Source organism: Plectropomus leopardus, chromosome 10, assembly GCF_026936395.1.
Source record: "Plectropomus leopardus strain MGB_pleo_1.0 chromosome 10, ASM2693639v1, whole genome shotgun sequence".
Lineage (NCBI taxonomy): Eukaryota > Metazoa > Chordata > Actinopteri > Perciformes > Serranidae > Plectropomus > Plectropomus leopardus.
Window position 1 is genome coordinate 35,408,139 of NC_142185.1, and position 144,179 is coordinate 35,552,317.

The 144,179-nt window shown below is 39.2% G+C and overlaps 4 protein-coding genes and 1 long non-coding RNA gene across 5 annotated transcripts in view; 2 read left to right on the forward strand and 3 right to left on the reverse strand.

The window, feature by feature from the left end:
• Window positions 1-598, forward strand: part of LOC148188601 (uncharacterized) — an 18,000-nt gene extending 17,402 nt beyond the window's left edge. The window contains exon 5 of the long non-coding RNA XR_015777733.1: window positions 1-598. This exon is cut by the window's left edge and continues 673 nt beyond it. This is a non-coding gene — a long non-coding RNA (uncharacterized LOC148188601).
• A 775-nt stretch (window positions 599-1,373) lies between these two features.
• Window positions 1,374-10,085, reverse strand: rgcc (regulator of cell cycle). The gene is made up of 5 exons (XM_042495028.2): window positions 9,924-10,085; window positions 9,400-9,576; window positions 4,913-5,020; window positions 3,669-3,731; window positions 1,374-2,098 (listed from the first exon to the last, which is right to left on the reverse strand). The coding sequence occupies exons 1-5, from the start codon at window positions 9,949-9,951 to the stop codon at window positions 2,091-2,093; spliced, it is 384 nt and encodes a 127-aa protein (XP_042350962.1). The 5' UTR covers window positions 9,952-10,085; the 3' UTR covers window positions 1,374-2,090.
• Window positions 10,086-14,450: 4,365 nt separating this feature from the next.
• On the reverse strand, window positions 14,451-36,461 carry f5 (coagulation factor V). The gene is made up of 25 exons (XM_042494358.2): window positions 36,298-36,461; window positions 34,949-35,031; window positions 33,659-33,781; window positions 31,884-32,096; window positions 31,639-31,794; window positions 30,530-30,751; window positions 30,263-30,428; window positions 29,925-30,105; window positions 28,824-28,920; window positions 28,500-28,705; window positions 27,742-27,889; window positions 27,434-27,646; window positions 24,793-26,827; window positions 23,638-23,806; window positions 22,883-23,119; window positions 21,642-21,858; window positions 21,206-21,385; window positions 20,301-20,417; window positions 20,140-20,211; window positions 19,918-20,003; window positions 18,796-18,951; window positions 18,551-18,695; window positions 17,216-17,367; window positions 16,122-16,304; window positions 14,451-15,540 (listed from the first exon to the last, which is right to left on the reverse strand). Exons 1-25 carry the CDS (start codon window positions 36,459-36,461, stop codon window positions 15,394-15,396), a joined length of 5,868 nt encoding a protein of 1,955 aa, XP_042350292.2. The 3' UTR covers window positions 14,451-15,393.
• slc35a5 (solute carrier family 35 member A5) lies at window positions 36,343-47,802 on the forward strand. Its single transcript, XM_042494568.2, has 11 exons — window positions 36,343-36,481; window positions 38,891-39,004; window positions 40,254-40,410; window positions 40,548-40,646; window positions 41,339-41,472; window positions 41,705-41,772; window positions 42,723-42,911; window positions 43,902-44,102; window positions 44,188-44,315; window positions 45,151-45,419; window positions 46,793-47,802. Exons 3-11 carry the CDS (start codon window positions 40,287-40,289, stop codon window positions 46,859-46,861), a joined length of 1,281 nt encoding a protein of 426 aa, XP_042350502.1. The 5' UTR covers window positions 36,343-36,481; window positions 38,891-39,004; window positions 40,254-40,286; the 3' UTR covers window positions 46,862-47,802.
• A 1,055-nt stretch (window positions 47,803-48,857) lies between these two features.
• ccdc80 (coiled-coil domain containing 80) lies at window positions 48,858-100,329 on the reverse strand. The gene is made up of 10 exons (XM_088083743.1): window positions 98,772-100,329; window positions 97,648-97,845; window positions 96,227-96,711; window positions 94,601-94,939; window positions 92,130-92,286; window positions 87,236-87,372; window positions 85,172-85,323; window positions 83,255-83,358; window positions 50,521-50,604; window positions 48,858-49,742 (listed from the first exon to the last, which is right to left on the reverse strand). Exons 1-10 carry the CDS (start codon window positions 99,436-99,438, stop codon window positions 49,420-49,422), a joined length of 2,646 nt encoding a protein of 881 aa, XP_087939869.1. The 5' UTR covers window positions 99,439-100,329; the 3' UTR covers window positions 48,858-49,419.
• Between the last annotated feature and the right edge of the window lie 43,850 nt (window positions 100,330-144,179).

The following is a 144,179-nucleotide window of genomic DNA, read 5'->3' on the forward strand; positions in this document are numbered from 1 at the left end:
TTTTGTTAAAAGTGGTGGAATTAAGCTGAGTGCATTTAGTGGAGTATAAGTGTGGACATATTATTAGATCCAGGGCTTTTTATCCTTATTAGGGGCTGTTTGTTATTGATGAGAGGGGAGAGGATGGTTCAAATACTGCAAGCACTGCGGAGGGACTTTTTTTATTTAAAGGACGGGCATACAACTTGAAATGGTTTTGTATTTTTTTTAAAGATGTTGGCACGTGGATTTGGAAGGCATGTTTTCTTTAAAATCTTTTTTTTTTTTTTTTTTAATTTTAGGTGATTTATTCTTTTTTTGGGGGGGGGGTATTTTCTTAACGTTTTTTTTTTTTTTTTAAATTTTTGGTAATTAAAGTTTTTATTTTTTTGTTAATTTTTTATTCCTTTAAAGATGGTTGTTTTTTTTCAACTGTAAAAAAATAGTACATACAAAAATCATGTTTACTGTGCAAGCTTTTGGTCAGAGACCTTCAAGATCTTTGTTTTTTTCTTTTAAAATTTTTGATCTGTGAAGCAAACATGGTTTCCAAACCTGTGCCCCGCCAAATTACAAATCACCAAAATCACACCATTTATCAAAACCAGAAACTGTCAAAAACAGAAATTACCATTTGATTTTCAAATTTCTGACACAATACATGGGATGAAAAAAAAATCCAGCCAGCTCCTCTGATAAATAAAGAACAGTCCCTAAGGTTTGCTTACTATTTTTGAGTCTTTGGACATGGAGACAGCAAATAGATGCACCCACAGTCCAAGAAAATATCCTGCCTGTTTTGCAGCACTTTGTCAGCCAAGAAATCCAAAAATTTAGAGGCAGATCAGCACTGAGACACATAGAGAGGGAGGGAGGCGGACACCGCAGGGAAGTGGTGTTGGTGGGTTAATAAAGTGCCGAGTTGGTGAGGAGCCAGCTGTCATTCAAAGATCCCGCTGCGTTACCGCTGCGCTTCAGCCCGTCAGCAGCTCCACACCTCCTGTGCTCCACAGCCTCTCCGAGGAAATCAAAAACCTCTGCTGTGATTAGATTTTAGTAAAGATACAATGACTTTCTGAAAAAGATTAAATTTCAGGGTGAAATATGTGATTGGATTTCACTTTATATCAGTTATTCTATACTACAGCAGAATGCACATTACAGCAGCTGCAGAGAGAGAGGAAACAAAACGACTGCAGAGGATATTTAGGAGTTCCTCGCGATATTCAAAGCGTGCGATTTAGGACGTCGGGCACATTTCTCAACATAGAGGTGTTAACTAACAGTGCTAACTCCATAAACAGTGCTAAACAACTCCAACGGTGCTGACAGAACTAACTGTGCAGGAGAAAAACCAAACAGAAACCCAGAGAAATAACGAGAGGAGACACGTGTTACCAAAAGAACAATATTTCATACTTTAATATCATCTCTGGCAGGCATTAGCTGTATTAAATACATATATTGCTTTCCAGTTTTTCTCAGAAGAAGCGATTTCAGTTCACATTTAAGCAACTTAACTCCAGTCAACGAGCGTCATATCTGAACCTGACCGTCCTGTTAACACCAAGGCAAATAGAATTTGGAACAATTATTATTTACATATGATACAAAAATATATTTCCCACAAAAAAAAAGTCTGACAAATTTACAATAAGAAGCTCTATAAAATTACAAATATATTTCTGTTATAAAAAGCCATTTTTAAATACTCTTCCAGCTCAAGTTTCGGATGAGGGAGTGTAACCTGGTGTTTGATTTATGAATCTGGCAATAAATGTTCCAGTGACTCTTTTGCAGCGTTTATCTTTTTTCCTCACAGCGTTTCGTGGAGTCCTTTACATCACGGCTGCTGAAGTATTCTCGTCTTCAGGTTGCTAATTTTGATCCGTCCTGCAGTCCTTACAGCCCAGGTGGCGTGGAGTTAGAGGAGCACTGTGTGGTTAACTTTAGAAGAGATGCCGCGCTGGAGCCAGTTGCGGTGCCATCCAGCGGTATCTTGTTGGGTGGTTTTTCGGTGTGGGGGCCGGGGCGCATGTTTGCTGCTCTGGGGGGTCCAGACTCCCTCCCTCCCTCGTGGCTACACTCCAAGATGACTGTGAGCCTCCGTGTCACATGCCTAAGAAGAGACAGACAGACAGGCATGATTAGAAAAGGACTCCCTGGCTCCTCGGTTGCCAGCTCTATTCTCAGAGCGGCGGACGTTGTGTTTTACAGGCTGGTCATCGTAAACACTGGTGGCCCTCATAAACTCGCCATTCTGCAGGGCTAACAGGGGGCTGGCTGACTGCCCGCCTGCGCGTCCAGCTTTGCAGAGCTGTGAAAGACGGACATTCAGTGGCCAAAACACAGAACAGAGCAGGGCGGTGGCGGTGGACGGAAAAAACATAGAAATAAGGATTTCAACTCCCACTTCTGTCTCATTCCACTCCTGACATTTACAGTCGGAGTTTCGGGCCAGGTTTGCACCGGCTCACATTCCTGATACTCTGATGCAAGTTCAAACATCACAAGCCTCCTAGGAAAGAAACTGTCCAACACTAATTAGTCATCCATTACCTATGACATTGTGTAAACTGCTAAACGCCACGCTATTGCAGGGATACTCAACTTACGACCTGCGGGCCAAATCTGGCCTCCGATTGGGTGCTGGTTGGCCCCCCAACCATTTTCCAATTTCCCATAAAAATAAAGTGATTCTCACTGGGATGTGATACTCAACTTACAACCTGCGAGCCAAATCTGACCTCAGTATCTTCCAGATTATTTTCCAGTACATAATAAAAATAAATTGATCCACACTGGGAATTGTTTTTGTACTTTTAGTATCCATAAGGTGCCAGAGTGCATAAAACAGCAACAAAATAGAGCTCATTTATCAAAAAAGTGCCAGTGGAGGATCCCCCACAACCCCCTGACAGAGGTCCTAGCTAAGCCCTAAATCCTTGAAATGTCCTAAAATGCTAGAAATTTCCAAAGCTCATAGAAACATCATAAAATATAAGAAATGTCCTAAAATCTTAAAAATGTCCACAATTCCTAGAAATGTACGAAAATCCTAGAAACCTCCTGAAATCCTAAAAATGTCCTAAAATCTGAGAAATGTCGTGAAATCCTAAATATATCAGAAAATTGGAGAAACATCCTGAAGATGTCCTGAAATCCCAGAAGCATCCTAAAGTCCTAGAATTGCTCTACAATACAAGAAATGCCCTAGAATCCTAGAAATGTCCAAAAATCCTGAAACATGTATAGGGCTGCTGCAATGGGCCCCTGGCCTCCTGTCATTTTGCAAAAGTGGACCCCAAGCAAAGCAGGTTGAGTATTCCTGCCTTATTGCCCTCTCGGGTTACAGTTTCTTGCACGTTCAGAGCTCTGGGAGAAAAGGATGGCATCAGATAGTGCAGACTAATTGCTTGGTGTTGGTAGCAGCACTTTCTGAAAAGGGATATGCTGCATTTCTCTCCACTGTAACCTCAGAGGCCTCATGGTCCCCATAACAAGCCCCAACTCCTTCACAGTCCTGACACATCCTGGTTTCTGAGAGGGGGGAGTGACTCCTCTGTCACTTTATGAGTGGTCGTTAGCATAGCTGACACATGGAACAAATGCGCCTGTTAATCCCGAGTAGCGGGTGGCGCCAGCACACGGGCTAATTCATCAGTCAGCGAGGTTGCATTAGCACTTACTCTCTAATGTCCTGTCAAGGTCGGCGATGAAGTCCTCCAGTTCTTTAGTGTCGCCCAGTTTGGCTGCAAAAGGAAAGAAAGAGATTCAGACTTTAAGACGAGCGAAGAGTTCTTTTATAAGCATCTTTAATCACATATTATGAGACAGAAAATAACACTGTGTGAGATTTAGGGGGATTAAGTGGCATCTAAGACTGCAGACTGCAACCAGCTGAAACTTCTCCCAGTTAGAAATCCTTCAAACCAGTAAAAACACTGAATAAATCTGTTTAATGGTAAAAATCAGTGTTTCTCCAATGCTGTTTGGCATGTTGGAGTCAGGCCGCTAGCAGCAGCTGTGTTCTTGTTATTTTTCTTTCATAATTTTAGACTCCGACGTTCAGTAGGTTTTTACCGGGAGCCAAATTATCCGCAGAGGTCTCTTCCTCACCAAAACAAACAGACCAGGTGATATAAATCGTTAAAAACACTGAATAAAGCAGTTTTATGTTAAAAACCAGTGTTTCTCTAATGCTGTTTGGGTTGTCAGCAACAGGCTGCTAGCCTAGCACCTGCCTTATCACATTTTTTCTCTGATAACTTAAGATCCAGATGTTCAGGAGGTTTTCACCAGGAGCCGAATTATCTGAAGAGGTCTCTTCCTCATCAAAAAAAGGCTCAGGTGATTGTAACAGGTAAAAACACAAAAAAGATGTTCCATGTTACAAATAAGTGTTTTTCCAATGCTGTTTGGCATGTCGGAGATGGACAGCTGGCATAGCTTTTGCTAATGTGTGCTCATTTTTTTCTTCCAGTAACTTAAGCTACAGATGTTCAGGAGGTTTTTTACTGGGTCTCTTCCAGTGTTTGGTTTGTCCTTTCTAGGCTACTGTAGAAACATGACGGTGCAACATGGTGATATCCTACCTGCTCCCTATGTAGTTATAACGGCTCATTTTAAGATAATGAAATCACGAGCTGTTATCATATTTTCAGGTGATTATACACAAAAGAAAACTTTATTATACTGTATTATATTCAATTTCTGACAGTATATCCCTTTAAATCCCACAGACTGGACCTTTAACATATCTCACTTTTAACATGTGTCATCACAGAGATCTGAATCTGCCTGCAGCCCAGAGCTTTGCCAGAGTAAGTAGACCTGAATTTATTTAACTTTCTTGAAAGTCACAACACTGTGTGTGTGTGTGTGTGTGTGTGTGTGTGTGTGTGTATGTGTATGAATGAGAAGTGTAACTTACGTTTTGGCGACATAAGCGGGGGTGAGCTGGTGGTGGGGGAGAGCACGGTGGGGGAGTTCAGCCTCTCGTCGCTGAAGCTGAAGCTGTTTCTGTTGAGCGACTCTGCACCTGTCAGAGAGACACCGAAGACAAAGTGCAGACACGTTTGATTAGGCTGACTTTTCTCCACGTTAGACACACAAATCTGATCTGTGTCAGTGGAGCAGCTTCAGGCTGTAATCACTGCATTCTCCTCTAATGACACCCTTCTTCTACGGCCCGTCACACACATGCATGTGCTTGTATTTGCACACTTGGAGCTGTGTATACAAAATGTACAAGTCTCTGCTGCTCCAAAACCAACACTGACCCCTGAAACGATCTGAGCAGGAACACTTCCATAAAAAGTTTCTGCTCTGCACACAGGACGACCCCAAAGCAAAAAATACCACTCGTAACCCGAACTCAGCGACTAAATCTCCATTGTGGCAGTTAGTGACGGCAATAAAACAGGTTGTTTTGGGCAGAGAGGCAACTCCTCCACAACTCTCGAGCAAGATTTATCTCTGACACGTTTAGTCTGATACCAGAGCGGGGCACGTTCTCCCCCTGTACCACCCAAACTCTGAACATGTGATACTCAACTTTCCACCCGCCGGCCAAATATGACCTCAATTTATTTCCCAAATTATTTACCAGTTCATAATAAAAATGAAGTGATTCACACTGGGATTTGTTTTTGTACTTGTTGTACCACGAGATACCAGAGTGCATAAAACAGCTTCAAAACAGAGCTTGTTTATTAAAAAAGTGCAAGTGGAGGATCCCTTCACCCCCCAACAGAGGTCTTAGTTAAGCCCCAAATGTCCTAAAATCCTAGGAACATCCTACAATCCTAAAACTATCCTAAAATCCCAGAAATATCCTAAAATCTAAGAAACGCCCTAAAATCCTAAATGTCCAAAAATACCAGAAATGTTTTAAAATCCTAGAAACATCTTAAAAAAGTCTTTAAATACGAGAAATGTCCTAAGATCTTTAGAAACGTGCAAAGACCACAGAAATATCCTTAAATCCTAGAAATGTCCTTAAATCCTAAAAAATGTCCTAAAATCCTAGATACATGTATGGGGCTGCTGCGACTGGCCCCTGGCCAGATTCATTTTGCATAGGTTTGGGCTTAGCCCCCCGATATCCTCAAATCGTAGAAACGGCCCTGATTCAGTCTGAAGTGAGTATGAAGTAAGTGTGTGTGACAAAAAGAAGATTAGGCAGCACTTATATCGTCAGCTCGTCTGTCTCGCTCCTCTGTGCAGAACTCCATCGGACCTGAACGCTGTCTCGGATGTCGACCACTTACTTGCTCCCCCTCTCTGACCTGTACCACTCCCACCACTCAGCACTGAACGCAGCATGAGACAGGAGACGCCACACACAACAGGAGAGCAGCCGGGCTCTCACACACACACACACACACACACACACACACACACACACACACACACACACACACACACACACACAGCCGTCTCTGCAGCAGAAAGATGCGAATACTTTTGAATAATATGACTAAGGAAAACAGAGAAAAGGGTGCTTTTTCTCAAGAGGTAGAAAACCTACAACTACCAGAATGCAATGCTCTGTATCAGTCCAATAAAAGCTCATTTCGGTGGGCGATGTAATCTGGACTAGTTTGCGTAAAACAATGGCGGCTGGTTCAGTATTATTAAACAGTAATCTGAAACATATTTCTGAAACATTTGAGGAAAGAAATATGCAACTAACAGAATCTCGGTTTGTTTTTGATCAGTGCTGTTTAGTTTTACCGTTTGATTTCTGTTTTTACAGCCTACTTTTTTGCAGGAAGTGGCATGGCGCCCACTTCCTGTTCACAAACGCTCACTAGTGTTGTGAAACTGGTAATTAAAATATCTGTCTGAAAACATACTAGGAGAGAAATTGGCAGTGCAGTCACGTCATCTTGATTTCTATTCAGTTCTGCCTCGTTTTTATCGTTTACCGTTACGGGTTTTCGTCTTGATCAGCTCTATACTCTTTGTGTCCGTGGTGGCGGCACGGCGGTACAAAAATGCAGAAGCACAGCCTGTAGTTGTAGCAACACCCCCAAGAGCCAACAAAATACTTAAATTACGTCATTTGATGGTGTTTACCGCAGTTCACCTTCACATACTACCAACATTGTGATACAGAGCTGGTTGAAAATTGGCAAATTGTCCATTTAACATCAGCTTTTGACTCGGACATGAGTGGATCTGTAAGACCGTGCACCGTTTGCGACATTAATCTGCCCGCTCATCAGTCAGGCCATCCATCAGGCTGCAACACAATAGCCTGTTCCTGCGAGGGACAGGTCCCTCTTCATCAGACTGCCATGGAGAGGACGCAGCTCCTGCAGGAATCTGATCTCTTGAGCAAATCAACGGGCTCATTAGCACCAGAGACGCAGGTTCAAGCGCCGTCTCTCTGCTTTTATCACTGAGGATGCTTCATGCAGAACTCTTAATGGTGATTACATAAAGCCTAGCTGGATCAGTAAACCCTGTGGGCGCTGATGATACACTCCCAAAACCACTGGAAGCCCAGCTGTTCTGCAATAACCAAACGTGTGTCTGACACTGGTGCCTGAATCTGTCATCGTGCGTGTGACTGCAGTTCACTGGACCTCCTCTCTCCATTCTTAACCCTTCGAAACCTGGGTCGATGTCACTGTTCTTGTGCTGCATTCAGTAATTGTTTTGATTTCTTTCAAAATCATGAGTTTAAAAGGCAGTGTCCTGCAATTTAGTAGATTAAGAAAGTTATTATTATCTTTAAAAGTTAGGGGAAAAAGTCCAGAGAACTATGTTCATAATTATCATGATTATATATTTGAAATTATTTTATTTTCTAGAATTGTTATCCTTTCTAAGCAATTTTAGGTCATTTCCATGTTTTCTTTGTTTGTTCTTTGCCTGTTTTTCTTTCTTTTGGCTATTTTGTTTGTTTTTTTTGTTGCTAATTTTTTGCTCATTATAATGTACTTTTTGCAAAGTTCTTGCTAATTTTTTGATCATTTCTTCTTGGGCTGCTCTCTGTTGCCTTGCAGTGTTTTTGTAAGAAATCAAGCCAGTTTGCCCTGATTTCAGAGGGTTAATGCTACCTCTAGCTTTACTTCTTCCTCTGCAGCACCTTTGTGTGCACTTTCTTATCATGTGTCATCAAGAGGGCGTCTGCAGACTGGCAAACTGTTGCACACATGCATACATGCATACATGCTCTCACACACAATTACACATGAACACAGAGGGAGAGATCCTTGATCACAGTCCAGAGATCTGGGCGTCAGATTGAGCCACTGCTGCATATTTTGGCACACAAGCCCCCATATTGTGGCTGCGCCTCCAACGTTTTATTGTCACATATTACTAAAACTTACAGTGTTTTAAAAAGTCAGCCTGCAGAGCTGCTGAGCTGCTGAGCTGCAGATCCACAAAGCTGCAAAGCCACAGAGCTGCAGAGCCGCAAAGCTGCAGAGCTGCTGAGCTACAGAGCTGCAGAGCTGCTGAGCTGCAGAGCTGCTGAGCTGCAGAGCTGCCGAGCTGCGGAGCTACTGAGCTGCAGAGCTGCTGAGCTGCTGAGCTGCAGATCCACAAAGCTGCAAAGCCACAGAGCTGCAGAGCCGCAAAGCTGCAGAGCTGCTGAGCTACAGAGCTGCAGAGTTGCTGAGCTACAGAGCTGCTGAGCTGCAGAGCTGCAGAGCTGCTGAGCTGCAAATCTGAAAAGCCACAGAGCTGCAGAGCTGCTGTGCTACAGAGCTGCTGAGCTGCAGAGCTGCTGAGCTGCAGAGCTGCAGAGCTGCTGAGCTGCAGAGCTGCAGAGGTGCTGAGCTGCAGAGCTGCAGAGCTGCTGAGCTGCAGAGCTGCTGAGCTACAGAGCTGCTGAGCTGCAGAGCTGCAGAGCTCATGCTGCCTCTCAGCCAAATGTGATGGCCTCTGACATACAGAGAAAAATATGCTCCAGGCCCCCCCGAGCGAAGACAGTTTCCCAGACACGTGTCAGTGTGTTGGGACTTCAGCGGATGATGTGGAAAATCTTTATAGTCGTCATTTTTCTGGAAAGGCTCTTTGTGGAGCCGTTTAACCCTTTGAAACGTGAATCAGCATCACTGTTCTTGTGCTACATTTCACAAGTATTTAACTGTAGATTTAGGGAGGATCGTCCATGCATTTGACAGGATTTTTCTCGAGATATGACAACAGAAATATTGAAATTGGATTTGAAAGTCTTAACCCTTTGAAACCAGAGCAAATTGGCTTGGATTGCCCCCCTTAAAAATTGCCCTGCTTAAAAATCATAACTATTCTGGAGCATAAATATGGAACATTTTTTTCTTTAAGTCCACAAATTCTGTGCGATTTGCATTACATTTATCAAGTTGAGGGACATTTTGAAGGGAATCAAACCAATGTAATCATGGTCCAAATGTCTAATAATCATCATTAACTCACTCTCTGTGTCGCTGATGCCGCTGTCGCTGACGCTCGCGCTGCTCCTCCTCTTCATGGTCTTCAGGTGCTCGTCATAATACCTGAAGTGTCGCTTCTCCACCGGCGACGTGAAGTCCTCCATCACCGCGTCGAACTCGCACAGCACGTCGCTCAGGTCCTCTTCGTTCACGAACTTCGCTGCAAATAAAATAAAAAAATAAAAATACATGAATAAATCAAAATAATAATAATATAAAATAAAATAAAAAATTACTTAAGTCTCTTGAGTCAGGTGCTGACAATAAACGTACGAGCATGTACTTAATGCAGCCTAATATTATGGCAATATGAAAAATATGTCCAGAAAATATTTGAAAGTAATTAAAATGCTCATATTACAATATTTTTTGGTAATATTTCTTATTAATAAATTGTATTTAAATGCCTCCTGCAGAAATGTTTTTGGGAGTAAACATAGTGAAAACACACCAACTGTTATAGCAATTTAAAATAATGAAGGATAAAAAAAAGAAACTATTATTTACCCTGTGGTTTCAGCTTTGGAGACTTCATTATTCCAAATTTGAGATTATCCAAAACTTTGATGTAGTCTATACGTGTGTATGTCCGTGCAAAGTCCCTCTGTGTCCTCTGTCCTCTGTCCTCTGTCCTCTCTGCAGGTCTTGAACTGATCCTCCAGGCTGAGGAGCTGCCGCCTTTTAATGAGCCCTGCGCGGAGGGGCGGGACGACCGGAGCGGGGAGGGGTGTGTGTGTGTGTGTGTGTGTGTGTGTGTGTGTGTGTGTGTGTGTGTGTGTGTGTGAGTGTGTGTGTGTGTGTGTGTGTGTGTGTGTGCGGTTGAAGTTACACTCCTCTGACGTCTCCCTCATAAAAGTGTGTTTGTAAACAACTTGTGTGTCTCTTGCCAGCGGAGGTGTAATCAGAGATATTAATAATCATGACCCAGTGCTTCTCATGTTGTATCACCGGGCAGATCCTCAGAGCGAGGACAGACTGTCTCTGAGGGACACATCATTCAGGGTCCAACAGTGTCTGGACTGTTGTTTTAAATGTTTTGCAAAAAGCAAAGTGAACATATTTTATTCAGCAGTGGTGGAAACTAGCAGGGGCGTTCCTACGATTTGAGGATACTGGGGCCTTTTTGTTTGTGTGTGTTTTTGTTTTTGTTTTTTTTTTAAACTCTAATTTGTTTTCATTCAGGCATTGTATTTACCCTCAAAACTTTTTTTTTTCAATAAACAAGCTCTACTTTTTTGTAAACAAGCTCTTTTTTAATACTTTTTTATGTGCTCGGCATTTTTTTTTACCCTTTAAACAAAAACAAACAAACACACAACACAATAAATAACCTCTATTTTGATCATTTTTTATGCGTTGTGGCGTCTTTTTTGATGCTAAAACTAAAAAAAACAAACACAACAAAGTAAACATCTTCTATTTTGATGCTTTTTATGCACTCTGGCATCTTATTTACCCTAAAAACCTTTATTTTTTAAATAAACAAGCTCCATTGTGATGCTTTTGTATCTTTTTTTACCCTGAAAGCTGTTTTTTTTTTTTAACTTTACAGATTAATTATGAATCATGCTAAAAATATTAGTTTTTTGTTGTTAGTATCCAGTAAAAACAGAAGACTTTGCTTTGCAAGTGCTGTTTTGCAAATTTGAATTTGAATTTTGAGGTAGCCTGGTACTTCTCTACATCTGTTTGTCTGCTTTAGTTACTTGAAAGACTCAGATTACTAATTCAAAATATAATCAACTATTAAATAATGATGTATTATTATTGTAGAATTACTTACCCAGCACTATGTAAAGTATTTAAAATGAGCTCCACCTTTATCAGCAAAATTAAACATATATCTATGCAATATTTGTTTTGATATTGAGGTAATATGTCACTTTTTTGAAGCCCAGAATTTAAAAACTGCACCACGCACTGTAAGACAAGAGCTTCAAAAGTCAAAACTGATGTAGCTGTAACATGATCTCCTGTATCAGGTAAAGATCTGTCACGCAAACTTTTATCACACTGACTATTTTGAATATTTTGTCTCAGCCGGATCTTCAGTGAAGGTGGAGTGGGAGCGACATCTGGTGGCTCTTTGTCTCGATTGCATCTCATTTTTAAAACCTTTGAAATAGTCAAACCTTTGCTGTGATGTGTGGGAGGATTTTTGTGTGCAGTGTATCAGCCCTAAAAACTCATTTTTAAGAAGAAGTCTGCTTTTGTAACATATTTATAATATTTTACTGGTTTGGCGTAAGGTTTTTGTGGTAAGATATTTACAAAATTAGCTTATGGTGTCATAGATAGTGCCGAAGTAAGCAAAACAAAACAAACACAAACAAAAACGAATAAAACAGTGTATCATGGGTAATACTTTAATAATTGGATTGCAATTGCAATAATTTGCAAGACATACGTAGATCTAGCTAGGGTAAAAGAAAAAAGCTAAGCTAGGGAAAAACGATATTTATTACTATTATAATAATTACATATTTTAAAGTACATTACAGAATTATTGTATTTTTTGTACAACTTTTCCCAGTCTTGATTGCCTCATTTTTCTAATTAATTAATTAATTAATTAATTTATTATTATTATTATTATTATTATTATTATTATTATTATTATTATTATTTTATTTTATTTTTATTTTTACTTTTAATTATTTTTTGATCGTTCATTGATAAAACGTTCCCACAATGTTATATGAGAACCATAGGCGGACTTTACCATTAGGCGGAACAGGCGTTCGCCTGGAGCCCCGGGCCCCATCAAATGCCCTCCCTTTATTTCGTTTTTGCTCATTTATTATATATATTTTTAAAAATCTCTTCGCAAAAATAGCATCAGAGTGCCTAATTCATCATAACTCATGTCTCGGAGTTTGTTTGCCCCCCCTTCAGTCGGCACTATATGGACTATTCCATGATGCGCATCACCGTACTGCGCAGCCCTAATGCGGAAATGATCGTGGCGCGCTGAGAATGAAATCATGTAAACAAAACAGAGACTGAAGACAGAGACAAACCACGAAGCGAGGCTGTGAGAGCGGTTCACAGAAAAACAAGAACAGGGAGGAAAAACTGGAGTTTTTAAACAAACCTGCCAAAGGTATCTACGTGTTTTAAAGCAGAAACTGTCCGCCTGTTAAAGTCTGATATTCACGTCTTCATGTAAATACACAAAACTTCATGTCCACTGTGAGAGCAGACATGTGTCTTTGAGAAACTTCAGTGTTTCTTGATACCCAGTTTTCACGTGTTTGCCATTTATAGTTTGATCAGGCATGACACTTAGGCGATTATAGACAATATTGTTGCCCCCGTTGTTTGTCTAATATCTCTGAAATCTTGTTTGCAAAAGTGGACTATCATACTTTACGGATGTGTAATGTGAAAATAAAGGAATTATCTGCTGTTAACTGTACGAGCCTGCATATTATTACCTGCAGTGTGCCGAGATTATAACCACTCCAGTCCTTTTACCTCCTTTTACCTTTGAAGAGCCAAAACGACACGTAAAAACCTGCCAAAAACTGATTTCAGCTGATATCTTGTTACTAAAAGGTTGTTTCTGCCTTAATTTCATTCATAGTGATATATTTGACAGATAATGGCTCACTCAGTCCTTTTTTTTACCAGTGTGAATACCTTTAAAGGGCCAATGCAATGCATAAAATGCAATTTCTTACTTGCCAAAGAGTTACTGCAGCTCCGATCTTGCCACTGAAAGGCTGCTTCTGACTCAAAATGATGTGATTTCATTCATAGGGATTATATTTGACAGACTGTAGCTCACCTAGTCCTCTTTTACCTGTTTAAATACCTTTAAAAGACCAATGCAACAAATAAAATGCAATTACTTACTTGCCAAAAAGTGATTGCAGCTGTTATCTTGCCACTGAAAGGTTGCTTTTGCCTCAAAATCACTTGATTTCATTCATAGTGAATATATTTGACAGATTATAGCCCACTCGGTGCCTTTGTACCTGTGTAAATTCCTTTAAAAGACCAGTGCAACAAATAAAATGCAATTTTCAACTTGTCAAAAAGTGATTGCAGCTGCTATATCGCCACTGAAAGGTTGTTTCTGGCAATCTGTTATTGAGACAAGCACAGAGAGAGGAGAGATCAGTCAGTCAGTACATCATATGTCTCCATAATTGATCTCTTATTGTCTTGTGTGGTGTCCTCACTTTGCAGTTGTCACCAGATACAAGACCACGACCATCCTACTGCCACCCTCTGGAAAATCAAGGTAAATACTGACATTTTTAACAGTACATTGGACCGAAGGATGTGGGGGCCCAGAATTGACAGCTCGCCTGGAGCCCCCAAATGGCTAAGTTCGCCACTGATGAGAACAAAGCGTTTTCAAAGCAACATTCAGAACATTTTATCGAGACCTGAGATTAGACCTTTAATGAAAACTTTATGTGATATGTCAACAATAATAATAATTGTAAAAAGAAAATAAATAAAACATTTTTTATTTTATTTTTGGATAATTATACCCTAACTTTAAGAAGAATGTTCTGGGAGCTAAAATGAAATTTGCCACTGAAAATGTTACTAAAAAATTTGGTTGCATTGCACCATTTTCAGAACATTTTTTGGATCCAAAAATTACTACCTGGGTTACATCACTAATCCTTCCTTTGATTTAGCTGCAGTATATTGTTTGTTGTTGGTTATATTCTATGAGCTGGGTGTCACCAGTTTCTCAGGTGTGAAGCGACAGTATAAAGTCCCCGACAGCCACTTGTCCAATAAAGCTATCAGTGAGCTCAGTAGCACACAGGACAGCCGCACTGAGACTTTCACACCTCTGGTGCCCAGTCTAACATGGTCAGCAGATGGATAAACATGCCATGTGTTTGCAGCTGCACGTGTCTGTTGACTTTGGAGGGTCCGAGGTGCTGCATAACGAGGGGCCCGGCCTCTGCAGAGGTGCTAAAAGTGACACCTTCGAGACACCCTGAGAAGATATCAGAGTTCACACACTTTATGAGCTCATAAATCACTGAGGCGGACAACGAAAAATAAGAACGGTGATCATATTTATTGAAAAATAAATTACACAATCTCTACTTACATATTTACATTCATTGATTCTCATTTCTACTGGAGTTGAAACTAGTGTTTCAAAAACACAACTATTGACAAAAGGGTTAGGATTAATTATACATACACCACATATCAGTGAGTATTATAAGTCTCTTTAACTGTGCGTATATTTTTATAATAAAGCACTTTGCATTTTGCACATAGGATGAGTTTAACAAATTGCCCAAGCAATAAATGTTTGCCTGCATGCAAAGGCTGTGATTTAGTGTGAAATCTCCTTCGTACATGAGAAGTGGAAGTGCATTCGTCTAGGGCGTCACAGAGAAAACATGCATGCTTTCTTTAAAAACAAATTGGCATTTTTTTCTTTCTTTTTTCTTTTTAAAATTTTTTTCCTTCATTTTTTAATATGATTTTTTAAACTTTTGGCATTTTTATTTATTTATTACTGTTTGGCATTTTATTTCTTCAAAGATTTTTGGCATTTGGCACAAAAAAAAACTTTTGACATTTTTGGTGATTTTTTTTTGTTTACTTTAAAGATGTTTGGCGATTAAAAAAAATGTGGCAATACTTTCTTCAAAAATTTGGGTGTTTTTTTTTTTTTTTACATCATTTATTACAGCCGGAAACTGCAAAAACGGAAATTACTGTTGAATTTTGACATTTTTGACAGTCCTTGAGCACATAATTCGGGACAGACACACACTCAAGGACGATCAAGGAAAAGATACTTGTAGCTTTGGGGAGGGTAAAAAAACAAAACAAACAAAAACAAACAGCCACCCCCCTCCACAGATAAATAAAGAACAGTCCCTTAGGCCTATTCATATGCTCTAAACTATATATCCGCTGCTATTTATAAAACATTCGGGGCTGTAGTCTCGGATGCTCAGGTCTAATGATGCAACTGGTATCATCACTCAAATTCGCAGCCCAGCAGCTCTATTCTCATGGTGATGGAGTTGGTCCAGCTTCTGGGGACGATTCGGATGAAACGGGAGAAGATAGGAGGGTAGATGTAGTTCTTCACATGGTCGTTGTTATTTGTATTTCCCATAAATGTCTGCATTTAATGAGAAAGAGAGAGAGATGGTTAAAAACAGTGATACTCAAGTTCCAGCCTGTGGACCAAACTGGATCCAGCATCCAAATAGAGCTTGTTTATCAAAACAGTGCCAGTGGAGGATCAACAGATGTCCTAGCTAGGCTCCTAATGTCCTCAAAACCTAGAAACATCCAAACATGCTAGAAAAGCCAAGAAATGTCCTAACACCGTAGAAACGTCCCAAAATCCTAGAAATGTCCTAAAATCCTGCAAACGGCCTTAAAATCCCACAACGTCCTCATATCCAAGAAATATTCTAAAATCCTGGAAATGTCCTTAAAATAGTAGAACCAACCTAAAATCCTAGAAGCGTCCTACAATCCGAGAAATATTCTTAAATCATAGAAATGCCTTAAAATCTTAGAAACATCCTAAAATCGTGAAAATATATAAAAAATCCTGGAAACCTGTATGGGGCTCCTGCGACTGTCATTGTGCAAAAGTGGCCCCCAAACAAAGCAAACTGAGAATCCCTGATTTGGATCACGTCTCTCCGGTCACCTGTTAACTGGGTGAAAAAAGATTTCGCCTCAGCTCACCTTGTAAGGGACGTTCTCATCATCTGTGTACTTGATCCAGTGTATCCCGCTGTGGCTGTACTGCAGATGGTAGGACATGACGTACATCTCTGTTCCCAGAGCTTTGGCTCCTTGCGTGATGATCCCCGTGATCTTCTCGACTTTGGGCAGCTCCACCTGAAGCCACTGATTCATGTCTCTATGCTGTGGAAGAGACGACACAAAAGAGAGGAAGGTAAGTACATTTTTTGTTTTTTATTTCACACTTGCTTTCGTGATATGTTTGTCATGCCAGAAAGCTTTTTTTTGAATTTGAGTTTAAATGCTTTGACATTGAGGTTTTGACGTGCATGCATTTATGAATTGCTGAAGAAAGTTGTGCACCATTTACATCACAATTCAGACTTTTTAGGGTTTGGGGTCAAGGGCTGCAGGCGTGTGTATACTGCTCGCTCAGATACTGTGTTACGGTGTTAAGGAGAGCGTTTTGTGTGTTCAAGTGATGTTAAAATTAGTAAAAGTCCAAAAAAAATTACTTTAAAAATAAACAATAATTTAAAGAAACAGACAGTCAAAACCAAACAAGGAAATTACATGAAAAAAGTCCATTAAATGTAATCATGTGAAGTAATTTAATTATTAATAATTAATTTTTGCATGGCTTTTCATCTAAAATATACATTTCTAAATCTACAAATTTCTTGCAATTTGCAGGATATTTTTTTGCTAAGTTAGGCAGTGTCTTTTCCCCTGGTTTTAAAAAAAGAAATCAAACCAATTTGCATGGGGTTCAAAGGTTTAAATTCTTGTGAAAGGTGTTAGAATGCAGCACAAGACAATTAATGTCAACCCAGGTACAAAGGGGTTAATTAATTCCACACTGGAGAAATTGGCATGTTTCAGCAGCTCAAGACGCAAGAGCAAAAAGGGAAAAAAAGTGATAAATAAGGATAAAAGCACACCAATAATACAAATAGGATATAATAAGGATAGCATGTTATAGAAATCTATATTAAGTATGTCTACCTTTCATTTACACACATACTGTTCGTCCGTATCTGATAGTTGCACAGTTGCTTATATTTGACCTGTCATGTCAGTGTATGGGTTTGTACCTTAGCCTGCCATGCATTTATGGTGCCTTGTTTGTTGAGTCGTGCAAGCGAGGGTCTCCAGGGTCCAGAGTACCAGCTGTAGGCTGTGGAGCTGGCTGTGATGCGATGGTCTTCTATCAGTCTGCTCTCCATCCCCAGAGGCACCGAGCAGCCTGAGGCAGGAAGTTAGAAATGTCACATTTACTGGAACCTCAACACTATGACAATACCGGAGCACATACTGCAGCACAGCATTTGTAAACTTTCTGCACTCCCAATGACTATGCGAACAAGTGAAGTTGCAGTTACAGTTTATGTCTGTCCAAATGTTTCACACACATTTTCTCCGCTGCCGCACAGAAGATCTACACAATCAGCACAGTTTCCTAAAGGCACACTTAATACCAAAGATTAGTGTCATCAGTTCAGTATCTGAACAAATGTCTCCCCTTCATTAGACATTTATGTGAAATGTTGCCGTAGTTAGTCGATGTATTCTGTGTTCGGTGAGGTCACAGTGACCTTCATCTTTGACCACCGAAATATGAGTGACGTTGGTTTGAGGAAATGCTCTCAAAGCCTTTTTGAAATGGCGCGTTTACAAGAATGAGACAAACGCAAAGTCACAGTGACTTTGACCTTCGACCATTAAAATCTAGTCAGTTCATCCTTAAATCCAAATGACCATTTGTGCCAAATTTGAAGAGATTCACTCAAGGTGTTGTTGAGATATCGCGTTCACTAGAATGGGACGTACAGACGGAAAACTACCTCTGGCTGTGGCCATTGCCAGTGCGGAGGCATAAAAAGAGAAAACATTTATCATAAAAATAACCAAAACAGTCACAGTGAAACCTGGTCAGATTTGCAAATTCAGCAAACTGAATCTGGAGTGCATCGAGCTGCTGCATAGCAAATATGGTAAAATTACAAAAATGAACTGATGAGTTAAGTTATACATTTGTACCAAATCATCCAATCTGAATCTGCAGCTCATACTGGATGAGCGTACTAAATTTTAAACAGTCTGGAGAAACTTTTGGTGGAATGCATTGTTTTCCATGACTGACGCTGTATGTACTGTTAAAATCACTGCTGAACAAACTGCTCAATCAAGGATGTGTGAAATAAATAATGAGGTTTCAGAGACTCTCCAGCATAAAACTACCGAGTCGAATACAAAAGTGGATTTTACATATTTTGTAAGTTTGAAAAAAAAAAAAAAATATCCCATGCATACATTTCTAAAAAAATATCTTGACCAGGTCTTGCTTAAAAATTTGATTTTAATCTATGGAGATGTCCTGATTAATCAACGTTAAAAAACAAAAACAGGCTAACACAATAACATCTTACCGTCAAGCTCACAGCCGTAAAACTCCATGCGGACTGTTGCCGTGTTGTGCCAGCTGATGGGATGGAGCCTAATGAACCGCCCAACTACAGGAGGAAAGAAGGTGTTTGTCTTTGCCTCGTACGCCTCCCGGTTACCATCGAATACCTGTTGAGAGAGGGCGAGACGGAGATAAATAAGTGATCACACACTTCTTACTTAGTTTGTAGCCATTTGCATTGATTAAAGGTGACCAAACTCTCGCCACCTTCCTGAGCTCCTTGCTGTCGCCCTTGTAGAAGATCCACTTCCTGCGGTCAGTGCTGTAGGAGATCACGTACTTGTCGACGTAGTGGGAGTAGAACATCTGCCTCGCTCCTTGAGTGGCCACCTGGCTGATCACAACTGGCCGCTGGAAGTCCACCTGAACAGAGGAAAAACGAAGGTTATGACATTGTAACCCTGGTTCTATTAGCACAGGCAGAGCCCTCGACAGCACTCTGAGAAAAGCAGAAACGTAGCTGGCCAATCAGGATGTGCCTAAGTGCACCAATACAGACCAGGCATCCTACACAAGTGATACTCAATTTAGGGGCTGTGAGCCAAATCTGGCCTCCCATAGGTTGCAAGGCGGTCCCCAAGTCATTTTCTAATTCAAAATAAAAGTTAAGTGATTCACACTAGGAATTGTTTTTGTACTTTTAGTATACATAGAGTGCCAGAATGCATGAAACAGCTCAAAATAGAGCTTGTTTATCAAAAAAAGTCCCAGTGGAGAATCCCCACAACCCTAAACAGAGCTCCCAGCTAAGCCCCTAATGTCTTAAAATCCTATAAATGTCCTAAAATCCTAGAAACAGCCTAAAATTCTGAAATTCTTGAAATGTCCTGAAATCAGAGAAATATTCGAAAATCCTACAAATGTCCTGAAAATCCTAGAAACAGGCTAAAATCTCAGAAATTTCCTCAGATCCTGGAAACATCCTGAAATCCTAGGAATGTCCTAAATTCTGAGAAATGCACTAAAATCCTAAAAATTGTCCTAAAGTCATAGAACTGCTCTATACTCTGTCCTAAAATCCTAGACATGTGCTAAAATCAAAGAAATGCCATAAAATCCTCAAAAAAAGTCCTAAAATCTGAGAAATATCCTTATATCCTAGAAATGTTCTAAAATCCACCAAAAGTCCTGAAATCTTAGAAATGTCCTAAAATCCTAGAAACGTCGTATGCACGCTCATGATTTAAGGATTTAAGGACTTTATCCAAAAAGTCCACCTGAGGGCGGAGCCTGTGCGACATAGAGCGACAGGTAGCAGATTGTAGGCACATAGAAAGCAGGTGCACATTTACAAATGTAGTTAGACACATAAGCATGTTTACAACATACCTGAATCCAGCTGTTGCTCTGCTCGGTGCTCCATGCATTGTATTTACCACCATTGTTGAGTCTGGCCAGATAGGGCTCCCAGTATCCTTCAAAGATGGAAATGTTGTCATACCTCCAGTGACACAGAATTTTATTGCAGTACTTAATAATTTCAGAATTGCGGTTGCAGTCGGATTATAGTGTGTAAAACAGAGGGGTGCAGACGGGAGGAGGCATGCTTACCTCTGGTGTTGATGGCAGTGATCTGGCTGTCTTTAACGCTGCCTGATTCTAAGCCCAGCGGGCGGGAGCAGTCTTAAAAGAGACATACAAGAAACGACTCAATATTAAAACACAACATGACATTATGTCTAAATGCTGCAGGGTCGCTGAGTTGTTTGTACCATTATCCAGAACCAGAAAGAGGGTCTGCATGCCCTTCTTCTGGTTAAAACCAACTTCTGTCTCCAGCTGCCACAGGCCAGGTCTGGATGCATTCATCTCCAGAGTAGCAAAGCTCCCTGCAAACAGAGATTCAGTTTACACATCTTGTCTCTGCTACGCTGTCAAAACCCAAGCATAGGTGGTGGCTGTTTTCTGTAGTAACGTTTTGAGGTATCGTCAGTCCAAATAGAAAATTATGAATTCTCATCAAAACTAAAGTGCAAAAGCAGCAGGAGGTTCTTTTTAGCAGTGTAAATTATTTTGTAGTGTTTTGCTGATAGTGTTGAAGATATCGGTTGTAGAGATGTCTGCCTTCTCTCCAATATAATGAAACAAGAATGCAATCGGCTTTTGGTGCTAAAAGCGCCCGAAGATACATTTGAAATACTCAACAGCAGTTTCTTTCTAGGCGCTAGATTATTCACTCTATATTCGCAGATGTGTATAATTAACATGACATCTTTATCTAATTTTGTAAATGTCAAGGTCACCATCAATATTGGTATATCACAATACCCCGAGTAGAACTATTTAATTTCTGAAGAACTACACCTGCTAACCGTATCAGCATGTACAAAAAAGCATGCAGTTGTGTGGATTATCTTGAGTTACTGGGTCATGATTTCTGCAAAGAAACAGTGTCGTTAAAGTGTTGTTTTGGCACTGAAAGCACCACAATCCGGGTGCAATCTAGTTCCATTATATGGAAAGAAGACACACATCTCTACATCTGATTTTTCCAACAGTCTGCAACTCACACCCAAACAATTTCGATCAGTAAATAGCACTACAGGTGAGAGGTAAAGTATGTATTTTTGATTGTGGGTGAAGTGTCCGTTAAGGAAACAGACATTATGTTGCTCACCAGGCAGCAGTGGGTAGACGGCCTGTCTGTAGCTGGTGATCTTCTTGTGGAGGAACGTCTGTCCATGAAAGTGGATGCTCTGAAAGTCTCTGGGAGAGCCCATGTTGATCAGGTGCCAGCGCACCAGCTGGTTGGTATACATCCTCAGGCCCTTCAGGCTGTATATAATGCCATTGATGGCTTTAGAAAAACACGGACATGATCATCAATTTTTGTTGTGCTTTTCTGGAACTGCAATTTTTCTAAAACAGATAAATCTCAAAAGCGTGGAAGAAACGTTTTTGCTTTCTTCCTATAATAGCTGTTGACTCCATGACAGATTATCAAGAGTGCATGTACGCACTATATGAGTTTAAATTAGCATGTTCTATAATTTTTTGGTATTATGATCAAAAGATTTTAAGAGCAGGCTTGTTGGAGGCACATAATGCCTTACAGTGGAACTTGAGGTTCTCCTTGAAGTTGGGGTCCATAAATCTCCTTCGGCTCCTCCTCTGTATCATCTCGTGGTTTTTCTCGTAGTACCAGCTGTGCGACTCATCGAAGGTCATGAAAAGCAGTGTGAACTCCCTCGTGTCTGTTATCTCCTCTTTTAGGGTTCCTTCTCGACACACCAGCAAAGGTCCAATCAGGCCAGAGTGGATATCCCGCTCCTAAAGAGAGAGAGAGCATACCCAAGTTCAGTGTAATTTTTTTTAAAAGGGAATTCATTTCACCTTGCAACCCAAACACATCTGTCTGTGAGTTTGTGTTTGTAGAAAATGACACAATCCTCATGAATATTGGTGCAGTGAGAGTTACCATCAGCCCATTTATGTTTTTAAGGTGATACCAGGGCCTGCTATAGTGAGTGACTCAAAATCTGGACAAAGTGGCTTTAAAGCTGTGAAACTCAACTTTGGGTTACTGTTGTTTATTTACTGGAAACGCCCTAAAATCCTAGAAGTGTCCTAAAATCAGAGTAACATCTTAAAATACTAGAAACATCCTAAAATCAGAGAAATGTCCTAAAATCCTGGAAATATTCTAAAATCCTAAAATGTCCTGTCCTGAAATGTCCTAAATTCTAAAAATGTCCTTAAAGCCAAAAATTGTTCTTAAATACTAGAATGTGTAGAAGTATAATTAGAAAAAGTGTGTCATGGGTTTTTGTCATTGTTTTGGAAAGTACACACTGAATCGAGCTATTAAACCAAATATGAATATGAATATAAATGTTTAAAATCTGAGAAATGTCCTAAAATCTAAGAAACATCCTTAAATCATAGAAATAACCTAAAATTGAAGAAACATCTATAAATCGCAGAAATGTCCTAAAATCCTAGAAACATGTATGGTGCTGCTGCCACTAGCCCCTGGCCTCCTGTCATTCAGTATCACAGCCCCGTCAGAGGTCCTAGTTAAGCTCCATCCTACATCCTAAAATCAGAGATATGTCCTAAAAACCGGGACATGTGCTAAAATCCAAACGTCCTAGAATCATAGAAACATGTAAAACATCATGCAACCTTGATTGTTGAGTTATTCACTGATCATCATACACATCAGACACTTTTGGTTGGCAGTCGGACCGAACCACCAATGTCAACAATCAATTAAAAGTGCATAATGTTGCTTGAATTTTTATTTTTAAAAAGCATTTATTCAGTAATTCTCTGAAAAGTCCAAATTACTCACAGGGTTAACGCCTGAATAGTAGGCCCAGGTCCGGCATTGAGACTCGTCTGGCGATGGCCCAACCATTGAACTGACCTTCCACATGTATGTGAATGTGGTGTTGGGTTGAACCTCGTTGTCATATTTGTACCAGTACTTAGAGCCATCCTCATAGTTCAGGCCCTCTGTCTGCTTGGTGTAGGTAACCCCGTTCGGGTGTAAAGAGTACGGACGTTTGGCATTGTTCCTAAACACCACCTGCAGGACAAAAGGACACAATCTGTGGATGGCTAATCATGGCTTTAAAGGAATAGGTAAACATTTTGGAAAGTACTTGAATTAAATTTCTTGCAGAGTTTAATGGAAATTAAGACAGGTAAATTATCAGCATATCCTCATTATTTTTTAAAGATTTTCTCTGCACTACCCTTCCCTCAAAATGTATTGAACTTTACAATTAGTTGCAGATAAACATAATTTCTAGGAGACAGAGCTGGCTGGGGCCAAGTGTCCTATCTCACAATGTCTCACAAATGCCCCGTGATTCAGATGTGCTCCAGTTATTTTTTTTGGCCTATGCTACATCTTTCCACCAAGTTTGTAAAATTAAAGCCCATAGTTTTTTTCTGCAATCCTATTGACAAACAAACCGGACTGAAAACATAATCTCCTTGTTGGAGCTAATGATGACAGTAAAGCTTTTACACATAAAAATAAAATTTGAAAATGTGAGATCCCAGAGGATACACATTAGGTTTCCATCCTGACAATCTTACCATGATGCTTTGCCCGACCTCCGCCTTGATGACAGGTCCCAGGATGCCCAGATGCTCGTCTATCTCTCCGCGGATGTCAGGCGTGCTGAAGCTGCTGTCCATGTAACCTCGGAAAACCACCTTGGTGAACTTAGTCTCTCGGCTGTTTAGTTGTACCTTGTCTTGTCTCCTGTGGCGATAACAGGACCACATCAGTTTTGTGTATGAATACGTACCTGCTGTCTCCAAAAAATCTGAATAGTAATGCTTTATCAAATGTCCAAATGCTTTTTCAGCCCATTCTCATCCCAAAAGTCTTCAAAAAAAAAAACGCCACTTTTTCAGTGATTTTGGGATCAGACACTAATGCCAAAAAGCCTTTCCGGTGGTTTGATACACCACTGGGTGGTGTCAGTTTGTAACACAGCCATATGATACGCCGTGGGGGTGCAACAGGTTGAAACGCCTCCAGTAATTATGTAATAAAAAGAGCTGAAAGGTCCCTATTTGGCAAGCAGGCATAAATGTAGACCCAAATCATAATGTTTCTTTTCTCAACCTAACTACATGGCTTTGCTGCCATGTAACCATGTGTATTTGTTGCCCAATTCTATCCATATGCTTTTGTTGATATACCCTGGTGTCGGTTGCCACATGGATTTGTTGCCTAAATCTAACCACGTATGTGTGTTGCCTTATTCTAACCATATGCTTTTCTTGACATCCTGGCATTGCTTGGCACATGCTTTTGTTGCCTGAACCTAACCATGTGTATTTGTTGCCCAATTCTAACCATGTGCTTTTGTTGATATACCCTGGTGATGGTTACTGCCGGCTTTTGTTGTCTAAACCTAATCAAATGCTTTTGTTGACATCATGACATAGGTTGCCACATGCTTTTGTTGACATCATGACATAGGTTGCCACATGCTTTTGTTGCATAATCCTAACCACATGCTTTTGTTGACATTTCAGCATTGGTTGCCACATGCTTTTTTTTTTGCTTAATTCTAACTACATGCTTTTGTTTACATCCTGGCATTGGTTGTGGCATCTCAAAACATCAACTCCTGAAGCAGGAGGATACCAAGATAAATGTGAAAGTCCATTGACAAAGCGTGGATATGTGACAACTTGGGATGAGAAGATGTTGGCTTTTCTTATCTCTGAGCTTACTTATGTCCGTAGCCGCCATAGTCCCACAGAACCTCCTCTGCTGCGATGAAATAAGTTCTGACATTCGGGCCTGAGAATTTTAAGTAGTATTTGGTGGTGTCATCCAGGTTGAAATTCTTGACGTCCTCGTGGCTGCTGTAGGGGTCAATGTAGGTCACATACTCATATTCATCTGCTTTCAAATCTATCGTATCTGGCCCCAGATGAGCTGGTTCGTCCCCAGGAATATACAGCTCGTAGTCGCTGAAATCAGGGCGGGGCACACCGATGACTACAGGCATGTTAATGAGCTCCTCCTCATCAGAGACAGGCTGCGGTGAAAGCGGTCGAGACCCACGGGGGGTCATGCCTGGATTGAACCCCCGAGGAGAGAAGGGTAGGCCGCTCCTGGCCTGAGGCTTGTACTCTTTTCTTTTCCTTGTTTTCATGCCGTGGCCCTTCTGCGGCCTCTGTCGTAAGTTCACTTTCCTGGTCTTCTTTTTCGGAGGTGGCATCGTTGTTTGAGGGGTTTCTTTCCCTAAATATTTGATCATGTAGTCAGGAATATCCACGGGTTCCAGTTGATGTGTTCCATCGTAAGTCCAATTGTGGCCTGGCGTTTTGACGGAGGTTGTTTTAATCACCTGTGTATTCTTATCTGTGAGGTAGATATGCACTTCTTCTTCCTCACTGCTATCCGAGGCACTTAGCTCCTCTGAACTGATCTTTCTTTCTGCATTGCTGGAGAGGTTGGTATCATAGGAGAAACTTGTTGCAGAAAATGTTTGGTTTGACTCACTATGAGGAGCTGAGGCATTCGTCCTACTCTCTAAGCTAATCTCTGATGAATTTGATGAGGATTTGGTGACATTTTCAAGGCTGGAATTTGCAGAAAAACTAACAGTTTCAGAGGAATTCATTTGAAGGTCGTTCCCTGGCTCTGCTGCGCTGATCACAGACTCAGTGCCACTGTTTTCGTAGTTTTCAGAGTCATTTTTTTGTGCTGTATCGCTGGAGAGGGACAGGGTTGTCTCATTGGGGACTGCAGAAGCTGCATTGCTGAACTCACCAAGAGGGTTTGAGACATTCTTCATACTTTCTGAACTAATCTCCCCTGATGAATTTGATCTGGACATATTCACAGTGATGTTCACTGTTGGCGCGGTCATGAGCAAATCATTCGTTACATTTTCAAGGCTGGAATTGGTTGGAGTAATTTCAGAGGAGTTCACTTGAAGATACGGTTCTGCTGTGGTGCTCAAAGAGTCATTGCCAGTGGTTTTGTTGTCTTTGCCCTCCACCTCAAACTCTCCAGTCTCACCTGTTGTGGCATTGCCCTCTGGTGCACTGTGGAGATTGTTAGTGCTGGAATTGGATGGAGGCACAGAGTACGAGAACACATCCCCTCTGGTGAGTCTTTCCTCAGAGCCCTCTGACAAGATACCACCCACAGAAGTCTGGTTATCATCCATGTTTATGATTTTCTTTGTGTGAAACGTCATAGCATCAAAATGTATGCTGTCATTCTTTATCAATACATCTGGGCTACCAGAAATTGTTGCATTCTCAGGTTTGTGTGCAGACGAATTGTCAAAAGTTGAAGGCATACTACTGTTTTGCAGATGTGTGTCATTTAGTGTATTTGGCTTTGCAACAGATGTCTCGTTTCCATTCATTGTCTCTGGGAAGTTACCGATTATATTCGTTTCTCCGTCAGGCACAATATCAGCATCATAGTCGAGGAAAGAGAGGTCTAGCAGCTCCACATCTGATACATAAGATTGGTTCTTCAGGGACCTTAGACCTAATTCATCTGCAAACATCTCAGTGTAAATGTCTATCGCCACTGGTTTTCCTTTTTTAGGTTCTGGTGTTACTTCGTCTTTCTTCTTGAGTTCGTCCAAGCTCAAAGGATTCCACAAAGTAAATTCTGGGTTCTCTTCTGAATAGTCGGAGTACTCGTACTGGCGGTCCCGAAAGCACTCAACATCCTGAAACTTTACCCGCACTCCTTTGGTTGTCTCATGGGAATTCAGAGAAGCCATGAGCCAGACACCTGGTTCAAGAGAGACACAGAAATTTGTCCATTAAAAACCAAGCGTTTCATATCCAAACTTTTGAGATGATGACATACTGCTGTCACAATGTTTTCTCAAGTTAAAGAAGAAAATCAATTGCTTGGTTTATGTTATTTTAATAAACTAGGCTGTTTATGCAATAGAAGATGCAACTACATTTGAAACTGGTGCGACTGGACCACAGAAAACTTTGCTTAAGAGGTAGAAAACCTACAAAAAGCAGGATGCACTGCATCGCGTTGGACCATTTGATCAGCTCTTCCTGGAGTTAGAGTTTGGTTGAAAGTTTGAGAAAGAGAGATAGTGGTGGGTCTGTCTCTTGATCCACTTCTATATATCTATATGTGGTGGGCTGTACAAAAATGTTGTCGTACAGCCTGTCGCTTGAGCAACAAACTGTGAGCCAAGTTTCACTGGGGGAAGTTTACCATAGTTCATTAACAAATGCTAACCACATTGTTATGATACAAAACCGGTTTAAAATTACGAAGTATGCTTTAAGTCCCTACAGATGAAATATCTGACGATCATTTGACATTCAAAAATCATTTGACATAAAAAAGTCTTTGAGAGCTGTGACTGACCAATGTTGTCCATGTTCATAGTGATGGTCTCTCCAGTCATCGGGTAGAGGCTGAGGAAGTCCTCTGTTCGCCCGTTCAGCTCAAACGTATGGCCGTAGAAGGTTGCTGTCTGGATGTAGTCCTGCGCTCCAATGCTGGACATGTGCCATGTTGCAACCTCACCATTGCAGAACCCCAGAAGTGGCCCGCTCTCAAACACATACCCATTAATTGCTGTGAGGAAATTTACATCAGTATTAGTTGTCTAACAGGCAGATAAAGAGTGACTATATCATATCTATTAGGAACAGCTCTTAACAAAAACTCACTGTGCATGACATTAGATTGATAAAAGTCCGGGTCTGCTTTGTTGACTCTGGATCGGTCGCAATATAGGCGAATGTTGTCATCCAGGTACCAGCTCTTATTTTCATCGAACACAGCCAACATGGCATGCTGCTCCTTGTCTGCTTTCAGCTGTATAAACAGACCAAGAATGCATTTTTAATTGTCACTTTTTGACTTTTAATTTTAACAGCTTTCTCTTCCATATGCAGTAATGATGTCTACCTTTGTTAGACTAATGTCAATCATCCAACTTTTGACAAGGCAAAAATCAACTTGGAAAGAAATGTAATGCAAATTTCAAGAAATTAGTAGATTTAGAAAATTATTATTTTTTTAAATCTAGGGACAAGTTTCTAGAGAACTAGCAATTTTCATAGATGTATATTTAAAATTATTATTTTTTAGAATTATTATAACTTTTTCTTCAACTGTTTTAGGTCATGTCAATTTTTCATTTTTTTGTTTCTTTTTTTTGTTTTTTTTTCAACTAATTTTTAGGTAATTTTATACTTTTTACTGATTCATTGCCAATTTCAGGGTTGTTTTTAATTGAGTTGCTTGTTGCCTTCTTTCTATGTTTGAAAGAAATTAAGCTAATTTTCTTAGGTTTAAAGGGGGTAAAATCCATTTAACAGTTAAGATATTTCAGTCTGAACCAAAGTGGTGCACCAGCTGATCAATAATCGCCATGCTGCTAACACGCCAAAAAACAAACGTAATTTATTTTTTATTTCTTCACCTGAACACCTCTGATGTTGAGGGAGCGACTCTTGCAGATGAGGATCTGTCCTATGAGTCCTGAGGCGATGTCACGTGGTGTGTCCACTGCGCTGTGGTACAGTCGTGTCAGGCATCGAGAGTCTGCGTCGAAAGGCTCGTCCTCGTTGACCACCCTCCATACGTACGTGTGTGTCTCACCTGGCTGAACACCATGAGACTGGTTCCCTGGCAGACACATTGAGATATACCACAACAGTAATCCTTTTTTAAATAATGAATCCAGAGTGGATAATCCAACCAACACATCAATCCGTCTGTTTTACTGCGAGGAGAGATTTAGTACCTCCTGCCGGGTAGTTGACTCCCTCTTCTGACTTCTCTATTGTCAGTCCGTGTGGATAGATGCTGTAGGGTCGGGATGCCTTGTTCTTAAAAACAATCTGCAACGGGAGGACAATGATTAATATTTTTCATGATAACCTGAAGTCCCGAAAGAAAGTCTTAGAGTGATGCATGATTGGTAAATTTGCTCTGTGCTCACAGTCACTTTTTTAAAATACCAGTTAAATTCCATACTTCACTCACAAAATTACCGTTTCTAAAATGGTTAGTTTTACCATATTGCCTTGAATTCTTTTCTTTTTGAATAAAAAAAGAAAACTTTATTGTGGGAATTAACATAATTTTTCATTATCACATGTTTTCCACATTTTTCTTTTACGTTTCCACATTGTTTTGCCTTAAATTCTTGAAGAAAACTGTTTTTCGGCATGTCTCCATGGAAAACTTTGATTCACTGACCATGTTTAACAACAGCAATGGTGATTTATTCATCTTGTATTTTGCCTAATTTAAGCTGATCATAACATATGAGGTATGGAATAAATCTGTGGATGCTCCGGTTCAAATTGTGACCGAACTTTCCCATGGATGCCAGTTTTTGAATCATGACAAAGGCCAAAATGATTGAGGTGTCAGCAGTCAGTACATGACATGACATGACAGTACAAAACAGTTTTTTTTTAACAATTATGAATCAAGTCATAAATGTGCACAGAAAAAAATAGGCTGATTGGTCCAGTAGTTTGTAAAAGTTTCACCTGTCAAAGAAAATAAGAAAACCCAGAGCTGCAGAAAAATACACCACCGCACACTTCTAGCTGGATATAAGTGATGATTGAATTTCCTTTAACTGTCTATAACTTTAAATATGATCGTGTCTACATGTAAGCAATGAGTGGAAACAGTAGCCATATTCATACATATGTAGTTCCCCGATTCTACAAGACTGTTATTGAAGTTAACAGAAACACAAACTAAACCTTTAGATATGATGTGCTCTGATTTCTGTGGACAGTAATGAAGTGCGTTGTGTAAAGCACCATGAAATATAATTTTGCTGACGTGATGCTATAAAATTTAATTGAATTGAATTTGATCTCACCTTGATGACGTCTCTGATTTGTGCTCTGATGACTGGGCCTAAGATGCCGAGCTCACTCTTCCTTTGCTTGGACTCTATCCTTTCGGTGAATGACTCGTTTTTGTACAGCGTGTACACGGCCTTCTTGTACTTCGCACCTACACGTGTTGACGACTGTTTCAGGTACTGGATCTTGAAGCCCCTACACAAGAAAAAGTTTGTTTAATTTTGAGACATTGATATGTTTTTCATAAAATATTGCAAAATTTACAACACTGTGTGGTACCAGTGTTTTTAACCCTTCAAAACCTGGAGCCGCTTCACTTTTTGCTTTAAAATGCGTCTGTAAGTTTGCTTACTCGTCAACGTGTTCTGGCATATTAGGAGCGTAGTCCCAGGTCACTTCCTCAGCAGCTATGTAGTAAGTCCACTCACTGCTGTGTCGTTTTTGTTCAATGGTCATCCTTCGCCGGGGTGCATTGAAGCCGTCGCACTTTATCACATCCACAAAACCGTGCATGCCAACTGCAATGACAGAAACAGTTTTTCTTGTTAATTTAGTAAAAAACATCTTTCTCTGATGGATGATGGATTTATTATTGTCACGAGTGCGGAAACACACGTACCCTCTATGTGTTTGTTGGTGTGAGAGGAGAGCAGCCAGCGGCCCGTGTGCAGAGCCACCATGCTGGCGGTGGCGGTGGAGCCGCTGATCAGGCCCACTGATGAAACTTTGTGGCCGTTGTGCTGCAGCACCTGGCCGTTCATGTGCACCGAGAACACCTCAGGCTCTGAGCTCATACCCAGCAGATGCAGGCTGACGGAGGCGTAGGCACACATGCTGACATCTGGACAGGAAAGAGGAAACTGCTGGTCACTCTGTGCAGTTTATCTTTTTAGTGTTTATGTAGGACATCTGGTGGATGACTTTTCAATGACAGAACAGCACACACGCACACCGTGACGTGTATCACTCTACCACTATAAATCTGTACAAATAAGTATATACAGTGGTGGAGGAAGTATTCGGTTTACATATTAAAGCAGTGGTTTTCCAACTGTTTCAGCCACAGATTTCTTTAGTTCAAGGTCCGCACATAAGAGAAATGACCAAATATTATATTTTTTTTGGAAGGGATGTTTTCTTTAAAATGAAATAAATACATTTTTAAAATGGCGAATACATTTTATTTATTTATTGTATTTTTTTTTTTTTTTACTATATTTCTTTTAAAATTTTCGGTATTTTCTGTGAAGGAGAAAAAAAGAAGGTGTTTTCTTTTAAATTTTTGGTTTTTTTCCCCCTTTAAAATTTTGAGTATTAAAAAAAAAAACTTTGGGAGTTTTTTTTTTTTTTGGCAAATTTTAAAAAGTGCATTCCAAACAACAGGCCGGCCAAAATGAAAATTGCCAAAATGACACCATTTATCACAGCCAGTATCTTTAAAAACACAGATGATTGTTGGGTTTTGAACTTTACAACAGTCCTTGAATACATCATGTGGGACGAACACTTCAAGGTTTTTCTCTGAGTTACTCAGGGAGTCTCAAGGACAAATATCTGTATGTTTAGGGAGGGTCAGAAAAAAAAGAAAAAACAGCCAGCCAGTTTTTCACACACTGACATGTTTGTGAGTCTCCTGCGGTCCATTCAGAATGGACCGGTGACCCATTTTTGGGGAGCGCTTAACTGACTGACTCTAACTTAAATGACAAAATGACTGAACAGACTCACCAGGCAGCGATCCCATCGTGTATCCGTTGATGGTGTATTTGACGTGGTCGGCATGGCTTTTTGGTTTGTACTGACTCTCCCTCTCATCAAAAACCCCAAATAGGAACACGTACTCCTGGTAGACAGCAGCCTGCTTCCCCGACTCATCCAGACTGCCTACAGAGAGCAGAGATACAAAAATAATGACCATTTCATGCAGCAACAGCTGATATTTTGTGATGTTAAGCAGTTTTACTGCGTTTTACCAGGCTTGCAGATGAGTAGAGCGCCGATGAGGCCGGAGTTGTAGTCCTCCACAAAATCTATGTGTGAGATGTAGGTGTAGGTGAGGCAGGTGGGGTCGTTTGGCTGCGGAGAAACATCCGGCGTCACCTCCCAGTAATAAACGTGTTGTCTGTTGGGCTGCACCATGTCGTCCTCTTTCTCTTTCTGTGATGTGTTGTCAAAGTAGTTGGCTCCTGCAAAAGCAAACGAACCGTTCAGTTTGATTCACAGCAAAAACTCTCTGTGCATTATGGATAAAAAGAAATGGAAATGGTCAAATTAAATAAATGAATTTTGCTGCTAAAAAAAGTTTTCTCTTAATAAAACTGGCCCGTCTTTGCGGTGGAAAAACACAAATACTTTGGAAATTGAGAAAACAGAGAAAAAGAAGGCTTTTGCTCAAGACGTGGAAAAACCTACAAAATCCAGAATGCATTGCACCGTGCAAGACCAATAAACGCTCCCACCGGTGGGGGACGTAATCAACCTCCTTCCATGTGAAACTATGGCGGCTGATCTTTTTAGTCTGGCTTTTATGTAGTGTCTCACTATCACAGTGTTATCGATAATATATATCATAAATATATATGTATATATAATAAAAGCTAAAAGCCAAAAAATGTAAAAATAAATAAATAAATAAATAAATAAAACAATCTTGTATTACACTTAAACAGAAAGCTAAACAATGTTTCTGAAAAGATTTGCGGTGAGAAATATAGTCACAGAATCTTGTGTTTGATCAGCGCTGCTCAGTTTTACAGTTTGAGATAATTTTTGACCGTCAGGAGGAAGTATGGTGCCCACTTCCTGTTTGGAATTTTTCACTATGACAGGTAAAATTGACAAAAATAAAATAAAATATGTTTTTCTGAAAACAAAAAGGCAGAAGAATAGGCAGTGCAGTAACATAAACTTGATTTACATTCGATCAGCGCTGCTTAGTTTTACCGTTTTATTGGATTTTGGTCCGAGTTTAAGATAGAGAGATAGAGAGGGGCAGGTCTGTCTCTTGATCCGCTTCGCTACTCGTTGTATCCGCGGTGGTGTCATGGCTGGGCGGCAATGTTAAGATGCAGAAGTAGAATCTGTAATTCAAACAACAGCCCAAGAGCCAGCAAAATTTTGCCTGCATCAGATTCTGTCATTTGGAGGAGTTTTGGGTGGAGGAGGGATATCTGGACTCTGGTTAGATGGAGGTTTAAGTTTAAGTTAAGTTTAATGCTGTTCATCTGCACATATGACCCACATTGTTTTGATAAAAAGCTGCTTAAAAAGTGACTACGTATCCCTTTAATTCCAATTGCTGAGTAAGACTCCAGGTGGATTATTGATTTATCTAACAAAATGTGTGAGTCAAGTTCCTCAGGTCCCAAAAATGATAAAAGCTTAATAAAAAGTTTCCTGAACACTGTTTTTTTTTTTTATTTTAAATTCCCCTGCACTCTGACTTCCTCTGACTGACTTGAGTTAAGAGCGCTTAGTGTTAATGTCCAGTGTCCTGTTATTTCTCTCTCCTGGACGCAGACAGTGATTTCCTGAGACTCAGCGCTGCTTCCTGTTGGACTTCAGTACCGTCTACTTCGATAATCTGCCCGTCCTAGTTAATATTTTAGAAAAAGACAAACAAGGTTGTTTGTTGTGTTGTGAAACTCCCTGAGCACCCGCAGTGACCCTAACAGACAGACGGCATTACAGAGCGCTGCAGGCGTCTCAGCGTTTGCCACAGCTGTCAGATTCATCTGCAGGCACCCACCCTCCGACTGTTTCCCGTAAGCGACCCCGTGTGGGTGGATGCTGTGCGGTCTGGAGGCCATGTTTCTGAAAGTGACGACAATGGTCTCGCCCTCCTCCGCCCTCAGTGTGGGTCCCAGTAAACCTGCAGAGAAAGACACGCTTCGGTTTATTTAAAATAAACACTCGTAAGCTTTGGCTCATCACGATGACACGCAGGGACAAATAACGTAAAGTCATTCTGACTGATCGCCGTCTTTCTGTCTTTCTTTTGTTGATTCACTGACTGTTATTGACCAGCAAATGTAAATACACAGTTTCACCCATACTGAAAATCACTTTTCCCTTATTCTCCTGATACTTTCCTAGAAAGGAATTAACCGTTTGAAACCTGAGCAAACTGAGCCGATTCAAGACAATGTGCAACAAAAAAACATATCAAGGAATAAGCAAGGAATTTGTAAAAAGTACAAGAAAGTTACATAATATTTGTAGAAAAAAAACATTAAAGAAAGAACTGGTAAAAGTACTACTAATCAGTTTTGCAACATAATTTTAAATGTCTCCTTATCATTACTATAAATATAGTTTCTTTAATAGTTTTCTGCTTTTTAAATTAAATTTTTCTGACTCTACTAATTTTTGAGGGGAAAATGACCTGAAAACATGCTAAAAATATAATAGTTTTGATAATATAATTTAAAATATTTAATTATGATAATTATAGATATAGTTTTTTATATAATATTTTTTTTAAATCTACTAAATTCTTACAATTTGTGAAAAATTACTTAGTACTTGTTGCCTTATCCATTGCAAAAAAAGCAATTTTTAAAGAAGAAAATTATGATTAAAAGAAAACAAAACTACACCCAAACCCAAAATGATATAGAACAAAGATAATACTGACATAATAACTGACTGATTAATCAACTAATAATTGCAGCTGTATTTGAATAAACTGTTTGTTACTTTAATTTATTATAAAGCATCATATTTTAAAAAGTCTTCCATATGTTTTCTATACAAAAACCTTAATGTGTAAAGTAACTAAAGCTCTCAGATAAATGTAGTGAAGTAAAAAGTACAATATTTCTCTGTTAGATTTAGTGGAGTAAAAGTGACTTGAAAAGAAAGTACAGTACAGTACTTGAGTAAATTTACTTATATTCCATCATTGCATAGTTCTGCAAACCTGCCGAGAAATACCAGTAATGTACGTATCGTTCCCTTTTGGGACAGGAGGGGCATTTCTTAGGAATTACAGTCAGTCAGACAGTGTGTCCTCATGGAAACCTGAGAGGAAGTTTACCTAACCAGGAGGGATGAGTCTTAGCCTGTCTGAAGTCTTTGTCATACTCCCGAAACACCACTTTCTTATAGGAGGGACCGGACCTACAGAATAACGGAAAAACACAAAACATGAATCAGCGTTCAAGAAAAACACAAGTCGTACACACACCAGCGCAACTTTATCAGCAAGATACGGACTTTAAGATATGGAGGCACAAATTTCGATGTGTGAGTGTGTGTCTAAGTGTGTGTAATTCTGATACTGTGAAGAACAGGCTGACAGGGAAATGAAACACGACGGACCAGACTGTTTTTACACGGTGCACACAACTGTAGCAACAGGATGCAGGCCAAGAGTTATCAGATGAGCTAAGGCAGACAGAATTAACAACGTAATAATCTTAATAATATTAATAAAGTGAAATACAACAGTGCACTAACAATAATTAACCCCTTTAAACCTAAACAAATTTCTTTTAAAAAACATGGGAAGAAGGCAATGAGTATTGGCTGAAAAAATGACCCAAAAAATAAAGCAATAATTAAATATAATAATAATTAAATAAATTAGTGAAAAGAAAAATAATTACCTGAAAATTAGTAAAATGAATTCTTAAAATAAAAAAAATAAATAAATAAATAAAAAAGAAAATGGCCTTGGCAAAGTGCTTAAAATTCTAATGATTGTGTAACCTAATTTTAAATATGCAGATATGATAAATTATAACTTCATATAATTGTTTCCCAAATTAACAAGAAATTAGTAAACAAACAAACAAACAAGGAAATTAGTGAAATAAATAAAAAGAAAAAGAAAGTTTAAAAAAGCAACAAAATGACCAGGGAAAAGTAATAAAAAGATAATAATTCTGTAACCCTATTTCAAATATGCAGATATGATCATTGTGAGTAAAATTTATCCTTAGCCCCTTTCTCCCAAATTGAATATATATATATATATATATATATATATATATATATATATATATATATATATATACATATTTGAAATTGGGGGGGGTGATATGGGGACAATGCATAAGAAAGTATAAAAATTCTGTATATCAAATGTTTATTTATAGACATTTTTTCCCCTAGTTTTTTTCTTTAATCATTTCCTAAATCTACTAATTTCTTTGCAGTTTGTGAAACAGTGTTTAATCAGATTTCCCATTGCCTTTTATCACCCATATTGTGAGAAAAAAAATGCACCAATTTGCTAAATACTTGTAAAAGGTGTCTGAAAGAAGCACAAGAAAAGTGATGTTGCTCCAGGCTTCAGAGGGTTAAAATATCGCCTTTAACACCTGTTGCATGTCTAATTTTTGCATTAATTCTTGTCTCGTTCTCCAACCAGCAGTGTCCTACCTGTTTGCGTCATTGCCAGAGTAGTCCCAGTCTATCTCCTCAGCAGCGACGTAATAGTGTCTCTCTTTGGGCTGCGGCTGCTGCTGTGCTTTGACATGAAGGACACTCAGAAGACCGAGGACGGGCAGGAGACACGGAGCTCCAGCCCAGACACGGAGCCTCATATCTGGGGTCAGTCCTGCAGGTGAGACCAGTCTGTTCTGGAAGTGAAGACGCTGTGATCTGACAGAGAGGTCTGCTCTGTACTTTATCTCTCACTGACACACTCACTCACACACACACACACACACACAGGCGCGTTTAAACATTATGTCCCGGGGCAATGAACTGTGTGTCTGAATTTTTTTTCGTCTCTGGTAATTGAAGCCTCGTGTGTTTGGCTGTGAGTCATCCCTGCGGGGTGCGCTGATTCCCATCATCCCTGAAAGTGATGTTGAAAATTATGTTGAGAATTTCTCTGACCTCAAAATGTCCCGGGGAAATCATCTCGTAAAAACACGCCATAATTTAAGAGAAAAACACCTCTGTAATGTGTAATAAGTGAGGGCAACCCATCCCAAATTATACATAATAGACAAATTCTTACATATTATTACATAATTCTCCTAACTGCTCTTGACATAAACAACAAAACTACTCTCTTGCCAATAACTTCATTTTTTTTAGAAGTATTGCTAAATTTGATAACACTGCAGAAAACAGATTTATCACCAGTGGTGGAAAAGTATTCAGCTCTTTTACTTAAGTAAAAGTACTAATTCTGTACTGTGATGTATTGAAAATGTTAGTATGTATAATCAAGAATATGTACTTAAAGTATTAAAAGTAAAAGTACCCAATGCAGATTTTTTAAAGAAAGAAAACAACACACCCAAAACCCCTCAAAATTATTTTAAAAATTATAAAAATTATTCTTGAAAAAAGTTAGGGAAAATCTTGAGGGAAAAAAAGCTAGGTAACAACTATATTTATATTTGAAAATTTGATATTAGGTCCCAGAAGTTTTATAATTTTTAATCATATCCCATGGTCATTTTCTTATTTCTTAAATTTATTTCTAACTTTCTCTTCCTTTTTTCCTCCTTTTTACTTATTTTTTTTACTAATTCTTTAATTTTGTTATTTATCTGCCAGCCCTTGACTTTCAAAAGTAAGTAAAACACAGTTGTTTTTTCTTGTATGGAAATTCTCCTGAAACTGCGACCACAGTCGACATCAGAGCTGAGTGTGCTCTGTGATCTGTGGTAATTGAGACCACACCCGTCTGTGATGTATGGCGCAACGGTGACACACACACACACACACACACACACACACACACACACACACACACACACACACACACACACACACACACACACACACACACACACATCACTGCTGCTCAGTGTGGAAAAACAATTATGTCTGGAGTTACCCTTTAACATTAGCTGTGTTATGATGTCTGCTGATGTGGAGCCAATTTTAAGCACTTTGTTGATAATGAAATAGTTAATTGAAAAATATATCAGACATAAAGTCTACAATTAATTAACTCTTAGAGGGATCGTTCAAATCTGCTGTTCTGACGCCGTTTATGTGCCATCATCACAGCACAGAAACTAACATGTCAGGGAAAAGGAAGAGCCAAGGTTTAAAGAAAACAAAGTATTAATTCAAAATTGACATTTTTAGTAATATTACTATCATCAGAGGCTACCTGCAGCGGGGACACTTAACTTACTTTGCCAGGGGCCAGTCGCAGCAGCCCCATTTATGTTCCCAGGACAGTTCTCGTTTTTTAGGATGTTTTTAGGGCTTTAAGACATTTCTGGGATTTCAAAATGTTTCTTGGATTTAAGGAAATTTTGATGCTGTTTTTGAGGCAAAAAAACAACAACAACAAAAAATGTGTTATCTGAAAGATTTGAGTAAAAATGCAAAATACAAATGATTAAAAAGTAAGAAAACAAAAAACAGACAAGAAAATAAACAGGTAAATACATACATTAAAAGCAAGAACCAAACAAAACTAATTATATAACAAGAAAAAAAATGTATAAACATATAAATACATAGTACATTCAGTCAGAGGATTCTTGGGAAAAAAACTGAGACTTTTATTTTATTGGTTTTCAGTCAGTTTATTCATGACTTAAATATATTTAGAGATTCAATCATGTAACAAATAAAAGAAAAAAAACAACAGAACACGACAAACAACATAAAAACAAAGACAAAAAAACACCCAGGACAAACTATATTCATGTACATAAACATATATATACATGTACATATATATATACATACGGGGTATTGAACCAAAGTATCAAACTAAATACTTAAAATTTTAAAAGCATCCAGTGTTTTCTCAGCTTTGGTATCTTTCAGCCCATGTAGTGTTTGGATATAAAGTCCTCTATTTTGAATTATTGTATTTTTGTTTTCTTTTGAGTCAATTTACTTTTATAAATGTATTTTTTTTTCATATATAAATTTATTTTTATATTCAGTTTTTTTTTATCATTAAAAATATTACATCTTTATTTTTTATAGTCAAACACTGAACCAGTCATTTTTTTAAAGAAATGTTTTTATCCAAAATAATTTCCAGGGAAGGCAGTCACGTGCGTGTGACGTCAGCGCGGCACCTGCGCCAGTACGCCTGCGCGGAAAAACCAGGAAGAGCGATGCTTCAGTTTTGTTTTGGAGGAAAGACGCAAAACAGGTAAGAATCAGGAAGACTCGTTTAATTTTCACGTCTTATTGTCGATGTCCTCGTGAAATAAACGCGAGAGTGTGTGACTGAGCGCGCGTGCTGCTTTTTTTGGCGGCGTTTGTCGGTTTGTGCTGCAGGTGAAGCTAAATTAGCTTCGAGCTTCTGCACTTTGCTCTTTTGGTTCAATTTTTACAAACGTTTCTGAGTGTGAGCAGATTAATCTGCTTTCTAAACAAAAAATGTGACTCTTGTCGATGAATATTTCCTTTGACGTTATTTTCTGTCAGTCTAAAAGTCTGTAATGTGTCTTCTGAGAAGAAAACAAACAAAGATACGATAAATAAATGATAAGATGATCTTTATTACTCCCGGCAGCTGTGAGGTTCAGAAGCAGCAAAACAACAATACAACAGTAAAAAAATAATTAGGATGAATATAAAAAATAGTAGAAAAACAAAGGTGCCAAGTATAAACTAGTAAAAAAAAATTATAATAAAAAAATAGTAATATATATAAATAAAATAGATACATATTATTAAATATTATGTTAGATATTCATATTAGCAGCAACATTGCAACCTGGGACTGAAACTGAGTTATAAATGTTAAATTAAAAACAATAATAATAATAGATTTTTATTTGTAATGCACTTTACATTTGAAGCAAATCTGAAAGTGCCACACAATAAAATGATTAGCATAAAATCGGATAAATAACAACCACAATAACAGATCAAAACAATCAAAATAAAAGCATATTAAAAGCATAAAAGCAAGAAGAGCAACCAGTGAGAAGTCTGTTAAACTGATTTGATGTTTTTAAAAAACATGGGAGGGCAATAAGTTTTCAAGAAATGGCCTGAAAAATAGCCCAAAAAAGAGTGAAAAGTAAAAAAAAAAAAACCTGAATATCAGAAGAAGAAAAAAACGGAGAGAGAAAAAACTAAAAAAACACAATCTAAAAACAAACGAAAATGACTTCAAGAAAGTGCCATAAATTAATATAAACCTATAATCTTCTGTAACGATTCAAAAAAATGAAATAAAATAATCATAATTATATGTGCTTTGGACATTTCTCCTTCTGTTTTACGATCATATACATTTTTTATTTTTTATTTGTTTTGCAGTTTACGGGACATATCTTGCCAAGTTGCTTTATATGAATAAACCAGTCTAACCAGTTCTTATGCAAAGTGGATTGGTACTGAAGATCCTTCTGTGTTCACTGTGTGTGTCTGCGTTTGTGTTTCGACAGGTTTGACCGCGTTGAGTGGCAGTCGTAGCCGCGATGGGCTGCCGTCCCTGCAGCAGGCTGTGCTCCCGCTCGTCGGCCTACACTCTGGCCCTCGGCCTGGGCTTTGTGACTCTGGGGACCAGTCGCATCGTGCTCCTCAAATTCTCCGCCAATGCTGGTGACTGACTGGATTTTACTTTTTGTTTGTTTTGCACAGAGTCAGTCACGTTTGAACATCATGCTGCAAGATGTTTTGTTCTGTGTATTTTAATGACGTGTCGGCATCTTGTCTTGTTGTTTGTGATCAATTTGCAGAGAACAAGTATGACTTCCTCCCTGCATCCGTCAATCTGCTCGCTGAGGCGCTCAAACTGCTCTTCTGCCTCGCCATGTCCGTCAGGGTGATAGTCCGAGGTACAGATGAGGTCACAGCTGTGTGTGTGTGTGTGTGTGTGTGTGTGTGTGTGTGTGTGTGTGTGTGTGTGTGTGTGTGTGTGTGTGTGTGAGTGAGATGTTAACTCTGTAATACCAGCCTGGTTGTATGTGACAAAATGTACACAGTTTTTAAATAATCGTATTCATTTTGAACCATAAATCACTGGTCTGAAGTCTCCCTGTGCGTCTTTTGGGGGCTCTGCTCAATAAACCCCCCATGCTCACAGCTCCAGTATTGATTGTCTTTTTGTCCATGTTTTATCCATAATCGATCATTTATCATCGCTAGCTTTGATGCTTATGGCCATATTTGATTTCCCCAGCTTTGCAAACTGCTGGTTAGCTGGTTTGTGCACAATAGATGTAAAAAAACAAGAAAATAATTGAGATGCATATTGCAAATGTGCTGTAAACATGTCCAAAGAACGCTCCTAAAACCTGAATCATACTTTTGCACATTTTTCTATCAGAAAATGGTAAAAAAAAAAAAATAAAACTAAATTGGAACAAAAATTCAAGCGGATTGTTTTATTTACATGACCTGTAAGAAATTCAGTATATTGCCATATTGGTAATAATAGTGTAATATTACAGTGTGTGTAAATGTGTTTTTTAGGAACATCGTGGGCCTTTAATGGTTGTTGATTTGCTCTTTTTGTGTGTTTCTTCAGAGGGACGATCGTGCAGAGAGTTGGGCTGTTCCTCCAGCTCCTCTTTCCTCCACTCGCTGAAGTGGGCTGTTCCCGCTTTCCTCTACTTCCTCGACAACCTCATCATCTTCTATGTGATGACGTACCTGCAGCCGGTTAGTAAAAACGTCCATATTTACTTATATGACCAGTGAAACATTTTGTTTGTGAGCTTTACATTAGGAAAATATTTGACCTTTTTAGTTTTACCTCCAGTAAAAATGATCTGAATTTAGATATAACTTTCTCGTTTTATTCCAGCTTTAATAAAACAGCGGTCAGAATCCTCCGATGCAGTTATTATGTAGTTTTTATCTCTGAACCGGCTCTTCTTCCTCTTGTCTCCAGGCCATGGCAGCGCTGTTTTCCAACTTTGTTATTCTGACAACAGCTGTTCTCTTCAGGATAGTGCTGAAGTAAGTGGCTGTGATGTTTTGTTCTTGGTGTGTTTGTTTCTGTGAGTTTGACTGTAGATAAGAAGTGCTGAAAGTGCATCTGTTGACAAACTTTATCTCATTCTCTGTTTTAATGCTGCTGCTTTTACATCACTTTTTTCTTCTTTGGATTTTTTGTAAACTTCAATTTAACTTTTTTTAACACTTTGTGTCAGAAAAAGTGCTTCAAAATGAGCTTTCTACATTGTAGGACAATATTACTGAGTTTACTGCACTCGTTCCTCTGCAGCAGTGAAGAAAAGTCACACCTGTGAAAGAAATGTGCAAAATAGTTGACTTTTTTTAACCCTTTGAAACCTGGTTCAAAATCATTTTTTTTCTGCTGTGTTCAGACGCCTTTTACAAGCTGTTCAAAGCCCGAGCAAGTTGATTTGATTCATTTTGAAAACATGGCCAAAAAGCCAGCGAGCAACTTGACAAGAAATGTCCCAAAAAAGTTTTAAAAGGGAAAAAAAAAATACCTGAAAATTAGTTTATTTTTATTTTTTTAAGGGGAAAATGAAAAGGGGATATATCCAGAAAACGTTTTTCATCATTAATGTGATTATATATTTCAAATTATGTTACAGAAAAAAATGTATACATATAGATTTTTTTTTTTCAATTTTCAGCACTTTTTGAGACATTTTCTTTTCTTTTTCTTTTATGTTGAGGTCATTTTTGTATGAGTATCCACAAATTTCTCACTAATTTGCCCTCTGAAACCTGATCAAATTGGTTTGATTTCTTGAAAAACACGGACAAAGGGTTAAATAGTACACAACCTCATCAAATAAGACCTCTTTTGCATCATTTCATCCACATTATTTCTAATTCTGCTCATTTAAAACTTTTGCAACCTCGAGATCTTGACACTGAGCTCTCCTCACGTTCACCATGAAGAAACTGACACTTCTGCTTCTCGCCTGCAGGAGGCGCCTGTCCTGGGTTCAATGGGCAGCACTGTTCATCCTCTTCCTGTCCATTGTTTCCTTGACGACGGGATCAGGGGGCAGCCAAAACTCTGTGCCTGTGCCCGGCCTCCACTCGAACCCCCTCTCCACCCCGTCGAACTCCTGCCTCCTCTACACGCAGCTGCTGGAGCAGATGAGGAACAGCAGGTACGCCGCGTTTCCAAACTGGGTCAAACCAAACCGCCGTCTGCTGTAGGTGATAAACTGATATATAAGTACCCCAATCAAGCCCACCTCCAAAAAATCCAAACTGTCCCTCCAAGGATCAGGTCTTAAGGCCTTAGTGGAGACAGGGGGATTCAGGTGTGTTATGCCTGATTCGGTAAGCTCACTTCTTTCTGACGCCACACCTAGATTTTTAATTTTAATTTTCAAACGTGTAGTTTTTAAACCTCAATCTATCTACCTTCATCAGAGTTTGGGCAGCTTACTCTGGAGTCACAACAAAGAGACTTGTGCAGCGGTAATGTCCTTTTCCAAATTTAGCGACTGAAAGTGAGTCATATGGCATCAAATCTTTATATAACCAAATTTCCTTCAAGGGGCTTTATAGTTTATGTATATTATTATTATGTATCATTATTATTTTGTCAACTTCACTTTTTGTCTTGTGCTGGTTTCACACGCCTTTCACAAGTATTTAAACCTTCAAAATGTGAGCAAATTGATTTTATTTCCTTTGAAAACATGGGGAAAAGGCACTGAGCAACTTGGCAAAAACTGTTCCGCAAACTGGAAGAAATCAGTAGCTTTGGAAAATTATTTTTTTTAAAAGATTGAGTAAAAATGTCCAAAAAACTGTATTTATAATTATGTATTTTAAATTATTTTACAGAGTTGTTATTATTTTTTAAGCAATTTTAAAGGTAGTTTCCCTGTTTTATGTTTTGTTGTTTTCTTTTGTAACTTTTTTTATTTTAATTTTTTTCTAGTTTTGGGGTATTATTTGTGTAGTTTTCACATTTTTGGCTCATTCCCTCTGAATGGCAGGTTTGTAAGGGTTCAGTTCTTGTGTTAATCAATATCATCAATCAGCGAATCTCCCGGCTGCAGTGACTCTTGTGCCCCTCACAGCCTGATTTCTGGCTCAGTTATATTTTAATATTTCTCTTGTTCATATCTTTCACCCCCCCACAGTGCCAGTGAGTCGTGGGTGTCGTCCCTGCCCGGGCAGGCCTGGAGGGACCGCGTGGTGGAGAAGCTTCGGTCCCTCGGCGTGGGTCACATCCTGCTCCTCCTCCAGTGCTTCATCTCGGCCATGGCCAACATCTACAACGAGAAGATCCTCAAAGAAGGAGACCAGCTCACCGAGAGCATCTTCATCCAGAACAGCAAACTGTGAGACGACTTCTAAAGAAAATGATGTATGTAACGAGCTGCGAGAAGGCAGGTGGCTAAATTCAGCTTCCTCGTGGTGTTGTAGGTATGCGTTTGGCGTGGTGTTTAACGCTCTGACCCTCGGGCTGGGCAGCGAGGCTCGAGGTCTCACGGTGCACTGCGGCCTCCTCCACGGACATAACGTCTACTCGCTCTGCCTGGTGCTCGTCACTGGTGAGTTGACAGACAATAAGTAACAGCTTGATGCCCCTTTAGTTACTTTTAGGCAACATGTTACTCAGTGAGCTTTAGAGGTGCTATGTGGATTTGTTTGTTGATTTTTATTACATTAGGATTATCGAAACAGGAAGATTTAATGATAATAATAATAATAATAATAATAATAAACTTTATTTGTATAGCACCTGTCATATAAGAAATGCAGCCCAATGTGCTTTATAAGAAAGAAATTACACGCACCAAGTGTTTCACATCAAAATAAATAAAAACCTGCATGTAAAAATAAAATTAGAGTAGAGTAGAATAGACAGAATGCATCTTCACATGGATAAAACCCACTTAATAAAACTAGTAAAAGTAAGATAAAATAAGGATTAAAAACTGAATGCACAGAGTGCATAACATAAGATGGAAGATAAAATAAATAAAATAAAACCCACTGACATTTTTGATAAAAAAAATAAGGCTAAAAATAGAGTGTATACCTTGTGTAGACCTTATTTGCATTGTGATTAACATATTATATTATTAATCACTAGATGTGATTAAAAAATGAAAAACAATATTTTTATAATTCTCTTAATTATATATTTGAAATTTTGTTACAGAATTTTTTTTTTTTTTTGCTTGTTAGTGTTTTTAACCTTCCCCCTCCCCTTTTTGCTTATTTTTAATTTCTTGCTCATTTTTGGGCCATTTTTTTTTACTAAGTTGCTCTACACTCTCCTCGCGTTTTTAAAAGAAATTAAGTAAAATAAATAAAGAAAATAAATAAGAAACTGAGCGTGCACGTTTGAAAACCTCCCTCTGCTCTCCGTCTCCTCCTCAGCTGCGCTCGGTTTATCTGTGGCCTTCATCTTGAAATTCAGAGACAACATGTTCCACGTGCTGACGGGCCAGATCACCACCGTCCTGGTCACCGCCCTCTCCCTCTTCCTCTTCGACTTCCGCCCGTCGCTGGACTTCTTCCTCCAGGCTCCCACGGTCCTGCTGGCCATCTTCATCTACAACGCCAGCCGGCCCAAAGACCCGGAGTACAGCCTGCAGCAGGAGAAGCTGCGGGTCATCAACGGAGAGGTGTTCGAGCGGTCCAGAGGGGTAGGCGGCAAACCACAAATCTTCCCTAGTCACGCACACGCGCTTTTCTCACAGCTGCGTCCCTCTCCGAACCCCCGTGTAAGCCCCTTCCTCTCCTCCCACGCACATAGCGAGCGCCCTGCAGGAAGCTTGGCTCTCATTTCTCCATAATGTGATTTCTTGAGTGCGGGAGGAAACCTGATTCCTCGCTATGAAAACAGCGTTCAGACCAACGCCGCTGCATTACCTCACATAATTTCATTAGGTCAGTGTGGCATATTGGATTTGAAAGAGGAAGCTATTAAAGCCAGCAGGTCTGTGTGGCGTCCCTGTAAGGACACTGTCCTGGAGTTAGCGGGACGTGGAGTGTGAGCGGTGCCAGATTTAAAAAAAAAAAGTTGTTTTCATTAGGGGTCAACAGATTATTGGCCTGGTCCATTAGGCTAGACCACATCAGGTATCATCCCTCCTCTGTCGCTCTTCCTGTCGTTTCTACCGTTTTTTCCCATTCAAGAGGTTTTTTTTGGGGGAGTTTTCCTTCGTTGATGTGAAGGTCAAAGGACAGAAGGATGTCGTCTGCTGCAGAGGCAAACTGATCTGAGATAATGGGCTTTAGAGGAAAAATTTACTTGAACTGAATGTATAGTTTTAACTTCCCTGTTGCTTCTATAACCAAAGTGTGTGAATTTAGTCCTAAATCAAGACAGTTTACATAGTCGGGGTGTGTAAAAGACGTAAAAAGAAAAAAAGCATAAAAATTCATAATATATAATTGTTTAAAATAGCACGAAAAAGTTATAGTATGTTGTCCCAAATAGCATAAAATAATCAAAGCATAGCATGTTGCCCAGAATAATCATGAAAACGTCAGAATACCGTATGTGATAAAAAATATAGCATGTTATAAAAAAAGGTGTATAAAAGGTTTACTAGGTTGTACAAAAAAATCATAAAAAAAGTTACAGCATGAATATTATGAATAAAGTCATAGTAGTAGTATGTTTGAAAATTCATAGTTTAGTACATGAAGAAAAATTTTTAAAAAGTCACAGTACAGTATGTGATGAAAAATTTCATTAAAAAGATTGCCGTAGTATGATATGGTGCAAAAAATACCATGAAAAAAGTGTAATACGTGATACAAATACCCTGACTGTAGAAAAGTATAATAATAATAATACATTTTATTTCTAGAGCGCTTTTCACGAGACTCAAAGACATTTGAAAGAGACAAAAACAAAGTCATATAAAGCCACTAAAACATACAGAATAAATAAAAACGAAATCAGTAAAAAGTTCCTCAAACAACCGCACGATAAAAGATCCAAACTCGCCGTCAGCGTCTGTGGTTTGGTTCTTCACGCCTTCTGATTCGTCTTTCGTGTGTTTTGCAGGACGGCGAGGAGCTGGAGCTCCTAACGAAGCCCAACACGGACAGCGAATCTGAGGAGGAGTCCTTGTAGGACGGACTCTGAGAGACGAGCGTCTCCTGTCACGGACTCTGTCACGCGACTGACTGTCAGCGGGTGAACCGTGAGTGACGGCCCTGATGGATTGTGGGACGGACTCTGTCGGACTCTTGTGGTAATAACTAAGACTTTTGTGTAGATATTGAAATGTGCCTGTCTGCGAGCGAGCGCTGTCGCAGTGAACGAGGCATCGGTGTTTCCGCCGCTGGGAAACGATTGTCACTTTATTTTCCATTTGGGATATTTTTTTTTTGGTTTTGGACTTATTTGATTCCTGATGTTTGTGCAGCTGTTTGATTGATGAGTTTAACCCTTGTGTTGTCCTTTGGGTCAGAATGACCCCAAATTAAATCTTTTAAGTTTTTTATACTTACGTAAACGAGGTCTATTGGCCCTAAATTCTAAAACGAAGGGAAAAATGTGGTTTTGGGTCGGACTGAAATAAGACTAAAGATGTTACACAGAATTGATTCAATCAAGCCAGGCGAGGTCATTTTGACCCCAGAGGACAAACGGTGAATGGCAATCGGGAGGAATTTACGAGTGACCAGCAGCTTCAGGGTTAAATGATTTTCAGGCTTTATACTGTTTAAAGTGACAATATTTAAAGAATGTGGAAATCTATCGCTTCACGAAATCACCATCAAACGGCTCGTGTTTGCATTACAGCGCACAGAGCCTTTTATTCTCCTGCTCGTGTATTTTCTTCAGCCGGATCCAGAGCCGTGAGCATTTACAGAACTGCCTACTTAATATTCCCGAATTTCTGACAGCACAAAAAATGGCTCCTGGTTCTCTTACTTGGCCTTGAATTTTTTTCTTTTTTTTGCGAAAGATTGATGTAGTGAAACTGTGATATAATTCATTTTTTGTGCCATAAACTTTGAACACGTATGCTAGTTGTTCTGAAATAAACTGCAAGTGAAGTGCTTTAATTTTGTCTAAATTTAAGTGACAAAAAGTGGTAAAAAAAAAATCCATGTAGGGAAAAATCAAACAGGTGTTTTTAATAGACTTAAAACAAAAAGTAAAGTAATCTGATAGAACATGGACATGAAAAAATAGTTAAAAGCCATTATTTTTATTGTTATTTTTCATTATAAATTTAGTGTATTATTGTTAGTTTACGATGCAAAAATATTAAAAAGTAAAGTAATTAAGTTAAAGTTAATTAACTTAAAGTAAATTAAAGTAGTGCATGTCATGAAAAAATATAATAAAAAATTTGATAGTAAAATACGTATTAAAAAAATTGTTAAAAACATTATTATATATTATGTAAAAAGAATTCATTAACAAAGTCATAGTATGTGGAAAAAATATGAAATTGTCATAATGACGTATGTCATAAAAACATGAAAACATATATTATGATAAAAAAAGAAAAAGTCATAGTATATTAAATGATGATAAATATAGTATGATAAATAGTATTGTATGTTATTAAAATGTCATAGTAAAGTAGGTATTGAAAATATTACGAATGTTATTTCATGGCTACTGAAAAGAAATAATAAAAGATTATATCATAGTATTCCATAAAATGAAAACACTTCATGGTAGAGTATGCCATAAAATATATAAAAATACTGTTTATCAATAAATAATCAATAAATAAAATATTTCAATCGTAATATAGTGGGTATTAAATATAAAAAACGTTATTGTATTGTACTTAAAAGAAAAAAAAATCATATAATAGTGTGTGATGAAAAATATCTTTAAAAAGTCATACTTTACAAAAGGTAAAGTAATAGAAGAGTACAGGGACTCTGACAAAGAGAAGAATGGCTTTATTATTTTTCAGTCTAACTTTAGTGCAGCACACGTTATTCTTAATTTACAATAGTTTTCTTCATTATTAATATCCGATAAAATATTTCCCGTCATCATCTCCTCAGGCCACTAGGAGGAGACGTAGCTCAAAAGATTCCTCTGATGCAGAAGTTGAGACAGAAATGTGCAGATGAGTATTGATGTGCTGAGACCGTTGTGGTAGTAAACAAACGTTTATTTGTCATATAGCACAATAGAGTATAAATAAGAACACTGTATAGCAACAGAAACTTTACAAAAGATGAAAAACGTGACAGCTTCTCCCCACAAAATCATCGATAACTGCAATGCGACAGATGTCCAATAAATACATATAAGTCTTATTTTAGCCCATTATCTACAAAATAAAGGTCTGTGCTGATAACATGTAAATTTGACCTGGAAGGCGAGTGAAGGAGAGCGATATTATAATAACGTGCAAAACAAAAAACAAAAAAAAACTAAGTCCACAAACAGATCCCTGAACCTCCAGGCTCACCTACACATTTACTGACTAACCAGCTCTGATTAAAGCGCCTTTGCAAGCGACCGTTTCTGCAGCCGTTTGTATCTGAAAGGTGACAGCAGCCGTTTTCAGGCTTCCACTAAGTGCTACAAAACATTCAAGGACCTCGCTCCGATCTGAGCCGGCCGCCTGGCGGAGGATGGGGAGGACAGGTTACAAAAGGGAAGAGGGCCGACAGAGCCGAGCACCAGCTGCCAGGCGGAGGGAGGAGTTAGTAACCGTAGCCCTGGTGATACCCGTCCTGGTAGCCGTGTTCGTACCCGTGCTGATGGTAGCCGTAGCCGCCGTACTCGTCCTCGGGGCAGCGCATACCCAGTGACTGCTGGATGGCCATTTCCTGTCTGCGCAGCTGCATAGAGTCCACCAGGTCGTAGATGATCGCCATGGACCACATGGGCGAAGGGTACCAGGACTTGACGTTCCCGTCCTTCCCGACCAGCAGCATGGAGAAGTATTCTGGGCTGATCTGGAAGTAGTTCCTCATGTCCTTCACCAGCGTGCCCGTGAGTCCTTCTCGGTCCACAGTAGCGCTCCCTGCGAGGAGCAAAGATTCAGCTTAAGAATCGGTGAAAGAAATCACTTACATTTTGATTCGCCCGCCACAGGAAGGCAGCAGGTTACGCAGCCGCGAGGTTACGTGACGAGCGTCCTCTGAAACGTCAGACCGCTGAGGCTCCCCGGGGAACGTGGTGGAGCGGTGAGTAAACCGTTTCTACCATGTTGTTGTTGAGATGTGGGATGCTGAATGACATTTTCGACACACGATACTATGACTTTTTATCATATTTTTTTAACATACTTTGACTTTTTAATATTTTTTAGACTATTTTTTAGATTAGTCTACTGTTGTTATTTAAAATGACTTTTTGGCACATTATACTGTGACTTTTTCATATTTTTGACATACCTTACTTTTATATACTTTTTTCATTACATTTTTTATTAATTATTTTCTCAAAATTACTACACTTCAATTTTTTTTAAATATACAGACATTCTGTAATATGACTTTTTAAGTTTATGTTAGACGTGCTATAATATGACTTCTTTGAGATTTTTCAGCATATTATACTATGACATTCTATGCAATTTTTCGACATACAATACTCTGTTTTCAAATTAGATTTTTTGACATACTATTTTTTTTTTTTTTACGACATACTGTACTATGACATTTTTTGAAATATTTTTTCCAACATGCTTTACTAGATCTGAGGCAATATTTTTATTATTTTGGTTTCAGGTGAAACAAGTGAACAGTGACAGAAGGTACTTTGTGTACTCTGTGTGTGTTGCTGTGTACTTTTCTTACCGTTGATAGGATACAGCTCCAAGACTCCGCCCATGTCCGGCGGCTCCGTGCCGACCAACTTCAGAATGGCGATGTGCCTCAGACCTGTTGCCGTGGTAACCGCATGACATCACACATGAGAAAGAGACAGAGAGAAACTTACGTTACACCAAAATTTCAAACAAGAAAGCCTCATTCACGAACTATTTTTAAGAAGTAATCTCTTTGAATCCGACGGCTCGTTTGGCGTTCATCACTTCAGATTTTGTTTTGGCATTCATGCCCTTTTATGGAGATTGGCGATGTTTACCTTTGCTATTGAGGATTAACTGGTCTATTTTTATTTTTTTAAATTTTAATTATGGTTATTTTCTTTTTTGGGAGGGTAACAAGTTTTTCAGGTACTTTTTTGATTGTCTTTTTATTTTATTCGAATTTTATTATATTCTAATAAGATTTTTTTTTGTTTTTTTGGCGGGGTCACTATTTTTATAATTTTTGATTGTCTTTATATTTTATTCTAGTTTCATTCTATTTTAATCATGTTTATTTTATTTTTTTTATACGGGGGTCACTATTTTTCAGGTACTTTTTTGATTGACTTTTTATTTTATTCTAGTTTCATTATATTTTAATTATATTTAATTTTTTTTAATTAATTTTTTTTAGGGAGGGGGGTCACTAGTTTTTCATGTAATTTGGCTCCTTTTTTTAACACAAATTTTCTTGCTAATTTTGGGGTAAATCCTTTTTTTATTGCTCACTGCCTTCTTCCCATGTTTTTGAAAGAAATCAAGACAATTTTCTCAGGTTTCAAAGAGTTAAAAACACGTCATGAATCTTTAGACTTTTCTTGGGGCTTTTCTTTCCTAGAGGACACATTTAGGAAAAAACTTGGGAAAGTTGAATGAGGCCCACTGTGTCTGTAATGTGCTAACCAACTGTTTTGTATCCAGCAGTCCTGCTTATACAAGCTGACTTCGCTGTGGCTGCTCATTATTGGAACCAGTCGAGGCACTGGTTTCTAGGTAAAGGGAGGAGAACGTGGTGGTCCGGACCGTGCTGCCAAAAAGCTGTTTCCTCTGAAGCGAGAAGCCCACATTAAACACAGGAGAACGCAGGCTTTACTTGGTGGGAGCCAAGTGCTGAATACCAGGATCAAACCTCTCAGGCCTTCAGCCCAGTCAGCAGGACCGGCCTTTGTCTGGAGCAGGGAGGGAGGGAGCAGCCCTGAGCGCCGACCCGGCCAAGAGCAACACATGAGGGGAAAAGTCTCCACAGACTCGGTCTGGAACCGCTGATAAGACAGGCAAGCGTTTTTTCTTCAGTCATCTGGTTTACTCATGAAAAAAAACGTGTATGAACATACAAACTGCTCTCGAACCACACAGATGTAACAGGTTATAGTAGTATGTGTATATCGAAAACTGTGATATTTTAAGGATATTTTCTCTGAATGACTTTTTTATGCTGCTTTGACTGACGTCTTTTACTGTGACCTTTTTTGCGACGGCATGCTCTGTGATTTTGGATGACTTAGCTGTTCTAAGACTTTTTAAAACATATTAGGGATACATGCTATAGTGTAAATTTTTTGTAAATTTTGGACAACATGCAATACAATGACCACTTAACCCTTTGAAACCGGAGAAAATTTGGAAACATGGGGAAAAGGCTTAAAAATTAGCAAGAAATTATTTAAAGATTATAATAAAATTACCAAAAAACAAACAAACAGGAAAGTAAAACCAAAGCCATAAATAATAAGGAAAATGGCTGGTAAAAAGTAATGAAAAATTTAAAATGTTCTAAGTATTCATTTTTGTTCGGTAGCATATAAGATTTTAGTTATTCTAAATATTGTTTACTTTTCCTTTATTTTATTTATTTTTTTCTTTGTTATTTTATTTTCTAAAAATTCTACTCCCTTTGTAGAAACACATTTTTAGGGTTTTTTCTGTCAGCTTTGACTCATTTCTTACAATTTGTGGGACGTATCTTGTCCGGTCGGTCATTTAGATGATATGCTATACTATGACTTTTTGGTGTGATTTTGAACCACATGCTATAGTATGACTTTTTTGACATTTGGAACTGTGTTTTTCGACAATTTTTTTTGACATGCTATAGTGTGGCTGTTTTTTGTTGACATTTTACATGTTGAATTTTTGGATGTGTTTTTTCATGTCCTTTTCAGCCATTTTTTTGACATGCTATGTAATGACGTTTTTGGCGTTTTCTTCGACATTGTATGCTATGACATGTCTCTGCAATCTATAAAAATGTCATTTGCAGCCATTTTTTAAACAAATCTCTACAACCTATAATATGTTGTTTTCATCCATTTTTTTGACGTGTCAAAATTTCATGTTTTTCAACAAGGCAAAAAGTCTAAAAAAATGATGTCCCAAAAACAGCTGAAAACCACATAAAATAGCATGCCAAGAGACGTCATAGCATACAATTTTGCAAAAATACGTTTTCTGAACACTCAACCGAAAATGCCAGGCGAAAAATGTCGTAATTTCACAAGTCCAAAACACAGCTGAAAACCACATGAAATAGCATGCCTACATATCATAGGCATAGCAAGTTGCAAAAACAGTTAAAAACACCATATTATGGCATGTTATAAAAATTAAAAACTGTCTTAATAATACCTCAAAACAGCATGAAATACCGTGCAAAGTCACGCAATAGCATAACATTTTGCTTAAACTGCGTAAATCACCCTAACTGTGGCTGTCAAAGAAATGACCGAAAAAGCAAGGCTATAGTAATTTGCAAAAATGCGCAAAAACGCCGCAGTTTTGAATGTCAGAAAAATGACAGAAAAAGCAAGGCTATAGTATGGCAAAAACGTCAAAATATGACATGTCCCAAAAACTGTTGGAATCGCCCCAAAACAGCATTAAATAGCGTGCCAAGAGACACCATAGCATAGAATTGTGCAAAAATGCGCAAAAACGCCACAATTTTGAACGTCAGAAAAATGACAGAAAAAGCAAGGCTGTAGTATTGAAAAAATGTCAAAATATGACATGTCCCAAAAACTGCTGGAAATGCCTGAAAACAGCATGAAATAGCATGCAAAGAGAGGCCATAGCATAGAATTTTGCAAAAACGCGCAAAAACACCACAATTTTGAATGTAAGAAAAATCACCGAAAAAGCAAGGCTATAGTATGGAAAAACGTCAAAATATGACATGTCCCAAAAACTGCTGGAAACGCCTGAAAACAGCATGAAATAGCATGCAAAGAGAGGCCATAGCATAGAATTTTGCAAAAAGGCGCAAAAACACCACAATTTTGAATGTCAGAAAAATGACCAATAAAGCAAGGCTATAGTATGGCAAAATGTCAAAATATGACATGTCCCAAAAACTGCTGGAAACACCTCAAAACAGCATGAAATAGCATGCCAAGAGACGCCATAGCATAGAATTTTGCAAAAACATCAAAAAACAACATGATATTGAATGTCTGAAAAATGACCAATGAAGCAAGGCTATAGTATGGCAAAATGTCAAAATATGACATGTCCCAAAAACTGCTGGAAACACCTCAAAACAGCATAAAATAGCGTGCAAAGAGACGCCATAGCATAGACTTTTGCAAAAACGTTAAAAAACAACAAAATTTTGAATGTCAGAAAAATGACCGAAAAAGCAAGGCTATAGTATGGCAAAAACATCAAAATATGACATGTCCCAAAAACTGCTGTTAACACCTCAAAACAGCATGAAGTAGCGTGCCAAGAGACGCCATAGCATAGACTTTTGCAAAAACGTCAAAAATCAACATGATATTGAATGTCAGAAAAATGACCGAAAAAGCAAGGCTATAGTGTGGCAAAAACATCAAAATATGACATGTCCCAAAAACTGCTGGAAACGCCTCAAAACAGAATAAAATAGCGTGCCAAGAGACACCATAGCATAGAATTTTGCAAAAACGCGCAAAAACACCACAATTTTGAATGTCAGAAAAATGACTGAAAAAGCAAGGCTATAGTATGGCAAAAACGTCAAAATATGGCATGTCCCAAATATACCTGGAAACACCTCAAAACAGAATAAAATAGCGTGCCAAGAGACACCAAAGCACAGAATTTTGCAAAAACGCGCAAAAACACCACAATTTTGGATGTCAGATAAATGACCGAAGAAGCAAGGCTATAGTATGGCAAAATGTCAAAATATGACATGTCCCAAAAACTGCTGGAAACACCTCAAAACAGCATAAAATAGCGTGCCAAGAGACACCATAGCATAGAATTTTGCAAAAACGTGCAAAAACACCACAATTTTGGATGTCAGATAAATGACCGAAGAAGCAAGGCTATAGTATGGCAAAATGTCAAAATATGACATGTCCCAAAAACTGCTGGAAACACCTCAAAACAGCATAAAATAGCTTGCCAAGAGACGCCATAGCACAGAATTTTGCAAAAACGCGCAAAAACACCACAATTTTGAATGTCAGAAAAATGACAGAAAAAGCAAGGCTATAGTATGGCAAAAACATCAAAATATGGCATGTCTCAAAAACTGTGGGAAACGCCTCAAAACAGCATGAAATAGCGTGCCAAGAGACACCATAGCATAGAATTTTGCAAAAACGTCAAAAAACAACATGATATTGAATGTCAGAAAAATCAAGCAAGGCTATAGTATGGCAAAATTTCAAAATATGACATGTCCCAAAAACTGCAGGAAACGCCTCAAAACAGAATAAAATAGCGTGCCAAGAGACGCCATAGCATAGAATTTTGCTAAAACGCGCAAAAACACCACAATTTTGACTGTCAGAAAAATGACCGAAAAAGCAAGGCTATAGTATGGCAAAAATGTCGAAATATGATATGTCCCAAAAACTGCTGGAAACACCTCAAAACAGCATAAAATAGCGTGCAAAGAGACGCCATAGCATAGACTTTTGCAAAAACGTTAAAAAACAACAAAATTTTGAATGTCAGAAAAATGACCGAAAAAGCAAGGCTATAGTATGGCAAAAACATCAAAATATGACATGTCCCAAAAACTGCTGTTAACACCTCAAAACAGCATGAAATAGCGTGCCAAGAGACGCCATAGCATAGACTTTTGCAAAAACGTCAAAAATCAACATGATATTGAATGTCAGAAAAATGACAGAAAAAGCAAGGCTATAGTATGGCAAAAACATCAAAATATGACATGTCCCAAAAACTGCTGGAAACGCCTCAAAACAGAATAAAATAGCGTGCCAAGAGACACCATAGCATAGAATTTTGCAAAAACGTGCAAAAACACCACAATTTTGGATGTCAGATAAATGACCGAAGAAGCAAGGCTATAGTATGGCAAAATGTCAAAATATGACATGTCCCAAAAACTGCTGGAAACACCTCAAAACAGCATAAAATAGCTTGCCAAGAGACGCCATAGCACAGAATTTTGCAAAAACGCGCAAAAACACCACAATTTTGAATGTCAGAAAAATGACAGAAAAAGCAAGGCTATAGTATGGCAAAATGTCAAAATATGACATGTCCCAAAAACTGCTGGAGACGCCTCAAAACAGCATAAAATAGAGTGCAAAGAGACGCCATAGCATAGACTTTTGCAAAAACGTCAAAAAACAGCACAATTTTCAATGTCAGAAAAATGACCGAAAAAGCAAGGCTATAGTATGGCAAAAACGTCAAAATATGACATGTCTCAAAAACTGCAGGAAACGCCTCAAAACAGCATGAAATAGCGTGCCAAGAGACGCCATAGCATAGAATTTTGCAAAACGATCAAAAACAACATGATATCGAATGTCAGAAAAATGACCGAAGAAGCAAGTATGGCAAAATTTCAAAATATGACATGTCCCAAAAACTGCAGGAAACGCCTCAAAACAGAATAAAATAGCGTGCCAAGAGACGCCATAGCATAGAATTTTGCTAAAACGCGCAAAAACACCACAATTTTGACTGTCAGAAAAATGACCGAAAAAGCAAGGCTATAGTATGGCAAAAATGTCGAAATATGATATGTCCCAAAAACTGCTGGAAACACCTCAAAACAGCATAAAATAGAGTGCAAAGACACGCCATAGCATAGACTTTTGCAAAAACGTCAAAAAACAGCAGAATTTTGAATGTCAGAAAAATGACCGAAAAAGCAAGGCTATAGTATGGCAAAAACATCAAAATATGACATGTCCCAAAAACTGCTGTTAACACCTCAAAACAGCATGAAATAGCGTGCCAAGAGACGCCATAGCATAGAATTTTGCAAAAACGTCAAAAATCAACATGATATTGAATGTCAGAAAAATGACCGAAAAAGCAAGGCTATAGTATGGCAAAAACATCAAAATATGACATGTCCCAAAAACTGCTGGAAACGCCTCAAAACAGAATAAAATAGCGTGCCAAGAGACACCATAGCATAGAATTTTGCAAAAACGCGCAAAAACACCACAATTTTGGATGTCAGATAAATGACCGAAGAAGCAAGGCTATAGTATGGCAAAATGTCAAAATATGACATGTCCCAAAAACTGCTGGAGACGCCTCAAAACAGAATAAAATAGCGTGCCAAGAGACGCCATAGCATAGACTTTTGCAAAAACGTCAAAAAACAGCACAGTTTTGAATGTCAGAAAAATGACCGAAAAAGCAAGGCTATAGTATGGCAAAAACATCAAAATATGACATGTCTCAAAAACTGCGGGAAACGCCTCAAAACAGCATAAAATAGCGTGCCAAGAGACGCCATAGCATAGAATTTTGCAAAAACGCGCAAAAACACCACAATTTTGAATGTCAGAAAAATGACCGAAGAAGCAAGGCTATAGTATGGCAAAATGTCAAAATATGACATGTCCCAAAAACTGCTGGAGACGCCTCAAAACAGCATAAAATAGTGTGCAAAGACATGCCATAGCATACACTTTTGCAAAAACGTCAAAAAACAGCAGAATTTTGAATGTCAGAAAAATGACCGAAGAAGCAAGGCTATAGTATGGCAAAATGTCAAAATATGACATGTCCCAAAAACTGCTGGAAACACCTCAAAACAGCATGAAATAGCGTGCCAAGAGACGCCATAGCATAGACTTTTGCAAAAACGTCAAAAATCAACATGATATTGAATGTCAGAAAAATGACCGAAGAAGCAAGGCTATAGTATGGCAAAATGTCAAAATATGACATGTCCCAAAAACTGCTGGAAACGCTCAAAACAGAATAAAATAGCGTGCCAAGAGACGCCATAGCATAGAATTTTGCAAAAACGCGCAAAAACACCACAATTTTGAATGTCAGAAAAATGACCGAAAAAGCAAGGCTATAGTATGGCAAAATGTCAAAATATGACATGTCCCAAAAACTGCTGGAGACGCCTCAAAACAGCATAAAATAGAGTGCAAAGACATGCCATAGCATAGACTTTAGCAAAAACGTCAAAAAACAGCAGAATTTTGAATGTCAGAAAAATGACCGAAAAAGCAAGGCTATAGTATGGCAAAATGTCAAAATATGACATGTCCCAAAAACTGCTGGAAACACCTCAAAACAGCATGAAATAGCGTGCCAAGGGACGCCATAGCATAGACTTTTGCAAAAACGTCAAAAATCAACATGATATTGAATGTCAGAAAAATGACCGAAGAAGCAAGGCTATAGTATGGCAAAATGTCAAAATATGACATGTCCCAAAAACTGCTGGAAACGCCTCAAAACAGAATAAAATAGCGTGCCAAGAGACGCCATAGCATAGAATTTTGCAAAAACGCGCAAAAACACCACAATTTTGAATGTCAGAAAAATGACCGAAAAAGCAAGGCTATAGTATGGCAAAATGTCAAAATATGACATGTCCCAAAAACTGCTGGAGACGCCTCAAAACAGCATAAAATAGAGTGCAAAGAGACGCCATAGTATAGACTTTTGCAAAAACGTCAAAAAACAGCAGAATTTTGAATGTCAGAAAAATGACCGAAAAAGCAAGGCTATAGTATGGCAAAAACATCAAAATATGACATGTCCCAAAAACTGCGGGAAACGCCTCAAAACAGCATGAAATAGCGTGCCAAGAGACACCATAGCATAGAATTTTGCAAAAACGTCAAAAAACAACATGATATTGAATGTCAGAAAAATGACCGAAGAAGCAAGGCTATAGTATGGCAAAATGTCAAAATATGACATGTCCCAAAAACTGCTGGAAACGCCTCAAAACAGCATGAAATAGCGTGCCAAGAGACGCCATAGCATAGAATTTTGCAAAAACGTGCAAAAACACCACAATTTTGAATGTCAGAAAAATGACCGAAAAGCAAGGCTATAGTATGGCAAAAACGTCAAAATATGATATGTCCCAAAAACTGCTGGAAACACCTCAAAACAGCATAAAATAGCTTGCCAAGAGACACCATAGCATAGAATTTTGCAAAAACGCGCAAAAACACCACAATTTTGAATGTCAGAAAAATGACCGAAAAAGCAAGGCTATAGTATGGCAAAATGTCAAAATATGACATGTCCCAAAAACTGCTGGAAACGCCTCAAAACAGCATAAAATAGAGTGCAAAGAGACGCCATAGCATAGACTTTTGCAAAAACGTCAAAAAACAGCAGAATTTTGAATGTCAGAAAAATGACCGAAAAAGCAAGGCTATAGTATGGCAAAAACATCAAAATATGACATGTCTCAAAAACTGCGGGAAACGCCTCAAAACAGCATGAAATAGCGTGCCAAGAGACACCATAGCATAGAATTTTGCAAAAACGTCAAAAAACAACATGATATTGAATGTCAGAAAAATGACCGAAGAAGCAAGGCTATAGTATGGCAAAATTTCAAAATATGACATGTCCCAAAAACTGCAGGAAACGCCTCAAAACAGAATAAAATAGCGTGCCAAGAGACGCCATAGCATAGAATTTTGCTAAAACGCGCAAAAACACCACAATTTTGACTGTCAGAAAAATGACCGAAAAAGCAAGGCTATAGTATGGCAAAAATGTCGAAATATGATATGTCCCAAAAACTGCTGGAAACACCTCAAAACAGCATAAAATAGAGTGCAAAGACATGCCATAGCATAGACTTTTGCAAAAACGTCAAAAAACAGCAGAATTTTGAATGTCAGAAAAATGACCGAAAAAGCAAGGCTATAGTATGGCAAAAACATCAAAATATGACATGTCCCAAAAACTGCTGTTAACACCTCAAAACAGCATGAAATAGCGTGCCAAGAGACGCCATAGCATAGACTTTTGCAAAAACGTCAAAAATCAACATGATATTGAATGTCAGAAAAATGACCGAAAAAGCAAGGCTATAGTATGGCAAAAACATCAAAATATGACATGTCCCAAAAACTGCTGGAAACGCCTCAAAACAGAATAAAATAGCGTGCCAAGAGACACCATAGCATAGAATTTTGCAAAAACGCGCAAAAACACCACAATTTTGGATGTCAGATAAATGACCGAAGAAGCAAGGCTATAGTATGGCAAAATGTCAAAATATGACATGTCCCAAAAACTGCTGGAAACACCTCAAAACAGCATAAAATAGCTTGCCAAGAGACGCCACAGCATAGAATTTTGCAAAAACGCGCAAAAACACCACAATTTTGAATGTCAGAAAAATGACAGAAAAAGCAAGGCTATAGTATGGCAAAATGTCAAAATATGACATGTCCCAAAAACTGCTGGAAACGCCTCAAAACAGAATAAAATAGCGTGCCAAGAGACGCCATAACATAGACTTTTGCAAAAATGTCAAAAAACAGCACAGTTTTGAATGTCAGAAAAATGACCGAAAAAGCAAGGCTATAGTATGGCAAAAACATCAAAATATGACATGTCTCAAAAACTGCGGGAAACGCCTCAAAACAGCATGAAATAGCGTGCCAAGAGACACCATAGCATAGAATTTTCCAAAAACGTCAAAAAACAACATGATATTGAATGTCAGAAAAATGACCGAAGAAGCAAGGCTATAGTATGGCAAAATGTCAAAATATGACATGTCCCAAAAACTGCTGGAAACGCCTCAAAACAGAATAAAATAGCGTGCCAAGAGACGCCATAGCATAGAATTTTGCAAAAACGCGCAAAAACACCACAATTTTGACTGTCAGAAAAATGACCGAAAAAGCAAGGCTATAGTATGGCAAAAATGTCGAAATATGATATGTCCCAAAAACTGCTGGAAACACCTCAAAACAGCATAAAATAGAGTGCAAAGACATGCCATAGCATAGACTTTTGCAAAAACGTCAAAAAACAGCAGAATTTTGAATGTCAGAAAAATGACCGAAAAAGCAAGGCTATAGTATGGCAAAAACATCAAAATATGACATGTCCCAAAAACTGCTGTTAACACCTCAAAACAGCATGAAATAGCGTGCCAAGAGACGCCATAGCATAGACTTTTGCAAAAACGTCAAAAATCAACATGATATTGAATGTCAGAAAAATGACCGAAAAAGCAAGGCTATAGTATGGCAAAAACATCAAAATATGACATGTCCCAAAAACTGCTGGAAACGCCTCAAAACAGAATAAAATAGCGTGCCAAGAGACACCATAGCATAGAATTTTGCAAAAACGCGCAAAAACACCACAATTTTGGATGTCAGATAAATGACCGAAAAAGCAAGGCTATAGTATGGCAAAATGTCAAAATATGACATGTCCCAAAAACTGCTGGAAACACCTCAAAACAGCATAAAATAGCGTGCCAAGAGAAGCCATAGCATAGAATTTTGCAAAAACGCGCAAAAACACCACAATTTTGAATGTCAGAAAAATGACAGAAAAAGCAAGGCTATAGTATGGCAAAATGTCAAAATATGACATGTCCCAAAAACTGCTGGAAACGCCTCAAAACAGAATAAAATAGCGTGCCAAGAGACGCCATAGCATAGACTTTTGCAAAAATGTCAAAAAACAGCACAGTTTTGAATGTCAGAAAAATGACCGAAAAAGCAAGGCTATAGTATGGCAAAAACATCAAAATATGACATGTCTCAAAAACTGCGGGAAACGCCTCAAAACAGCATAAAATAGCGTGCCAAGAGACGCCATAGCATAGAATTTTGCAAAAACGCGCAAAAACACCACAATTTTGAATGTCAGAAAAATGACCGAAGAAGCAAGGCTATAGTATGGCAAAAACGTCAAAATATGATATGTCCCAAAAACTGCTGGAAACACCTCAAAACAGCATGAAATAGCGTGCCAAGAGACGCCATAGCATAGACGTTTGCAAAAACGTCAAAAATCAACATGATATTGAATGTCAGAAAAATGACCGAAGAAGCAAGGCTATAGTATGGCAAAATGTCAAAATATGACATGTCCCAAAAACTGCTGGAAACGCTCAAAACAGAATAAAATAGCGTGCCAAGAGACGCCATAGCATAGAATTTTGCAAAAACCTGAAAAAACAACATGATATTGAATGTCGGAAAAATGACCAAAGAAGCAAGGCTATAGTATGGCAAAATGTCAAAATATGACATGTCCCAAAAACTGCTGGAGACGCCTCAAAACAGCATAAAATAGAGTGCAAAGAGACGCCATAGCATAGACTTTTACAAAAACGTCAAAAAACAGCACAATTTTGAATGTCAGGAAAATGACCGAAAAAGCAAGGCTATAGTATGGCAAAAACATCAAAATATGACATGTCTCAAAAACTGCGGGAAACGCCTCAAAACAGAATAAAATAGCGTGCCAAGAGACGCCATAGCATAGAATTTTGCAAAAACGCGCAAAAACACCACAATTTTGGATGTCAGATGAATGACCGAAGAAGCAAGGCTATAGTATGGCAAAATGTCAAAATATGACATGTCTCAAAAACTGCTGGAAACGCCTCAAAACAGCATGAAATAGTGTGCCAAGAGACACCATAGCATAGAATTTTGCAAAAACGTGAAAAAACAACATGATATTGAATGTCGGAAAAATGACCGAAGAAGCAAGGCTATAGTATGGCAAAATGTCAAAATATGACATGTCCCAAAAACTGCTGGAAACGCCTCAAAACAGAATAAAATAGCGTGCCAAGAGACGCCATAGCATAGAATTTTGCAAAAACGCGCAAAAACACCACAATTTTGAATGTCAGAAAAATGACCGAAAAAGCAAGGCTATAGTATGGCAAAATGTCAAAATATGACATGTCCCAAAAACTGCTGGAGACGCCTCAAAACAGCATAAAATAGAGTGCAAAGAGACGCCATAGTATAGACTTTTGCAAAAACGTCAAAAAACAGCAGAATTTTGAATGTCAGAAAAATGACCGAAAAAGCAAGGCTATAGTATGGCAAAAACATCAAAATATGACATGTCCCAAAAACTGCGGGAAACGCCTCAAAACAGCATGAAATAGCGTGCCAAGAGACACCATAGCATAGAATTTTGCAAAAACGTCAAAAAACAACATGATATTGAATGTCAGAAAAATGACCGAAGAAGCAAGGCTATAGTATGGCAAAATGTCAAAATATGACATGTCCCAAAAACTGCTGGAAACGCCTCAAAACAGAATAAAATAGCGTGCCAAGAGACGCCATAGCATAGAATTTTGCAAAAACGTCAAAAAACAGCAGAATTTTGAATGTCAGAAAAATGACCGAAAAAGCAAGGCTATAGTATGGCAAAATGTCAAAATATGACATGTCCCAAAAACTGCTGGAAACGCCTCAAAACAGCATAAAATAGAGTGCAAAGAGACGCCATAGCATAGACTTTTGCAAAAACGTCAAAAAACAGCAGAATTTTGAATGTCAGAAAAATGACCGAAAAAGCAAGGCTATAGTATGGCAAAAACATCAAAATATGACATGTCTCAAAAACTGCGGGAAACGCCTCAAAACAGCATGAAATAGCGTGCCAAGAGACACCATAGCATAGACTTTTGCAAAAACGTCAAAAAACAACATGATATTGAATGTCAGAAAAATGACCGAAGAAGCAAGGCTATAGTATGGCAAAATGTCAAAATATGACATGTCCCAAAAACTGCAGGAAACGCCTCAAAACAGCATGAAATAGCGTGCCAAGAGACGCCATAGCATAGAATTTTGCAAAAACGCGCAAAAACACCACAATTTTGAATGTCAGAAAAATGACCGAAAAAGCAAGGCTATAGTATGGCAAAAACGTCAAAATATGATATGTCCCAAAAACTGCTGGAAACACCTCAAAACAGCATAAAATAGCTTGCCAAGAGACGCCATAGCATAGAATTTTGCAAAAACGCGCAAAAACACCACAATTTTGAATGTCAGAAAAATGACCGAAAAAGCAAGGCTATAGTATGGCAAAATGTCAAAATATGACATGTCCCAAAAACTGCTGGAAACACCTCAAAACAGCATAAAATAGCGTGCAAAGAGACGCCATAGCATAGACTTTTGCAAAAACGTTAAAAAACAACAAAATTTTGAATGTCAGAAAAATGACCAAAAAAGCAAGGCTATAGTATGGCAAAATGTCAAAATATGATATGTCCCAAAAACTGCTGGAAACGCCTCAAAACAGCATTAAATAGCGTGCCAAGAGACGCCATAGCATAGAATTTTGCAAAAACATCAAAAAACAACATGATATTGAATGTCAGAAAAATGACCGAAGAAGCAAGGCTATAGTATGGCAAAATGTCAAAATATGACATGTCTCAAAAACTGCTGGAAACGCCTCAAAACAGCATGAAATAGCGTGCCAAGAGACACCATAGCATAGAATTTTGCAAAAACGTCAAAAAACAACATGATATTGAATGTCAGAAAAATGACCGAAGAAGCAAGGCTATAGTATGGCAAAATGTCAAAATATGACATGTCCCAAAAACTGCTGGAAACGCCTCAAAACAGAATAAAATAGCGTGCCAAGAGACGCCATAGCACAGAATTTTGCAAAAACGCGCAAAAACACCACAATTTTGGATGTCAGAAAAATGACCGAAGAAGCAAGGCTATAGTATGGCAAAATGTCAAAATATGACATGTCCCAAAAACTGCAGGAAACGCCTCAAAACAGCATGAAATAGCGTGCCAAGAGACGCCATAGCATAGAATTTTGCAAAAACGTGCAAAAACACCACAATTTTGAATGTCAGAAAAATGACCGAAAAAGCAAGGCTATAGTATGGCAAAAACGTCAAAATATGATATGTCCCAAAAACTGCTGGAAACACCTCAAAACAGCATAAAATAGCTTGCCAAGAGACGCCATAGCATAGAATTTTGCAAAAACGCGCAAAAACACCACAATTTTGAATGTCAGAAAAATGACAGAAAAGCAAGGCTATAGTATGGCAAAATGTCAAAATATGACATGTCCCAAAAACTGCTGGAAACACCTCAAAACAGCATAAAATAGCGTGCAAAGAGACGCCATAGCATAGACTTTTGCAAAAACGTTAAAAAACAACAAAATTTTGAATGTCAGAAAAATGACCAAAAAAGCAAGGCTATAGTATGGCAAAATGTCAAAATATGATATGTCCCAAAAACTGCTGGAAACGCCTCAAAACAGCATTAAATAGCGTGCCAAGAGACGCCATAGCATAGAATTTTGCAAAAACGTCAAAAAACAACATGATATTGAATGTCAGAAAAATGACCGAAGAAGCAAGGCTATAGTATGGCAAAATGTCAAAATATGACATGTCCCAAAAACTGCTGGAAACGCCTCAAAACAGCATAAAATAGAGTGCAAAGAGACGCCATAGCATAGACTTTTGCAAAAACGTCAAAAAACAGCAGAATTTTGAATGTCAGAAAAATGACCGAAAAAGCAAGGCTATAGTATGGCAAAAACATCAAAATATGACATGTCTCAAAAACTGCGGGAAACGCCTCAAAACAGCATGAAATAGTGTGCCAAGAGACACCATAGCATAGAATTTTGCAAAAACGTCAAAAAACAACATGATATTGAATGTCAGAAAAATGACCGAAGAAGCAAGGCTATAGTATGGCAAAATGTCAAAATATGACATGTCCCAAAAACTGCTGGAAACACCTCAAAACAGCATAAAATAGCGTGCAAAGAGACACCATAGCATAGACTTTTGCAAAAACGTTAAAAAACAACAAAATTTTGAATGTCAGAAAAATGACCAAAAAAGCAAGGCTATAGTATGGCAAAATGTCAAAATATGATATGTCCCAAAAACTGCTGGAAACGCCTCAAAACAGCATTAAATAGCGTGCCAAGAGACGCCATAGCATAGAATTTTGCAAAAACGTCAAAAAACAACATGATATTGAATGTCAGAAAAATGACAGAAAAGCAAGGCTATAGTATGGCAAAAACGTCAAAATATGACATGTCTCAAAAACTGCTGGAAACACCTCAAAACAGCATAAAATAGCGTGCCAAGAGACACCATAGCATAGAATTTTGCAAAAACATGCAAAAACACCACAATTTTGAATGTCAGAAAAATGACCAAACAAGCAAGGCTATAGTATGGCAAAATGTCAAAATATGACATGTCCCAAAAACTGCTGGAAACAAAACAGAATAAGAGACAATAGCATAGAATTTGCAACCAAAAACAACATGATATTGAATGCATAATAGCAAATGTCAAAATATGACATGCAAAAGAGACAATAGCATAGAATTTGCAAAACGCCAAAAACAACATGATATTGAATGTCAGAAAAATGACCGAAGAAGCAAGGCTATAGTATGGCAAAATGTCAAAATATGACATGTCCCAAAAACTGCTGGAAACGCCTCAAAACAGAATAAAATAGTGCCAAGAGACACCATAGCATAGAATTTTGCAAAACGCAAAAACAAACACAATTTTGGATGTCAGAAAATGACCGAAGAAGCAAGGCTATCGTATGGCAAAATGTCAAAATATGACATGTCCCAAAAACTGCTGGAAATGCCTCAAAACAGAATAAAATAGCGTGCCAAGAGACGCCATAGCATAGAATTTTGCAAAAACGCGCAAAAACACCACAATTTTGGATGTCAGAAAAATGACTGAAGAAGCAAGGCTATAGTATGGCAAACACGTCAAAATATGACATGTCTCAAAAACTGCGGGAAACGCCTCAAAACAGCATGAAATAGCGTGCCAAGAGACGCCATAGCATAGAATTTTGCAAAAATGCGCAAAAACACCACAATTTTGAATGTCAGAAAAATGACCGAGAAAGCAAGGCTATAGTATGGCAAAATGTCAAAATATGACATGTCCCAAAAACTGCTGGAAACACCTCAAAACAGCATAAAATAGCGTGCCAAGAGATGCCATAGCATAGAATATTGCAAAACGCCAAAAAAACAGCACAATTTTGAATGTCAGAAAAATGACCAAAAAAGAAAGGCTATAGTATGGCAAAATGTCAAAATATGACATGTCCCAAAAACTGCTGGAAACACCTCAAAACAGCATAAAATAGCGTGCCAAGAGACACCATAGCATAGAATTTTGCAAAAACATCAAAAAACAACATGATATTGAATGTCAGAAAAATGACCGAAAAAGCAAGGCTATAGTATGGCAAAATGTCAAAATATGACATGTCCCAAAAACTGCTGGAAACGCCTCAAAACAGAATAAAATAGCGTGCCAAGAGACGTCATAGCATAGAATATTGCTAAAACGTGCAAAAACACCACAATTTTGAATGTCAGAAAAATGACCGAAAAGCAAGGCTATAGTATGGCAAAAACGTCAAAATATGACATGTCTCAAAAACTGCGGGAAACGCCTCAAAACAGCATGAAATAGCGTGCCAAGAGACGCCATAGCATAGAATTTTGTAAAAATGTCAAAAAACAGCAGAATTTTGAATGTCAGAAAAATGACAGAAAAGCAAGGCTATAGTATGGCAAAATGTCAAAATATGACATGTCCCAAAAACTGCTGGAGACGCCTCAAAACAGCATGAAATAGACTGCAAAGACATGCCATAGCATAGACTTTTGCAAAAACGTCAAAAAACAGCAGAATTTTGAATGTCAGAAAAATGACCGAAAAAGCAAGGCTATAGTATGGCAAAATGTCAAAATATGACATGTCCCAAAAACTGCTGGAAACGCCTCAAAACAGAATAAAATAGCGTGCCAAGAGACGCAATAGCATAGAATTTTGCAAAAACGTCAAAAAACAGCAGAATTTTGAATGTCAGAAAAATTACCGAAGAAGCAAGGCTATAGCATGGCAAAATGTCAAAATATGACATGTCCCAAAAACTGCTGGAAACGCCTCAAAACAGAATAAAATAGCGTGCCAAGAGACGCCATAGCATAGAATTTTGCAAAAACGTCAAAAAACAACATGATATTGAATGTCAGAAAAATGACCGAAGAAGCAAGGCTATAGTATGGCAAAATGTCAAAATATGACATGTCCCAAAAACTGCTGGAAACGCCTCAAAACAGCATAAAATAGCGTGCCAAGAGACGTCATAGCATAGAATTTTGCTAAAACGTGCAAAAACACCACAATTTTGAATGTCAGAAAAATGACCGAAAAGCAAGGCTATAGTATGGCAAAAACGTCAAAATATGACATGTCCCAAAAACTGCTGGAAACGCCTCAAAACAGAATAAAATAGCGTGCCAAGAGACACCATAGCATAGAATTTTGCAAAAACGTGCAAAAACAACATCATATTGAATGTCAGAAAAATCACCGAAAAAGCAAGGCTATAGTATGACAAAAACATCAAAATATGACATGTCTCAAAAACTGCGGGAAACGCCTCAAAACAGCATGAAAAAGCGCGCCAAGAGACGCCATAGCATAGAATTTTGCAAAACGATCAAAAACAGCAGAATGTTGAATGTCAGAAAAATGACAGAAAAGCAAGGCTATAGTATGGCAAAATGTCAAAATATGACATGTCCCAAAAACTGCTGGAAACACCTCAAAACAGCATGAAATAGCGTGCCAAGAGACGCCATAGCATAGACTTTTGCAAAAACGCGCAAAAACACCACAATTTTGGATGTCAGAAAAATGACCGAAGAAGCAAGGCAAAATGTCAAAATATGACATGTCCCAAAAACTGCTGGAAACGCCTCAAAACAGAATAAAATAGCGTGCCAAGAGACGCCATAGCATAGAATTTTGCAAAAACGTGCAAAAACACCACAATTTTGAATGTCAGAAAAATGACCGAAAAGCAAGGCTATAGTATGGCAAAAACGTCAAAATATGACATGTCCCAAAAACTGCTGGAAACACCTCAAAACAGAATAAAATAGCGTGCCAAGAGACACCAAAGCACAGAATTTTGCAAAAACGCGCAAAAACACCACAATTTTGAATGTCAGAAAAATGACCAATAAAGCAAGGCTATAGTATGGCAAAATGTCAAAATATGACATGTCCCAAAAACTGCTGGAAACGCCTCAAAACAGCATGAAATAGCGTGCCAAGAGACGCCATAGCATAGAATTTTGCAATAACGTCAAAAAACAACATGATATTGAATGTCAGAAAAATGACCGAAAAAGCAAGGCTATAGTATGGCAAAAACGTCAAACTATGACATGTCTCAAAAACTGCGGGAAACGCCTCAAAACAGCATGAAAAAGCGTGCCAAGAGACGCCATAGCATAGAATTTTGCAAAAACGTCAAAAAACAGCAGAATTTTGAATGTCAGAAAAATGATTGAAAAAGCAAGGCTATAGTATGGCAAAATGTCAAAATATGACATGTCCCAAAAACTGCTGGAAACGCCTCAAAACAGAATAAAATAGCGTGCCAAGAGACGCCATAGCATAGAATTTTGCAAAAACATCAAAAAACAGAAGAATTTTGAATGTCAGAAAAATGATTGAAAAAGCAAGGCTATAGTATGGCAAAATGTCAAAATATGACATGTCCCAAAAACTGCTGGAAACGCCTCAAAACAGAATAAAATAGCGTGCCAAGAGACGCCATAGCATAGAATTTTGCAAAAACGACAAAAAACAACACGATTTTGGATGTCAGAAAATGACCGAAGAAGCAAGGCTATAGTATGGCAAAATGTCAAAATATGACATGTCCCAAAAACTGCTGGAAACGCCTCAAAACAGCATGAAATAGCGTGCCAAGAGACACCATAGCATAGAATTTTGCAAAAACGTCAAAAAACAACATGATATTGAATGTCAGAAAAATGACCGAAAAAGCAAGGCTATAGTATGGCAAAAACGTCAAACTATGACATGTCTCAAAAACTGCGGGAAACGCCTCAAAACAGCATGAAAAAGCGCGCCAAGAGACGCCATAGCATAGAATTTTGCAAAAACGTCAAAAAACAGCAGAATTTTGGATGTCAGAAAAATGACCGAAGAAGCAAGGCTATAGTATGGCAAAACGTCAAAATATGACATGTCCCAAAAACTGCTGTTAACACCTCAAAACAGCATGAAATAGCGTGCCAAGAGACGCCATAGCATAGAATTTTGCAAAAACGTCAAAAAACAACATGATATTGAATGTCAGAAAAATGACCGAAGAAGCAAGGCTATAGTATGGCAAAATGTCAAAATATGACATGTCCCAAAAACTGCTGGAAACGCCTCAAAACAGCATGAAATAGTGTGCCAAGAGACGCAATAGCATAGAATTTTGCAAAAACGCAAAAACAGCACAATTTTGAATGTCAGAAAAATGACAGAAAAAAGCAAGGCTATAGTATGGCAAAAACGTCAAAATATGACATGTCTCAAAAACTGCGGGAAACGCCTCAAAACAGCATGAAATAGCGTGCCAAGAGACGCCATAGCATAGAATTTTGCAAAAACGTCAAAAAACAACATGATATTGAATGTCAGAAAAATGACCGAAGAAGCAAGGCTATAGTATGGCAAAATGTCAAAATATGACATGTCCCAAAAACTGCTGGAAACGCCTCAAAACAGAATAAAATAGCGTGCCAAGAGACACCATAGCATAGAATTTTGCAAAAACGCGCAAAAACACCACAATTTTGGATGTCAGAAAAATGACCGAAGAAGCAAGGCTATAGTATGGCAAAATGTCAAAATATGACATGTCCCAAAAACTGCTGGAAACGCCTCAAAACAGCATGAAATAGCGTGCAAAGAGACGCCATAGCATAGAATTTTGCAATAACGTCAAAAAACAACATGATATTGAATGTCAGAAAAATGACCGAAAAAGCAAGGCTATAGTATGGCAAAATGTCAAAATATGACATGTCCCAAAAACTGCTGGAGACGCCTCAAAACAGCATGAAATAGACTGCAAAGACATGCCATAGCATAGACTTTTGCAAAACGATCAAAAAACAGCAGAATTTTGGATGTCAGAAAAATGACCGAAGAAGCAAGGCTATAGTATGGCAAAACGTCAAAATATGACATGTCCCAAAAACTGCTGTTAACACCTCAAAACAGCATGAAATAGCGTGCCAAGAGACGCCATAGCATAGAATTTTGCAAAAACGTCAAAAAACAACATGATATTGAATGTCAGAAAAATGACCGAAGAAGCAAGGCTATAGTATGGCAAAATGTCAAAATATGACATGTCCCAAAAACTGCTGGAAACGCCTCAAAACAGCATAAAATAGCGTGCCAAGAGACGCCATAGCATAGAATTTTGCAAAAACGCGCAAAAACACCACAATTTTGAATGTCAGAAAAATGACCGAAAAAAGCAAGGCTATAGTATGGCAAAAACGTCAAAATATGACATGTCTCAAAAACTGCGGGAAACGCCTCAAAACAGCATGAAATAGCGTGCCAAGAGACGCCATAGCATAGAATTTTGCAAAAACGTCAAAAAACAACATGATATTGAATGTCAGAAAAATGACCGAAGAAGCAAGGCTATAGTATGGCAAAATGTCAAAATATGACATGTCCCAAAAACTGCTGGAAACGCCTCAAAACAGCATAAAATAGCGTGCCAAGAGACACCATAGCATAGAATTTTGCAAAAACATCAAAAAACACCACAATTTTGGATGTCAGAAAAATGACCGAAGAAGCAAGGCTATAGTATGGCAAAATGTCAAAATATGACATGTCCCAAAAACTGCTGGAAACGCCTCAAAACAGAATAAAATAGCGTGCCAAGAGACGCCATAGCATAGAATTTTGCTAAAACGTGCAAAAACACCACAATTTTGAATGTCAGAAAAATGACTGAAAAGCAAGGCTATAGTATGGCAAAATGTCAAAATATGACATGTCCCAAAAACTGCTGGAAACACCTCAAAACAGCATGAAATAGCTTGCAAAGACATGCCATAGCATAGACTTTTGCAAAAACGCGCAAAAACACCACAATTTTGAATGTCAGAAAAATGACAGAAAAGCAAGGCTATAGTATGGCAAAATGTCAAAATATGACATGTCCCAAAAACTGCTGGAAACGCCTCAAAACAGAATAAAATCGCGTGCCAAGAGACGCCATAGCATAGAATTTTGCAATAACGTCAAAAAACAACATGATATTGAATGTCAGAAAAATGACCGAAAAAAGCAAGGCTATAGTATGGCAAAATGTCAAAATATGACATGTCTCAAAAACTGCTGGAAATGCCTCAAAACAGCATAAAATAGCGTGCCAAGAGACGCCATAGCATAGAATTTTGCAAAAACGTCAAAAAACAGCAGAATTTTGAATGTCAGAAAAATGACAGAAAAGCAAGGCTATAGTATGGCAAAATGTCAAAATATGACATGTCCCAAAAACTGCTGGAAACGCCTCAAAACAGAATAAAATAGCGTGCCAAAAGACGCCATAGCATAGAATTTTGCAAAAACGTCAAAAAACAGCAGAATTTTGAATGTCAGAAAAATGATTGAAAAAGCAAGGCTATAGTATGGCAAAATGTCAAAATATGACATGTCCCAAAAACTGCTGGAAACGCCTCAAAACAGAATAAAATAGCGTGCCAAGAGACACCATAGCATAAAATTTTGCAAAACGTCAAAAAACAACATGATATTGAATGTCAGAAAAATGACCGAAAAAGCAAGGCTATAGTATGGCAAAATGTCAAAATATGACATGTCCCAAAAACTGCTGGAAACACCTCAAAACAGCATAAAATAGCGTGCCAAGAGACGCCATAGCATAGAATTTTGCAAAAACGCGCAAAAACACCACAATTTTGAATGTCAGAAAAATGACTGAAAAAGCAAGGCTATAGTATGGCAAAAACGTCAAAATATGACATGTCCCAAAAACTGCTGGAAACGCCTCAAAACAGAATAAAATAGCGTGCCAAGAGACACCATAGCATAGAATTTTGCTAAAACGTCAAAAAACACCACAATTTTGAATGTCAGAAAAATGACCGAAAAAGCAAGGCTATAGTATGGCAAAATGTCAAAATATGACATGTCCCAAAAACTGCTGGAAACTCCTCAAAACAGCATAAAATAGCGTGCCAAGAGACGCCATAGCATAGAATTTTGCAAAAACATCAAAAAACAACATGATATTGAATGTCGGAAAAATGACCAATAAAGCAAGGCTATAGTATGGCAAAATGTCAAAATATGACATGTCTCAAAAACTGCTGGAAATGCCTCAAAACAGCATGAAAAAGCGCGCCAAGAGACGCCATAGCATAGAATTTTGCAAAAACGTCAAAAAACAGCAGAATTTTGAATGTCAGAAAAATGATTGAAAAAGCAAGGCTATAGTATGGCAAAATGTCAAAATATGACATGTCCCAAAAACTGCTGGAAACGCCTCAAAACAGAATAAAATAGCGTACCTAGAGACGCCATAGCATAGAATTTTGCAAAAACGTCAAAAAACAACATGATATTGAATGTCAGAAAAATGACCGAAGAAGCAAGGCTATAGTATGGCAAAATGTCAAAATATGACATGTCCCAAAAACTGCTGGAAACGCCTCAAAACAGCATAAAATAGCGTGCCAAGAGACGTCATAGCATAGAATTTTGCAAAAACGTTAAAAAACAACAAAATTTTGAATGTCAGAAAAATGACCGAAAAAGCAAGGCTATAGTATGGCAAAAACGTCAAAATATGACATGTCTCAAAAACTGCGGGAAACGCCTCAAAACAGCATGAAATAGCGTGCCAAGAGATGCCATAGCATAGAATTTTGCAAAAACGTCAAAAAACAACATGATATTGAATGTCAGAAAAATGACCGAAGAAGCAAGGCTATAGTATGGCAAAATGTCAAAATATGACATGTCCCAAAAACTGCTGGAAACGCCTCAAAACAGAATAAAAGAGCGTACAAGAGACGCCATAGCATAGAATTTTGCTAAAACGTGCAAAAACACCACAATTTTGAATGTCAGAAAAATGACCGAAAAGCAAGGCTATAATATGGCAAAAACGTCAAAATATGACATGTCCCAAAAACTGCTGGAAACGCCTCAAAACAGAATAAAATAGCGTGCCAAGAGACACCATAGCATAGAATTTTGCAAAAACGCGCAAAAACACCACAATTTTGGATGTCAGAAAAATGACCGAAGAAGCAAGGCTATAGTATGGCAAAATGTCAAAATATGACATGTCCCAAAAACTGCTGGAAACGCCTCAAAACAGAATAAAATAGCGTGCCAAGAGACACCATAGCATAGAATTTTGCAAAAACGTCAAAAAACAACATGATATTGAATGTCAGAAAAATGACCGAAGAAGCAAGGCTATAGTATGGCAAAATGTCAAAATATGACATGTCCCAAAAACTGCTGGAAACGCCTCAAAACAGAATAAAATAGCGTGCCAAGAGACACCATAGCATAGAATTTTGCAAAAACGCGCAAAAACACCACAATTTTGGATGTCAGAAAAATGACCGAAGAAGCAAGGCTATAGTATGGCAAAATGTCAAAATATGACATGTCCCAAAAACTGCTGGAAACGCCTCAAAACAGAATAAAATAGCGTGCCAAGAGACGCCATAGCATAGAATTTTGTAAAAATGTCAAAAAACAGCAGAATTTTGAATGTCAGAAAAATGACTGAAAAAGCAAGGCTATAGTATGGCAAAATGTCAAAATATGACATGTCCCAAAAACTGCTGGAAACGCCTCAAAACAGAATAAAATAAGCGTGCCAAGAGACGCCATAGCATAGAATTTTGCAAAACGCCAAAAAACAACATGATATTGAAAGTCAGAAAAATGACCGAAAAAGCAAGGCTATAGTATGGCAAAATGTCAAAATATGACATGTCCCAAAAACTGCTGGAAACGCCTCAAAACAGAATAAAATAGCGTGCCAAGAGACGCCATAGCATAGAATTTTGCAAAAACATCAAAAAACAACATGATATTGAATGTCTGAAAAATGACCAATAAAGCAAGGCTATAGTATGGCAAAATGTCAAAATATGACATGTCCCAAAAACTGCTGGAAACGCCTCAAAACAGAATAAAATAGCGTGCCAAGAGACACCATAGCATAGAATTTTGCAAAAACGCGCAAAAACACCACAATTTTGGATGTCAGAAAAATGACCGAAGAAGCAAGGCTATAGTATGGCAAAATGTCAAAATATGACATGTCCCAAAAACTGCTGGAAACGCCTCAAAACAGAATAAAATAGCGTGCCAAGAGACGCCATAGCATAGAATTTTGCAAAAACGCGCAAAAACACCACAATTTTGAATGTCAGAAAAATGACCAAAAAAGCAAGGCTATAGTATGGCAAAATGTCAAAATATGACATGTCCCAAAAACTGCTGGAAACGCCTCAAAACAGAATAAAATAGCGTGCCAAGAGACACCATAGCATAGAATTTTGCAAAAACGCGCAAAAACACCACAATTTTGGATGTCAGAAAAATGACCGAAGAAGCAAGGCTAGAGTATGGCAAAATGTCAAAATATGACATGTCCCAAAAACTGCTGGAAACGCCTCAAAACAGAATAAAATAGCGTGCCAAGAGACGCCATAGCATAGAATTTTGCAATAACGTCAAAAAACAACATGATATTGAATGTCAGAAAAATGACCGAAAAAAGCAAGGCTATAGTATGGCAAAAACGTCAAACTATGACATGTCTCAAAAACTGCGGGAAACGCCTCAAAACAGCATGAAAAAGCGCGCCAAGAGACGCCATAGCATAGAATTTTGCAAAAACGTCAAAAAACAGCAGAATTTTGAATGTCAGAAAAATGACAGAAAAGCAAGGCTATAGTATGGCAAAATGTCAAAATATGACATGTCCCAAAAACTGCTGGAAACACCTCAAAACAGCATAAAATAGCGTGCCAAGAGACGCCATAGCATAGACTTTTGCAAAAACGTTAAAAACAGCAGAATTTTGAATGTCAGAAAAATGATTGAAAAAGCAAGGCTATAGTATGGCAAAATGTCAAAATATGACATGTCCCAAAAACTGCTGGAAACGCCTCAAAACAGAATAAAATAGCGTACCAAGAGACGCCATAGCATAAAATTTTGCAAAAACGTCAAAAAACAACATGATATTGAATGTCAGAAAAATGACCGAAGAAGCAAGGCTATAGTATGGCAAAATGTCAAAATATGACATGTCCCAAAAACTGCTGGAAACGCCTCAAAACAGCATAAAATAGCGTGCCAAGAGACGCCATAGCATAGAATTTTGCAAAAACGCGCAAAAACACCACAATTTTGAATGTCAGAAAAATGACTGAAAAAAGCAAGGCTATAGTATGGCAAAAACGTCAAAATATGACATGTCCCAAAAACTGCTGGAAACGCCTCAAAACAGAATAAAATAGCGTGCCAAGAGACACCATAGCATAGAATTTTGCAAAAATGTCAAAAACACCACAATTTTGAATGTCAGAAAAATGACAGAAAAGCAAGGCTATAGTATGGCAAAATGTCAAAATATGACATGTCCCAAAAACTGCTGGAAACTCCTCAAAACAGCATAAAATAGCGTGCCAAGAGACGCCATAGCATAGAATTTTGCAAAAACATCAAAAAACAACATGATATTGAATGTCGGAAAAATGACCAATAAAGCAAGGCTATAGTATGGCAAAATGTCAAAATATGACATGTCTCAAAAACTGCGGGAAACGCCTCAAAACAGCATGAAAAAGCGCGCCAAGAGACGCCATAGCATAGAATTTTGCAAAAACGTCAAAAAACAGCAGAATTTTGAATGTCAGAAAAATGATTGAAAAAGCAAGGCTATAGTATGGCAAAATGTCAAAATATGACATGTCCCAAAAACTGCTGGAAACGCCTCAAAACAGAATAAAATAGCGTTACCTAGAGACGCCATAGCATAGAATTTTGCAAAACATCAAAAACAACATGATATTGAATGTCGGAAAAATGACCGAAGAAGCAAGGCTATAGTATGGCAAAATGTCAAAATATGACATGTCCTAAAAACTGCTGGAAACACCTCAAAACAGCATGAAATAGCGTGCCAAGAGACACCATAGCATAGAATTTTGCAAAAACGTTAAAAAAACAACAAAATTTTGAATGTCAGAAAAATGACCGAAAAAGCCAGGCTATAGTATGGCAAAAACGTCAAAATATGACATGTCTCAAAAACTGCGGGAAACGCCTCAAAACAGCATGAAATAGTGTGCCAAGAGATGCATAGCATAGAATTTTTCAAAAACGTCAAAAAACAACATGACATTGAATGTCAGAAAAATGACCGAAGAAGCAAGGCTATAGTATGGCAAAATGTCAAAATATGACATGTCCCAAAAACTGCTGGAAACGCCTCAAAACAGAATAAAATAGCGTGCCAAGAGACGCCATAGCATAGAATTTTGCTAAAACGTGCAAAAACACCACAATTTTGGATGTCAGAAAAATGACCGAAAAGCAAGGCTATAATATGGCAAAAACGTCAAAATATGACATGTCCCAAAAACTGCTGGAAACGCCTCAAAACAGAATAAAATAGCGTGCCAAGAGACACCATAGCATAGAATTTTGCAAAAACGCGCAAAAACACCACAATTTTGGATGTCAGAAAAATGACCGAAGAAGCAAGGCTATAGTATGGCAAAATGTCAAAATATGACATGTCCCAAAAACTGCTGGAAACGCCTCAAAACAGAATAAAATAGCGTGCCAAGAGACGCCATAGCATAGAATTTTGCAAAAACGTCAAAAAACAACATGATATTGAATGTCAGAAAAATGACCGAAGAAGCAAGGCTATAGTATGGCAAAATGTCAAAATATGACATGTCCCAAAAACTGCTGGAAATGCCTCAAAACAGAATAAAATAGCGTGCCAAGAGACGCCATAGCATAGAATTTTGCAAAAGCAGCAAAAAACACCACAATTTTGGATGTCAGAAAAATGACCGAAGAAGCAAGGCTATAGTATGGCAAAATGTCAAAATATGACATGTCCCAAAAACTGCTGGAAATGCCTCAAAACAGAATAAAATAGCGTGCCAAGAGACGCCATAGCATAGAATTTTGCAAAAACGTCAAAAAACAGCAGAATTTTGAATGTCAGAAAAATGACTGAAGAAGCAAGGCTATAGTATGGCAAAATGTCAAAATATGACATGTCCCAAAAACTGCTGGAAACGCCTCAAAACAGAATAAAATAGCGTGCCAAGAGACGCCATAGCATAGAATTTTGCAAAAACGTCAAAAAACAACATGATATTGAATGTCAGAAAAATGACCGAAGAAGCAAGGCTATAGTATGGCAAAATGTCAAAATATGACATGTCCCAAAAACTGCTGGAAACGCCTCAAAACAGAATAAAATAGCGTGCCAAGAGACGCCATAGCATAGAATTTTGCAAAAACATCAAAAAACAACATGATATTGAATGTCTGAAAAATGACCAATAAAGCAAGGCTATAGTATGGCAAAATGTCAAAATATGACATGTCCTAAAAACTGCTGGAAACACCTCAAAACAGCATGAAATAGCGTGCCAAGAGACACCATAGCATAGAATTTTGCAAAAACGTTAAAAAAACACCACAATTTTGAATGTCAGAAAAATGACTGAAAAAGCAAGGCTATAGTATGGCAAAAACGCCAAAATATGACATGTCTCAAAAACTGCTGGAAACGCCTCAAAACAGCATGAAATAGTATGCCAAGAGATGCATAGCATAGAATTTTGCAAAAACGTCAAAAAACAACATGATATTGAATGTCAGAAAAATGACCGAAGAAGCAAGGCTATAGTATGGCAAAATGTCAAAATATGATATGTCCCAAAAACTGCTGGAAACACCTCAAAACAGCATAAAATAGCGTGCCAAGAGACGCCATAGCATAGAATTTTGCTAAAACGTGCAAAAACACCACAATTTTGAATGTCAGAAAAATGACCGAAAAGCAAGGCTATAGTATGGCAAAATGTCAAAATATGACATGTCCCAAAAACTGCTGGAAACCACATAGTTTAACATGACGAGTCACATAATAGTCTAGAATGTTTGAACAATAACACTGTACTACAGCATGTTGGAAAAAGTATCATGTTCTACCCAAAGATGATACACCAAGCTGGAGGAGGAAGTTTTTCCTCAAACTCGCCATCCCAAGGCTGTCCAATGAGAAGAGACGGAAAGTGGAGAGTGTCGACAACACAGTCCTCCAGATAAAAGAACACCAGATCACTCCGTGTGCGTTTGTCTTATCTTGCTTAGCGTCTGTGTTAGACGGTATGTGTAACTCCTGTAAAAGGGAGTGAGGTAACTGTTGCATTTGATTTTTGTTTGTGACATTTTTATCTTTAAATAAAGCCTGCCTCGAACAGTTTTAACCTTTGTCTACCATCCCTGGGTGTTTGCCTATTCATCCGTCTGAGAATCTGGTGAGTGGTAAAAAGACAAAAAATGAACAAGTTCCTGGACAAAAGCAACCTTTCAGAGAGTAAAAATAGCATGCCAAGAGACGCCATAGCATAGAATTTTGCAAAAACGTCAAAAAACAACATGATATTGAATGTCAGAAAAATGACAGAAAAGCAAGGCTATAGTATGGCAAAATGTCAAAATATGACATGTCCCAAAAACTGCTGGAAACACCTCAAAACAGCATAAAATAGAGTGCCAAGAGACGCCATAGCATAGAATTTTGCAAAAACATCAAAAAACAACATGATATTGAATGTCTGAAAAATGACCAAAAAAGCAAGGCTATAGTATGGCAAAATGTCAAAATATGACATGTCACAAAAACTGCTGGAAACACCTTAAAACAGCATAAAAAAGCGTGCCAAGAGACGCCATAGCATAGAATTTTGCAAAAACGCGCAAAAACACCACAATTTTGGATGTCAGAAAAATGACCGAAAAGCAAGGCTATAGTATGGCAAAATGTCAAAATATGACATGTCCCAAAAACTGCTGGAAACATCTCAAAACAGCATGAAATAGCGTGCCAAGAGACGCCATAGCATAGAATTTTGCAAAAACGTCAAAAAACAACATGATATTGAATGTCAGAAAAATGACCGAAAAAAGCAAGGCTATAGTATGACAAAAACGTCAAACTATGACATGTCTCAAAAACTGCGGGAAACGCCTCAAAACAGCATGAAATAGTGTGCCAAGAGATGCATAGCATAGAATTTTGCAAAAACGTCAAAAAACAACATGACATTGAATGTCAGAAAAATGACCGAAAAGCAAGGCTATAGTATGGCATAATGTCAAAATATGACATGTCCCAAAAACTGCTGGAAACACCTCAAAACAGCATGAAATAGCGTGCCAAGAGACACCATAGCATAGACTTTTGCAAAAATGTCAAAAAACAACATGATATTGAATGTCAGAAAAATGACCGAAAAAGCAAGGCTATAGTATGGCAAAATGTCAAAATATGACATGTCTCAAAAACTGCTGGAAATGCCTCAAAACAGCATAAAATAGCGTGCAAAGACACGCCATAGCATAGACTTTTGCAAAACCGTCAAAAACACCACAATTTTGAATGTCAGAAAAATGACCGAAAAAGCAAGGCTATAGTATGGCAAAAACGTCAAAGTATGACATGTCCCAAAAACTGCAGGAAACGCCTCAAAACAGCATGAAATAGCATGCCAAGAGATGCCATAGCATAGAATTTTGCAAAAACGTCAAAAAACAACATGATATTGAATGTTTTTGGACGTTTTTGCGAATTTCTAAGCAATGGTGTGTCTTGGCATGCTATTTTATGCTGTCTTTTGCTGTTTTAAGGACAAGTCACATTTTGACATTTTTGCCATGCTATAGCCTCATTTTTTCGACATGCCATATGCGTATGTTTTTTGCCATTTTTTTCAAAATGCTATGCTATGGTGTGTCTTGACACCCTTTTTTACACTGTTTTTGAGTGTTTATAGCTGTTTTTGGGACATGTCATGTTTTTTCTTTTTGCGTTATGACAGCGCCTTAGTTTAGTTAGCTTCACTGACCCAAACCCAAACGGACAGACGGATTTGAGTTGAGGCCATGAGCGGTTTGTACCCGTCATGTAAATAAGTGAACTCAACATTATTTTAGTGGGATTTTTGGTTTATTTCGCCTTGCGTTTTTGATTTTTTTTTTTTTTCAACATGTTGTGTTATTGTGTTTTTGGCCGTTTTTGCAGAATTCTATGCTATAGCATGTCTTGATACCCTTTTTTTAAAATATTTTTTCCACATGCTAAACTTTGGCTTTACTATGAGCATAACGATTTATTTTTTACCACATACTATAGTATCATAAAAAATATTTATACAAGTTAAACGTGATTTAAAAACTTAAATGTAATTGAATATTATGCTATTTAAAAAAATATACTGCATATTCTTTGTCAGTGACTTGACACAACAGCAGAATGAGTTGCAATCCCTTAAATTTACCTCATACAAAAAACAAAACTAACAGTGGCCTGCCTTGGCTTCACCATCAAATTAAATTTTAAAATCTCTTCAACATTTGTCCATTTTTTCCCCTAAACTTCAATCATGAAAATCAAACGGATGATAATGAAAGCAATAAATGTGACAAATAAACCAGACTATCTTAAACATTATGAGGAATAAGGACAGAAATAAGTTTCAGAGAGAAATTTCAGAAATCTGGAATTCCTATAAACAAGATGGGAACATGAGGTTCACGTAGGGGAGAAACTCCAGATGTCAGCATTCATTTGGTTTCACTGAGCAGTGAAGTTCACTGTGTGCTATTTAAGGTTTACATCTATCTAGCATCAATCTGTCAGACACGCCAGGTTGTTGAGATTTGCAAAGTCGAGATCAAAGTCTCTTTTTTTTAGACATACAGTAATAACATTTAAGTAAGTGTGGAAAAGCTGACTAACTGGCAGAGTGAAAAGGCCGTCCCAGAGAAGGAGAAGAGCTTGTTAGCCTCCAGACATAACACAACAGCTGTTTTGTCATCTGGGATCCCTCTGCATGTCCCTCCGTGCACATACACACATGCACACACACACTGAAAATATCTGGAGGGCTGCAGTAAACAAAAACATCACGTGTAATCAACTTCTTCATGAGACCAAACAGATTCATAAGTGGTCTAAAAAAAGCTTTGGCAGGCAGTGACAGGACGCAGGCCTGGGTGAAGTTTGGGTCATGAAATATCAGGCATTTAGTGAAAAAACTACAGAGAAAACTCAGATGAGAGATTCGATTTTGGTCAGTTGCAATCACTCAAAATCTGCATCTACGTTTTCTCTTCTAGGTAGGTCTTTTTCTGGGGAGTTTGGCTTTCTTTTTTGTTTGTTAGTTTGTTTCTGGCTGCAGCAACAGGAAATAGTTTGGCGCACAGAAAGTGTAGTCAGTGGGAGCGGAGCCACTCTTGCTGAGCACACACAGAAAGGAAACAGAAAACAGCGGCACGAATTTTTCACAGCAGTGGACGCACTGATGAAGGGAACACTTATCAGCAAAAATGACACCAAAATATAAACACAAGAGCAAAACATAAACCACTTTAAAGGTAATAAAAAAATAAAGTGACTCACTCTGGGAATTGTTTTTGTACTTTTAGTATCTATAATGTGCCAGAGCGCATAAAACAGCATCAGAATAGAGCTTGTTTATCAAAAAAAAACCACACCCGCCGACAGAGGTCCTAGCCAAGACCCTCATGTCCTAAAATCTGTAAAATGTCCTAAAATCCTACAAACATCCTAAAACCTAAGAGACATCCTAAAATCCAACAAATGTCCTAAAATCCCAGAAAAGTCAAAAAATCCTCGAAAATGTCACAAAATCCCACAAGTGTCTTAAAATCTAAGCAACATCAGAAAATCCAAGAAAACGACCTAAAATCCTATAAACACCCTAAAAGCCTGGAAATGTCCCTAAGTCCTTGAATAAATCTTAAACAAGAGAAATTTCCTAAAATCTAGAAACACCCTAAAATCTGAGAAATGTCCTAATATCCTATATATAGAAAAGTCCTAAAACCCAAGAAATGTCCTAAAATTTTAGAAATGTCCTGAAATTTAAGAATTGCCTAAAATCCTAGAAACATCCAAAAATCAGAGGCACACGAAAATGCAAGAAAGGCCCTTAAATCCGAGAATAGTCTTAAAACCCTAGAAACACCCTAAAATCTTAAAAATGTCCTAAAATCCTAGAAACATCCGAAAATCAGAGGTACACGAAAAAATCCTTGAAACATGTTTGGGGCCGCTGTGACTGGCCCCTGACCTCCTGTCATTTTACAAAAGTGGCCTCCAAACTAAGCAGGTTGAGTTTCCCCTCTGCAAAGTTTCTTTACAGGAAAGTGAGTTATCTGATGAGTCACAGGTCGGATTTGGAGTGACGTGACGGGTTAATTTCGGGTGACTCACCGAGGTTGCAGGCCTGGCTGGTGAGGGCGTAGAGCTGCTGCTGGTAGGCCCACTCCTCGTCGTTGGGGGCGGAGATGATGAACAGGCGACGTCTCCAGCGGAACCTGCAATCACAGAAAATCTCAGCCCGCATTTAAGTGGCACTTTGGTGCGGCGGTGAAAGCGCCGTGCTGGGACGAGGCGTTTGCGCTCATACACCAACATATACCCATACCATTACTGCCAGAGGGTGACAACCCCGAATTATGGTCAAAAACCTGCCAGATCTCAGCGCTGCGATCTGGAGCTGAAATTCAGGTCTCCATGGTAACAAAAGACAGGCTGTCTGGTTTCCACATCTCGGGGAGATATGTGACTGCAATGATTCAGCCTTGAGGTACTTGTTTTTGTTGTTGCTTTTTATATCTGTGGAACACACAAACAGGCTGCCGCGTTCTGCTGCTTATAAACGCTGTACATTTTGGTCCAGCTGATTACTGAGCAAAGAAACAGCTGTTTGATGGGAGCGGAGACAGCCTGCTGGGACCGTCCAATAACCCCGACGACCAACTCAGCAAAACACCTCACTAAGACAATATCTATAATTCAAGGAGATTTTAAGTCCAAGGTCAACTCCAATGAAGAGATATTCTCATAAAATATGCTCTTTCAGGTGGTAGTTAGTTGTTTTCTTCACATTAAAATGAATAATATATGACATACTCTTGATGCTTAAAAAGTAACTTTGGCATTTTTCAACCTGAACCCCTTTTCCCATGTTTTTGTGTCTAAATGAGTGTCTAACTCATTCTGACATTGATACAGTACTGAGCGACTGCAGCCAGCAGCCGTGAAACAGGCTGCAACGTAACTACATGGGGCATTTGTGCATCGTCAGTCTATAAAGGGCTGGACCCCAATATTTGGCTATTTGAACATTCGTTGATTGGGTAGGTGTTTAATTTATGGGATTCTGATCCCTAAATATATCCTGATCTGTTGTTGTTTGATGTTGTTTTGTGTTATAATACATGTTATGTTATGTTATGTTATGTTATGTTATGTTATGTTATGTTATGTTATGTTATGTTATGTTATGTTATGTTATGTTATAATACATGTTTTGTTTTGTTTTTGCAGAGGACAAATGTAATTTCAATGTTCATAAGACAAAATAAACAACTTAATACATCTTAAATGTTAGTATTCTTGTGGTTTTTATGCTCTGCCTCTGTTTCAAAGGGCCTTGTCAGGTTATTAGTACAGTATAAGTACTTTGCAGGTCTATAATAATTTGACCATGATAATTAAAACGGTACTTTTGTGTACTGTAACAAAAAGTGTATAGACAGGTCATTGAACCCAACACCTTGGGAGTTTGGAATGCCTTTAATCAGTCCCTCCAGGATTTCAAGATGATGCGATCACAAGTCATGCAAATTCAGGCAGTCCTCGTGAATTCTGCACAGCCTTGCAATTTTGTAAAATCACAGCACCATTGACTCATTTCATTGTGCAGATGCATACAGTGTATTGATCCACTCAGCCTCTCTTTTTCTCTCTCTCTCACTGCTTATCATGATGCTGCTGTTGCACCTGTCACACACAGTAGCTGTGTTTCCATGCACACTTTTTCACAATCCGATTGAAGATATCGGGTCAACTGTTTACGTGGGATGTCCTCTGATACGATCTGGCTGTGTGACAAAAATTCTGAATATTTTAAGTTGACAGGGCTGCCAAGTCTCGCACTGATCATGAGACACGCAGAATTGACACTTTTCACACACTCTCATGCCAAAAGCGCATTTTTTGGCAGTGAAAAATAAATAACTTCTGACAGCAGCACAGCTCTTTCTCCCTCTAGTGTCTGTCATGTTGGGTGTCCACATACATTTGGCCGTGTAGTGTATTTATAACTTTTCGAAACAATTTTACCTGGACAGGAAGTTCTCCAGCGATCTGGGCTTGTCCTCTTTCTTACAGACGACTCCGTCTCTCTTCTGCTGCTCCATCTCTCGGATGCGGGACGAGAAGGTGTCGATGTAGTCGAAAACGGCCTTCATGGCGATGGGAACCTCGTAGGATTGCTGACAGAAGAACATCGACAGGAACCAGTTATACACAGTTATTCCAAAATGTGGTGAAGTCGCAGGATGAATAAATCAACATGCCCGCGAGAGGAAATCTGGAAATGACAGAGAGGATTTTTAAAAAATAGAGTTTCGATGCTTTAAACAATGGCGAAACTGTTTCCAATAAAGCCACAGAGTTTTGTAACATGTTGGTCGACGTGCGGTGGCTTTTTTTTCCACATCAAAACATTCTTCATACGAAGTTCTGGGAAACAGCACAAGACTTACTGCCGAAACATAATACAGCATCCCAGCTAATTTACAAAATGTTCAACAATCTCAGCATGAAAATGTAAGTCAGCCACACACACACACACACACACACACACACACACACACACACATACACACTCACACACACACACACACACACACACACACACACTCACACCTTCCTCGGGTTGTGCTGAATCTGCTGCACGGCTCCTTTTCACACCTCCCTCCACTCGCTCGCTCTGCCACTTTCTGTCTCATACCCACACCCACATCCGTGTGCGTCCACAGCCTGCCGTGTCTCTGTCTCTGTCAGCACGGAGCTGAACACTGGCCTCTTTGATGAATCCGTCCAAAAACAGCCCCGTCATTTACCCTGGCATGCACACACACATACACACGCACACAGGTGTGGGGCAAATGTCATGTTGTGTGAATTAAAACAGTGTTTTAGAGAAGGCAGCGTGCCGGCGCTGCGAGGACAGGTCAGTCCACCTTCAAAGACAGACACGAGATGAAAGTGTTGGACAGCAGGGTGGCGAGCCTGTAAACACAGAGCGGAGACGGACCAAACAGCGGTGCCGCGAATAAAACAGGAAAACAGCTAATTTAAGAGCGAGACCTTGGAGGGAACGGTTATTCAAGTTATGTTCAGACCGTTAACCCCTTAAAGTCCTCACTAAGGAAAAAGCAATGGAAATTTATTTTCTTTGCATTTTTATTTCTTTGGAACTTTAATTACAAAAATCAACTTTTTTTTTTTTAAATAAATCACATCAGTAAAGTACAATATTACAGATTTATTTTTTTTGTTTTGTTTTGTTTTAAACAAATCACATTGCTAAAGTACAATATTACAGATTTATGTTTTTTTGTTTGTTTTTTGGTTTTAAATAAATAACATTAGTAAAGTACAATATAACAGATTTGTGTTTTTTTGTTTTTTTTTTTTGTTTTGTTTTAAACAAATCACATTAGTAAAGCACAGTATTACAGATTTGTGGGTTTTTTTTGTTTGTTTTTTGAGCAGAGAGCACTCCCTTTACCAAACAGTTAGGATGGCCCTTTATGGTAAAACAAAAACAGAAAAAACAAAATTACCAATCATTTACTGTTATAATATTTGTAATATGTTAGTATACCAACATGTGTCCATTTGTGATCGAGGAATTAGGAGTATTACCAGTACTTGTATTATTTTCACATATGTTTTCAAAATATTTACCACTAAATATCCTTGAAAACATCTCAGAAATGGTGGAAAAAATTATTTAATTTCTTTCATTAAAAATATGATGGAATAACATTAAATATATGTCATTAGCAAAACTGAATATTAAGCCTTTTATTATTTAAAAAATGTAAATTTATTATCTCAGTATTACTACCTTTACCATAAAAGGCCATCTTAAACACACAGTTTAAGATGGTAATAAAACTATATTCACAAAATGATTTTACCATTTAACCCTAACCCTAACACCAACCAAAGACGTGCTGGATGAAAAAGCGAAGACGGGGGAACATTAGGCCAAGTCAGTCCTCCAAATTCAGGTAGATCATGGAGAAGCCTCTGAAAAGGACAGACCTCGACATGTTTAGGTCTGTTCCAGCTCCTGAGTTTGGGACGCAGCTGCAGAGAGCGAGTCCTTACCTTGACTCTCATGTCCGAGTCGGTGAGGACCATGTAGAAGTCATCGTGTGTCATGCTGAACTCTTTCCTCAGCTCTGTGATCAGATCCTGGTTCACCAGGTCCTCCTGACGAAGACCTTTCATAGGCTTGTCATTTTCTGAAGAAACAGACATTGGGACATTTGTTAATTCACTCTATTTCATTGTTAATTAACCCTCTGAAGCCCGAGAAAATGATTTTTATTTCTTTAAAAGACAACAGGGGTAATGGTCAAAGACATGGTCAAAAACTCACAAAATAATTGTAAAAAAGTTACAAGAGGATTACCTGAAAATGAACTCCTTTTAAAAAAAAAATATTATTCAAAATTATTTTCTAATAATGCTACCCTCCTTTTAAAAAAAATAAAAAGCTTAAATGTCCCACAAATGCTCACGTTTATTGCTAAGTTGGTCTTTGCCTTTTATCCCTTTTTTCAAAACAGTCAAATAACTCGTAAAATGTGTCTGAACACAGCACAAAAAAAATGATGTTCCTTTAGGTTTCAAAGAGGTAACAGACATTTTATGATTTTTTATATATATATATATATATATATATATATATATATATATATATAGATTTTTTTTTAAATATATATATATTTTATCTTTTATTTATATGTTTTACTAATTTCTTGCAATTGGTGTTTGTACTTTTCTCACTGCCTTTTTCTCCATGTTTTCTAAAGACTCAAACTGACCTGCTCAGGTTTCAAAGGGTTAAACAGCTTGTGAAAGTTGTCTGAACGCAGCACAAGAAAACTGATGTAGCTCCAAGTGTTTCAAAGAGCTGAACATGTCAAAAGAGGGTCGGGTTTCCGAGCTGAGTCTGCCTGCAGCTGGATGCTCTGCTCCAAAGCTCAAATGTTTTTTTCATCTGAAAAATAAAAGTTCTTAAAAAAAACGGTAATAAAGTCACAAAACTGTCAGACTTTCTAAATGTAAAACGATTGTGATGATAAGCTTTCCCATCGAATCAACCACAACAACTCAGACACAATGTGTGTGCAGTTCTGAAAAATTAAAATAAAATGTGTTTTGCATTGCTAAACTCAAAATAAAGTTGAAAAAAGTGCATCTGACACGACGGCGAAGAGGACTCTGCAGAATGCAAACAAGCAGAGTGAATCAGGGACAAAGTCGACAAAGAGCAGCTTTTATTCACCGAGATCTGGCTCAGAAGTCTACTGTAGCTGGCGTTTAGACAAACCAAAGCAGAAGCCTTTAATCACCACCCCCTCCATGCATGTGTGCACAACACACACACACACACACACACACACACACACACACACACACACACAGAGACCACAGAATAGTGTGTTTTTTCGTGCTTGGTTCACCCACTCGGTGCTGTGTAATGTGTAATGTGCATGAGCAATCAAACGAGGAAAACCCCGGCACATGCAGGAGACACAGAGTGAACACACAGAAAAACACAAACTCACACAACTCACGCCGTCCACCAACCAAAACTCTATGAGGTCACCCCAAACTGAGGGAGGGGCAACACTCAAAGAACCAGTTGTTTGTATACAGTACATGCTCTCACACACACACACACTCATACACACACACACCGACCCTCCGGCCGTTAAGTGGAACAAAAGTGTAACCGAGTCCGACCGCGGGCGGGGGCGGCTGACGTCACCTCGGCACTTTTTCCAGCATTCCGTGCGGATAAAACCTCGTTGTCATGCCGAGTGACAGACTCGTAAAGTTTTACAAAGTGGGTTTGCATGTCCTGAAGTTAACACGCACTAACCCGAGCCGCGGGGTTTGGGACAGCTGTAAAATGTCTCAAAGCACGAGGGGATGCCAAGCACAAGTGACACAGCGCGTTTCATAAAAACAGCAGCCGTTTTGTTCCTTTTAAACAAGTAATAATAATAATCTTTATTTGTATAACACCTTCCATACATAAAATGCAGCTTAGAGCACTTTACGGGCACGAGTGCTAAAAAGTAAAACCTAACCTAACCTAATATATAAAAATCTATATATTTTTATAGAAATAGAATAAAATAAAATAAAATAAAATAAAATAAAATAATCATTATACAGCACATGGATACCATAACTCTGGAAATAAAAGAAATTAGCTGTAAGCTGGTTAATCAAAGGGATGTTTTCCAAAGCTGTCATTCATAAATGCATTGTGTGTGTGTGTGTGTGTGTGTGTGTGTGTGTGAGTGTGTGTGTGTGTGTGCGTGATAAACTGTCTCCAGACTTGCCCCCTTGTTTAGGATGATACACAATGAAGGTATGTTTTTCTGACTGCGGCACACATGATGAAGACCCCTGTGCTTTAACCCTTTGAAACCTGGTTCGACATCACTTTTCTTTTGCTGCTTTATGACAAATTATGACAAGAAAAATAACCTGAATAAGGAAAGAGAGAAAGAGTTAAAAAATGTATGCAAAGTTTTTTTTTTTTTTAAAAAAGTAAGTAGGTAAGTGGATGGATGGTTTGTTTTTTTACTCTTTTTTACCTCTTTTCAAGGAAAAGTTTCCTGTAATTTTCATAATTTCTTCTTTTTTTTCTTAAAGTTTCTAATTGCCTTATTCTTGTATTTTTGGAAGGAATCGGGCCAATTTGTCCAGTTTTTAAAGGGTTAACAGCATATAATTTCTCACAGGAAAACCCACACACTGCTATCTCATCGCCATGTGTAACATTCCTCAGTAATAAAGTGTTATCACAGCATTACATGCACATTAACGTCAGACCGCAGAGGTCAGGATGATAGGATTCAGATGTCAGCTCTGTGTATTATCACCTGCACAGAGCTGCGCTGTGGCTTTGGCAGACAGAGCGAGCAGCTGAATGTTATACTTGGAGCAAAGATCGCTGCTGAGAGCATCTACTTTGACATCATGAGAGGAAGGTAAAACAAGGACGGGACAGCAGACGTGGCCTCTCCTGACCTCCCTTGTTAGCGTGCAGAAGTTTCACACACTAACACTTCTCCTGCACATACTGTAGCTTTGACAGCAAAAGAAGCGCGTCAGGTAGTGAAACTGTGACTGAAAGATAACAGTAGATAACTCAGTAACCACACAGTGTGCCTCCAAACCAGTAAAGTTGCACTTACAATTTACAAATGCTCCTAAATGCTGCCTGGATATTAGTTTAAGTTTAAAAAAAAACATGCAAAAGAGCTGCTTATTTCTCATACACCTGTAGGTATAAAAGTGCCAAAAGTATCGATAAACGAGAAAAATAACATGCAAAATCTTTTGTCCACGAACAATACTACACTTGGTGGTATCACGATATAACAGTATACCAAGGTATTAAGAAATCCTATTTCTATTAAACTCATTGTATGTAGTGCACAGCATGCACCATCAGAGCACAGTTTCTGGTCTCTACTGGTGGAACAGGCAGCTGAGCAGAAAGACAGCGACACCTAGTGATGAAGGGAGAAGTTACAGGACTGTAAACAGCCGGTGGCCAGCAGGCAGAGAGGCACACCCAGTCAGACAGAGAGCAGAGCGCTTTTAAGAGTAAATGTCACCTGACGAAGAACAATAGTCAAAAAGTCAGAGTCAATCGTTAATGGAGAGACGTAGATCCTGACTGTCTGAAAAGCAGGCGAAAATATCTGCAATTTTAGACACACACAACCATAAAGATTGTTCTGTTGTCAAGAAAACATTTTTTTTTAATTCTATTTTTTGAAAATTGTTCTCATTTATGTTAATTATTACTTACTGTTAAATAAGATATCTGAAGACCTTTGATGGTTTCTGTCACTGAAGGTCGTCTCTTCACCCTGATGTTTGTTCAATTGTTTGTTTTTATGATAAATTTGGTTTTAATGAGTTAGTAAAATTATATAAAAGCAGGACTTTCTGCCATGATTGACAGCTGTGACAGCCAATCCATGCACTGGCCTTCAGTGGAGCTGCTCACGATTGGTCAGATGGGTGTTTCGGCAGGACCTCCCACCACGGATATCGTAACTGCGCAAGCTCCTCTCAATGACGTCATCCTCGCAAGATGGCAACGCCCGTACCTCGGATATTTTAACTTCACTTCAGCGTAGTGGGGGGGGGCAACATCTTTATATACAGTATATATAATATATATATGGTTTTATAGTATATATAAATGGTTTCTATTGTGTGTAAAGGTATGAAGTATTACATATGCCAAAAAGAAGAGCCAACCCTTTGAAGCCAGAGAATATTGCTTTGATTCCTTTAAAAAACACAAGGAGAAGGAAACAAGCAAGTAAACAAGACATGGTCTAAAAATTAGCAAGAAATCAGTAAAAAGTTAAAAAGAGGGAGACTAAAAAACTTTTGGTATTTTATTATATGCATTTCTGTAAAATAATTACAAATGTAAAATTATTATTATTATCAATATGGTTTGCTGGACCTATTTCCTTATTATTATTATTTTTTTTTGGATAATATACCAATCCTTCCCTCTTTTTTAAAACTAATTTTCAGGTAATTTTTTTTTTACATTTTACTAATTTCTCGCTGATTTGTGGGACATGTCTTGCAAAGTTGGTCCTTGCCTATTTTTGAAAGAAATCGAATGAATTTGCTCGGGTTTCAAATACCTAGCGAAATGCATCCGGAAAAAACAAACAAACTCATAACGATCCAAAGGGTTAAGTAAGGCAGCTTTCAAAACCAAACTACAGCTGTCTTCACTGTGAGGTTAAACGTGGAAAACATTTACTGAGACTTCTGATTCTCATGAACATTCTGGGTTGATTGTGTGACTCAGAAACCGCTGACAGCCCAGCGGAGGACGCACGGACCCAACCAGATGGACAAACGGCTGCTTTTGAACCTTCATACAACACCATGAAAGGAGTGAAACTGTGTGCCGGCGCTGCCTGACACTCACCCAGCTGGTAGTGGTCAATCTTCATGGTGGAGTTGGTCAGAGAGCCAAAGATGGTGATGATGGAGACCTTCCTGATGGCCATTTCACACACAGACTCCAGGTACTCGTCTCTCTGCTGAGCATACATACTGTGCTCCTCGCTGGGGGACGTAATCAGCTGCAGGGAGGGAGGGAGGGAGGGAGGTCAGAGTGTCATGTATATGCAATGAAGAGCATGAACACACACACACATATATAAATACTGTACACGCCAACACATACACACTGTGCTGCAGAGGTGATGTTTACATGAACCTGCAGGCGGAGGATGGGGCCTGCCCGCAGCACCGCTGTGATAAGAATCTATAGTGGCTGCATGACGGAGACACGCAGTCTGTTAACACGCAGCTGTGCAGCCGGAGAGCTGCTGCACACACTTCATATCACAAACCCCGCCGGAGTGATCACAAAGCAGCGACATTATAGAAAACAAAACACGGGAATGATCTGCAGCCCCAAAGCACAGAGGTGTTCACCGGTTTGTTGACCGGTAAAAAATCAATCAATAATGGATGAATTTTCCAGATGTTGGGATCTTTTTGGCTTCCAGAACTTTCCAGCACTCTGTTTTGGAAAACCAACTCCCTCTTACTGGACTATACTGTAGATCACCTCCTCCAACTCGTTTTGGCTCAAAACTCTGAAGTCAGTTAAAAGAAAAGATGAATCCAAGACGAAGCAGTTTGGTGAAGTATTTATGATCGTGAAATTTAATGGTTTCTCCAGACGTTTCTGTGGATCGCTGCTTTAATTAGCTAGTTTACTTGTCTTATTGTGAAAAGATCATTTTCGCTTCTCGAGCAGAAAACTCAAGAAATGTTGAAAATGTACTTTAGTTGAAACCTGGAGTGACATCGCTTTTCTTGTGCTGCTTTCAGACACCTTTCACAAATATTTAACCCTTCAAACTCTGAGGTTTGAAGGGTGCAATACGCAAGCGCAATACGCAAGAAATAAGTAGATTTAGAAGAAAAAAATTTAGAAGCTGGGGAAAAACTATACATATATATATATATATATATATATATATATATATATATATATATATATATATATATATATAATTTCCATAATTGCAGATTTTATTTTATTTTGTTAAGCATCTTTTCAGGTCATTTTCTTGTTTGTCTTCTTTGTTTTGTTTTTGTTTACAATTGTTCAGGTCATTTTTTTGTACTTTTTACTAATTTCGGGCTAATTTTCAAAGCGGCCCGATGTTAATGTGTAACTTTAAGGCTTATTAAAATGTAAACAGGTGAGTTACAAAAAAATAAAAATAAAAAAAATGAAAACCCCCAAACAATTATCATGGATGTTGAAATTAGCTATAGAGACCATAACAGTTTTTGTACCGGGCTGTAAACACGTTTATTTCTGCACAGGGAGGAAACTGCAGGAATGAGTCCTAAAACCCAGAAATCAGTTAGCATTTTAACACCTCCCTCGTCTCAGAGCCAATGGGTTTTTTAGATGTTTTTGGTTGGATGTCTGAAATACGGTCTGTGGTTAACACACACTGAAGAGACTTTAAAGTTGTGTTCTTCTACATAAAAAACGTCAGTAAATACCCAACTGAGAACACTGAAGCTTTTATGTATCTGAACAAAAGGCAGCTGCTAACAAGTGGCTGAATCATGTTGCACATGTAGTTCATTTATGGCCTAATATTAAATTTTTACTTTTGCCGATTGCATTCAGGCTTCAGAAATCCTAAAAGTGGTGTTTATGTGTGAAGATTATCTTGCTGTGCAGAATGTGTAAGTGTCATAAATGGTTGTTTACCACAGTTTATTTTCTGCAATAATTCGAAATTCAATCCTTAATTGGCCTCCAGAAAAACGCCATCCCAACAGACAGAGTAATATCAATCTTACATCTACGAGGCCGTTTTAACGGTTCTGCATGAAACATTAAACTTTAGTTGCGGTTTGACCTTTCGCTTACACAACAACTGCGTTTTGGGGCCTGAAAACGCCACCCTTTGAGTCGCCGTGTAAACTGGCGATGTGAAAATCCTGTGAGAATGACGACGTCACGGCTGCACTTTACGCCTGAGCGTGGTCTTCTTCTGTGTTGAGTCATCGCCAACTACTGATCTGGCACACATACTACAGCATTTTTGGTTGTTTTTGCAGATCCGTGTACATGTGGATTGTTTTAAAAATGTTACCAGATTTTTTTCTATGCAAAGGAAAGACTTTTCTGTTTTTTGTATGGTCGTTTTCATCTAAACGCGGCCTAACTCTCAGCAAACGAGCTAATAATATTCTTTCCGAATTTCAAACTCTTCCATTAAAACTGGTAAATGAATCTTTTGCATTTTGGTATATTGGTGCAGTTGAAATCTAATATTTCTCTCTGGCTGAAGCCTGTAAAAGGAGAGTTTCCCGGCGAGCGAGCCTCTCATGAGCCGTGAGTTATGTCATGCTCACCAGCAGCCGTCTCCTGTTCTCAAAGTAGTCCAGGAAGGAGGCCAGAGATCCCTTCGGAGGGGGCGTTGGCTTCTTCGTGGGTTTCGGGTAGTCCTCCTTCTCAGGGTACTTTGACAGCTTCTTTCCATTTTTCTTCCCTCCTATCTTCCCCGCCTTCCCTCCTCTCCGCTCCGCCTTCTTGGCAGCCTTGTCGCTCTTCTTCTTCTTCTTGTCGTGCTTATCGTGCTTGCCTTTGACCTTCTTGGTGGGGCTGATGTCGGTGAAGGTTTCGGTCTCCTCGGGATCGCTGACCGTTGGCTTGCTGGGTTCGTACCTGTCCTCGTACTCATTGGTCAACACCTGCACAGATACATTTACGATGTTAAGTGATTCATTAATTGTCCAGGACATTTTAATGCAAAAACATCGAGTTTCTAAGAGCTTAAATGACAAAAAAAAGAATCCCCTCATGCACAGGAAAAATTCAAAAACTTTTCCATGACTTTTCAAGGACCAAGGATCCAGAATCAGACCTCAACATCATGCGCTGATCTGGGCTTTTTTTTTCGCCTGATCAGGATCAGGATCGGCTATATTTGGATTCTGAAGTGATCCGATCCTTTGTTTAATGTCAGCCGTCACACAGGTGTTTTTAATTCACTGCATAAGAGCAGCAGCTGAGCCTCATCTGCACCACAACAAAAACCACAAACAGCACAGCATGAGGCTGTTTATCGATGTTATTGTCGAGCACAGGCTGCACATTGGACTGATTTTAATAACTTTAAGTGTGCACTGTGCAGCTATATTATCTAGGAAAAAGCGAAGATTGGGACTTGGTGCTGGCAAATATTCGATATTCGAAACTCCGATCGGGATCAGGAGCAAAAACAATGTGATCAGGACATCCCTAAAACTAGTAAAAACCCTGAATAAAGCCGCTTCACATTACAAAATTGTTGGTTTCTTTGCTTATCATGGAGGGGCTACAGTGGCCGATGCAAAAACTCAACAATTCAAATGTTCCTATCTGTCCCTAGTGTTTGGTTTGTCCGTTCTGGGCTCCTGTAGAAACATGGCAGGGCAACATGACGATTTCCACAGACGAGGACCTGCTCCTTATGAAGATATAAACAGCTCATTCTAAGGCAACAAAAACACAGCAAGTCTTATTTTCAGGCGATTACACACTAAAGAAAACATCCTCATTATATTGTATCACATTTCTGTCGATATATCCCTTTAAATCCAACACACTGGACCTTTGAGCACGGTTTCGGTGCTGATTCTGGTGCGATATGTTAGGCAGTTGGACACGCTTGAGTTTCTTGGGGACATTTTGCTTCTCATCCGAGCGGCTTCTTCACATCTAATGAATTTTAGTTAGAAACTGAAAGGATTAATAAGTATGTTTTCTCGGTCTACACTCAGGTGAAAATAAAAATCGTTGGGTTTTCGTTACCTAATCAATGTTAGAGCTGAAGAGATGCTCGGATGACTCGAAACATCTTCAAGAAACTCAAGTAGTACGATATCGCCCCTGGAACTACCAAAACCTTCATGACCGAGAATCTTCACCAGCTTTTAGTGCTGATTTTCAGCAGCGGACAGAAAGTGCAGAATTCACCCTGAACCCTTCCTCCTCACCTTCTCTGCTCCGTTCTTCCTCTTGGTGGGTTTGATCTTGGAGGGTTTATGTGTGGCGGGAACCAGCTTGCGGCTGTGAGGATCTCTGTTGTCCTTGTCGGTGCGGTTATCTCCGGCGGGGGTGGTTTTGGCCGGGTACCGCTCCCTCTCTCTGCGGTTGTAGTAGTACGGGTCAGCGGTGGTTCTGGGGGCGGGCAGCCACAGCGCGGTGGTGTGGGCTCGGGTCGGCCTCTGGGTGGTGGTGGTGGTGGTGGTGGGTCGTTTTGTGGTGGTTCTTCTGGTGGTGGTAGTCGTGGCTTTGGTTGTGGTTGTGGTTGTCGTTGCTTTGGTTGTGGTGGTGGGTCGGGTTGTGGTCGTGGTTGTGGTGGTTGTGGTTGTGGTTGTTGGTCTTGTGGTTGTTGTGGTGGTGGTGGTGGCGACTGTAGTTGTGGTTGTGGGCTTTCTTAGGATCTTCTTCCCAGGTTTTCTTTCTACCGGTGCATCGACTGGTCCACACACACGGAGACAAATACCAGGCAAATAATTATCTTTGATTAGTCTCTTAAGGCAGAAGATTGCTTCAACAAAATTACATAAATAAACGTAACCTTTTGAAATAAAAAAAAATCATTCCTTAATTGCTTTCTAAAACATAAGAAGTCAAAAAGCAATTAACAAGAAATTAGTTGAGAAAAAAAAGAAAAATGAGGGAAAATAATCTAAAAATTAGCACATAAAAAGAAAAGAAAAAAGTTTTTGTTTTGTTTTTTAAAAAGAAATGACCTGAAAAGTGCTTAAAAATTATAATCATTTTCTTTAACATTACTTAAACTATATTATGGTAATTATAAACATAGTTGTTGTTATAATAATTTCTATACTTTCCCCCTAGATATTTTTCCTCTGCTTTTTTCTTTTTTTCTATCTATTATGTCCAAACGCCCAAAACTGATGCAAGAGTTTATCTAACAAATCATATTTTGATGTGTAGTTCCTCTGAAAGAGTGACAGTATTTGACGAGTTGTGACAAAATCATGTTTTTAATATATGAAGTTGACAAAGTTACAGCCATCATATTGATTAAAAATGCAAAATTTGTAGCGTAAAGTGGTAAAATGTAATAAAGGATGCAAAAACACAACTCTTTCAATCTTTTTATACTTTTGGAGTTGTATTAAAAATAGAAGTCCATTAAATAAAATGTTTCTTCTCATAGGATATTTAGAGACTCCAGCTCCAGGATAATAGACACTGTCACAAATAATAAAGATTTAAAAGAAGTCCTGATGTGTGTAGTTTCTCCTGTTTTTGTCTTTTTGCTTTATTTTTGTTTTGACCTTTTTCTATAACATTAGTTTTCGGGCTTTAAAAGGTGGAGTCTTTAAGTAAAGTTATGAGAAAATATAATAATAACATAATGACAGGAATAACACCCTCTCACCTGTGAGCGTGCCCTCCTCCACCTGGCCCTCCACACCTGCTGCTTTGCACTTCTGGACGAAGCCTTTCTGTCTGAGCTTCTCCAGCTTCCTCATGGGCGACTGGTCGATCACCTCGTACATGGCCTCCATCCTCACCGGGTACGGGTACCTCTCCTCCACCTGCAGGGTCTTCTTCAGCAGCACCATCCCAAACTTACCTGCAGGACACAACATCAAACAGTTTTAGGTTTATCTGTCACGTTTTCACCCCGATGAGGAGCTGATGGAGGTGTTTGCTGCCCCACATCGGCTCAGCGCGCTCGCCACAACAGAAACATCCACACATCATACGCGGAGATAGATTAACTAGCTTTAGAGAAAGCACAATGCAAACATCTCCTTCAGCATCTAACCCAGTGATACTCAACTCATGGCTCGTGGGCTACATCTGGCCCCCAGGAGGGTGCCAGGTGGCCCCCCAACCACTTTCTAAAAAATAAAGTGATTCACACTGGGAATTGTTTTTGAACTTTTAGTATCCATAAGTTGCCAGAGTGCATAAAACGACATCAAAATCAAGCTTGTTTTTAATAAAAAGTGCCAGTGGAGGATCGCCCTACAGAGGTCCTCGCTAAGCCCCTAATGTCCTAAAATCCTAGAAATGTCTTAAGATCTGAGAAATGTCCGAAAACTTTTGAAATGTCCTGTAAACATCCTAAAATCCTTGAAACATACTAAAAATCAATAAAGGTCCTAAAATCCTACAAACCTCCTTCAATCCTAGTAATGTCCTAAAATCTCCTGAACATCCTAAAACCCTAGAACTGCCCTAAAATCCTTGAAACATCCTAAAATTTCACAAACGTCCTAAAATCTTGGAAACGTCCTAACAACATCCTAAAATCCTACAAATGCCCTAAAATCCAAGAAACGCCCTTAAACACTAAAAAAGCCCTAAAATCCAAACAATGTCTTAAAAGAAACGTACCATAATCCTGCAAACGTCCTAAAAATCGAGAAATGTCCAAAAATTCTACAAACATGTATTGGGCTCCTGCGTCTGTCCCCTGGCCTCCTGTCTTCTTGCAGAAGTGTCCCCCAAAGCACAGCACGCTTGGTGTCCCCGCTGTACCTCATCTCTTACCTTTCTCCAGCTTGAGGAAGCTCATGAGTCTGGGGATGAGCGCCGTGTCCAGCGGCTCCTCCATCACCTTCCCCTCCGCGGTGATCCTCCTCACTTTGCCCCCCATCTCTCCCTCCTGGTGAAACATGACGATCTGGTGGACATGTCTCTCGGCGAGCTCGCAGTACACATCTGGTTTCAGCAGAGACATCATGAGTCGGTAGTAGCCGTCTGAATCGTGAGGCGCAGAGATTACCAGGACGCGGTTCTTTCCCGCGAAACTGGCCAGCAGATTTGGTGACCCGGCGCTGTTGGGCATCCGGGTGACCCTGGCTCTCGCGCCTGGAGTGCCCTCATCCTGCAGCAAGCCCTGCTGCCGGGGCAGGCCGATCTGCCCGGCCACCCCTCTCCTCGCCACCTGCGCACTCCTCGTCCGGGCTGACAGCGGAGCACCCTCGTCAGCCTGCACATCTTCCTCCTTCCTGGTCCCGTGCACCGAGATCGCCGAACCGAACCCGGGGCGCACTCGTCCGACGAGGCGCTCCTTGTCCGTTGCGCCCAGCTGGGCTCGTCCCAGTCTCGCGCGTCTGTGCAGTCGCACCCGCTTGAGGTGAGTGTGTCTGTCTGCTTCGCCTGTCCAGGTCAGCAGATATATCAGCGCTAAAGTGAGAACAAAAGCCCTCCGCATTCTGGCCAGATGTCAGATAAAGCAGCGCTGAGGGCGAGATAAAGATCCAGTGGTGTAGCCGCGATCCGCGCGCGTCTTTAGTGCATTTGATGCTGTTAATCAATTAATTCCAGGCTGACGGAGTGCAACATGGGCTCATAACAGTCTGCCGCTGATGTGTTTCAGAGCATGCCTTCTGCTCAGGAAATCCTCTTCACTGTCTGAGCTGCAGTTGGCACACAAGGCGAGTGAGAGCAGAGTTTGTTGTGCGTAAAGTTAAATCCAGAACTTCATCTCAGCAACACTTCCGTTCACGAGTACAATCCTCAGGAGTTCAGCAGTGTAGATCTTCTGTTATATAAAAAAATTATATCCAAAAACTTAATAATTCCTCAGCCCGCAGGGAAAATGAATGAAGTCCTTCGGCAAAAAGTTTTGGACCACGTCACATCTCCAGGACACACTCGCGGTAATGACTTAATGTGTCCAATAAATCCTCGCGCATTGTTTATGTCCAACAAACTGTGAGACGATAATCCGACTCTGCAAAGGGAAACTCCGACAAAACGCGAGAAATGCGCGCTGAGTCTGCACAGGAAAAACGCGGCCGTGCTCCTCCGCAGGTTCTCCTTGGCAAAACTGAGCTCTGGAGGTTTTCCCAGAAATGTCCACACAAACCTCAGCCTCCGGACTCTTGGCGACGCAGCGGCAGGACCTGCCCCGGGAACGTGCAGCTCACTCTGCAACACCCCAGTCTCGAGCGCAAACTCTGCGCAAAGTTTATGGGATGGCTTCAAGTTTCACTGACGCGCGGCGCATTAAAAAGCGGACTAAGTACATTTCACAATACGTAAGAAAAGTGAAACATTTCGCTCCCGTGCTTGTGTATGCCCGCCGAGATTTAGAGGCACCTCGCGGGAGCGCGCACAGCCAAAACTGTCAGAGCGTGATGAAGTTAGTTTGAAGTTGGAGAAGTTTTTTTTTTTTTTATGGCGTGACACTTGGAGCAGTTATCTCTTCATGGTTTTATTACGAACACAAGTGTGTTTTTGTGTGTTTTATTTACTTTAACACTTATTTTTACTTGAAGGACTTGCACATGTGCACTAGCACATTATTCTACTTAAATTTTTTAATATGTTTTATTTCTTTAATGTATCTTTTAACTATTTTATTGATATTTATTTTATTTTGTTATATATATTTATTATATTTTTGTTATCCACACTTCTATTTTTCCCACTCCCCTCTTTTTATGAAATATTAATATATTATTTATTTATCTATAATAAATGAATAGTAATATTTACTCATTATTACTCCTCACTACTACATTTTAACACTACAACTTTGATCAGTGCATCCAAACAATGGTAAGCCATGAGCTACATAACTTTATTTTGTTTTATTTTAGTAAAAAGAAAAAGAAGTTAGTTCAAGAAAATTACTTGAGATTTAGTAAAGAAAAAAAGAAAAAAGGTAAAATGTGCTTGAATATGGATAATAAATATTTAATTATAATATTAACAAATTTTGTTTTTCCCCGGTTTGTCCCCTTTTTTCCCTCTTGACAGTTTCCCTGTTTTTTGGGGTTTTTTTTTGTCCAAATCTGAAAATTTCTTGTAATTCTCAGAACATTTTTTTTTGCTTTAAACGTTACACAGTAAGGGAATTTTTCATATTTAGAATCAATATCAAGTTCTTCTTAGACCAAAAGAGGAACGCCCAAAAATTTCTCCTTATTTTGGCGTAGAGAAACTCTACAGACAGATGATTTAGAGGGAAACACAGCGCCAGTTTAAATTTAACTCAGAGGCTGACCATGCATTTACTCTCCCTCCACTGTTTATTGTGATAAAAAAGCAAAAAAAGAAGAATGTTGTCTTTTCGTGTTTAGTGCCAAAATAACACAATCACAATGACTGGCTTTGCTCTTTTATGATGGCTCTTTTAGCCCAAATCAGACTTTCCATTTCCTCCAGGAAAGTTCTCCACTTTGGCTTCTAATTAAGGCCTAAGTAAAGAAACGTAAACCACGAGGTCTGAGCCACATCCACTCTCACTGCAGAGGCGAAGCCCGATACAGGGTTTCCCGCCGCCACATGCAGGCTGCGCAGTCAGAGCGGTCGCCAGAGGAAGACGCTGGTTTGTACGTTTCTACAAATGCAAAACGTTAGTTTGCAGGTTCCATTAGTCTCATATCCGCGTGTCTAAAGTGACGTAACACGTGAGCTGACTCTGTCAAAGAGAGGCGAGGAGGTGGTGGATGCTGAGCTGCAGACCACAGTTTGAGACCAACAAACAAAACCAGGTGTGTTTTGTCACAACCTCTCGCTGCTTTTTCCAACAGGGATTGTGCCCCCAAAATTGGGTATTTTAAACAAAAACATGATCTTTTCCTAACCATACTCTGGTGGTTTTTGTGCCTAAACCTAAAGAAGGTATTGTTGAAATGTTGAAAGTTTCAGCATATCGGCTACATGATAGATCTTCAGTGTTTTTCAGGCCCTGAGTCGAAAGGGTCACGGAAAAAACTGCTTGAAATCTTGTTTGTATTTATAGTTTTTGTCGACTCTGAGTAAATTATAAATGAATCAGTATAGAAATGGTGTAAAATTGAGTTGTGCTTGAGATAAATCAGATTATCTAATAACTTTGTGTCTTTTCAATTTTTTTTCCTCCTATTTATAATTATAGTAATTTTGTATTTATAATGATTTTACAGGAAAAAAATAAATAAATGTCATAAAACCTTTTTTTTTATTTTAAGCATTTTCTGGGTCATTCACTATTATCAGGGCTTTTTTTTTTTTTTTTTTACCAATTTCTTGCTTTTTTTGGACCAATTTTTGTGTTATTTATTTACCTATTTTTACTGATATTCAGGTCATTTTCTTTTACTTTTTACCAATTTCTTGCTAAATTTTGGGTCATATTCTTTCATTGTGCATAACTTTCTTCCTATGTTTTTGGAAGAAATCAGCCCAATTTGCTGAGGTTTCCACGAGTCAAAGCATCTGGAAACAATAGAAAGTCCTGGCCGGCCTTTGGTAAAGTGATGCTAAAAAAAAAACCCAAAACAACAGCAAGTCTCCTAAAATGCTCTCAGCTTTGAACCAGCTCCGCCCAATTCCAGACCGACGTCTTCGACCCGAAAGGAAACACAGTCACAGCTTCACCACAAAACCCAGGAACAAGAGGATGTCAGCTGTGTGAGCACACAGGGGTTTATTCAGAGGGTTGAGTCAAAAGATGCTCCTCGCTTTATATGAGAATCACATGCAGGATCCGCAGGCGTAACACTACTAAATTTCTTGGATGATGAGAGCAGCGAAAAAGGCCCGAAGCATCCTGTGTTCCTGCCGATGTCAGCAGATAATAACAGCTGCAGGATGGAGAGTGACTGACTGCTCATGTGATTTCAGCGTGTTAACCCTTTAAAAACCTGAGCAAAAACATGCTTCAAAAAACAGAAAGGTGGCAATGAGAAATTTTTCAAGAAATGACATCAAAATAAGCAAGAAAAAAAAGTTGCAAGAAAATTACCTAAAAATGAGTAAAAAAAATAAAATAAATAAAATAAAAACAAACAAGAAAATTACTTAGTTAACAAAATAAAAATATTAATATATATTTATATTTATTTTTTCCATAATCAAAGCAAAGATTAAATTTAGATTGATTTCACATGTTGGAATTAAATTCTAAACGACTGATAAGTCGATCTTTGATTATCTGTTATCATCCCTAATTTTTAGTCATTAATTTTATATTTAATCGTATGTTATAGAAAAAATATAATTACAAATTTTCAAAATTATACATATATTTTTTTCTTGTAATCTATGTTATTTGCTTATTTTCAGGTAATTTTATTGTGATTTTTTTTTTTTTAACAAATTTCTTGCTATTTTTTGGTCCATGTGTTATAAAGATGTCCATTGCCTTCTCCTCATATTGTTGACAGAAATCAAACCAGTTTTTTTTTTGCAGCATATACGTTGTCAGCACTTCATAGCTCATCGACTGATCGACTAAGTTTCAAATGTTTATTGAATTCTTAATGGCCGATTTATCAAACGTAGATTAACTGTTATCATCCCTAATGTCAGTACTTTTGAAAAGTGTCTGAATGCAGCACAACAAAACTGATGTCAATCCAGGTTCCAAAGGGTTAAAGCCAACGAGAAGACAGACGTCGTGCTCCTGCTGCGGCGGACCGAAACCTGCCAAGACGGTTTTGGATATGATTAGTCTGTGTCTCTGTTGCACCTTATTTTGCTGTCAGAATGACACACAGCTGATTGCTACATGTCCTAAAGTCTGCAGAGCTCTACGGTTTACTCTGTAATTTAATTCTCTTTATGTAAAATCTCTGCAGTCTCCTGAACACGACGCAGACTGCTCACTTCACCCTGAATGAGCCGCAGTGAAAATCCATCCCAGGACTGCCAGCTGGTATATTTTACCTACATCTGCATGGTTCTTTATTACAGATCTTTACAACATGCAGACAAACCAGTAAAGTCGTATAAGCGGCGTCCGCGTTCGTATGCGAGTAAACATACATCAGACATGAGGGGAACAGATGCATAAGCCAGAACCGTGTTTGAAACGTATGCTGCACGCGGTGTTCACATGTGCAACTGAAGCTGAGCCGCCGATCTGAAAACATCCAGCAGCCGGCAGATCTGATATATGATAACGTTCATTTTCTGGTGTTTACAGCAGGATTTCTGTTACCCAGCAGGTCACAGGGCGCGATAACTGCGGCACACACTGTGCGTCAGGTCTGAGTTTCTACAGCAACCATTTTTCATCCACAAATAATGTCTGTTTCTCATTAACCTGACAGCAGAAGCCCGTTCAAACTGGCTTTTCAGTTAACCCTTCAAAACATGAGCAAATTCTTTAATTTTTTTTTAAAGGTATAAAGCAATGAGCAGCTTAACAAGACATGGCCAACAAATTTAGCATGAAATTAGCAAAAAAAAAAATTATAAAAAAAGAAAAAGAAAAGGAAAATTACCTGAAAATAAGCAAAACAGAAAAGGAAAAGGAAAAAAATAAAATAAAAATTAATTAAAAATTTTAAAAAAAGGACATCACCCTAAAGTATACAAACAAATAAATAAATAAAAATAAGTAGAAAAAAGTCTACATTTGTCTTGTAACATCATTTTACATATATGGCTATAATCATTGTACATATAGTTTTATGGACATTTTTTCCCCCAGAAACGATAAATTTTCCCGTAAAAAAAACAAACAAAAAAAACCCCTAATTATTCAGGTCATATTTTTTTTCTGTCATATTTTACTTTTTTCTTGCCAAGTTGCTCATTGCCTTTCTCCTCATGTTTTAAAAAAAAATCAGACCAATTTGCTCAAGTTTCAAGGTTAAATAGCTTGTGAAAAGCATTTCAACACAGCACAAGACAACTGATGTCGATCTGGGTTTCAAGGGTTAACTGTAAAACTCACAATTACACCGTGTGGACACCATTGTCCCAGAAGACAAAAAAAACCCTAACAAAATACTAAAAAAAAAACTAAAAAATAACAGAAACTGCAGATTGTGGTGAAAAAACAACTTCAGAGAAATTCTGAAAAACCAAAAACAAAGATCTCCTTTGAAATCGGTTTGATGTTTTTTTGTTAAATAAAATTTTAACACTGAAGTTTAAATGACGTCCATCGTCACATCACACGTTTAATGTTTAAGGTTTCAGCCTTTTTTTGAGGTGCTGATGGTTTTTCCCTGCGGTGGGCGTGTTTTTCAGAGTACGACATGACGCTGTCTCTCTCACTAACCTGTTATTGGGCTGGTGAAACAGAGAGCGAGTTTAAAGGTCAAGGGGCAAGGTCAAAGGTCAAAGGTCATCGTGTTTATGAATGCAGCTCTGGACTGGACGTGCTGCGTCAACAAAACTTCATTAGGGTCAGGATGTCACTGCGGAGGGAGACACCGGGATGTGTTTTTTCCATCAGGTTGGTCTGTAGCCGACGTGACATACAAGAAATATCAAATACCTCAGTATTAAAGTCGCAGTTTCAAAGATTTCAGTCCTGGTTGATTTGGAAAATCTCTGAGATTATTACTTTAACCCTGAGGGACATTTTATATGCTTTACATTCTTCATTTTTAGTGCATATGGATTTTTTGTGTATTTTTTAAAAATGTTTTTAAATTTTTATTTATTTTTAAAAATTAAAATAAATAATATGTATGTATGTTTTAAATAATTTATTTTTGTGTTCTTTTTTTCATCTGAAAACATCATGACAAAAACCTGGCATTTTAAAATCAATAAATATTTGATATTTATGATGAGGTATGATGCTGGTTAAAAATATAAACTGAATAAAAGTGAGATAAACTGAGATCTCAGAAATACAGAAACAGTGTCCCTGTATGTCATTATGTGTCTGCAACTGTGTCAGTTTAATGACAAATAGGCATTCTGGGTCCAAATAGGTCGGGGGGTCTCCAGGGTGTGGCCACATCCTCTGAACCCTGACCATATTAAAATTAGAGATGTAGCAGGCTGCCATTTATCCTCACACATCCAACTGTTTAATGGGACATATGAGAATTATCAGGACCTTTTGAGCTCTAAATCTCAGAGCAGACTCAAGATGTCAGTGAAGTTTCGGGCGGATTACACTCACCAAGAGAGCCTTTTGAACAAAACATGTGAGGCACAGATGGGCTGTGTGGGATGTCAGACTTTGTGAGCTGAATTTTGTGAACAGCAGAAGGGCGGTGCAGGTCAGACAAAATGTTCTTTCTGAAACTAAGTTTCCTGATGTTTGCCGTAAGACTTTTAAAAGTCCTGAATTATGACCAGTTTAATTCTGCAAACTAAAACCTTTCAGTTTATACACGTTTTCACGGCATAAGGTTTTTTTTAATTTAGTTCACATGAAGTTAAAAGTACTTTAATAGTAAACATGTCATGTGCTGCTGGATGTCATTCAAACTTTAGTTTTAAAAATTAAGCTTAACAAAGACAAAAACAACTATTGTCTTTAAAATTATAGAAATGTCCTAGAATCTAAAAAATGTCATGAAATCCTAGAAATGTCCTTAAATCCGAGAAACATCCTAAAATCCTAGAAACATCCTAAAATCCTGGAAATGTCCTTAAATCCTAGAAATGTCCTTAAACCATAGAAACGCTCTGAAAACAAAGAAATGTCCTATTATCCTAGAAACGTCCTTATATTCTAGAAATGTCTTTAAATCCTAAAAACGTCCTAAAATCCAGGAAATGTCCTTGAATCCTGGAAACGTCCTAAAATCCTAGAAATGTCCTCAAATCGTAGAAACTTCCTGGCAACGTCCTAAAATCTGACAAATGTCTTAAAATCTAAAAAATGTCGTGAAATCCTAGAAATGTATTGAAATCAGAGAAATATCCTCATATCCTAGAACCATCCTAATATTCTAGAAATGTCTTAAAATCCTAAAAACATCCTAAAATCCTGAGAATGTCCTTGAATCCTGGAAACAGCCTAAAATCCAAGAAACATCCCAACATCCTAGAAATGTCCTAATATCCAATATGGTCACCTCTGGCTCCAAAAATCCAAGATGGCGACCGCAAAACTGCCAAACTTGACCCCTTAAGGAACATGTGACTAAAGATGTGCAGACAAAAACGATTATACACACACACACACACACACACACACACACACACAAAATAATATCATATCATATGCTAATTAGAGAGATTAAGAAAGGCCTGTTGTTGGTACCTGCTGTTTTTTGTCCTCACAAGGTCTCAAACGTGCTTCAGACTCTTTGACCGAATCCACCCTTAAAGGTTTCAGCCTGGCAGCACATGAAAGAGGGACGTGGTCTAAATGAAAGGGCAGCGCTTTCATACGACTAAAATAACCTAATGATTCTCGTGTGTCATCATTCAGTCGAGCTCAGCAGGAACGTAAAAACTAAAACAGAGCAACATGCAGAGGCTGATACGAGTCAGACTTTAGAGACTTCAGAGTGCATCGACAGGAGGTGAGTTTTCATTTCGGCTCCCTGATCTCATGCTGTCACCTTCTATCGCTCTTTTTCTCGCCCTCGCTCCATTGTTCTTTTCAGGGTTGTGTCCTGTTTTTAATGTGTACCACTGTTTTCTTCCACCAGACCATGACTTCACATGTAAAAACATGGAGCAGCTGTGCATGCATGTGTGTGTGTGTGTGTGTGTGTGTGTGTGTGTGTGTGTGTGTGTGTGTGTGTGTGTGTGTGTGTGTGTGTGTGTGTGTGTGTAGTGCTGGCTCCTGGGTGTGGGGCTTAATCCCAACCACAAGTGTTTTGCTGAGACCAGAGACTCCGTCCACTCCTGATGTGCACACCTTGTGCAAACAGCACAAAATGAAAACCTGCTGCAGAGTAGAGGAATGAATTATTGTAACTGTTTCATATTTGAACTCTTTATATTGTACAGCAGAGAGCGAGATGTGAAGCTGCAAGCCAGGAGAAATAAAGTCTGAGCAAGAAAAACAGCAAAGATCAGCGCGTAGTTCAATTTGACTCGACTCGATTTGATTCAATCCAATCTAGGGCTGGGTAATAAAACGATAACGATATCATTCACGAAATAACTTTTCCTGTATTGACATATGAGACGTAGTCGATAGAAAGCATTCCAGTCATGTTCTGACAGACAACACGAACAGCCAATGATTATAATAATAACGTCGCTGAGAACCAAATGCAGCGAATGACTTTGACTGTAGAACAGCTGAGTGTTTGACAGCCACAGCATTTCATCATCGCGGATCAAACAGCTGAGTGTGTGACAGCAGCGCAGTGAGACAGACAAACAGAGCAGCTTCTCCTCACAGCACCAAAGTGTCTGAATCAGACACATCTGCAGAGGTGAAAGTGACTTCTTTAGACTCGACTTTGTGTTAGTTTCAGCTTTAATCAGACTTTGGATGAATTATTAAGAAACACCAGGAGGCATCGCTCCGTGTCTCATCCAGCCGCTCGCGCTGAGCTCTCATTATTATTACCAGGGGCAGATGTAATGTCTTGATGTCTTGCCCCCCCAGAGTTCAAAGGTTTAAATATTTGTGAAAGTTATTTGAAAGCAGCACAAGAAAGTGATGTTGAAGAAGAAGATTACACTCCTGGTCTCAAAAGTCTGCATTTTCAGGCCCCCAAAATACCGTTGTGTGAACGAAAGGCCAAACCGCAACAAAAGTTTAACTTTTCATGCATGAATCGTTGCTGCCTTATACGGCCCTTATAAAGAAAAACATATATACATATTGTCAATTATTCATATTGAATAGCCAAATCAGATTGAAGTGGCATAAGTCTGTGTTGGGTACAGGTTGACTGTGGGGTGAATTAAAACTTTTTGAACACGTGAAAATATTCTGCACAGAGAAAATGCATTATTTTAATTCTCACTAGTTCTCAGTTATAGGATCTTCACTATTCTGAAAAAGCCTTTCGTTGCATCAACAACCCACCCATTGAGACATGTGAATAGATTCTTCAGTAAAGTTTGCTCAGCTAAGTAGCCTCTAAGTGTGTTAGCCCGCCGATGCCTACGGGTGTATATTAGGGTGATTATGTTGGTGTGTAAACCTGGTTTGGACCGATGACCTCCTGGCCGTGACTCCATTTCCCCCGAGTGCTGCACCGGGAGGCTGAAGCCATTCATCATGTCCATAGGGAGCCTTTCATAGGGCTGACACATCATAGAGGGTCTGTGGTGTAGGAGGACAAACCATGAGTCAATCCCCACATGGGGCTGCCCAGGACATGGCTTCCCAGCTAATGACCCCAACATGTGGAGCTTTCAAATCCTACTTGTTCTATTTGCTCTGTGGAGCATAGCAGATATATTGTAGAAATAACTTGTTTAAGGGTGAACCTGAGACTTGAAAGCTGGTGGGGGAGATTTATCTGCGCCAATGAGAAGGTTACGGGCTGAAAATGATGTATTGCCCACATGCATGTTAACGTTTTTTGGGTGAAATGTCTGATTCGAGGGTCTGAGGCATGAAAGGTGGTGTGTGTTTGGTAATTCAAATTTGGGATTTCAGGCAATATAAATTAAATGGACTTGAGAGATTTTGCTTGCCAGCTTGAAAGTAAAAACGTTAAAATCTCAGGTTTTATTGAATATTTTGACCTCTAGTTGATAACTTCTAACTTGCACTCAAAGACCCTGTGACATCGCTGTGGGGTTACAGGTGCAACAAAGCACACCTCTGACTCAAATCACAACTTTTTAAAAACTCACAGCAATGTCTCTTCCCAGAAATCATGACCCGGTTAGTCAAGATAATCCACAGAGCTTGTTGTGAGCAGTTTTGTGTAGGAACTATTTTCATTTCATTTCATTCTGCAGAACTACACCTGCCAATCGTATCATTGCTGGGATCCTGCTAGCGTGATGTCAATACAAGCCAGAAGAGATTATGCTGCAGGTGCTTTTGTTTAGGCAACAAAAGCACATGGCAACATGGTGTAGAAAAAAAACATCACAAACAGACAGGAAGCAAACACAGGACTCCTGCATTAAAGTCCAGGGTTTGTTGGATCCATCCACCGGCCCTCCTGACCAATGTATAGGGACTTTTGTGATCCTTATTTTAAGTTGTTTCCAGCAGCTTTTCAACATGATGCCGTCCACTGGCGTATCATGCAGACATGGCAGGTTCTGTCCAGCAAAGTTCTTAACTGACGGCACCCATCTACATATGCTGCCGTGCCAAAAGCAGTATGGTGGCTTTTGGTGTCAGTATCTTACATCGAAAGCTGTCAACAACACGTTCCTGCAAATATTTCACAATAAAATGCCCTATGTCAACAGCTGAAAGGATTTTGTCAACAGAAATGTTGTCAGAGGGCTTTTATTTTGAAACGGAAACAGGAAAAGTTGAGAAAAACAGAGAAACAGACAGATTGATTCCTCGTGTCTGTGACAGAGAAATTGTAACTGCAGCAAAAGGCGGTATGAAGTCCGTTTGGCCATTAAAACTCCATGTTCCCTGTCATTTAATATTTCAAGCAAAAACATCTGCAAACCTCTGTTTCTCTTTCATGCTGCATGCATGCAATGGGCCAAGCCAGTGCAACGACGAACGGTGAATTCAAGTGTCCTCAGAAAATCCAAAATTTTGTTGTTCTGACTTCATTTTATTCTTTTAGACAAAATGTGGAAAATAACATAGTTGGATGCTACAAAGCTGATGTGTTTTTAACTTTTTGTTCTTCTGTTTAGAACGTTTAAACAACACATTAACAGCTGTTTATTGCTTTACAGTTAGGAACCGTTTTTCCTGTTTATTCCAAATGTCACCCGGAGGAGCCCTGCCAGAAGTTAAGCCTCATCAGTCTTCTGTGACTGAGAGAAAGTTGAATTCAAAAGGTGTATTTCTTTGTTTCATAAGAAAAATAAGTCATATTTTGTTAGCACTGCACACTCGTACCGCCATTAACCGTAAACCCTGGAGTAAAATTTTGGAAAGTATGAAGGTATAAAACATTACATACCGTCCAATTCTACAGGACTGTACAAAAGTGAATGAATTTAGGAACTTCCCACCTCTGCAGTTTAAACTGAAGCCTCCAAATCAATAAGTGACAGCGGAGGAAACTCTGAGGAGAATACACTGTGATTCAGTAAAGTGGTGTGAGTGATGCGGGTGGAGTCAGGTCCACTTCAGCAAAGCCAACTGCAATGAGCCGCATCCCCAAAACTCAGCGGGACAAAGCACATTCCTGCATTGCATTAGTTCTGAATAAAGACGGGGGAAAGAATGTTGCCCGATTTTTTCTTGTATATAGGAGCGACGCACTGAGACCACACTGTACCCAAATCAATTCCATGTGCAGTTTTGTTACTGGTATGGTAATGGTTTTAGTGCTGTGAAACCCTGGGAATGTGGGAAGGAATCTGTGGAACAATAAAAAGAGCATCTTTGGAGGAAAAGGAGGAAATTTACATCGTTTTAAATGTTTGATTTGATGCATCAGTTACTTTACAAACTGAAAATTCCCCTTTTTATTCACTGCTGGATAGTTTTATTTGAATTTATCAAACCTCCCCAACTATTGCGATTTTAAGATATGTTGACACTTAAATGATTCCCATGTGTAAAGTGAGTCATCCCAGGATACAGCAAACTAAATAGAATACAAACATCAATCTGCACCGGATTGGAGTTCAAATAACAATAAATAGCTTTAGGCATCTACTGAGACGACAAGAGAGGAATGCAGAACGTGTAGAAACTGTGCAACAAATATGAAATATATGCGGTATTAAATATGCATCCACCATATGTGCACTTTTTTTTCTCAGGAGTCTTGTTGTTAGTTATACTGCAGCACAGATTGGGTAATGACTTGCAGACTTCCATGTTGAGAGAGCACGGGAACTATTAACCTTGAATACAAGCCACATACTGTAGACGCGCGCACACGCACACACACACACACACACACACACACACACACACACACACACACACACGGAGCTCAACATTTCTAAATCCAAATGCATATCAAAATAGAAAACCCATGCCTTGCAGAAGGAAATAGCAGATATATAATGGAGCACAGATGACACAGATAATGAAATCTGGCTACGCTGCAGCGTAAAGAGATCCAGAGACGACAATCAGATCCAGGCTGGACAGCGGATGTTTTTCTTGGATTTTGAGGTTGGCGATGTTTGATAGGCATCTTTAATAAGCCTGTAAATGTGTCAGGCCTCCAAGCTTGTTGAGTATCTGGATAATTAAAACTGAGGAGGAAATTTCCCCTCTTCCTAAATTTGATTTAATAATTCCCCATTGTTTGGATAAATTACTGTGTCAGCTTGTTTGAAATATTGCAGCCTGTTTCTGTTATTACAAAAAGCTATTCTAAAGTTTTCCAGCATCACAGTGTGTTCCCATTAACTCAAAAACATTCGCAGTACCTCAAGATTCCTGATTTATAGTAACGTCCACACAGGTATGGTGAATGGCAAGTAATGGGATGAATCTTGTTTTAAATGTGTTTGAGGTTCATGTAACTTGAGATGAGTGGAGTATATGCATCAGGGAGGGCAGGAATGGAGTTTAAAGTGTTTTTGAGTACAGATTGAGGATCCAGGGAATTATGATGTATACTGAAGTGTTTATGGAGTCAGGAATACTGAAGGAAATATGCCATGCCATGAATCTACACACTGATACATTAGGTGGCGGTATGCTGCTTTGTTGGTTTGCAATCCAACAATAAATCCACATTTTTAGCCTACATTTGCTCATATTTTGGTCAATTAGCAACATCAAAAGTTTGCTGAATTAGCTATTAGCAGTCTCTTTTGCAATATACCAACAACAGCAACCTCACTGTTTTCAAATCTCCCTTTTCCTACCTCCATCCAACTTTTATACAATGCTGCTTAATGCTGTAGGGACTGTGCAATAGTTCCATGTTTTTAGTGACAGGGTGTGTGCAATATGTGTGCAATATTTTGAACGTGCAATTTGGACTGTGTGTAACTTACGGGTGTGATTTAGTACAGCTAGGACTGTTTTGTTCATATGTGGTTAGTGTGACTGTGAAGGAATTTATGGGCATCTGAAGCCAAGACTAATTTCTTTGTGGGGACAATAAAGTATATGACATTGTATCGTCTGATTCCAATATCACTGCTTTGTCAGTGGACTTTCTCATCTATATATTACACTCCAGGTATCCTCCTGCATCTCCTGTTGACGTTCCAGATTTCAAAACCAACAGCAGGATGTCGACAAAAGCACATGATTAGGGTTAGGCAACAAAGGCACGGGTGTTTAGGTAAAGAGAACAAAAGCTTGTGGCTAGGTTCAGGAAAAAACCATCATGGTTTGGCTCTACATTTATAAGAGGCGAACACCAGGTTCCTGAGTGGAAGGCCGGGATTTGCTCATCAACCACCACTCCTGCCCAGTCTACAGGGACCTTCCAGCTCCTTACATCATTACCACAAGCATCTGAACCTGACACTTTTCAGTGGCGTATCATACTGCCACACCAAGTGCCATCCAGTCAATTGGTGGCGTATCATAAAACTGCGAGAGGCTCCATCCAGTCGCAATGCAAACCGACGCTGCCCAATGGCATATCATACCACCGTGAAAGGTGTTTTTTGGGATCTGTGTCTGACGCCCTAATCACTGACAAAGCGGTGTATTTCATGACTTCAGAATGAGAACGGGTTGAATATACCCATGGACGCACAGACAATTATCAATTATCAAACATGACTATACTCAGGGAAGATCTGGACTTATTAGAAGCATATTTTTTGTGTTATAAACAAATTTATGGCCATTTGGACTTAGAATATGTGTATTGTGCTGTATCTGACTGAGTCAGGCCTCTGAAAAGATGTCTGAATTTTAGCAGCAATTTTTAAAGTTAACTTCCAGTCTGTTGTTGATACAGAACTATGATGTGGGGGAAGCATCACAGTGCAGAAAACTGCAGCAAATTAAGATTATTGTGTTGGTGACATAAACTCAGCAGTATTCTGAAGAGCTGCTATGTGACGGATTATACCACCAAACAAAAGACCAAAACTCCAAGACTCGAAATTTCTCTTAGAACACCTGTATGCACCTGACCCTTTCAGCTACCTGTCTTTATTGCTGTACCTTCTCCTTCTGCTAAACCACTAAACCATAAAACACTGCCCAGTCTCCTTTGGCCAAAGTGCTGTATTTCTGTGCTGGTCTGTATTGCTCCATGTGAATACCGATGGATGAGTAATCTCACAGTCACTGTCTGTGCTGTGCTGTGGGTTTAATAACAACCAAACCATGAATGCCTCTGTTTGAGACTCTGAGTGGGAGAGGGGGGCTGAGAAACTGCAGTGCAGGTCATGGTCAACCAAGCAGAGAGAAAACCTTCCCGAGCTGAGAGGGCCGTGGGTCAGAGGACAAGGTTTCTCAAAAATAAAGTAAGTGTGAGAGAAATACCAAACTTCCAGTCAAAGCAGCATGTTAAACACAATGTAAGCCATGTGTTGGAGGCAGCGTCTGGCTTTCTCCCAGAGAACCTTTGAGAGACTGTCAGGTTGTGAATGTAAAAAGAAAAAAATGATTTGAAACTATATTGCAGAAGTTCCAGTATTATAATACGCACCATCAGTATTGTTCACAGACTCCCACACACACTTGCAAACTCAGTCTTTAGCTGGAGGCTGAGGGCAAGAGTTTGAGAATATAGATTTGTTGAGTGAGTTTTGAGTTGTCAAGATGAAAAGTTATGGACCACCAATCAATCAGAGACTTCCTTTAACGCCCTTTTAAATGAATGAACGATAACGTACATACCCTATGTTGGAACCAGCAGCACAGAAAAATTATAATAAATTTTTTTATTCTACAAGTAATGACAGCAACATTAAAGGGAAATAGTTTCCCTTTTTTCGTAAGTTTTTAATTATTCCTATTATTTATGATAACGGATTTGGCAAAATCACTAAAATGGTGTTCAACAAGATAACCTGGATGAAAAACTGAAGCTCACTCAAGATTAAGCAGGGAATATTTGGCAAAAAAAGACGGTGGAGGGTGTGCGATCATGTTGACTTTGGGGTGCTACCTTTTTTAGAGTTGGCTTAATGACCTTGTTTTGTTAGAAGATTGGGAATTTTCTTTTTCTTTAACTGGGCCAAATATGCACAGAAATGACCCTTCCCTGTGTGAACATCAAAAGATTAGAAACAAAGGAAATGGGTAGCCATTTGATCATTCAGTCGAAAATCTTTTTGTTTTTCAATGAAGACTCTAAAACTATAGGCTAAAGCCTATGCCAACCCCAAAGATCTCAAGAGAGCTTTTCCTTTTTATTTCCTCTCGGCTATATGATTGTATGTCTTTGTATGTGGATGCAGATCAGTCAACATACCACTTTTCTAACTGGAAAAAAGAAAACGTGATCACACAACACCAGTATTGGCCTCCCTCTTCTGGCTTCCTGTCCGTTCTTGGATCAATTTTCAGGTTTTATTGTTGATTTTTAAGGATATAAACATCTGGTGCCACCTTGTCTAGAAAAATGTTACAGCACTGAGGTCGATCGATCCAGCGTTGTTCCCAATAGTAAACACAAAACCAACCGTAACCGAGCCTTTGCAGTGGCAGCCCCTAAACTCTTGAACAGCTTACATTTACAAAGAAAAACTGCTCCAACATTAGAAACCTTAAAGCTGCTCATGACGACCCACCTCATTTCGCTGCTGCACGATTGGCTGAGCAACAATCAGTCAACTTAAATTGATATAATCTTCTATTGTGTTCATTTTCTCTTATGTTCTTAGTGCTATTTGCTTCTGTATTTATCTGTTGATTTTTTATGACTGTAAAGCACTTTACTCAGCAACAGTTATTTTAAAATGTGCTCTTAAAATAAAGTTTGACTTGACTTTACCATTTCTTTGGAAGTAAGAGCTTGAACGGATGCACCCAGCGTGCCCTTTTTATATATCTATTGCAATGGAAAACTGCATGGCAGGCCAACATCAGGAAGCGCTATAACTTTGCTAAATCTAATAAAAGTTGGGTAATTACTTTATTAGCTTGAGTCCTTCCTTCCAATTAAGTAGTTAAGATGATGTTATTAGATAAGAGGTCTGTCTACAACTTGTGCTGCTTTCTTGACTACAGTCCACACTAGCGGTGAGCAAAATGTATCACAAGCTGTTGGAAAACTAAACCCAAAACCTCCCAAAACAGCCACTTTTTGTGGCACTATCCCCACTGGAAATGCAGTGATGTCTTACTAAAGAGCAACCATTTTTCGTGGCACTATTCCACCAGGAAACAAAGCAATGTCTCTGTAAAAACAATCGCTTTTTGTTGTACTATCTTGGCTGGAAATGCAGCAATGTCTTAGTAAAAAACAACCTCTTTTCATGGCACTATCCTGCCAGGAAGAAAAGCAATATCTTGGCAAAAACTGGCTGGAAACACAGAGATGTCTTGGTAAGACCCAATGGCTTTCCTTATTCCAGCTGGAAATACAGCAATATCTTAAAAAAAAAAAAATTTCATGGCACTGTCCTGGCTGGAAACACAGCAATGTCTCGTTAAAACAAACCCATTTTATGACACTATCCCTGCTGGAAAAGCAAAAATGTCGAAGTAAATAACAACCATGTTTGGTGGCACTATCCCATCAGGAAACCAAGAAATGTCTCTATAAAAACAATCGCTTCTCTTGGCACAATGTTAGCTGGAAATGCAGCAACATCTTAGTATAAAACAACCACTTTTCGTTGCACTATCCAAACAGGAAACACAATATCTAACACTTTTTCTTTGGTGGCCTGCATTGGTCTACAGCATGCCATCAAATACCCTCTCCATATCTGCTGGAAATGAAGACTTCCTATCACGAGGTTTCACAGAGAACTATCACTTAACTGCTTTCAGATCATTTTTTTAAAAAAGTGTCTTGTTCTTTTTAAGAAATGTATCTTTTCTCCCCTCTCATGTAAAGTTTGTAGCTTTCCTGATCTCGACAGTGGCTCTGAATAATGGCCTCTCTGTTATCTGGACTTCTTGACTGTATCTCCTAACACCACACCTGTTTCCGTAAGCCCTTGCTCATGCAGCCTCTGCGTCTGAGCTGACCAGCGCTGGCCTCCACGGGAGTAGAAACAGATAAGTTTTCAGTAAAGAATTTAAAAACCTCCAAAAATCCTCCGCATTCGAAAAAAGGCTATCACACAACCCTCCCTTCTGTGGCAGCATTCAGAGAGCGACGGCGGGGAGGGTGCCCCGGACTGTGCAGACCTGTCTTTGACCGGTCATGGTATGGCGCATGAATATGTATGCCCACGCATGTTTTTCTTTGACACACCGGTAGATAAACGCTGCCAACCATGCGTGATATTTTCATATACTGTATAGAGCAGTGAAAGTAGCGCATTTGAGCAAACATGATTTTCTACGACTGAGGTGCCACCCTGATGTTTTCAATCAGCATGTGAAGGGAACGTAGTACAGTGCGTGGGTAGGTCTATAGTGTTTGAACAGTGCATTCCACAGTCAGGCTTTAGAATAACATTCCCTTCATGCACAGCTACTGGTACAAATAACTCCAAGTGCCCCATCAGCTAATGATCCAGGTCCATAGACTCTCACACAAACACTGTACCTGTGCAGTCACATCACTTCACTATATCCACCAAAACAATCTCGTGTCCATGTTCAACGTATATGTCCGGACATGCACACACAACACAAGGTCAGTTCTTATAGATCATTGGCGTCTTCACTCAGTTTGATCTGTGGGAGTGTGCACAGCCAGCTTATTCTTTAGTATGTTACATGGTACAGGCTTTACAGCTAGGTGCACTTCATTCCTCCTTTGCTACACACACTAATCTTTTGATATTCAATGTTAAATCTTTGTTTTCTACAGAGGACGTATCAAATTTCCAAATGCATAAAATGAATTTTATATGAAACAAAGCAACAAACCAAAAACAAAAACAGCTTTTCTACATGCATATTGAAACAGGCAAAATGAATATCGTTTTTGAGAAAAGCAAACATCTGAATTTCATGAAAGCCCATTTCTGCTACTAATGTAAAAAAGATCCTGTTAAGAGAAACAATGAGAGACTTTCTCAAAATGTGAACATCTCTGAAAATAATGATGAACTTTCTCAAAATAATGATGTGGTATCTCCAGGGTTTCCACACATACATGGACGAAATTGCATTTTTTTTCCATGATTTTTCATGACTTGCCCAGAATTTTTCAATCACATCAGATTCAAACTCAATCCAAACATAATTTCAGCTAGCTGGCATATATGTCACACATACTGTACCTGATGGGAGAGACAGAATTTGTTAAGACAACGGAGAAATGTATGTGAGGGGAAACAAAACATTACACAACCATATATCTTAATATACGTTGACAACTACATAAAATAAATTTGCTGTTATGCTCCATTACTTGGAAGGTTATCCATGGAAGATTACTTTTACAATGTCATTACACACAAAAAAATCCATGACTTTTCCAAAACTTTAATTGATTTTCAATAATTCCATGACTTTTCCATGCCTTGAAAATGTCATTGTATAATTCCATGACATTTACAGGTTTCCCATGACCGTGGGAACCCCGTATCTCAAAATAAAAACAGACTTTCTCACAATAATGACAAACTCAACTTAAAATAACGAGAAACTTTCTAAAAAAATATGACTCTGTATCTAAAAATAATTACAAACTCTCAAAATAATGATTTTTTGTGCCATTACCCACTGTCAGTAATTGGCTTTTGTATTATGAACTTAGTTGGAATAATATTTTCTAAAGCAACATGCAGGAGACAGATTTTTATATTTACGGCCTGAGACTAGAATGTGCTTTTTTTAAAGACACTGTGTGCCAACACAGCATATGAGATGTGTGAATGTATTAAAATACAGTGCTATGACTTCTTTAAAAATGATTGCACAGTGTCTCGGTGCTTGAGGACAGACTGATAAAGACATGAGCAGCGCCAGCTCTCCTCTGTATGCCCATCTGTGGCTCTTTGATGGCTGGCTCTCTGCAGTGCAGCTCCCACTCACAACATGCTCTGCCCGGATTAGAGCTCACATCTTTGAAAACCAGACTAGGAGGTGAAACAACATACAACTGTGGCTCTCTTTGGTGTGTCAGCTTTCCCCCCTGCACACCCACATGCACACACTCCTCACACCACAGATGGTAAAAATAGTCGTATAAACTTCAAAGAAGAATCTTGAACTTTCTATACCTGCCGTGCAACTTCTACACAAGAGGAAATAAATCATGAACAACCCAAAAAGCAGGTCTGTTTGAGCTCAACAACATCTTCAGTTAGGCTTAACTTATCTGAGGAAGTGAAGGGAGGTATTAACATCCTGTCTGCTGGTGCACAACGTCCCGAGGCCTGGGCAAATCTGGTGGTCAAGTTTACTTTGGGGAGGATTAAGGATGAGAATGTTTGCTCTCTCACTAAGGTCGGCTGGAGTCCTTCAGCGTCTCTGCTCGCTCCGGCCGACGTCTCCCGGTGCCAAGTCTCCCTGCGGCTAAAAGCTCTGACGAACTGCGGCCACCAAAACATCTCTTGATGTCTGCAGTCGACTGAAGGGGAGCAAATACCGGGTTGAAGATCTTAGAAAAGATCAGAGTCAAACTGGCTGAAGATCTATCTGCACCACACATACAGACAGACTCTCAGACGCACCTGTGCAAACACGTGCACACTTTTGAGCACACATGCACACTTTTGAGCACACATGCACGCTTTTGAGCACACATGCACATGGACTTAAAAAGGTCAGCAGTCAAAACTGGATGTTCAGCCAAAGACCACGAAGAAATTGTGCCATTTATCCTGTTAAAGGGTTTTAATTACCTAAGACTGGCAGCAAGCACCCTGTAGTTGGGTGCTTAAATATAAGCCATGTTTTTCTTCACCAAGCAGTAAATGTTTTCAAAAATTGGTCCACTGCTTCACTACAAAAGCAAATTATCTGACTCTTGACAAATTAGTCCAGACAAGAAAGACAGTGAATAAAGTACACGAACAAGATGAATACTGGTCTTTGTGTGTTTTTGTATCTGTATTTGTAATCCTGGAGAAGGGGACATTATTTACCTTCTTTTTTCCTTTTATTTGAGACAGAGCTCTAAAAACACACATTGATGATTTTAAAGTATTTTTCAAGATAGAGAAACAGTTGTAATTGTTGGATAAAAATATTTTTCTGGGAGCTTAAACTCAATACAGGCAAGCAGCCAACAAATGTGGAAGGAATTACAATAGGAAAGCAAAATGTGATATATTGTTGATATCTGGAGTCCAGGTTCTGGGTGTGTTGGCTGCATGTTGCACTGAGAGCACATTGTGTTTCAGCGTTCTTGAGTTGTCTTCCTAAAGCATGCCATTTACAATAAATTCATGTCAAAATATTTTGAATAAGATCATAAATTGGCAACATACTTTCTGTGAACCTCATATCTCTCTCTTGTTCTTATGTGTAACAACAGTTGAAAGATTTGAAAGGCTCAACTCGTTTTTTGTGAATAAGATGCGGTTTGTTCTATCAGCCTTCAGGACGAGTTGAACAGCATTGCTGAAAAGCATCTGAGGCTAATTAGAGCTGGGAGAGGGTCTGAGTCTGAGCAGAAGCAGAGCAGTAAATGTCAGTGTCATCAGCATACAGAACACATGTATCACCTACATTATGGCAGAGGATATTTAAGTAAATGCAGAACAACAGGGGCCCCAACACTGAACCTTGAGGTACCCCTTATTCAGAATGAACCTCAAGATCCCGTTGATAACATACAAGGCACTGCACAACCTCACCTCCAGTTACATTTCTGAGCTCCTTGTTTCATATTCTGGCTCTCACCCACTCCAATCCTCAAATCTCAGTATCTTGTCCATCCCTGTTTTCACTCTTCTCTTTCACTGTTTACACAGATTTGTTGACTCTGTTGCTGTCAAACACACCATCACTTCATCAGCACAGCTCACTTTACCACCTATTTTTTTCTCCAAATGCTCTTGTACAAAGTAGTTTCTATTTAGTTTATCTACATCTCATTATTCACCCTGAACAAATAGAAACCATAATGCTACCATGAGCTGTGTAGTTTATATTTTGCGAAATAAAATTGAATATGTGGTAATTTTTCAAATGTGTGGACCTTGAACTAATGTCTGAGGAGAAATCTGGAACCTGTGACTGGGCCAGGTGGGAACCATTGGTCGAAAGAAGTGTAAACATCCAAAGCAGTAGGACAGGGACGGGATGAATTCTACTTCACAAAATGGGCATATGGAAAACATAATCTGAAACATGTGGTCGAACATTTCTGGGTCGTCCATTTATCTTTTCATTCAAATCTGCAAAGTCTTAGAGGCAACACAAGACGCAGCTGCTGTGTGGATTCAGTTACAAGCTTTCAGAGAGATACAGTATCAGATCCGTATGAAAGATCTGTGTGAGGGAGAATAAGAGGAGAAAAGACAGATGAAGAATGGGGGGTGTATAACTTAATAACCATCAGTTGTTGCACATTTCCAGGCTTGAAATGAGCTTTCGCGTTGGTCTGATGTCTCTCATTTCATCATAAAGAATATTTCAGCCATTATTGGTGGAAAGAATGTCAGATGGTGCATGACGAGTTTGGATCAGAGCTCTAAATATTTGAAAACAGAGCCAAGCTAAGCTTTCCCAAGTGTCCCAACTTTAAAGACTTTGTCGTGTCTTTGACACTGATACAACAGTCCCATTGTGGAGCGCAGAGGCAGACAGTCTGTGTTGTACTAATGTTGACATTTCACAGAGACAACAGCAGAGTTACTGCGACAGTGACAGTTCCAATGATCACAAAGTCTCTGCGGCGCAGACTGTCCAACTTTCTCACTCAATTACACAAATGACTGTGTGAAAAAATATCACTAAGACATCACTCGAGATCAAAGTGGACCAACAGATGAGCGTTTGTGTAACGTGAATTCATGGGAATACTCAAACATGATGGGAAGAGAGGCTGCATGGCACTAACACTGGGGGGAGAAAATCCATCAGGGTTTTAGGGGTACCCAAAAAAATAAAATAAAATTGGGAGTTGACCCACAAAATGTATATTATTATATATATAATTTCTGCCATGTTGAGGAGAACGTTTAACTCTTTAAAAACCAGACCAACCAGACAGCTGTGGGTCAATACCCTGCAGCCTTTACATCAGTCGAAAAGAAAAGCATAAAAACATATTTGCACTCTGCTCATAAAAAATCACATCTCAAAAAACATTTTACGTGGTTTAAATAACTTATAGTGTTAAGACATATTTTATGTTTCTTCATTTTAAAATATTTTGGATCTATATGTTTTTTTATTATTTTGAGAACTGATGAAAAAACATTTTAAATGTTAAAAATCTCATTCGCTGTCAGGGACACCAGCGGAGAATGAGGATGGAGCGGACATTCAGAGACACCAGCAGAGACACCGGCGGAGACACCGGCGGAGACACCGGCAGAGACATCGGTAAAGACACCGGCGGAGAATGAGAGCGGAATGGACACCAGCAGAGACACCTGCGGAGAATGAGAGCGTAGCGGACATTCGGAGACACCGGCGGAGACATCAGTGGAGACATCGGTGAAGACACCGGCAGAGAATGAGAGTGGAGCAGACATTCGGAGACACCAGCGGAGAAAGAGAGCGAAGGGGACATTTGGAGACACCTACGTAGAATGAGAGAGGAGCAGACATTCGACAGACACACCGGCGGAGAATGAGAGCGGAGCGGACATTCAGAGACACCGGCGGAGACATCAGTGGAGACATCGGCGAAGACACCGACGGAGAATGAGAGTGGAGCAGACATTCGGAGACATCAGCGGAGACATTGATGGAGACCGGCGGAGAATGATAGCGGAGTGGACATGGCTGAAATGTGTTTATCGACACTCTATTGACTACATCTCATATTTCAATCAAGGAAAAGTTATGTGGCGATTGATATCGTTATCGTTTTATCGCCCAGCCCTACCTCACTGTGAGCCACAAAAGAAAGTCAAAGGTCAATGTAAGTAGCTGCCAATCATCTGAGGTTGCTAAAGCACTGTACTAAGTGATTTGCAGTGGATCCAGTCCAGCTTTGCCCTCAAGTGGCACCAGTGTGTGGCTTATTCCCATACACAGTCATTTCCTGGACTTTCATCCCTCTCTCCTGGGCATCCTCCTCTGGAAGAATACAGACAGGAGCTGATGGTCTGTTGAGATGAGAAAGAGCTCAACACTGAAACACTCAGATCGGCGGGGGCCGTGGCAGAAACACATGCAGTTAAAGCTCTTAAATGAGCAGCAATCAAGAGCTTTAATAGGTCAGACTTTGTGAAAGAACTGGGATCCATTGTTAGTCATGGGAATGGATCCCAGTGATTGACCACGGGAAGATAAAGTGAAGCACCAAACACATCCAACATACCAAAAACATCCAAACCATCTGTAAAGTTTTTGCAAAAATGGCCCAGTTTTAGTTAGAGTGTGAAAGTGGACTGGAAACATAAAAGTAGTTTCAGATGGATAAACCTAAACTGAGTCGTGCAATAACAAAATTTTGATCATGGGTGGAAATATCTAGAAAAATATGTTCACAATAAAACTCAATCAGGGTCAAAAATCAGTGCTTTTAAAATCAGGTCCAAGAACAGTTTTCCACCCAGCTTTGGGTCTCTTTCCAGGGACATCTGTGTCTGACTCAAACCATGGTGGAGCGGTTTGCCAGCCGCACAGCTGGTTTAGCAAATGGGAGCCATGAGGGCTGTTTAATAATGGGACGGAGCGTCGTGGGCTGACAGATTGAGGAGAGGCGGAGAAAGGCGGACTGAGTCATACAAAGATAATCTCAAAATAGGTCTGAAAGCATCAAATGACTGATAATGTCTCTCCTGAGCTACTTTCTTTTTATCAGGTTTCAGAATTGCAACATTACAACAGTAATCTTAGCATTTTGATGCTCTGACGGGGAAACCTGTTTCGAAAAAAAATGCAAATCAGTTCAGATTCCATTAACTAGTTTGGAAAGAATTAACTATTGTAGGCTGTGTAGGAAGTTAGTGGCACAGGTATTTTTGCACACTGTGGATTTGGACCCTGGGTATAAAGGTGCCTGATTTAGGCTGGGATCCTTCACCACCTCACTTCCTCTATCTGTGTGTTTTTAGACGGGTTTCCATTCCAGATTCGTGCAAGACTTAAGACTGTGATATTTTCTAAATGTCGATAAAACACAATTGCAACATGACTGTGTTTCCACTGAGTGATGTTGTGTGACTTCTTCCAGTAACCATGGCGATGGATGTTCAAAACATGAGCAGGTTTATTTCTATTGCAGCCACTAGCCGTCATTATTTTTAATCCAAGGCGATGTAGGTGTGTTTTGAAAGCGATAGTGGAAAGACGAGCCCGTTGTCACTCTGCACTCATCACATTTGTCTGCCCTGTCGGTGCTTTCGGAGTACGAACGTGGCTGGACGGTGACCGATGAGAACACACCCAGACAAAACCGGTGGTGTTATTATAGATGGGTGGACACTGGGCGCATGCATCTGCAACGTACATGGGTGGCATCACTTAAGGATGCCGCCAGATGGAGCCAGTCGTGTGCGATGAGAAATTGTTCAGGAAGACTCTCACAGTGGAAACAGCTGATTGGTCATGAGAGTTAAATGTCTGCAACATCAGTACTTATTCAGTAATGGCATTTTCCATATTCTATTTACAGTAATGCATCAAGTCTATTTTGATAAAAGGCAAAAAAAAACCCCTCCAGGGAACGTAGAAACTTTTTTGTGCAATTGAGGATATTTTATCAATTTTGATTGTTTCCATACAGCTTGTGCATGTGGAAAAATCTTCATGGAAACATGGCAGTCTTTCAGTCAGTTGGTCCACAGAAATATTGGACTGAAATTGATCACAGAAATGGTTTTAAGAGGATGCATCTGCATGGATGTTGTAAAGTTTTGTTATGCTCTGAGAACCCGAAACAAAATCTGAACACTCTTTACACCCTGAAGCAGCTTGTGGCATTTGCTTTTCTTTCAGAGCACAGGTTTTGCAACTCCCAGGTCTAAATATATCCGTCCAGAATCAACAGAACCTGGACTATATGTGTAAAACCCACAAAAACAAACCTGGACAAGGTACACAGCGTTTTCACGCATGTACTGTATGTGTTCAAAACAAACCCGCAGCTAAATATAGTACGAGGCTATTTCTCCCCATTGTGAGTGGAAACAGGCCAGTGTCCAAAAAACTCTCGGTACTTTTCCAAAAAGCCCTCCTTGTTTGGAAGAGGCTGAGGAATTTGGGTGTTCTGTTTCTATCATAAGGAAAACCTCCGACCCGAAACATTTGACCCCTGTGCAGAAAATCACACGTTAGAGAAGTAGTGAGAGCTTCTTTGCCCAGTCTTGTCCTCCTCGTCGCTCCAGTGTATTTCAGAATTCAAAAAGACAAACAGCTATACAGTTTTACAGAAAACGTATCAGAGTAGCCATTCTTCTGAAATGTTTGACCACCCTTTTCTGCCCTACACCAGTGACATCATCATAAACCTCTACGGCTAATATGAGTAACAGGTTTCCTGCTTCCTGTGTTAATCAGACATCCTGGAACCTGAGGAATCCTGGCCTCCGTCCCACGAGACGAGCCTTCGACCCCCAGCTGAGACGGAATCAGTCGACAGCCACTTCCCTCCCAGTGTTTCCACTGACGTCACCATCCACACAGGACTCGGACAGACAGAGGAGGCGTCAAGTTAACTATTACAGCATCCCAGAGCTATGAAGCACTGCTGCACACTCATGACGGCTGTCGTTTGTTTTTGTGGAACCCTGCGGCGCGTTACGCATCAGAAGTCACAGAGCTGACGGAGCAACCACGACTGCCCAAATCATTTCCTTTCCACTAACCTGGGAGGAAATTCTGTTTAAGTAGTCAGACATTACTGATAATACTCATGACAGTCCGCTCCAAAAATACATTTTCAACATGTTCTGATCCCAAGTCAACTACTGCCACTTTAGTGGACTTTAGCGTCTTCTCCCGTGTCTGCTGTTGACGTTTCAGGATGTTGCAACCAACATGGGTAGTATTAGCCAACAAAGGCACAGCTGGTTAGGTTTAAGCAACAAAAGCACATGGCAACCCACACCAGGATGTCAACAAAAGCACACTGTAAGAACTGGGCGACAAAAGTATGTGGAAACCAGTGCCAGGACATCAACAAAAGCAGATGGTTAGGTTTAAGCAACAAAAGCACATGGCAACCAACACCAGGCACCAAGCACATTGTAAGAACTGGGCAACAAAAGCACATGTTTAGGATTGGGCAACAAAGGCAATTAATGCCAGGACCTCAACAAAAAGCACATGGTCAGGACTGACATTTCAGCACAAAAGCACATGGCAACCAACACTAGTATGTCAACTATAGCACATGGTTAGAATTAAGCAACAAATAAATCGCACACAAGACTTCAAATGCCAAATATGCTTAATCTGTCTACTGAAGGGATTCTCGTGACTCAGTGCACTGAGGACTGCTGTGTCCACCAGGACAACACTCGCTCCTGCTGGTATTGATAGGCAGTTTGCTGGCCAACGTGATACAACATGTTAAATCAGAGTGTTTGGTGTCACAGAGCTATCTGTGCATTAAACGACAGAAAATGAACGTGACATTCCTCTGATATCTTGGTAAGAAAATCATCAAATTTCACAAAAAGTTGAAACTCTGAACCACCATTTTTAAATTGCACAATGAGACATGAGTGCATAATGGAAGCCTTTCACATTTGCCTACCAGAATATCTGCTCAGCTGTTTGTTTTCTTCAAATAGTTGAGCAAGCACAACACCCCACACACACACACACACACCTGAACTTGTGCTGAAATGTCAGCTCCACCAAAGACAGGGAGCACCGGGTTTTTGAAGATTGTTTTCTTTTCATAGACACAATCACCACAGGAATGCACCGCAGAGACACCGAGGTCAGAGCTTGTTGAATGTAAAAGTGAGAAGTGATAAAACTAAAGTAAAGTTTTTTAAAAAAGTAAAAGGAAGTACTAAAATGCTATAATAAAGTAAAATTGTTTGCATGTATATATATATATATATGTATAAATATATATGTAAGCTTAAGTGTAATTAATAACAGTGCTCATCCCTGCAGGTAAATGGTCTTCACTCACTCAGTTATTCAGCTACAAATGCTCCCATTCTGTCTACACACAGCACTGAACATACAGAATACATGTTTGTACTTTTAATTAACCCTTTAAAACCTGAGCAAATCGGTCTGATTCTTTTCAAGATCAGAAAAAGGCCATGAGTATCTCTACAATAAATGGCCTCAAATATTGGCAAGACACCAGTGAAATAAATAGTAAAAAGTAATGTAGTGAAAAAGTAAAAGTTAAAAGAATATAATCTGCAAATTAAAGTTAAAAAAAAGACAAAAACAAAAGGAAATGACCTGGAAAAAAGTGCTGAAATCATTTTTAAAATTTGATTTTTTAATAACATTAATAACATTTTATATAATTATTTAATAACATTATTGTAATAACATTAGTAACATTTAATATAATTATTAAATAACAGTAGTTTGAATATAATACTTAATATATATTATATATTTCACCCTAAACCATTAAGTACTTTCCCTGATTGTTTTCCCCTGGTTTTTGTTTTTTTTCTGATAATTTTCTTCTTTTACTAATTTCTTGCTGGGCCTTTCTTTTAAAGTTTCTCGTTATTTTTTTTTCTCCATGTTTTTAAAATAAATCATACTAAACTGCTTGAGATTCAAGGGTTTAAATGTTTGTGAAAGGCATCTAAATGCAATAAAACTGATGCAAATCCATGCTTCAAAGGGTTAAACTGTGTTTTTTTATCCACTGCAGTGCTCCTCTCTGCATATTTGTGTTTATTAATATGTGAGTGTGTGTTTTCAGGCAGTGGTGTGTTAATGTAAGTAAAGTATGCAGCATCACCATCTACGGGCCACAGTCAGACATCACAGTGCTGCTCTGCTGGGCTCCATTAATGCCGTCACTCTGTTTAAGTTACAGTTCCTCCTCCTGTCCTTTTCTTCATATCCTGTGAGCAGCCTGCCGCCTCTTGGTGATACGCAGAATGAGACTGCTGTAATATGAAAGACATTAATCACATGCAAACACAAGAGGGAGCTGTTAGTCCAGTCATTTCTCCTTGACCTGGTTTGACCCATTAAGTAGCTGCAAGGCAGGAAGACCTCCCAAAAACCTAACCTGGGTAATTATCATACAAAGTGTGTCTGTGGAGGATCATTTCTAGGGACTCTTTCAGCTGCATTAAGTGGTCATTTGGCGCTTTGTGACTGAGTTTGCTTCGTGGTTGTGACTCAACCATTAAAAAGTGCCTGTTTCATGTCAGCTTTCAGGTAACAGGCAAGTTTTTTTTGTTTTGAAGTATATAGTCACCTCTGCTCCATTTGGCGCTGTGAAAGAAATAAATTTGTCATGCCTGAAAGATCTGCTATTCAGTTCTCCAGCTATTCAGCGGACTATGGTTTATAATTTTCCATGCCCTTGAGAGAGCACTTCAGTCTTCTAAAAGTGGAAAGCCTTTGTCAGGTACTAATAAATCAGGGGGAAGAAAATGGATGTGACCTGAAACTTGCAGAAGATGAGGGGGTTTCTTTTGTAAAATTACATCCATTTCAGTTGATTTCATTTCATCAGAGGAAATAAAATGTGATAATTTCAATATTTTATAGGAGTAAATTGAAGTAAAACACATAATCATCGATTTCAAAGGCAGATTTGCATTTTCTTCTTTGTAATATAAATCTTTCTAATATAATTTCTGAACCAGTGAAACTGCGCTTATGGCCCATGGGCCAAATCTGGCCCCCAAAACCATTTTCTAATTCACAATAAACGTACATAAGGTGCTAGAGTGCATAAAACAACATTAAAATAGAGCTTGTCGATCAAAAAAAGTGCCAGCAGAGGATCCACCACACCCCCGACAGAGGTCCTCGCTAAGACCCTAAAGTCGTAAAATCCTAGAAACCTGCTGACATCCATGAAATGTCCTAAAATCCTAGAAATGTACTAAAATCCATGAAATATCCTAAAATCCTACAAACATGTACAGGGCTACTGCCAGTGGCCCCTGGCCTCCTGTCACATTGTGGCCCCCAAAGCATCGCAGGTTGAGTGTCCCTGTTTTAGGCCTGTTGCAGTTCGGTCTCAGGTTCCTGGGTGGTCCAAGCCTCTGCACTGAAGACAGTCTCTGACACAGTTCAGGAGCGTTAAATGGCTCTTGTCGTTGTCTTATCTGTCTCCTGAAAGCAGCTTCGACAGGATGAAAAGTGATAGATGACACTGCTGCGTTTTTTTACCCGATCCCTCTCGGATGTGTCTCAGAAAACAGAATTTCCTTTAAACTCAGGTAAATCTGTTTCGCCTTTAAAAAAATGAAATCACGCAGCGGGGAAGGTATGAATGGCAGTAACCAAACAGCGACGCTCGAGAGGAATCTATCACGTCTGTTTAAGATTTATTAGTTTGAGTCGGTGTCTGCGCTCCCCCCGTACCCCTGCATTCCCCGGCGCTCCCCTTTGTTGCCTCTCCAGCCGCCCTCCGCCCCTCCTCTTTCCTGAGGGGCCTGCAGTCAACTTTGACCTGCACAAAGAGCTTGTTAAATGCCTGTGTAATCCCTGTGTCTCTGTTTGCGAGTGTGTTTTTATTCGCCGCTTTTCCGCGAGTGCCACGTCTGCGTGTGCATGTGCGTAATCCTCAGGTCGCTCGTTTAGGAGACATCTTGTCTTGGCCCATCACATCGCGCTGATTGATCACGCAGGCCGAAAGCTTTAACTCACTTACCAACAAGCCTTTCCTAAAGCCCGAGGGCGGCCCGCTGCGGCCGGATCAATACTCTCAACAAACCAACAGTCCTCCCGTTTGAAACACAGCGCCCCCGGGGGGTTTACGGGAAGACGAAAAATTATGAAAATTCAGTCTCGCAGTGCCAACTGTGGCGGCGTCTTTGAATGAAGACAGATGATCCGCAGCGGTCTGACAGTGAGTCACTGACATCCACAGACATGCCTGTCTCTTCCTCTCAACCCCGGTGTTCACCTCAGCGTGGAATGCAGAGGAATGCTCCTCGCTCCTCACGGCCAACAACCCAGGATATGAATCAACACGCCCGCCTTACATTTACACACGATGGGAGAAGAGCGTGTGCACGCTGCTGGTGAGCAGATATAGAAAATAGCTGGGCAGAGAGTCACGGTGTGAATGAGAACAATGTTTAGAGAGTATGGCAGAAATATGTGGTGGAACAGTTCACATAAGCTTGTTTGTGCAGGCAGTGCAAACAGAGGTGCATGCAGGAAACGTGCAGCGGACACATCGAGACGCTCGAGCGTGAGACGTGGTTGCAGGTCTTGATAGTGGAGATGTTGATGGTGTCGTTACTGATAGTAGTTTACTGAAGTAACGTAACTTTTGTATTTTTGGGAGAATCTGCACTCTGTTGCTGTTTGGCCAACACCAGCATTTTGGGGGTCTGAGAACGCAAACTTTTGAAACCAGGTTCAAACTGGCATTGCACTGATAATGTGAGAACGGTGACGTCACTAATGCGCCTTATGTTTAAACCGATAGCCGTGCACGAGTAGGAGGACAACAATAACAACAATGGCGGACTACCGAGCTGTGTTTATGCTGCTGACTTTACCGAGGTTATTAACGCCGTCGGTACTCGTGCGTGCATTCGCCATCGTCTTCTTGTTTGTTTATACTCACGGCTCTGCAGAAGTATGCCTTTATGTGCAGGCACACTACAGCGTTTTTGGTTGTTTTTGCTGATCATATAAACTTCCCTTGTTAGTAAGGCCGTTTCCGTCTTAACGTGGCCTTAGAACGGAAGAAACATCGGACTCCCGTATTAAAGTCCGCCATTTACTGGATCCATCACAAAGTCACCAGCTGCGTTTGAACCTGCCGTCGTCCTGCTGTGTGTCATACTCATGCGACAGGTTTTATCTGGCCACATTATCGGCTGTCCATCACCACGAGCTGTTCTCAGCCACGTTCTCAGCTGACGCCGTCCAGAACTGTATCATGCGGACTCAAAAGGTGGCTTTTGGCGTTGGGATCTTACGCCACTGCGTATCATACAACGCCAACAATGTCTTCTGCACACTGGGCTGGTTTTATAATCCCATTACAACTACTGATATAAGATTAAAATATTATCAAAAAATGTTTTCATGTTAACGTAGTTATACGTGTTTCCACTGTATTGCGAAACTGTTTTTTGCCGGATTTTTCTTGTTCAAATAACTGAAAATGAATTTGAATCATCGAGATGGTCTCCACTTTGGACCGCTGTTTAGCTGCTGTCATCGTCTTTATGTGAACTTCAGCAAAGCCAAAGACTGTCTGTGTGTTGATGGGAGTGGGTGGTACATTTTGACAAGATTCTCATGGTTCCCATAGGATTTAATGGCCTGACAGACAGAAACTGACAACCTCCAGTTAGTTTACAACCAGATCTGTGTGTTTTGCATTTACCCTCAGGCCACATACCAAGGTACGTGTGTGTGTGTGTGTGTGTGTGTGTGTGTGTGTGTGTGTGTGTGTGTGTGTGTGTCTGCCAGACTAATGTTATCTAAACTACCCCAAGAAGCGCTGTGTTTTGAATGGGCAGGGCTGAGATAAGATCATCTCAGTGAATACATGAGATACATGAGCACCCATCGGTGCCAATTCCATCCTTATATTGTATAAGAAGGAATGCAGGGTGGTGCTGAGGGTCCACCGCCCCCGAAGCTTCCCCTGCTCGAGCCTCGGGGGAAAGCAGCTCATTCCTCTGACACTGAGCTGCAGATCTATGCATGGGCTTTCACAGGCCGATACAGGAGCTGTTGTTTTGACAGATACCTGTTGTGCACAAATGCGTTTTTCTGCAGAATGAGATGCTTTGATTGAGAGCACAGTGGCACCCAGGGCATGAATGTGTGCTCACATGCATCAGAAACAAAATCATAAAACAGCCTTAAAAACTTCCAAACTTCCTGAAATCCTAGGCAAGTCCTAAAATCTTAGGAACATCCTTATGTCCTAGAAATGTCCTGCAATCCAAGAAATGTCCTACAACACTAGAAACAACCTTAAATCTCAGGAACATGCTAGAATCCTAGAAATGTGCTAAAATCTGAGAAATGTCCTAAAATCCTAGAAACTACTGAAAACCCTTGAACTGGCTGAAATCCGGGAAATGTCCTAAAATCCTCACAACAACCCCAAAATCCTAGAATTTTGCTAAAATCCTAGGAATGGGCTAAAATCTGAGAAATGTCTTAAAATCCTAAAAAATGTCTTGAAATCTGAGAAATGTTCTTCAATCCAAGCAGCTACAAACAAAAAACCTTAAAATGTGCTAAAATCCTAAAAAATGCCCCAAAATCTAAGAAATGTTTTTAAATCCAAGAAACAACCTAAAATCCAGGAAATATCCTAAAATCCTCACAATTATCTATAATCCTAGAAATATGCTAAAATCTTAGAAACAACCTAAAACCCTAGGAATGTCCTAAAATCTCAAATATATCCTTAAATCTAAGAAATGTTCTTAAATCATAGAATTTACCTAAAAAACCTTTAAATGTCCTTAAATCTTAGAAATGTCCTAATAGCCTTTTCACTGCAGAACGAGATGCTCGGATTGAAAACACAATGGCACTCAACGACGTGAATGTGTGCTCACATGCATCACACACAAGGTAGAGTAGGATGAAGCTTTCATGAACTGCGACCAAGCACCCCGGGTCAAAGGTCAAGCTACTGATTTGGCCTCGTCTCCCCGCCTCCTCTATCCACACACGAACCCCCCCCCTCGCTCGCCACGCTTCAGAGGGAGAGTGCTGAACATATCATGACCTGACAGCCACATTCCCCACCGCAGGGGTAAATACACAAGGTGCACGAGAGATGACCCCCACCCCGAGACTTTCGCCGTCCCCGTATGAGAGCCCCCACTTCTCTGGATGGAACAAATCTTTCCGGCGTTTTCGTCCCTCATCTCGCCTCCCTTTTCCTGCTCCCGTCTCTTCGTGTCCCCCCCCTCTCGCTGAAGCTGGTGGAATCCCAGCCCCATCCACCTAAGTGTCACTGAAGAATGTTCCATCATTTAAACGGGGGAGAATGCTCCGCTAATATATAACCAATTACACTGGTCACATTTCCTGTGTCTCCTTTGAGCTCTCTGCAGGCTCAAAGTGCCAATCAGGCCAGGAATGCCAGAACATGGCTCTTATTTGCCAGGGGTCAGCGCACCAGTAACCTCGCATTCTAAAGGACCATTGTTCCCATGGCCAGAAAACTCGGGAGAGGCACACATACACATCCAGGGTGAAAGGCACACACACAAACCCTGGCCCCTAGAGGCCCCACATCAAGGGCCCGCTCTGTTTAAACAGCATCCGCCTGCACAGCCACCCGCCATGAAAGGGATTAAACAAGGTGTGTGTGCATGTGTGTGCTTATACGTGTATGCTCGCTGCAAAAAAAAAGTCCATGTTGATAAATAATTGAATCCAGTATTGCAGTGATTTTCAACATACGGGCCGAGGGCCAAATCTGGTCCCTTACAGGGTGCCAGGCGGCCGCCCAACTATTTTCCAATTCACAGTGAAAATAAAGTGATTGACACTTGGAAGTGTTTTTGTACTTTTAGGATAAGATGCCAGAGTGCATAAAACAGCATCAAAATAGAGCTTATTTATCAAGTAGAGGATCCCCCACACCCCCGACAGAGGACCTACATAAGCTCCTAATGTAAGTCGTCCTAGGAATGTCCTCAAACCCTGGGAATGTGCTAAAATCCTGGAAACATCCTTAAATCCCAGAAATGTCAGAGAAATCCAAGAAACATTAAAGAAATTCTCAGCCCAAAATCTGAGAAATGTGCTTAAAATCCTATAAATATCCTGAATTCCTAATGTCCTAAAATCCAAGAAATGTCCAAAAATTCTCGGAATATCAGAAAATCCTGAGGTGCTAAAATGTTACAAACAACCTAAAGTTCTAGGACCATCCTACTAACCTAGAAAGGTCCAAAAATCCTGGTTAGTAGCTAAAATCCTACAACTACCTAAAATTCGAAAAACCTTCTTAGCTTCTAGAGATGTCCTAAAATCATAGAAATTTGCTAAAATTCTAGAAATGTCCAAAAATCCCAGAAACGCCCTGGAATCGTAGAAACAACCTAAAATCGTAGAAACATGATGAACTCCTCGACACATCCCAAAAACCTCGAAATGTCCTAAAAACCTAGAACAACCTAAAATTCTACGAACCCACTAAAATCCTTGAAATGTCTTAAAATCCTACAAATGTCCTTATATTCTAGAAACACGTATGGGGCTGCTGCGTCTGGCTGTTGGCCTTCAGTCGTTTTCGTAATGGCGGCGCCCACACAAAGCAAGTTAAATATCTTGCTGTATCTGATCGAACCTTAAAGTTTACCGCTGAGGTGTCCTGATTTAATCCGCCTCCAAAACTAATCAGCATTCAAGAATCTGTGGAATTGAGCGACGTTAACTCTGTTCCTCGGTGTTGCACCACTTGTGATTAATTCTTATGAAGCATCATTCATCATTTCAATATATCGGCGCATGTTTCAAGAATAAATCCTACGACAAATGCTTGCAGAGAGAAAGTTATTTGAAGAAATATGCTCATCATTTACATTTACCTTAAAGAAAAGTGAGACTTTAAGACAAAGTGCAAGATACCGTGTTTTTCTGTGTGTGTGTGTGTGTGTGTGTGTGTGTGTGTGTGTGTGTGTGGGAGATACAGAGAGAGACTGAGTGTGTCTGGCTGATTGCAGGTACTCAAACTGTCCTTGCACAAAGCATGGCGTCGGAGCAAAGATGCTTTAAAACGCACGCCGCCTTTCAGAGCGCCGACATTCTTCCTGTTACATTTCCTCAAGAGATCGAGACAAAAACAAAAGATGACTTGTTGAGAATGAGCACATGTCACTGCGCGAGTGTGTGTGTGTGTGTGTGTGTGTGTGTAATAAAATAAAGAAAACACTCAAAGTATCTCTCTTCTCTCACTCATGCATGGCACATGTATATAATGCTCATGCTGGATATTCCTCCTCCTATGAAAGCTTCATTTATGCAGCTAAATGTGACCTGAACGGATGTTTTAAACGAGGGCTGGACGGAGAAAATCAAATATTGTGATATTTTTGACTGAATATAATATATGTTGATATTATGGCGATACTGTAGAGTTCACTATTGGTGTTTTCACAAAATATTATCACTATGACATTTTTAATATCAATATTAGGGATGCACGATAATACTGGCACGTCATCAGTATCGGCAGATAACGGCTTTAAACTGAAACATCGGTACGTGTGACCGAGGTTAAAACATTTTTAGTTTTGCTCAGTGAATGGGCACATTTCTCTGCATTAGGTGGAAATCATATGTGCATATATTGTAATCGACATCTGCAGTCGGCCAAAATGAAAACATCAGCACATTGGACATCGGAAAAATGCATCCCAAATTACTAGATCCATAAAATGCTATTGTTTAATCATCAGAAATGTGGATGTAACGACAGAGTAAGAGAGGACAAACAACAGAGAAGCGAAAACAGCCTGGTAACATTTGGAGCATTATTTTTTCTTGAAAACTTTTTGGCCTTTTTTGTTTAGATTTTTGTTTTTCTGTGCAAAAAAGAAATTAGGTTTTTTTTATTTTTTTCCTCTGAAGATTTTTACTGATCATTTTTCTCTTTTTTTTTAGCGACCATTTATCATAGCCAGAATTCGGCGATATTTATAAAACTTTGGATGCCAAGGCCTTATGATGCCACTGCATTTTTTCTAAAACTGTAATTTCTAAAACTTTCCGAATCAAAATATTCTTTTTCACAGTCTGGTCTTCACTGAAATATATTGAAGATCTGCTGATATGTTACATCTCGTCGACGTGTTTCTGTCTGCGAGGGTCACTCAGGACTTGCAGCCTGTTTGAGGTGAATCTGTGAACGTGGAGAAAATGCAGAGCTCTGATTGGCCGCCTGCTTGCGTTTGCTGTCTGGGGCCGGCCGAATCAAGAACGAATGGATTCCTTACCTCCTTTTTTATGTGTCTCAATACAAGCATGCAAATGCATGCACACACACGCACACACACACACATGCACAGAGTTTCACACAGGTATGCAGTCATGTTAAGAGAAACCTGACCTACCTGACAGATCGAAACTACTCCTACGCTACTCTGTTAACCCCTCCATGTTCGGCGTGGGAAACAATGCTTTGGCAATACCAGCTAATTCCTGCGCAAATAGCTGAGACGGACGGCCGGCCGGACGGATAATGGATGGATACGCTGATAAACGTTGACACGGCCTCGGTAGGAGAATAGAGAGATAGAGGTTTGGTGTTAGGGAGAAAAGGTGAGGTGCAGAAAAGGGAGTGAGGAAAAGGTTGTCAATGCGCCTTTTCTCATTTGTTCCCTCTCCTTCCCTTCCCTTGCTTGCCTATAAGAGATATCTGAGGCCAAAGGGCAGACAGCCTTTTCAGAGAAACATGATTGCAGCCTTGTTGCGAAAGGCCTTTCATTTAGAAATATGTGACTTTCTGTTAGAGGAGAAAGCTGAAGCATTCCCATCACTGCTTTTCTGCACAACACAAAACCATGGCAGAGAGAGACCTTGTGCCTCTGAAAAAGGCCTTTCAAGACACTCGTGTTTTCAAGGTCCTGCCTTGAAAGGCAGTGGGTTTATACACATAAAAATCACCATCCGGATAAAACCGGAGTTAAAAAATTGTTTTTCTGCTCATTCTGAACTGTGAGCTTTTGAGATTTATCAAAAAAATGTATATTTGCTTTAGTTTATTCATACATGCAGAAGCATCGTGAGGATAAATCTTATTTTTCTCTGTGAGTTTCACAGCAGATTGCTGTGTCATACTTTGGCCTTAAACACACTCAGCACAGGCTGCTCTGTTATTTTGGCCTCAAGTACTTGGAGGTTACGTAGCTTAGGTCAATACCATGTGCGTGTGACCGCGGGCTGATGTCACGTGGCTTGTGAAAGTCGGCTTTGATGTCAGCAATTAGGCGGTCGAACTTTTAGCCGAAGCCTCAAATCTCGGCCTCCTGTTGCCCGGCTCGTGGGTTGCTAAGTTACCGGGGGAAAAACATTTGATGTCTCGATCCTTATCAGTGATAGGGTGCCACGCAGCAAATGAAATCTGCTCCTGCTTACGTCACATGAACATGCTTTTCACATGATATTATCCAGAAATGTACAGGCCACACTGTAAAATCTGACAAGTTCATTTTACTTAAAAAATTTTTATTTAAAAATCTAAGAAACTGACTCCCTTTGAAAAATGTGCTTAATTCATGTTCCCTTTATATCAAATTGTTAATTACTTAAAATTTTGTGAAATTGTTGCAACTTAAAAATGACACGCTTGAATAAATCTTCCTCCTTTTTTTTTCTTTCTAAAATGTGGGGGAAAGGGCAAGAAATGTCCCATAAATTGCATGAAATTAGTAAACGGTGACAAAGGAAATGAATTAAAAATTAGATTTAAAAAGGGATTTTCTGACATTTTTCAAATTGTTGGACTTTTTATTTTTTTAAGGAAATTTCTTGGATTTTATGGCATTTCTAGACTTTTAGGACATATTTTAGGCATATTTCTTGGATCTCAGGATGTTCCTGAGATATTAGGACATTCCCAGAATTAGGATTTTTCTAATATTTTAGAGGGAGATATTATAAGAAAATTATCCCAAAAAAAAAGTGGTGAAAGCCCCTCGAAAAATGTAAGTAAATTTGACTATTGTGTGGATAACTTGACGAGAAACTACAGGGGTGGAATTTTTATTATATTGAGTAAAGGTACAGCAGGTGTTTGACAGACTGACCCGTATTATTTTACAGATTTCATGTAAATATTCCACCCAGAAAAAGTGCCCTCTTTAACCCTTTAAAACCTAGTTCAACATTAGTTTTCTTGTGCTGCACTCAGGCGCCTCTCAGAAGCTGTTTAACCCTTTAAAATCTGGCCAAATTAGTTTGACTTTTTTTCACAAATATGGGGGAAAAAGGCAATGAGCAACTTGGCAAGAAATGTCCCACAAATTGCAAGAAATTAGGAAAATAACAGCATGTTTCTGGGATTTTAGGAAATTTCTCAGATTTCAGGACCTCTCTAGGATTTTAAGATGTTTCGGGATGCTTGTAGGATAATAGGGGGGAAAATGATTAGAAAATTATTGAAAAAGGAAACTATTTTCATAATAGTTAAAATTAGCCTATATATTTCCTATTATGTTACAGGGGAAAAATAATTTTCTGCACTTTTTTTGTCATAATTTTATTGTAATTTTTTCCTTATTTTCTATTGCTTTTGAAAGAAATCAAACCAAATTTGCTCAGGTTTCAAAGGGTTAAAATGCAGCCCTGCTCTTATTTTCCTCACAGTGTGGTATTTTAAAGCACCGTGCGTGGGCTTGTCCACACACTGCATGACCTGAAAGTTTCGTGATGTAGGCCACGCTGATAAGGGGAAGACAAGAAGACTGGGAGGGGAGGAACATGACTGTGCGCGGCTTTATCACCTGCGTGTCCTTTGATACAGTTTCACTGGTGGCAGATCAAAGCGGCCGGCCGCCTCCTGCCGGGGACCTCGCTGCTACTGTAACCGCTGACGGTGGACTTCAGCCAGAAGCTCGCACTCCTGCCCCGTCACAGACTTGGACTGACTTGTAACGGTTGGGTAATGATGACTGTTAAGTCACACGCACAGGGAAAACTGCAGGCGGAGCGTGTGACTTTACTCACTCAAGTTCCTGAAGCTTTCTGGCAGACGTGTCTGATTTCCATATTAGGGATTTCCCTCATTTATAGCTCTGTTTCAGAACCAGGTCGGAGTCCGTCCCCTGTCAGGTGAGGATTGTTGGTTGGGATTGGGGTCAGAAATAGAATCCTTTTCTATTGTCATTTAGTGGGAAACTCCTCAAATAGACCTTAAGACGTTTTTCAGGAAAGTTTCACCACAACTTTGGTTTAGCATTCCACCTTTTTACTGCTCAACTTATGGCCCACAGGCCAAATTTGGCCCCGGACAGGGTGCCAGGTGGACTCCCAACCGTTTTTTAAATTCTCATTAAAAAAGAGTGATTCACACTGAGAATAGTTTTTGTACATTTAGTCTACACAAAGTGCCAGAGTGCATAAAACAGCATAAAAAAAGTGCCAGTGGAGGATCCCTTTTACCCCCCGGCAGAGGTCCGAGCTAAGCCCCTAATGTCATAAAATCCACAATGTCCTAAAATTCAAAAAACATGCTAGAATCCAGAAACAACATGCTAATATCCAAGAAATGTCCTAAAATCCTAGAAATATGCTAAAATCCAAGGAACGAGGTAAGATCCTAGAAATGTGCCAAAAGCACAGAAATGTCCTAAAATCTAGGAAATGCTCTGATAACCAAGAAAAGTCCTATTATCCCAGAAATGTCCTAAAATCAGATAAACGTCCTAAAATCCTAGAAACATGTATGGAGTTGCTGCGAGTTAAGAAGTAAAGTTCAGTTTAGGGACAGTTTCTTGTGGTGACCATGACAACCCATCTTCAACCTCAGTGTGGTTGCGTGTTTCTGAAGTCAGCGTGCTCTGCATTTCAGCCCCTGGGAAACACTGTGTGAATGTGCGAGTCTGCACACGCAAGTATCGCACACGGTTTCTTTATGACACACGGTAGCCGGCTCACCTGTAACAATCAAACGGCTCGTTATGAATCAGAAACAAGAGACGAGGACTTAAGTTTGGATTCAATTCTCCCCAACTTTAGACCGCTGATTACAGTAATGAGGGTCTGTCAAAGAACAGCAATATTGCATCACATGAGACGTTATATAAAAGCTTTTTAATTGGTTCTGCTGAACAATAAAGTATCTGAAGTGTCACTCTGCTGCACAGCTCTGACAGGCAGACCCGCAGCGCCGCGTCAGCTGCACAGACATTTGTTAGAACATTTGTTCTCAAAGAACTGAAAACTTAATTGAGATATTTCTTTTGGGTAAATTTAAGTTTTTTTTCCTGAAGTTAAGTAATAAGACATGACATTGCATACAGTTATACTGCATCAAATGGATATATGGTGCATTTAATCACGTACTGTATCACTGTCAGATGGTAAATAGACTAAATAGACATTTGCGAAGTGCCTCTCTAGTCTTCTGACCACTCAAAGCTCTTTCACGCTACATGTCACATTCACCCGTTCACACACACCGGTGACCGAGGCTACCATACAAGTCACTTAGTACCCAGTTTAACATTCACACAGCGGGCACACAGTGTATACTTCTACATACAGACTGGAGGAGCCGGGAATCAAACCGCCAATATTTCATCCAGTGGATGATCAAAAAAAAGTTAAACTTTGATATAAGACCGGTTCAAAACGTGATGCCCAACACCAGCACAACTGTAATAACTACAATAAAAATTAAAACCTGGACTGAAAATCTTAATTTTTTAAAAAGTACAGCTTTAGTACTTTAAATCAAATGTATAACTAACAGAGGCTGCATCATTTTAAACACATGGTATTGAAAAAGTATAAAAATATCAAAATAACAACCTTGTGTTGTATTTAAGTACAACTTTGAGGTACTTGTATTTCAATACTACAGCATTTTATACCTCAACGCTACTCAACTACACTTTTACTCCATTGCATTTATCTGACAGCTGCTAACTTAAAAAAAAACTCCAAAAAACAAAACATATTAAGCCTCTGGAGCAAAGACTCTGCAGCCAACACGTTCTCATCACAAGTCTTCACACGTTGCCACAGTGAACTTCCACGTCTGCAATCTGGATGCATCCAGTGCTCGCCTTACAGGTGCCTTCATGCTCCTCACATCGTTACCAGCAGCACTGCAACCTTTTTTCAACCCTCAGTAGATTTCTGTGTCTAAATATTACGCTCTAGGCATACTTCTGAGTCTGCTGCTTACATTTCAGGATGATGGACCAATCTGTCTCCCCTCCCGCTACCACACAGGGACACAACCAGCTGTGTTTCAACCTGATGCCGAGCATCTGCGTATCATACCGCCGCGGCAGGTGCTGTCTGGCAAACCAGCTACGTCTGGCCATGCTTGGCATATCATGCAGACTTTCGGCGGCAGGATCTTACACCAGAAGCACAGCGAAAGCACCATGAAAGTGGCGGTACTCGACGACTTTGGAATGAGAACTGGCTGGATCTCCATAGACGCTCCCAATGTAGACATAAGAGGCTCATTCTAACAAAACGCTTCTTATTTTCATTTTTCTTTTTTTATATGTATGTGAAAAACCCTATACGATCCCATACATGTCCTAAAATCCAAGAAACATCCTAAAATCTTAGAAATATGCTTAAATCCTAGTAACATGTTAAGATCGAAGAAATGGCCTGAAAGTCATTCAAAAGTCTTAGAAATGTCCTCAAATCTCGAAATGTCCCACATTTCTTGAAACACCCTGATATCGAATTATACACTAATGAAAATATACTTATTATATTATTTACCATTCCTGCAGGTATACCTCCCTAAATCCTAAAGACTGAACCTTTAAGTAAAAGATATGCGTACATCTTCCACCTCTATAGAAGGAGAAACAGACAAACACACGAGTCAGAATTTAAACTGACGAGGTTTAGTCCAGAACAGGCGGACAAACGAAGGTGCGTTAAGTAACGAGCACATGTTTGGACGTTTGTCAGTCCAGGATCATTTGGACCGGCTGAGTCTCCTCACTGAAGTCTGTCAGTCCGATAGATGCTCTCTCTCATATTTCTGTCCGCTGCCCTGTCAGTAGGCAGCAGCACCGCTCGTGGGACCACGTTGCCGCCAACACAGGACGCCGTCCTCTCTGACGGATCATTATGACACACCGCGGTGACTCACAACATGTGTCTCTGTTTTTGTTCCTAAAGACGAAGAAAAAAAAAAACACAAAAGGCCTACTGACCATTTTTTTTAAAAAACACCAGCTGTCAAGCGGACGGACTGCGTTTGAGGACACGTGCCGATTTGTGCACGTGTGCGTGTGTGTGTAAGCCGGGACGCAGTCATCATCCAAACCACAGTGGATTCAATAGTAGCTGGCGGTCAGAGAGGAGGTACGACTTGAGGCAGGTCATGGTAAATACCACATGACTCATGTACAGTTGGCTGAGTGATCGAACACATTCAACGTGTTCAGCCAAATGTGAGTTTGAGGCTGAAGTCTGAAGCAGAACTGAAACGTCACGGTTAATATTATATATATCACATACATACATACAGCAGGTGATGAAAACATTTCTCTGTCACCGAGGGAAATAACAGGAAAGAGAGCGACAATTTTAAATGAGGACTTTTGCTTCAGAGGCAGAAACTGTTTGAGCTCAGCTGCATGATCGTCTCAAACACATTACAGAGAATCTGTATGAATTTAAGCTTTTGAAACCTTGATCAACATGTTTTGATCTACAGTTTTTTTTAAACCTTTGAACTCTGAGCACTATTATTTTTATTAAAAGACAGGGATAGAAAGATTTATAGAGATTTTTTTTTTAAAAAAAGATAGGGAATGTTTTTTTTTCAGTTTTCATAATTACATATTTATTATAATTTCTTATAATTTCCCAGTCTTTCTGAACTTTAGTACTTTTTACTAATTCTTTGCTAATTCTAGAGTCATCTCTTCTTGTATTTCTTATTACCTTCTTCCTATATTTTGGAAAGCCAATTTTTTAGGTTTCAAAGGGTTAAAATCTGATCTAATTGGAATGAGCAACTTGGCAAAAAAAATCTTGAAAATTTGCAAACTGAAAATGTTGAAAAAACTACACAAAACTATAAATTATGTTACAGAAAATAATGCATATAATTGTGTTTAATTTTTAGCATTTTTTCAGGTCATTTTCTTGTTTGTTTTTGTTTTTATATTTCTGGGGGTTTTTGGGTTTTTTTGGCATATTTTTTATTCTTTATACAAATTGCTTATTTTTGGGGTATTTTTTTGTTAAGTTGCTGTCTCACCAAGAGTAAAAATGTGAGGACCAAGATTTGTCATGGATGAGATAAGTCTGAGGTGTGTTTAGCTCAGCTTAACAATATATATTTGGGAAAACAGATGATTTCTTTTCGGGTTGCTTTAAGATCTGTGATGCTCTGTGAATGTTGATGGTTTTTGATGGTGGCCGATAAGATACCGATAACCGATAACTTCTTTTTGTTTGTTTTTCATTACCTGAGGGTATGAAATGCTGAGACGTGGTGAGTACAGATGAATTTAATTTGTGCATTTTCATTAAAAAAGTCATTTTCAAGAGCAAAATCAATTTCATTTTTATATTTTGGGTTTTTTCCCTCTTATCTTATGTCAACTTGAACTGTACAAAAATAATGCTGAAAATAATATTGTGTTTGAGTTCTAGTGGAACTACAGAGGAACGTTCCCCAAACTGTCAGGAAGCAGCAGCTACAGAACCGTCCCTAAGAAACGGCTCCGCGGTGATCTCTGCACATTTACATGTTGTTCTGCTTGTTTTTGAAGGAATCAAACATCAGATATCAGTTTATTCTTTCAGCAGAACCGAGCTGGAAACTCACTGCACCTGAACTCAAACAGCGTCCAGGACCGGATCGAGACATTTTGGTGCCCTAGAAGAGACTCAGATCACCTGAAGGACAATGAGAGCGGAGATTCAGAGACAACAGTGAAGACACTGGCAGAGACACCGGCGGAGACACCGCTGAAGACACCAGCAGAGACACCGCCGGAGACATCAGCGGCGAATGAGAGCAGAGCGGACATTCAGAGAAACCGGCGAAGATTGAGAGCAAGCGGACATGTGGAAACGTGTTGGAATTACTGCTGGTAGGAGTAATAAATAAACTTTTGAAAAGATGCAAATATGAAAATGAAAGAATAGAAAAAGTATGAAAGAGTTGGTAAGTACTAAATAAAAGTAATAAAATTACTGCACATACAAAAACACACAAACACCGACTTCAAGTATAAATGGGAAGTGAGTGATTATATCTG

Excerpts from the sequence above, each read along its gene's own strand:
- ccdc80 (XM_088083743.1), bottom strand. The coding sequence starts at position 99,438 with ATGCGGAGGGCTTTTGTTCTCACTTTAGCGCTGATATATCTGCTGACC. Across the intron at positions 85,324-87,235 it reads ACTCGGACATGAGAGTCAAG|CAATCCTACGAGGTTCCCAT; the intron begins GTAAGGACTCGC and ends TTCTTCTGTCAG. Across the intron at positions 49,743-50,520 it reads GGAGCTGTATCCTATCAACG|GGAGCGCTACTGTGGACCGA; the intron begins GTAAGAAAAGTA and ends TGCTCCTCGCAG.
- rgcc (XM_042495028.2), bottom strand. The coding sequence starts at position 9,951 with ATGAAGTCTCCAAAGCTGAAACCACAGG. Across the intron at positions 9,577-9,923 it reads TCCAAAGCTGAAACCACAGG|CGAAGTTCGTGAACGAAGAG; the intron begins GTAAATAATAGT and ends TTTTATTTGCAG. Across the intron at positions 3,732-4,912 it reads CCCGCTTATGTCGCCAAAAC|CCAAACTGGGCGACACTAAA; the intron begins GTAAGTTACACT and ends TTCCTTTTGCAG.
- slc35a5 (XM_042494568.2), top strand. The coding sequence starts at position 40,287 with ATGGGCTGCCGTCCCTGCAGCAGGCTGTGCTCCCGCTCGTCGGCCTAC. Across the intron at positions 41,473-41,704 it reads TGATGACGTACCTGCAGCCG|GCCATGGCAGCGCTGTTTTC; the intron begins GTTAGTAAAAAC and ends TCTTGTCTCCAG. Across the intron at positions 44,103-44,187 it reads TTCATCCAGAACAGCAAACT|GTATGCGTTTGGCGTGGTGT; the intron begins GTGAGACGACTT and ends GTGGTGTTGTAG.
- f5 (XM_042494358.2), bottom strand. The coding sequence starts at position 36,461 with ATGAGGCTCCGTGTCTGGGCTGGAGCTCCGTGTCTCCTGCCCGTCCTC. Across the intron at positions 31,795-31,883 it reads TCTACTCATCTGCAAGCCTG|GCAGTCTGGATGAGTCGGGG; the intron begins GTAAAACGCAGT and ends TGCTCTCTGTAG. Across the intron at positions 21,386-21,641 it reads GGAGAACCTCAAGTTCCACT|CCATCAATGGCATTATATAC; the intron begins GTAAGGCATTAT and ends GTTTTTCTAAAG.